At 42.5% G+C, this 144,179-nt stretch overlaps 4 protein-coding genes and 1 pseudogene across 7 annotated transcripts; 3 read left to right on the top strand and 2 right to left on the bottom strand.

The window, feature by feature from the left end:
* The window catches only part of LOC135550242 (sodium-dependent phosphate transporter 1-A-like), a 10,737-nt pseudogene extending 6,976 nt beyond the window's left edge, over nucleotides 1–3,761 (bottom strand).
* Nucleotides 3,762–15,863: 12,102 nt separating this feature from the next.
* LOC135540971 (transcription cofactor vestigial-like protein 4) lies at nucleotides 15,864–21,645 on the bottom strand. The gene is made up of 5 exons (XM_064967130.1): nucleotides 21,405–21,645; nucleotides 19,282–19,405; nucleotides 18,890–19,160; nucleotides 17,045–17,132; nucleotides 15,864–16,927 (listed from the first exon to the last, which is right to left on the bottom strand). The coding sequence occupies exons 1-5, from the start codon at nucleotides 21,469–21,471 to the stop codon at nucleotides 16,617–16,619; spliced, it is 861 nt and encodes a 286-aa protein (XP_064823202.1). The 5' UTR covers nucleotides 21,472–21,645; the 3' UTR covers nucleotides 15,864–16,616.
* Nucleotides 21,646–44,095: 22,450 nt separating this feature from the next.
* Nucleotides 44,096–77,581, top strand: LOC135540955 (synapsin-1-like). Its single transcript, XM_064967126.1, is given in 14 exon segments — nucleotides 44,096–45,036; nucleotides 53,667–53,724; nucleotides 56,073–56,164; nucleotides 56,799–56,955; nucleotides 57,109–57,198; nucleotides 59,250–59,312; nucleotides 59,433–59,575; nucleotides 59,748–59,822; nucleotides 59,910–60,012; nucleotides 66,909–67,058; nucleotides 67,228–67,297; nucleotides 67,441–67,731; nucleotides 67,734–68,031; nucleotides 73,841–77,581. Coding segments are annotated over 14 exon segments (2,052 nt in total). The 5' UTR covers nucleotides 44,096–44,710; the 3' UTR covers nucleotides 73,977–77,581.
* A 12,781-nt stretch (nucleotides 77,582–90,362) lies between these two features.
* LOC135540939 (apical junction component 1 homolog) lies at nucleotides 90,363–101,742 on the top strand. The gene is made up of 2 exons (XM_064967125.1): nucleotides 90,363–90,539; nucleotides 96,506–101,742. Exon 2 carries the CDS (start codon nucleotides 96,560–96,562, stop codon nucleotides 99,830–99,832), a length of 3,273 nt encoding a protein of 1,090 aa, XP_064823197.1. The 5' UTR covers nucleotides 90,363–90,539; nucleotides 96,506–96,559; the 3' UTR covers nucleotides 99,833–101,742.
* Nucleotides 101,743–112,712: 10,970 nt separating this feature from the next.
* Nucleotides 112,713–143,926, top strand: gapvd1 (GTPase activating protein and VPS9 domains 1). Of its 4 annotated transcripts, none has more exons than XM_064967124.1 (28): nucleotides 112,713–112,859; nucleotides 118,176–118,387; nucleotides 119,867–120,134; nucleotides 120,343–120,918; nucleotides 121,063–121,146; nucleotides 121,243–121,377; nucleotides 121,974–122,163; nucleotides 122,807–122,881; nucleotides 124,933–125,087; nucleotides 125,269–125,398; nucleotides 125,633–125,758; nucleotides 128,216–128,389; nucleotides 131,359–131,496; nucleotides 132,722–132,856; nucleotides 133,504–133,614; nucleotides 134,174–134,254; nucleotides 134,929–135,119; nucleotides 135,469–135,556; nucleotides 137,135–137,206; nucleotides 137,326–137,445; nucleotides 137,525–137,654; nucleotides 137,851–137,963; nucleotides 138,292–138,451; nucleotides 138,745–138,932; nucleotides 139,389–139,602; nucleotides 139,831–139,903; nucleotides 140,028–140,225; nucleotides 140,588–143,926. In XM_064967124.1, exons 2-28 carry the CDS (start codon nucleotides 118,206–118,208, stop codon nucleotides 140,726–140,728), a joined length of 4,248 nt encoding a protein of 1,415 aa, XP_064823196.1. In that variant the 5' UTR covers nucleotides 112,713–112,859; nucleotides 118,176–118,205; the 3' UTR covers nucleotides 140,729–143,926. The 4 variants fall into 4 exon arrangements, with proteins under 4 accessions (XP_064823196.1, XP_064823192.1, XP_064823195.1 ...); XM_064967120.1 differs by having other exon boundaries at nucleotides 134,929–135,275; XM_064967123.1 differs by lacking the exon at nucleotides 122,807–122,881 and having other exon boundaries at nucleotides 134,929–135,275.
* The last annotated feature ends 253 nt before the right edge of the window (nucleotides 143,927–144,179 follow it).

Genomic DNA, 144,179 nt, shown 5'->3' with positions numbered 1-144,179 from the left:
TGAGGCAGTGAGATCTTGGTTGAAAACAGCAGAGGTGTATTTAGAGGGCAAGTTGGTTAGGATGATATCTATGAGGGTGCACGTGTTTACGGCTTTGGGGTTGTTCCTGGTAGCAACCAGCTTAGATTGTAGGATGGCCGTGGTGTTAAGCATGTCCCAGTTTAGGTCACCTAGCAGCACGATCTCTGAAGATAGATGGGGGGGCAATCAGTTCACATATTGTGTCCAGACCACAGCTGGGGGCAGAGGGTGGTCTATAGCAAGCGGCAATGATGATCGACTTGTTTTTAGAGAGGTGGATTTTTAAGTTCAAATTGTTTGGGTACAGACCTGGATAGTAGGACAGAACTCTGCAGGTTATTTCTGCAGTAGATTGTAGTTAGGTATGGAGATTTCCGAGTTTTTGGTGGTCTTCTTAAGCCAGGATTGGACATTCGGATTGGCAGAGTGTGCTAAAGCAGTGAATAAAACAAACTTAGGGAGGAGGCTTCTAATGTTAACATGCATGAAACCAAGGCTATTACGGTTACAGAAGTCAACAAAAGAGAGCGTCTGGGGAATAGGAGTGGAGCTAGGCACTGCAGGGCCTGGATTAACCTCTACATCGCCAGAGGAACAGAGGAGGAGTAGGATAAGGGAATGGCTAAAAGCAATGAGAATTGGTCGTCTAGAATGTCCGGAACAGAGAGTAAAAGGAGCAGGTTTCTGGGGGAGATAAAATAGATTCAAGGTATAATGTACAGACAAAGGTATGGTAGGATGTGAATACAGTGGAGGTAAATCTAGGCATTGAGTGATGATGAGAGAGATATTGTCTGTAGAAACATCATTGAAACCAGGTGGTGTCATCGCATATGTGGGTGGTGGAACTGAAGGGTTGGATAAGGTATATTGAGCAGGGCTAGAGGCTCTTCAGTGAAATAAGCCAATAAACACTAACCAGAACAGCAATGGACAAGGCATATTGACATTAAGGAGAGGCATGCTTAGCCGAGTGATCATAAGGGTCCAGTGTGTAGTGAGGTTGGTTGGGGTCACGGCGATTCAGAAAGCTAGTCGGGCCATGGGTTGCAAGCTAGCAGAAGACAGATGTCTATTTTTAGCCACGTCGTGCGTTTCCATTGGTAGATTAGTGGGGTTCTGTGTGATAGAGGGGACAAATCCAATTGGAAAAATAGTTATAGTGGCCCAGGAAAATTGCCTACCGTCTGTAAGCTGTTAGTGTCTTAACGACCGTTCCACAGGTGCATGTTCATGAATTGTTTATGGTTCATTGAACAAGCATGGGAAACAGTGTTTAAACCCTTTACAATGAAGATCTGAGAAGTAATTTGGATTTTTACGAATTATCTTTTATTTAACCAGGTTGGCTAGTTGAAAACAAGTTCTCATTTACAACTGCGACCTGGCCAAGATAAAGCAAAGCAGTGCCACACAAGCAACAACACAGAGTTACACATGGAATAAACAAGCATACAGTCAATAATACAATAGAGAAGCCTATATACAGTGTGTGCAAATGAGGTAGGATAAGGGGGGCGAGGCAAATAGGCCATAGTGGCGAAATTATTACAGTATGGCAAATGATAACACTGGGGTGATAGATGTGCAGAAGATGAGTGTGTAAGTAGCGGTACTTTACAGATGGGCTACGTACAGGTGCAGTGATCTGTGAGCTGCTCAGCTGGTGCTTAAAGCTAGTCAGGGAGATATGAGTCTCTTTGAAAGACAAGGTCCTGATGTACCAACCTATTGTTTCAATTTTTTAACATATTTTTTATACTATAGCGGTTAGTAATGCACATTTTTTCAATACTTACCTATGTAATCCAGTAGCCAATAAAATGTTACAGATCAAACCTAATGTATGGCCAACGAGTCAATCAAATTTGACAGATGTGAGAGACAGGAAGCAAAACACTATTTACAGCAATAATAAAACATATACAGGATAGAAAATACTGTAATGCAGTGACAATACCTCTCCTACTGCCATGAGGGGCTCCCAGGAAAACATTTAATATCTTCTAAATTAAGTCTTACAAGATTGTGTGGTTCTGATTATGTGTGTCTGTTAGCATGAGTGAGATTATCAGCATCAGTTGTGTTACTCTGAATGTCTGAGAAACAGAACACATGAGTAAGCGTAAGTGTAAAAGTATGTGGGCAAGCATGAAAATGAGTGTGGTAAATATGTGATCAATATCATACACAGTAGCCTATATTGTTAGATGTGTCTACTGTGTGCAATAAAATTAAATTGTATCCCACAGCATAGTATAAGACATGTAATTTCAGAGGTTCTGACAGCGGCATGATTTCTTAAAAAAAAAAAATCTGGTAGTTAAATACACTGAATGCAGACTCCTTTATGCCTCCAGTGACACTTTTTAATAAGGCATTAAGGGTGCCCTAGAAGGTTTCAATGGTCCCTGCATTAGTGCTGTGGGAGAGTGTTTTGGAAGGATGAAGTGAGTGGGGTGTATGTGTGCACAGTGACTGAGAGTGTGTACTCACGGGGGGCTCCAGTGAACATGATGGAGAAGAAGTTGATGGCCATGGTGATAGTATAGAAGACAGGGAGCGCTCTCAGGCCGTTGGGAACAGGGTCCTTCTGAGGAAGACAGGTGGGGTGAGATCTGGCTCAGAGCACATGGCTAAGGATCACTTATTAAATGTCACTATGATTTCATAGATTCCTCAGATACACCCCATTGTGTGCCGAAACAGTAATTTCATCCTTCTACATTCTCTCGTCAGGAGAAAGTTGAAACACTAAAAACAATATTACAGGTTTACACCTCTTACCTTATTCAGGATGAACCTGCGAACAAAATAGAAGAGAATTGCAGACATGATGCCTGACAGCAGAGGTGAGGGGAACCAGGATACCACTACAGAGAGGAAAGAGAGATATTTCTAAAGATAATTATGTCAAAGCATATTTCAATGAGTCTCTGACCAATACCATTTGGTAATAATGCATTACGATACAGATGTAATGCATTGTAAGACTTGTCATAAGCAGTTATATTTTTTTCAACCCTTATTTTGTCACACTAATACTGTGATATCATCATCTCATAATTATCATGTCTGAGCAAGTCCTTATTGCAGCGTATCACCACAGTCATTTACACACCAATACTTAGTAGCTCCATCCATTTGACCCCATGATGAACTTTGGCGACCATGGAGAAACCAATTGTTGCACCCACAATACAGTGGGTTCCAGATATAGGGAGCTTTAAAAATGAAGCTGTCAGTTGCCACACAGCAGAACCTGTAGAACATAAGCATGAACAATGACCTCCTTTGTTGCCTTTATAAGGATATCAACAAATGCCATTGAGACCTCTTAAATCAACATAGCATGCAAGGAGTTTCTGAACTCCTAACAATGATCGTCCTATAAGCACTCACCAAACATGGCACTGATGGAGCCTGCCATCAGCACGTGTTCAGAGCCATTGTACATGTTCATGTCGATGATGCCCTTGCGGATGGTCTCGCTGACTTTGGCCCCCAGCAGCATGGGGCCTACCGTCTCAAAGACAGTGGCCAGGATGGACGCCTCTCGTAGGGTGACCACACCAGAGCCCACCGCCGTGCCAAACGAGTTGGCCACGTCATTGGCCCCCACAGAGAAGGCCAGGATGAAGGCAATGACAAAGCCCAGGATCAGTAGCTACAGGTATCCTGACATCACTCGAATAGGCAGTGGTGGCTCCTGCTAGAGATGATATACTGGTAGATTCCATTGTCTATTTGAATCTCAAAAGAAAATTATAAAATTCTGTCATTTTCAAAATAATATGAATAATAAATAATGAGGTATGTTGTATCCTTGAGATTCAATAAATACACGTTTCAAGTATCCTGCCTCAAATCAAAGAATATAGCTATTATCTTACTCCTTTCTGAGCTCTGCTCAATAAGAGGCTAAAGTGAAGGGTAAAACAATAATTGCTATCTAAGTTTACTGAGCTGGTTTGAGAGTTTTCTTAGACACTGGGATAATATGCAAAGTACATCCATTGTGTGGTAGCCTCAGTAGATGGTTGATGTATAATGTTTTGCAAAAAAATCTAATAAAAATAAAGACTTATTCACCACACTGAATCAGAAGATCAAAATCATTGTTTCGTTTCAGTATTTAACAGTAATTACATATTTGAACTGACATAAACCTATTAGACCAGGAGATAACAGACAGGACCAAAACAGACACTATTGATCCGCAATGTTAAAGCATGTCTATTATTAAAGTACATTTAAACATCTTGGGCGGGGTTAAATTAGCAACCATTGTATGTGTGAAAACTGTTTCTAATTTTTTACATTTGATAGTAACCCCATTCTCTCCACCATGCTCACTGGGCCAATCTCTGTCAAACCTGACCTATTGACTTTTTTATTAGTGAACTGTTTGTGCTTTTTTTTAAACAGTGATCGTTAATTTGTGAAGCAAGAGCACATCCAATAATTGGTGTGAATGATTACCCTAAGAAGAATATATGTTTTGTATTTCAATTTGAGAGATGGCACTTTACAAATCATGTATGATGACAGATCAATTTAAATATCAATCTCTGAAATAATACAGTAGAAAAGCGGTCTTTCAGTAGGCCTATATACAAGTTGTCAGTGAATCATACACTAGCATAAAAGTATATATAGCCTATATACGGTACTTCAAGAATAAATCAATGCAAAAGTAAACATGTAGTCCCCCAGGAATGATGTATTGCTCTCCGCTTGGGCCAATAAGTGTAATTTTGTAAATGACGGATCTCTATGGTAAGAAGCATCATTCAGAGCTAGTGGTGTCTAAGATATTGTGTGAGTGAATTAGATTCCTATCCCTGAGCATGTGTGCCAAATTTCATCACTCTGAGTCAAACATATCAAGAGATATAAACATGTGCCGGTAATAGCACCACCATGTGGTCAATGTGAATGTTCTTTAATATGTTTAGTCTTGACAGCATTTGTAGCATGTGTACCACATTTTGTTACAATACAAATACCTTTGATTGATTTATAAGCATTTATGTGCCAGACCACACCCATGTGAATGTTTATTGATCAGTGTTGTTTGAGGTACTAGTCTGGAAAGTATTGCCTTGAGACCTTTGTCCATAGATGCAACATATCAAGTTGCATGCAGATCGGTCATTCGGTGCCAGAGGAGTAGAGTTAATTATTTTATTTTTTAAATCAGACTTTGTGTCCCTGGGGCAAATTTGTTCCTCGTGAGGAGAGAGACAAATGTACCAAATTTCATTACTTTAGATCAAACGAGGTGAGGGGCGTAAACTTTTAAAGTTAGCATTTTCAATCTATTGTTATAGCGCCACCATCTGGCCAATCAGTGTAATTTTGTAAATGCCGGATCTCTATGGCAAGACTCATTATTCACCCAAGTTTTGTCAAAATCAGGCCAGTGCCGTCTGTGCTGAGCGATTAGTGCTTTTTGAGGTAGGTTTCAATTTAATTATTTTTTAACATTATTAAATGCATTATAAATTATGTGGGTTGAATGCTGTAACACAGAATAAAACAATTAATTAAATTCCCATGATGTTAGTGACAGCCCATTATTTCTTATCACCAATTAACCATAATTTATTCACGAATGTATATTACATTTGTTTTATTTGACGACTGTATTATTTAATTCCAAGTCATCTCATCTCTATAAAGCTGCTGCCTATGCTGTCTGAAAAAAAATCACTATATTAGAAGTTCTTCAAAGTAAATAAATAATACTTCTATGACTGCTGAATACCAATTATCAATAACTTAAATCATGTATTTTCAGGTACAGATACCTCACAAAGCAACTGCTATCATTATCCCTCTCGATTGCATATTTTTCTGTCTCTTTTCCACACTAACCTAACTTAGCAGGCATAAAATAAACTTATAGGCCGGAAAAGTAGGTGCGCAATGGATTATGGTCATTGTAGTTAATGACCACGCTTTCTGTGCTAAACTATGTAGAATATTAAAGCTAAACTTTAGCACGGGAAACATAGAAATAGTGCATATAGAACAGATCTACCGCTTCTTAGAGTTGCTTTCAATGAGAATGACATATCTATAACACACATTTCTATGTGAATTTGGTCATGTTGCCCAAAAAGTTACATATTGCAGCTTTAAGGTAAAGTAAAAAACCCGTAATTGGTTCAAAATGGAACCCTGTATGGAACCCAATGGTTCTACATGGAAGCAATTCTGGTTCAGTGATGACGAACCCCCTGGTTTCTGATCAAATAACCCTACAAAAGGGTTCTATATAGAACCTTAAGGGGTCCCATATATGAAGCAAGCAATAGAAGCCTTTTTGGTTCTATCCAGAACCTTTTTTTCTAAGAGTGTAATGTACTGATGGACAGAGACAAAGTCTCAGTTAATACCCAGATTTCATTGTGGGGGACAATTATCACAAATGTAGATTTCAAGCACTTCAAGAGCAGTGTTACTGATGCCTTCTCAGTGCGGGATTACAGTTGGGTCTCCAACCTTTTGTTTTTTTATTGCAAAATGTGTAGAATTGCAAGAAATTAGCTTTAAAACAGCAACGTTCTCTCTAAGCCTTGTGACAAAATGTGTAGAAATAGAATTATAAAACTGGACATGTTTCTGTCATAAAAACAAAATTGGGGGTGGGGGTCTGGGGCAGTAGTCCGGCGCTGGGCCGCGGTCTTATGAAATACTAGGCAACTAGAAGATACACCAGTTCTGTGTCTTGCTAAACTAGCAATGAATAACTGACTGGTTAGGTTACTTCACATGTGCTTTATACTAAAACCAGTTATTTAATTAAAACTCTGTAAAGGTCTATGTAGCGTTCCAAATCATCTGTGATCCAATATATATTTTGAATGTACTTTAATACGATCCTCATGTGTTTTTTATATTACTCTTTGGCTGAAGACAAAGCTCTAACTTTCAGCATGTTTATTTCTGCTCTGTTGTGTGATGCATGTTTCTCCTCAACCTCAACCATGACCACAACTATTTTGTTGTGAATACTGTATATGTTGTGCTGGCTTAAGGCTCAAATCAAATCAAATTTGAGAATGTCCTAAATTTGTCAGCCAACTTACTCTATAATCAAATACAGTAATGTATATTTAATTAGTACTTCCAAACAAATAATTAGATGAATGTACATTTGTATGGCTTTAGTCAAGATTTGATTTGAGCCTTTAATACAACCCTCATGTGTTTTTATATTACTCTTTGTCTGAAGACAAAGCTCTAACTTTCAGCATGTTTGTTTCTGCAAAGTTGTGTGATGCGTGTTTCTTCTCAACCTCAACCACAACTATTTTGTTGTGTGTACTGTATATGTTGTGCTGGTGTCATGACGTTGGCCTGGGGGTAGGTTTATGACAGTCATAAATACCTCTTCCCCCCTTTTTCCTCTCTCTACCCTACTGATGTTACATTTGCAAGCCCCTTGGTTAACATAGAGATTCTGGGAACATCAGAAGGTGGGGGGAAATTAACTATATTCTGGTAATCTGACCAATTGAACAGATGTGATGGTACTTAATGAATATGATGTCAGTTCGGTTGTCATCTGAGACATTCTCATCAATGATAAGATGACATAAACTCTACAGTGGAAAGTCTACACATCAGAGTTATCGGATTCACATGGAATTGTTGTTCAATTTAAATGTTTGAATATGAAATTATTCGGGATGGGATGAAATGTGATTTTAGCTTCTATAATGTGAGAATTGAGTTTTCATAAGGTTAGGGCTCTGCTCAATCAGTGGCCCGCCCCTGTGAAGAGTCATGGGTTATAAAACTTTTCAGACACACCCTCCTCACTCCACTATATAAAGCCTTGATGAAAATGTAACCTCCTGTTCTGAGGATGTGAGGACGACGGTCCGATGTCAGAATGGTTCAGATAATAACTACAGAACGAAGCCAACATCAGCGTGAGCCTTGGTTGCGAATGGTATGAACTTTGAACTCTTATTCACCACAGAAGTGATACCTCCTATCCGTCGAGTTAGCAACAGCAGCTGCAAACGAGGGTTAGGAAGGACCAGACAGAGTATCCCGTCTATCACACAACGACGTTACTACAACGTACCCAATTGACCACCGGGGACATACTTCAAAGGACAAAGGACTCGGTTTGGCAACACGGCCTTCCATCTACCACCAACCTACCGAAGCGCAGCTCAGAGTAAATATTTATTGCATTTTCCTCTTCCAATCGGGCGGTAATTTAGAATGCATAAGATACTGCATTTACAATAGCACAGCTTCTTCCTTTGTTACTCAGTCTTCCCGCTCTTTCACTCTAACCCAGCCCCTTTTCTTTTGTGTAACAAGCTGTCATATCTGTTCCGCCCTTTAGGGACGTTTTCCTTTATGATGTAATTTGTAATCAAGTTATGATTAATTATGTGTATGTGTAATTCTGTGTGATTAGTTAGGTATTTAGTAAATAAATAATTAAACCCAATTTTGTATTGCTGATTCAACTTGTTAGCCAGGGTTCGTGCAGATAACCAAGAATTTACAACTTTCAGATGAGACTGAATTAAGATGACGATTAATATTGACTGCTATTGATGTAAAATATTACTAGGTCTTTAAGAGTTTATTTGGAAGATATAAATATAAATATAAATATTATTTTGTGGAGCTCTCTAGTTAATTACATTTACATGATTAGCTCAATCAGGTAATATTAATTACGGATAAATTATTTTATAGAATAGCATGTCATATCACTTAATCCGGCATAGCCAAAGACACGACACTGGCTTAAATGCAACATCCTCTAAACATATGCTAAAAGAGTATACTAAAAGTACCTAAAAGAACGATGTGCGATTTAGAGTCAACAGTGAAAAGATCTGAATGATCTTCTACATTTTGTCCAGTCTCTCTGCTGTTAGGCTTTCCGCATGTGTAAGACTTGTTTCAGTCTGTTTTCTTTTTGTCATTTGAGAAACTTCAGCATCGCATAATGTTGTCTCTGTTATTCGTTACAACCCCAAATTCTTAATTTGGGAAAATGTGGGGTAAAACAGGAAGAGTGTCATTTGAAGCGTCTCACCCACACATATCTGCAGTTATCTATCTGGCTGTACAACTGCCTCATTACACTAGCTGGCACGGCATCCTTCAGATGTAAAAAATCAACAAAACAAAGCACTTTTGTAAATCATCTCTAAACGAATGTTTTAATGTTTTATTGTATTCGCACATTAGTTCTTCATTCAGAACAAGTACTATAACGGTTGAGAATGTCCTACATTTTTCAGACAACTTACTGTATAATCAAATAATTACAGTAATGCATCTTTAATTAGTACTTCCAAACTAATAATTAGATGAATGTACATTTGTATGGCTTTAGTCAAGTTAGTTACATTATTGTTGAATGTGCCATCTTGGTCTTAAAGGAAAAATGCATGTTGTTTTCCATTGAGGTGTGAGAAATAACTTTGTGATAAGGGTAACTTTCTTTTTCACAGGCTGGGGCTTTACACTGACTATACAGGATGTACAGTAGAGCATTTTCCCACAGTAATCGTTAGTTTCTCATAGCGTGCTTTCTCATAGCGTGTTTTCTCATTTCTGTTTTGTATGATCATACATACACACAATTTGAAGTATGTACAATACTGCCAACCATTATTGGTTGAAGAGAATAGATCTTTCAAAATGAACTCTACAAGCTGATGTTGAAATACTACACAAACTGCCTCCTCTAAAACACAGTTAGATCTTGTTCTTCATAACTAAGAAATACTTGTGGGAGAGATTGTGATGGAAACATTGTATTTGAGAATTCATTCATCATTTGCACACACTGCATATAGATTTTTTATATTGTGTTATTGACTGTACGTTTGTTTATGTGTAACTCTATGTTGTTGTTTGTGTCGCACTGCTATGCTTTATCTTGGCCAGGTCGCAGTTGTAAATGACAACTTGTTCTCAACTGGCCTACCTGGTTAAATAAAGGTGAAAAAAAAAAATGTAATTCAGAGAAGCCTACATAATGCAGATGTTATTACAAGAAAGGTCTCGATATAACGATTGTATAAACAGAAAAAAAGTACATTTCAAAAGAAAATGTCAAATATTTGTATTGTCATTATCTTTTCCTAATTCCTTCCATAGTTGTATTGTGAATATGATGTTGAATAATGCCTGATTAACTTGACATTTTACAAAAATTGATTCTTATTGTCTATCTTCTTGAAAATGGGATAGTGCTTGCTTTAGAAAAAAAGGAATGGGCATTTCATGTTTTCAATTACAAGGGATCAGACGCTAATTGCTTTACTAAACATTTCCTGAAGTAGCAAGGTCATGTGTCAAGTATTCCTTGATGCTTAATACTGTTACTAAACATTCTATTCAATAGCAAGGTCATGTGTCAAGTATTTGTTGATGCTTAATAGTGCTGCATAAGTTCAAACAATAAATATAGTGAGAAGTCTGGATAGGGGATGCTAGGAGATATACTGCAAGAGGTTAACAGCTAGTTTGATGAGCTTTAACGGTTTGCATTTAGTTGTTATGAGAGCATGCTAAGATTGTATGGAAAGCACTTGTTACAGATATTGCTACACAAATTCCCTTCAAGTCCTCTAGATGGCATTCATGTCTCCCTACGGGGGTCAGCTCCCACTAAGCCCAAGCAAAGCTCTTCTCTGTCCTGGCACCCAAATGGTGGAACGAGAGTTCCTGGCCCTCTTCCAAAAACTTTGGAAACCCTATCTCTTCACAGAGTATCGTAAAGGCCTAGTGCAGTCAAAATTCTGTATTCTGTCAAAATACTGAAAAAATATACAAATGTAACATGTAATGTCTTGGTCCCATGTTTCATGAGCTGAAATAAAAGATCCCAGAAATGTTTACATCCCTATTAGTGAGCATTTCTCCTTTACCAAGGTAATCCGTCCACCTGACAGGTGTGGCATATCAAGAAGCTGATTGAACAGCAGGATCATTACACAGGTGCACCTTGTGCTGGGGACAATAAATGGCCACTCTAAAATGTGCATGTTTTGTCACACAACATGATGCCACAGATGTTCTCAAGTTTTAAGGGAGCGTGCAATTGGCATGCTGACTGCAGGTATGTCCACATGAGCTGTTGCCAGAGAATTTAATGTTCATTTCTCAACCATAAGCTGCCTCCAAGGTCATTTTAGAGAATTTGGTAGTACGTCCAACTGGCCTTACAACTGCAGACCATGTGTAACCACGCCAGCCCAGGCTAGCCCTGTCTGAAACCATCATCTGTTTTACATTGTGACGGTATTTTTATTTTTGATCCTTTATTTAACTAGGCAAGTCAGTTAAGAACAACTTATTATTTACAATGACAGCTTACTCCAGCCAAACCTGGACGACACTGGGCCAATTGTGCTCTGTCCTATGTGTCTCCCAATCACAGCCGGATGTGATAGTCCCTGGTTCGAATCCAGGCTGTGAGGTGACACCTCTTGCACTGAGATGCAGTGCCTTAGACCACTGCACCACTCGGGAGCTCAGGCATAAGGGCAGGCGTAAGCTACAGACAACGAACACAATTGCATTTTATCGATGGCATTTGAATGCACAGAGACACCGTGACAAGATCCTGAGGCGCATTGTCTTGCCATTCTTCCGCCGCCGTCACCTCATGGTTCTGCATGATAATGCACGGTCCCATGTCGCAAGGATCTGTACACAATTCCTGAAAGCTGAAATTGTCCCAGTTGGCCTGTATACTCACCATACATGTCACACATTGAGCATGTTTGTGATGTTCTGGATCGACGTGTATGACAGAGTTCCCGTTCCCGCCATTATCCAGCAACTTTCGCACAGCTATTGAAGATGAGTGGGACAACATTCCACAGACCACAATCAACAGCCTGATCAACTCTATGTGAAGGACATGTGTTGTGCTGCATGAGGAAAACAGTGGTCACACCCAGTGGCAATTTTAGCATGTAAATCTTGGTGGGGCAAACTCCCTTCAAATTGCATGCCAGCAAAGCCACTACACAACACTAAAACAATACATTAATTGCACTATAACGGCGACAAGTGGTGCCCACAAACTGTTAGGGCCTACATAAACATGTCCCAACAGCAGAGCTTTCTATCCAGCAAAATGTAGTTTATCCTTACCACCGCTACACCTGGCCATCAGCGGAGCCTTGTCTGGCAGCGAAACAATTCATTCAGCCTCGTTTACTACCTTTTTACAAAACATAGCTGATATGGCTCTCTGGCATATTACATCATATATGCAGCAGCATATAAGACATTTTTGGACTCACCTTGTGCATGGTGGTCCCTCGTTGGCAAATTATGTCATCAAAGAAAAAGATTTGGAGTTGGAAGACCGTTCAAAACGTATTTTCCAAAGTCTGACTTCCCAGTGTCAATGCTTGCGGTTAGCTGCTGTCACCGATTCCTTCCAAACAACTCATTTTTGTATTTGCCAACTCCAACGGGTTGTGTAATGTTTATGTCCAATGGCCGATGAGCACCGATACCTTTTATCTATAATTTATCTTCATTATTTATTTTCATATGACAAGGATTAAAAAGTATTTGCCAGTAGATTGTCTACTTGATTTATGATGATGACTGCAAGCTTCGATTTTGAAAGTAGAATGTTGACATGATCAGTCCAATCAAGACTACTGTAGATATAACGTGATTTGACGTCAATTTATTTGTGGCCAATGACCTTGAGCCTTCTTGGTTGGGTACTTCTAATGTAACTCCATGGCAGCACCCAAAGGTGCTTGATGTCTACTCTTACTAAAGGCGGGTGATGTAGTGTCCCCATGAGTGACAGAACACTGAGCCAATCACAGTGCAATGCTGAGCAAATCATGGTTTTCTGCTGGCCTGCCTCACCACAGAAAGCACTGAGCTATGTAGAGCAGACCTGCTTTGTGGGCCTCAGCCCCACCTGCCCTGAATGACAGGTTGCCACAGGTCACACCAGATACTGACTGGTTTTCTAATCCGTGCCCTTACTTTTTTCTTAATGTATCTGTGACCAACAGATGCATATCTGTATTCCCAGTCATGTGAAATCCATAGATTAGGGCCTAATGGCTTTATTTCAATTGACTGATTTCCTTATATGAACTGTAACTCAGTAAAATCTTTGAAATTGTTGCATGTTGCGTTTATATTTTTGTTCAGCATATATTGTACATCAAATCAAATGTATTTATATAGCCCTTCTTACATCAGCTGATATCTCAAAGTGTTGTACAGAAACCCAGCCTAAAACCCCAAACAGCAAGCAATGCAGGTGTGGAAGCACGGTGGCTAGGAAAAACTCCCTAGAAAGGCCAAAACCTAGGGAGGAACCAGACTATGACGGGTGGCCAGTCCTCTTCTGGCTGTGCCAGGTGGAGATGATAACAGAACATAGCCAAGATGTTCAAACGTTCATAAATGACCAGCATGGTCAAATAATAATAATCACAGTAGTTGTCGAGGGTGCAACAAGTCAGCACCTCAGGAGTAAATGTCAGTTGGCTTTTCATAGCCGATCATTAAGAGTATCTCTACCGCTCCTGCTGTCTCTAGAGAGTTGAAAACAGCAGATCTGGGACAGGTAGCACGTCCCAACAGCGGATGAAACTAACACTCTACACAGGACCTTCTAATTAGGGATGTGCAGTTTGCGAACTTGAACGACTCTTTTTACTGACTCAAGAGTTATATATATTGTTCAGAGTTTCTCATTCATTTCAGTAGTTCGTTTGACCTGTTGGCCGCAATTAATTCTACAGAAGAATTAGAGGAGCGACATGGTCATTTGACGTCTGTTTTGGCCGTGCAGCATTTAGGGTGATACGGCCTCTGTAGAAGACAGGGCCATTATTCCTATTGCGCTTCGCCGAGCAGCGCAAATCTGTTGTGGAGGAAGTTGTCAAGGAAGTGAGTTTGTGCTTATACAGGACCTCTCACCCTCACCTACCGTCAACCAATCATGTCAATGCGGAGCCCTCCACATTGTTACACAATTTAAGAGACGCGTGACGATGTGGTACAGAGTTCAATTTAGCCTCTGGTTGCCTCAAGACGCTCTGCAATTGCTACACAACATCCAAACGGGCCTCCGACTGCATAAATTGGCTTTTAATACGCGCTCCTCCAGCTCAGCGGGGATGTGCTCCGACTAACAACTGTCTATCATGTGTGCGAGAGAAAATAGATCACGCTGCAGTCAGTATAGAGAAGAAAAAAATACATGTTTATAACTGATAATTGATCACATGTTGCAAAAATGAATACAATTAATTGAAATATTGAATGTTATGCGTGCTCTGGCTATTACGGACTCAAATTAACGAAATTATTCGAACGATTGGTTATTTTGACTGAATGACTCGAAAATATCTAAGTCAGTAAAAAGAGACGAACTTTCCATCACTATGCATGGGCCAGAGTTTCGACATTACGCGGTGACATCACCGTGCGGTAAATTTGCAATTAGACCAATAAGATAGAGAATTCCAAACCTTTATGCAAATAACAGCTAGTTTTCAGTTGTACACTCTCCACGCAGACCACTCTCAAACAGTCCTAGTAAAAATTATTGCTTGAGAAATAGTTTTTGCTAAAAATCAATTTTTGCCAATTTTATTGTAATTGCATGATTTTATATTGATATAAAAACTTTGGTGCAGAATAAAAGCAGATCAGAGCAACTCCTGATTCTAATCAGTTCAAAGTTCACAGTTCAAAGCCTTCATTTCTGGAAAATGATTCAGAGCATCATATAATTTCATTTGTTAGACAAGATAGAACATGCAAATAAGCAACTGAAGAAAAAAAAGGAAGCCAGGGCCTATATTAGCCCTTCCTACCCCATTTCCCTCCCTCCTCTACCTCCCTCCCTCACTTTCTCCATTCCCTTGCCAAACAGGATCTGTAGGATCTTTGTGAATCATTTTCTCAGGAGACAGGAATGCTTGAACATAAGCCTGCTGGGACATGCTCCTGACATTCCCAAAATCTCCCAGAAAAAAGCCCCTATTGAGGACGAGTATTCACCTTTCTTTAGTTTTAAACCCAGGAGGAATAGAGATTCAAACCCCTCTAAATGCTGCCATGACTCAATCACCAAAGGGTATATAAACATCTCCCTTTCCGCAAAGAATCAAGTGCTGAATGCCATAATGCTTCCATCTTGTGACGTGGTGTACGTGCACACTATAAAGGATGTACCCCAGACACAGTGACTCACCACTGAAATTAAACTGTCTGGAACACTACCTGAATGTCTACAGGAGTCTTATTCACATGAGAATCTGACTTCTTTACTGAGACGTGGAAGTGACACATAACCAACCTTTCTGACCTTTAAAAAAATATTTTTAGTTATTTAATTTGACCCCTTTATCTCCCCAAATTTGTGGTACCCAATTGTTATTAGCTACTATCTTGTCTCATCGCTACAACTCCCGTACGGGCTCGGGAGAGACGAAGGTTGAAAGTTATGCGTCCTCCGATACACAACTCAACCAAGCCACACTGCTTCTTAACACAGCGCGCATCCAACCCGGAAGCCAGCCGCACCTGGCAACCTTGGTTAGCGTGTACTGCGCCACAGGAGTCGCTGGTGCGCGATGAGACAAGGATATCCCTACCGGCCAAACCCTCCCTAACGCAGACGACGCTAGGCCAATTGTGCGTCGCCCCACGGACCTTTCTGACCTTGTCTTCTTTAATGTAAGGTCATAAATCATACCAGTATTTGTAATTGTAAGTCAGTGGTACTTGCATTTTTTTTAAAGTATGGACAACAATCACAGTCATAAGCTCCAGGGAGGTAATTATATTGAATTTATATAATGCATTTTATCAGTGTTCAAAGCACTCCATATTTTTCAAAGTACATCATATAAAAATTGCACACTCAAAATGTTTTCGTAAATCACCAGGTTGCTTTTCATACAAGAATATTGTTAATTTAAGTTAAGTATATTTTATTTAATAAAGCCTCAACTTGTAATATCCAGTCACAAATAGGTTTTTCTTTTTGAGTTGTCCTTTTTAAGTTGATTTTATACAAAAACACGAAGTTACTGTATTGAACAGGTTTGGTAAACAAATTTGTACAGTAGATTAGCACAGTAGTTTAGTATGAGAAAATATGACCTAGGATCGTTAAAAGCATACAGTATAAATACACAATCATGAAAGTTGTGGCATCTTCACCGCATGAAATATGACACATTTACTGAAATATAATGGCCATCTATTTCAGAGATATATATGCTATTAAAAAGCCTGGGACAGAAATAACGAGAAATAAAGACATCACATCACTGTAACATTTGCTTGTCCCTTGATATTAGACCAATAAACCCCCTTTCCACAAACAGGGCATAGACTCATAGAGATGCTCTCAATGGTTCAACCATAGAGTAGGTAAGTATTCCTGCATTCCTGCTCTCTAGTCTACCCTTGCTCAATAACTGTTTCCTTTGTGCTTTCATTCGTTGAAAAGCATGGACCTGCTGTTGTATTGCATAAAAAACTACTCAAAGTTAATTCTTTCTTCGGGAAAGGTCTCTGTAGTTTTATTTGACTGACCAGAAGCTGGAGGTGGGTGTAGTGGTACTTGGAGACTCTTTGGGAGCTTGGCTTGGGCTGTGGCTGTAGCTGGGGGAGTGAGTGACACTTGGGCTGCTGGATGGTGAGGATGTAGACGAGGAGCACGAGGAGGATTTAGATTTGATCTCAAGCCACTTCCCTCCCAAGGCTTTGGCAAAGTGGTCATCCACAGAGACACTGATGGAGAGCTGGCGGGAACTGGCCCTTTGGTAGTCCATCCCCAGGCTTCTCTTGAAATGCTCCTCCACCACATGGTCATAGCTGTGCTTATATAGCACTGCAATGGAGAGAATACCAAACAAAGGTCAGAGGCATAATTCTTAACAAGTCTGCAATACAACAACAGCATTGTAGCACTACAGTTTTTATTGAGATAAAGGAGAATGATACTGACCTGTGGAGGAGTGGCTGCTGCTGCGGAACTCAGATCTGCAGGTGGGCTTTCTTGTAGAGGAGACACAGGTGATCACAGAAGGACGCATCTGAAAGAGGCAAAACAATTACATTTTAAAAAGTGTTTACACATTATAAGATTCCGTACAGAACAATGTTACCGAAAACCTAATTTCCCCCCAGAACAATAGGTTGAACATGTCAATGTAAACATAGCACATTAAGCCATCACTAACTTTTTGTTTGAAGGCTCAGTATGACTTTAGGGTAGAACATTTATTTGGTTATAGGATGGGGCCTGAAAGCTGTTCACCCTCATCAGGTTGGCACAAACAGGTCAAAGAAAGAGATGTCTGTTTAGTCATGTTGAGGACATTCCTCCCACCATTGCTCACATTTTCTCCCCGAATCCGGCTGGATTGCATATCTTGGACAAGCAGAAGCCTGTAAAGGCTCTTGGGAATAGAATGTGCCTGAGCGTTTATAATCACTACAGAGATCGCAGAGATACACTATATATACAAAAGTACGTGGACACACCTTCAAATGAGTGGATTCGACTATTTCAGCCACGCACGTAGCTGACAGGTGTATAAAATCGAACACATAGCCATGCAATCTCCATAGACATACATTGGCAGTAGAATGGCTTTACTGATGAGCTCAGTGACTTTCAACGTGGCACCTTCATAGGATGCCACCTTTCCAACAAGTCAGTTAGTCTAATGTCTGCCCTACTAGACAGCTGCCTTGGTCCACTGTAAGTGCTGTTATTGTGAAGTGGGAATGTCTAGGAGCAACAATGGCTCAGCCGTGAAATGGTAGGCCACACAAGCTCACAGAATGGGACTGCCAAGTGTTGAAGTGCGTACCATGAAAAAATCATCTGTCCTCGGTTGCAACACTCACTACCGAGTTCCAAACTGCCTCTGGAAGCAACGTCAGCACAATAACTGTTCATCGGGAGCTTAATGAACTGGGTTTCCATGGCCGAGCAAGCCTAAGATCACCATCCTATGCGCAATGTCAAGCTTCGGCTGGAGTAGTGAAAAGCTTGCTGCCATTGGACTCTGGAGCAGTGGAAACATGTTCTCTAGAGTGATGAATCACGCTTCACCATCTGGCAGTCTGATGGACAAATCTGGGTTTGGAGGATGCCAAGAGAACACTACCTGCCAACGGTAAAGTTTGGTGGAGGAGGATGGTCTGGGGCTGTTTTTCATGGTTTGGGCTAGGCCACTTAATTGCAGTGAAGAAAAAGGTTCACGCTACAGCATACAATTACATTCTAGACGATTCTGTGCTTCCAACTTTGTGGCAACAGTTTGGGGAAGGCTCTTTCCTGTTTCAGCATGACAAGGCCCCTTGCACAAAGCAGGGTCCATACAGAAATGGTTTGTTGAGATTGGTGTGGAAGAACTTGACTGGCCTGCACAGAGCCCTGACCTCAACACCATCAAACACCTTTGGGACGAATTGGAACGCCGACTGCAAGCCAGGCCTAATCTCCCAACCTTAATGCCCAACCTCACTAATGATCTTGTGGCTGAATGGAAGCAAGTCCCCGCAGCAATGTTCCAACATCTAGTGAAACACCTTCCCAGAAGAGTGGAGGCTGTTATAGAAGCAAAGGGGGGGCCAACTCCATATTAATGCCCATGATTTTGGAATGAGATGTTCGACAGGTATCCACTTACTTTTGGTCATGTAGTGTACGTAGGCTCTGACTGCCTAGGGCTACACTGGGAGATTACTGAGGCACTCATGACTGAGACAAACCAGAAAACCCATCCTTCATGTTGTTAGCACCTGGATCCACTATTATAATTGTTCCTCTTGAAATTACCTGTATCTGATTGGTGGATGTAGTGCTTTTGGTTTTCTTCTCTGTCCTCTCAGGCTCTTTCCTTGGTTTCTTAATTAGGTCCAGTGGTTCATCCATAGGTGGTGTGGGATACACATGATGGGGAAGATGGCCTGTGGGGCTGGGGGTTGGGCTCCAGGAGGATGTGGGGCTTGGGGTTGGGCTCCAGGAGGATGTGGGACTTTGGGGAACACTAAACACAGCTGGCCTCTGAGCACTTCTCATGTTGCTTTTGCTCTGTGCCCTCTCTCGCCTGAAACACAAAATCACATGCTGAAACATGGAATCACACACTGGACATGGCGTTATGAAACCAATGGTTGTCAATTATGAAGTTATAGAGGGGGATTAAGGCATGTGCAGGTTTCACAAACCTTTCTTCCAATGTTAGGCCACGCTCAGAGCTGTGTTTGCGCTTGACTGGATGCACTGGTGGTACTCGAACTCTCTCATTTGTCATATGCCTGTATCTATCTTCACTTCTTAGGTTGGGCTGACCTACAAGAGGAAAGATCAGGCACACATAAAGCTAATGGTTACTATTTGAAATAATATACACTAAACTTATTGGCAAAGATATTGGCACCGATAAGGATGGCTTACACCTAACTAACCAGTCATTAGGTGTGGCAATGAGTAAATAGGTGACGGGTTGTTTTGATCCGTGGAACTGTGACACAGTTCATCACCTGTATGAGTAGTTTGTGGCCGTGGGAAAGCTTTCATGCCACCGTTAATTGTAAACTCTGTTAAGCTGTGGAACTAGACATACCAGATTGGTGAGTGTTACAAATCTTCTTGATTCAATGTTAACTGTAAATGTTGTATTTCAACATACAGTGATGATGACACCTATCTTATTTACATATCTAAGAGAGTAAGATTAGTTTATATTCAAAATGTGGATTGAGCCGGACAAACATAAGATAACTAATGTCTCACAACCATCATTACAATACACACATCACACAGAAGCATTCTCTTCATTGTGAGAAACTAACAGAAACATCAACAGGTGCCAACATCCTTTGTGTTATTTACATTACATTTTAGTAATTTAGCAGACACTCTTATCCAGATCGACTTACAGTTAGTGCATTCATCTTAAGATGGCTAGGTGGGACAACCACATATCACACTCATAGTAAGTACATTTTTCCTCAATAAAGTAGCTATCAGAGCTAGTAAGGGGGGGAAATGCGGAGGAGGTGAGGAGCAGGTGCAAGGGGGTGCTGTGGGATTATTTAAGATCCTATTTGAAGAGGAAGGGTCCAGATGTTTTCGAAAGATGGGCTGTCCTAGGTAGGTTCAGATGGAAGCTGGTTTCACCATTGGGTTGCCATGAGAGAGAAGAGCTTGGACTGGGCTGAGCAGGAGCTGCCCTCCCGTAGAGGTGGGAGGGCCAAGAGACCAGAGGTGGCAGAATGTGATGTTTACCAACGTCAGTACACTGGCATTTGTTTTTTATAAAGCTGACACCAGTCCTCTTCACACCTCACATTATGCTGTTTGTTTAAAGGTAAATTCCTTGAACTATATTCAAATTGGCATTGTCAATATACCAAAAGAAATGCACCACATTAGCATGCAATGCTCCACTACCACATTGAGATACAATGCTGAATGATTAGGTCATGTTAGTACTGTACATGAATGGTCCCCTTAATCTCAAATACTCCTCCTATCCACAATCGTCAGTCCAATCCACATCTCAAACAGTCATGTCCCTCAACCCCAACCTCTCACCTATGACCTCCCATTCTGTCCCTCAGACAGCATAGTGTCACAGTGGATGCCCGTGGAGGGTGACTGGGAGAAAACCACACCTTGCCTGACTGACGTTATGATGCCGGAGGCATGGTTATTTGTTATTTGTTATTTGTATCAGTAGAGGAAACAAGAGGGCAGTATCTTCAGATCCTCTCCATCTGCCACAGTTATTCCCATCACCTGACATAAACCTATCTGAAGTAATGCTTGAGAGCAAGACATTTAGAAGCAAGTTGACATTTTACCAATGGAGGGACTAATTTATAGTTGCTAAATATACTTAAATGTTGTTATAGCCTTAAGTGGATATAGTGAGGCATTATTGTCACATTCGTCAACGTTATCTTAAACTCAACCCCCTCCCCAAAAAAGTAAAAAGTAAAAATATGTATTGGTTTCTTAAATGAGATTGTTAAAGTTGCTGGATGACATATTGTTTTTATACAATTCAAACAGTTAGCTAAAATGTACTCAATGACATTTACTCGGACTTAGTAAAAGTTATTTTATAATGACCCTAAACATTTGCATTTCTAATGACTTTAGTTGAACTAGCTAAGCTAATTACAAAGTAATAATGATCTAATAACAACTGTGTCATCATACATGATAACAATGCATGTTGCAGCAATAAATACTACTAGTTAAAGTAGCAGGGATCACAGCAGCACAATTCTATTTTGTGAAACAATAGTAGGCCTATAAGAAAATAAATAAGATACATTACCTTCCAAGATGTAGACTTTGAAGCCACTGCTCATCCGAGTTATGTATTGCAAGTTTGCAACAGCCATGTTTCCTTGTCTTTGTCTGTGAATAAAGCAAACTGCAGAGGACCACCTTGTCTGTTCGAGCTAAAAGGACACAATGAGCCTAAATTCTGGTTGGAAATGGAAAGTCAACGAGATGCAGAGCATGATCTCGGCCAGGTAATGTGTCAGGAGGCTGGGCAGAGCTGCTGTGTCTTCCAGGAAACCCTATTGCTGCAATGTCATTGGTCGCTCTCAAGCCAATCACAACCTCAACGCTTTTAGATGTTTATGTTATTGTTGCAGGAAGAGTGGGTTCACAGGTAGATACTTCAAATAGGAAAAAATATATTAAACTGTTCCCTGACTGTCCCTGCACCACCCAACCATACCTTTACCTCACTTTCAGGCATAAACAGGAATGTAACATAGATTACTTTACATTCAATTCAACGGAGACTCAAAACAAGAAAACACTGATAATGTCACAAAGCACGTTTTTCCATGTTTTGTACCTCTCCCAGAATCCACTGGGAACTTCAGGTGTATCTGTTGTCTCCACTCTGGAAGTCAGCACCTGTCCTCTGCCCTTCCCTCACTCCTAATCTACAATCTCACCAAACTGCATTTCTTAGAGTGCTTAGCCCACCAGAGCTCCAGTCATTCCACTGACCTGCCCATACATGCACACAGCTGTACTGTGAGCCAGCCTAACCATTAATGAAAAGGCTATTGTTGATGGCCAGACAAAGGCCCCTAAATCCTGGAAAAACTTCTGCACTGAGAAACAATCTTGTCTGAGCATGCTGAAGAGTCTGGACACACACGAGCATACTCTCAGCATACAAGTGACCACAACAACACTCAGGACCTGAGACATTTACAGGCACTTATAAAATACATAAAAAATTACAACATTTAGAATATGTGGTCAAATCAAATCAAAATCAAATCAAATTTATTTATATAGACCTTCGTACATCAGCTGATATCTCAAAGTGCTGTACAGAAACCCAGCCTAAAACCCCAAACAGCAAGCAATGCAGGTGTAGAAGCACGGTGGTTAGGAAAAACTCCCTAGAAAGGCCAAAACCTAGGAAGAAACCTAGAGAGGAACCAGGCTATGTGGGGTGGCCAGTCCTCTTCTGGCTGTGCCGGGTAAATAAATAAGATATTGTGACTGATATGCTTTTGAAGGACTAGAGGGACTTATCTATAGTTGCTGACTTTCTTAAAAATGTGGTTATAGCCTACTTATGTTCCTTTTGTAACATGATTAAAGGGTAAAATAAATTATTTAAATATCTTATCTGGTTTATGTTTTAAGAATGCCCTCTGGAGTTATTGATAGGCCTATATTCTATTGTATATACCTGTTGTATAAATATATATATATATTTTGTGTGTGTGTGTGTGACCCAGCACTGTGAAAGCCTCAACAAATATGGAGACTACTGTCAAAATAGGATAGGTGCCGCTTTGAAGCAAGTCAAGCTCAACAGTGACCCCTTGGGGCACACACTGGCATTTCTAACATTTTATTCTTTGAATTTAGTTGATTATGACTTATCTAAACTTCATGAATAGGGGAGAGTGGGGTAATTTGAGCCAAAAGGGTAAGTTGAGCCAATGTCGTTTCTGAGAAACCATACACACAATTAATCATTTGACAAAATATTTAGGAAGAGGTTATAATTTCATGGAGTCTGTGAAGGAAGAAAAAAATAAAATCGTTTTCACAAAGTCTAATTAATTTATTTTCATGATGCTTGTATCTAAACCAAAGTCGATAATTTTAAGATTGTTCTAAACAATCAGTTGGGGTATTTATAAGCTTCAATATGAGGTCCTAAACATAGCCTGAAAGTGCATCCTTATAGCTGTGTGGGCCAATATAGTCAAAATCTTTGCCTTGGGGTAAGTTGAGCCAATGATTGAGCCAATGGAAAGTTTAGCAACTTGTGTATATGCAAGGAATTCTTGCTGGGATATGCAGTAACAACAGGGCCTGGCCTTTTAAAAGTGTTTAAAAGGAACAGTGTTTGTTAGGTGTTTGAGCCTGTGTTAAAATATGCTTAAAATTATGAAAAACAAAAAAGTGATTGTGATTGTATTGAATTGTGTTTGATAGACATGGTTTAAAAAAGGAAGTGGTAATATTTAATTCAGCACATACATTTGTTGTCACGCCCTGATCTGTTTCACATGTCCTTGTGATTGTCTCCACCCCCTCAAAGTGTCGCTTATTTTCCCCTGTGTATTTATCCCTGTGTTTCCTGTCTTTCTGTGCCAGTTCGTCTTGTATGTTCAAGTCAACCAGCGTGTTTTTCCCGTGCGCCTGCCTTTTCTCTTCTCTTTTTGCTAGTCCTCCCGGTTTTGATCCTTGCCTGTTTCTGGACTCTGTACCTGTCTGCCTGACCATTCTGCCTGCCTTGACCTCCTGGACTCTGAACTGGTTTTGACCTTGTCCACGACCATTCTCTTGACTACCCTTTTGGGATTCTAATAAATATCAAAGACTCAAACCATCTGCCTCCCGTGTCTGCATCTGGGTCTCACCTTGTGCCCTTATATTTGTAGGTGTGTTAACTTACCCTGTCCATCAGCTCAACTTAACCCAAGTTGTGGCAAGACAGCACTTTTTTTTTACAAGCTATGTTTTCAAAACTGTAATGTTAACATTAATTCTAATTATTTCCTGGGATACATAACATCCTGAAACATATGTAGATATCTTTCTTAGAAAGAATATTATATTTTCCTTGACAGATTGATGCTGAATGTCCCCTACTGATGGTGCAGCGTAAAATTGACATTCCTTCATGATCAGGAGGAATTCATGGGTTTATCAACATTTGATAGGATAGGATGATATGATTGGATGAATTTTAACTGGACATATCATGATCCTGCATGTTTAGAGTATTCAGAGTGTTTTTCTTTTCTTCTTATGACTATTTCCTGCCATAATGTCAACCAATCAACATGCACAAGGTCTTATAATTTAGTGTGTATAATAGAAACAACATTGTGAGTAGTTCACACTCAGGAAACATTTATTGGATTCTCTGGGCTAGTACTTAGTAGACCAACGGTTCTCAATGGCCGTGTCTAGACATTCATGCAGCTTTAGTATTCTAATCATGAAGCTCTGATCATGGAATTCTGAATGCATCATGCATCTACACCTACATTTAAATGTGTCTACCATGTCCACAGTGTGTACGGATTCCTTTTTCCCGCTATATTCAAATGACAGTATGCATTCTATAAATGGTGGAATAAGCAAAATATGATATCACTAGAACAACTGATGGCAGTAGCTAACTACTGTAGCGAACTAGCCAGCTAACATCTGTAGCTAGCCTTGTTTGCTGGCTAAATCATTTTTCTAAATATTAGCTTGCAGGTTAGCATTTATGAGGCCAGTAAACACGTTCCTCATATCCCTTACAAAAAATGTATCATGGTAGTACAATGAATAAAAGATGATGGTACTATAATGTTTGTTTGGTCACTACTGAAAAACATGTGGTGTTTATGAATTTGAAGAGTTAAACAAATCTGTGGCCACCAGATTTTGACAGCAATGCTAAGAAAATGACAGATACATTCAAAAGAGAGAGAGGCTACAAGGACAAAACGCTTAATGCTGCAATGATGAAAATATCTGAAAAACCAAGAGAGGAATTGCTCAAAATTAAACCAAAGAAGAAAAACAACGCAAAAGTGTTTTGCACTAAGTACACCAAGTGTTCGGAGAAAATGAAAGCAATCCTGAAAAAGCACTGGCATATTCTGCAATCAGACAAAAAATAGCTTAGTAAGATCTGACCTGCCACGAGCCCACTCAGACACTCTTGACACCCACTCCAAATGGGAACTACAAATGTGGCTCATGCGCACAGTGCGATAGCACTACTAAAACATCCTTCTTCAGACTGTATTTCTTTAATTTTAATTGAACCTTTATTTAACTAGGCAAGTCACCCACATACAGGTCGAAAAATTCCTGTTTAGGGGTATAATCTCATGCAAGAAAGGGAGTAATTTATCTCATCACCTGTACACTTGGGAAAGCCTACGTAGTACAAATGAAGAGACAATTAAAACAACACATAGCTGATCACCGCAGCTCAATCAGGTGTAAGAACACTGACTATCCAGTAGCAGCTCACATAGTTGAAGCTAACCATCCCATCTCCTCCTTCAAATACACAGGCATTGAGCATGTTGCTCTACCAAGGAGAGGAGGTAACATCGAGATCCTACTACTACAGAGGGAGGCCTACTGGATATTGTGACAGACGGCAGGGAGAGGTGAGGGGAGTGGTTATTCAAATGAGATATCTTGCTGGCTCCACCTCTGAGCCTTATATGGACTTTCTGCCCCAACGAGGTGAGCATGTGAATCATTAAGCCAGGGAGTACTCTGGGATAAAAGAGGTACTTTGTACCGGACCGGTTTGGCTGAGGACCTGAGTTTTAGGATTACCCCGGGAGAACGGAACGGACAACGAGAAGAGGATTGTGGATTGTGAAATGGTTGGTGAACCCACCCCCCCTTTTCCCAATTGTTCAAAACTCCCTAATAAACTCCCCATTTGCATTCTAGTTGTGCTCCTTGTGCGTGTTTGGTTATTGCACTTGGTGACGTGGAATCCCCACACCCTTATTTTCTGTGAACAGGTCTTGTAAATTAACATATTCTTTCTACAACTTATCAGTGTACACCCAATCCCAAAAGAGTTCCCCCTGTTGATAATGCTTATTATGCATTGTGGTTGAACCAAAAGATTACATGTAACAAAAACTCAACGTCAACAGTGAAGAGGCGACTCCGGCAGCTGGCCTTCTAGGCAGAGTTGCAAGGAAAAAGCCATATCTCAGACTGGCCAATAAAAAGAAAAGATTAAGATGGGCAAAAGAACATAGACACTGAACAGAGGAACTGTGTTCTTGGGGACATTCAATGCTGCAGAAATGTTTTAGTACCCTTCCCCATATCTGTGCCTCGACATAATCCTATCTCAGAGCTCTACAGATAATTCCTATGACCTCATGGCTTGGTTTTTGCTCTGAAATGCACTGTCAAGTGTGAGACCTTATGTAGACAGGTGTGCGCCTTTCCAAATAATGCCCAATCAATTGAATTTACCACAGGTGGACTCCAATCAAGATGTAGAAAACTCTCAAGGATGATCAATGGAAACAGGATGCACCTGAGCTCAATTTAGAGTCTCATAGAAAAGGGTCTGAATACTTATGAAAATAAGGTATTTCTGTTTTATTTTTTCTGTTTGAATTTTACCCCTTTTTCCCCCCAATTTCATGGTATCCAATTGTTTTAGTAGCTACTATTTTGTCTCATTGCTACAACTCCTGTACGGGCTCGGTAGAGACGAAGGTTGAATGTCATGCATCCTCTGATACACAACCCAACCAAGCTGCACTCCTTCTTAACACAGCGCCATCCAACCCAGAAGCCAGCCGCACCCATGTGTCGGAGGAAACACCATGCACCTGGCAACCTGGGTTAGTGCGCACTCCGCGATGAGACAAGGATTTCCCTACCGGCCAAACCCTCCCTAACCCGGACGACGCTGGGCCAATTGTGCGTCGCCCCACGGACCTCCCAGGCGCGGCCGGTTACGACAGAGCCTGGACGCGAACCCAGAGTCTCTGGTGGCACAGCGCCCTTAACCACTGTGCCACCTGGGAGGCCCTCTGTTTTTTTTATACATCTGCAAAAAAACAACTAAAAACCTGTTTTGCTTTGTCGATATGGGGTATTGATGAGGAAAGCAATTAATTTAATCAATTTTAGAATAAGGCTGTAATGTAACAAAACGTAGAAAAAGGGAAGGGATCTGAATACTTTCCGAATGCTCTGTAGTTATACATTCCAGATGACAATACTAATGCTAGCGGTAGTACGCAAGCTAGCTAGGTCGCAAGTTTAACACAAATGGTACATATTTACAACAGACACTATTTACCCCCAAACAACAAGACATCAGGATTTTGGCACTTTCATTTAGCTGCATGCACAATAAACATCAGAAAAAAAAGCTAATTCTTCTGAGGTAGAATAAGCAGGAGGAGGAAAAAATGGTTGGTCATCATTACAAGCATTTCGCTACACCGCAAGCATTTCGCTACACCCGCAATAACATCTGCTAAATATGTGTATGTGACCAATTTATTTGAGAATGGAAACTACAGACTGACTGAGGACTTGCTTGGTCGGTTCCTACACTGGCCCGGGAAAAAAGGCTCCTGATAAAATAATGATGATCAGCATGAGCTTTACTTCAATAAGAAAACCAAAAGAGAGCTGGGGTCTTTGAAAGGAGTTGAGCTGGCCGTTTTTACAGCCACCCCCAAATGTGTCGTACATATTTGCTCCAACTGACAAGCCAGCTAAGGGTCGGTAGCTTCTTGAGGAAGGTCTGACAGCTGTATGAGTCGAGCAACAGACTTGACATAGGTTCTGTCCTTGACTTGCATCTCTGCTGTCCTCACTTTCCTGTCTGCTCCAGGGATTACTGACTTGACAGTTCCAACTTGCCAGAGTGCCGTAGGAGCCTGATTGTCCACGATCATCACAACGGTCCCAACTACAACGTCTTCCTTATCCTTGTGTCACTTCTGGTGGCCTTGAAGTGCAGGTAAGTAGTTCAGAGTGAAGCAGTGACAGAAATGGTCGGCTAGAACCAGGCTGTGTCTCCATATTGTGCGACTGAACAGTTTAGATTCTGGGTAGACCACCTGTGGTAGTAACGAGTCTGGCCGCCCCATGAGAAGAGAGTTAGGAGGGATTGGATTCAGATCCATGATGTCCGACGACACATATCCCAAGGGTTTGTAGTTCAAGATCCCTTCTATTTCGATTAGGACAGTCCTCAGCACCTCTTCAGAAATGGTCTGCGTGCCAAGGATAGTTTGCAGGGCAGTCTCGATGGATCTGATCTCGCTCTCCCAGCATCCTCCAAAGTGTGGTGGACTTGGTGGGTTGAAGGTGAAGTGAATCTTCTGACTGGCTAACTGTTCCTGGAGCTGTGGGTGGAGAGCCATGAAGGCCTCCTGTAGCTCTCGCTCACCTCCCTTGAAATTTGTTCCTTGATCGGACTAGATCTCAAAGGGATTTCATCTTCAGGAGATGAAGCGTCTCAATGCCATTAGGAACGAATCAGATTCCGTGTTCGTCAGTAGATCCACGTGTACAGCCCGGGTGATCATGCACTTAAAGATGATGCCCCATCTCTTTTCATTTCTTTGGCCAATCTTGATAAAATACGGTCCAAAGCGGTCCATGCATGTAGAATAGAATGTGGGCTTGTGGAGCCGCAGTCGGGCTGGAGGTTGGTCAGCCATCCTAGGCACATCTGGCTGGCCTCACCACTTCCTGCATTCGGCGCAACCAAGCTGAAGACGACGAATAGCTGCCCTCCCTCTCAGAATCCAGAACCTTTTGGCACTACTGGCAGCCCCTTGTAACAACTGCACTGTAGCTTCCACCAGCTCCTGGAAAGTGTTGAACTGGGTAACATCAGGGAGAGACAACTTGGTGTCCACTGACAGGAGTCCACAGAAGGTAGGCTTCCGCAGCTCCTGTGCTTCATCAGGAAGTACATTGTCTGGTCTTCTCGACCAGGATGACTAGGCCTGCCACAGGAATGGAGGACCTTGACTCCAACGGTTGTGTTCTGAAAGCTGAGACAGTGTCTTGCCGTGTGTGATATCGTCAACCGGATTTCTCTCTGTGTCCACGTAACGTCAGGCCTGGGGGTGCATGAGCTCCTCTATTTCTGTGACTCTTATGCCTACAAATACGTTGTACCTGCAGGAGTCTGACTGGAGCCAGGTTAAGACTATTGTAGAATCCGACCAGTATGTGACCTCATGGATTTCCAGGGGAGTTCACTTCTGATGACCACAGCCAGCTGGGCACTGGTGAGTGTAGTGCAGAGCTCAAGTCTTGGCATCAATTGTTGTCGTTTTGAGGCCACTCTTGATCTAGCTGCTACTTGGATCCGTCCATTGATGTCTTCAGTATGGAGGTACACGACGGCACCGTACGCATGTCCTGAGGCATCACTGAAGATGTGAACACTTCTTGTGCTGGTTGGGAGATTCATGTTGGTGCTGACGTAACATCTTGGCGGGGTGACCTGAGATCGCTGTGGAAGTACTTTCTCCCAAGTAAGCCACGCTTGGAGAAGATATTCAGCTAGGTATGAGACGATGAAACCGAGTGGATCGTACTGGCTGGCAAGAATCCAACATACGTTCCGCATGGTGGGATAAACTTTCTTAATTTGATATTGCTTGTAACCGAGAGTGTCAGACAGACATTGCTATCATTTTTATTTATTTTATTTCACCTTTATTTAACTAGGTAGGCAAGTTGAGAACAAGTTCTCATTTACAATTGCGACCTGGCCAAGATAAAGCAAAGCAGTCCGACACATACAACGTCACAGAGTTACACATGGAGTAAAACAAACATACAGTCAATAATACAGTATAAACAAGTCTATATATGATGTGAGCAAATGAGGTGAGATAAGGGAGTTAAAGGCAAAAAAAGGCCATGGTGGCAAAGTAAATACAATATAGCAAGTAAAACAATGGAATGGTAGATTTGCAGTGGAAGAAATCATCATAATCCAAGTGTGCACTCTTGGGGTTCCACTTCACCCTTGTTCGTTCAAGCTCAAGCCCCTGTAGTTGAAGGAACAGCGTGGCGGAAGAATCAGAATTAGCTCGGTAACATAGATAGATGTCTTATCTGCATAATATGCTTATATGATTGAACTGTTGAACTCTTATTATTAGAATGTATCCCTTCGGACTCTGGTGTTGGCAGATGCATTTCCTCCCTCATATTGGCCTTAGTCACCTGGGGCCCAGAGAGGGGAGAAGTCAGGCTTGTCTATCACATGTCCCTGGTGCTATGCAGAATATCAGAAAGAGAATAGGACAGCAGGGAACATTGTCTTCATATGTGAATATGTGTCTTTACCCATTTTAAAGCATGTGAAGGGATGGCGTGATTAATGGGGAACCTATTATTTGTCTCCACAATGTCTATGCGCCAGTTACTCCCTCCTTTGGACTTCGGGGAGATAAGGTCTGAGACAAGATGTCTCGAACCATTGTACTGATGTTGCACCTATCCTCGGGTAGTGTATGACCGAGAGGCTCATTCCCCTCAGGACTTTACAATTGATTTATGCCATAGAATGAGTTGGTATTTCTGTACTGTGAAGTGCTAGTGATGTGATCAGAGCCTCTTCTTAGGGGCCAAACTCTGTACAATAAGAACAGTCTTCATAGCAAATGCTATCTGGCTGGGAGATACTCCATTGTCATATATCAATTGTCACCTTGTGACTCATTCCATACATCAGTTGTTTGTCATGTAGACTACGAGGGTGTATCTTTGTATATCATATTTTGTATACTTTGTATGTCAGAGCTGCTCGCCACAACACTTGGAAGTGTTGAGTCAACCAGCCTCATTATTGTAGAAGCAATTACTCTATGCTCCCTTATTAATAAGGTGAATAAAGTAATATCCTGATTGGTGATTGACCTGGTCTCTCCTCATTGTTCATTAGAATTTCCACAACAATTTTGGCGACAAAGAGGTGATCTGCAACTTCACCTGTTGACCGCTCCTGAAGACAAGGGGTAAATTGTGGACAGGGGATCTGAAATTGGAATCTCAGGGAAACCACACACCGAAGGAGCAGCTGGACCCACCTAAGATCTGAGAGGAAGCGTGCACGGTTGGATACCAGATCCCGAACTTAGTACTGAGAGAGGTGAGCTTGGACAATCTATCAATGAGTGATGAAAGATAAGAAAAATAAATTGTTTAAATATATAGATATAAAATTACAAAATCCCCTGTTGAGGATACGCTCAGAGCGAGGTCTTCCTAAAGAGGGCCACAGCTGAGGTAGCTAGCAGGACTGAGTTGGGTTGATAAGAGTGTTTTTAAGTGAGGTATCCTTCGACATGATTGTTAATTAGCCAGTTGCGCGCTACTAAAAGTCCAGATCCGTGGTACTGGGTTGATCACAGTAGGACTGGTGAGGTTAATGTATTGAAAGAGGAACTTGAGTGCAGGTGACTCCTTGTGAGGGCATCTGGCTTGGTGAAGTTCAAATAATAACATGTAATGTTTTTATGAAATGTTTTGATAAACGAACTTAACAGGTATGCCCTGGGTTACTATTGTTAGATATTATTGTGAGTGTTTGTTATTCCCGGCACTTCACCGGAGCTGGAGGTTAGAATATAGGAGGTAAGATTGGATTTTTGAGGATCGTGTTACACAATTAGATAGAAGAAGCAGGTACTCTGTAGGTAGTTTTGCACATTTGGATAGACATAAGATAATCTATACCACAGTAATCGCAGTAGGCAATATCCCAGGGTGGAGACAACTCCCCGTTTTGAGACCACTAATTTGGCAAAAATTTTGATAATGGTATGGGTTACCCTGTTCATATAGACAGGGTTTGAAATCTAAAAACAGAGCCAAACGGTTTTTCCTCGTCTGTCTCATCCCCTGTGTGTCCGTGTTTGGGTTTTCTGTGAGTTTGTATGAGTGAAGGAGAAACTATGGGACCACACGGGAGCAAAGGACACGAATTCCAGGGGATTTCGGACAAGGTGAAATTGTGGCATATCGAAGGAGGTTTTCTTTGACAGGGACACTGAGTGTGACACTGTTGGATGAGGTTAGGGAGAGGTTAAAAGATTAACAGAACTGAGAAAAATAAGAAAGATAAGGTAGATGGTTATATTTCAGAAATGGGAAAGAGAGGCAGACAGGTGCACACAAAGGCAGGACGCCTTTAGGGGAAAGCCCCGTCAGAACATGGTAGTACAGACTGAGGAAGAAGGGAAAACAGACAAAGATGAGACAGTAAGGAAGAATAGGAAAGACGATGAGAGAGATTTCCTCCTCCTTATTCTTCTCCTCACAATGTCTATCCAGTGCTGCCAGTGCCTGTGGCTGCGGTGGTCGTGTTGGGAAGAATAGGAGCACTAGATCCCACCAAGACTGACTGGACGACCATCAGAGAATACACCATGATGAAGGATGAGAGCTTGGAAGCGTATAGAAGGAGACTGGAAACCTGTTTCAGGCTGCACAGCGGCATCAGACCTAATGAATTGAAATATGGAGCTCTGTTGAAGGACTCCCTGGTAAGGGGCCTGACACCAGACCTGGAGAAAGTGGTGAGAATCACCTGTATCAGTTGGGAAACTGAACCCCTGGCCACTGTGGTACAACTTTGCAAACATGCTGAGCGACAGCAACGTGCTCAGAAGGAAGAAAAAAAGAAAAAAAGTGAAGCCTCAGAAATTGCAAGCTGCCCAGTTAACATTCTACCAGTAGCAGGTGCCTGCTGGGTTTGGAGGCGGTGGAAGTGGAGGAAAACCCAAACTTGGAATTTGCTTCCCCTGTGGCAAGGCAGGCCATTTCGCTGCACAATGCAATCAAGCCCAGCAGCCGAGGGGAAGAGCCAGGGGCGGATTGAGAGGCAGAGGAGCCCCAAGGAGGACATGTACAATCCAGGACAAAAACAGGAGGAAGAATATTGACATGATGAAGAGACAGGGACAGATGAGGTAGAATCGTCAGAGCAACCCAAGCATTTGTTTAAAGAGTCACACCCTTACCAGAGTAGAGCCAACAGTGGAGGTTTGCGTCAATGGTGAGTCAATAATATTTATTGTTGATACTGGGGCTGTCATGTCTGTCATTAACTGCAAGGCTATGACAAAACCTCCCATGTCTAGTGAAACAGTCAAAACTGCAGGGGCTTCAGGCCTCCCATTCAGAGTCTCCATTTGTGAGGAGAAGTGTCAACATCATTTTCTCTACTCTGGCCACTGTCCTGTCAAACTGTTGGGCAGGGACATCCTGCGTAAACTGAGCATCAACATAAGATGTGGCCAAACTGGTTTCACCGTTATTCATGAGGAGGAATTGATGTTAATGTCTGAGTTTTGTGACTGGTATTACACATGGGACATTGATAATGAGGTGCCCAATATTGTTCGTGTTTTCTCAATGACTAAAACCCATTGGGGCCACGAGGGCAGTTTCATGACTGAAGCAGGCTTACATTGCACCTCCCATTTTTCACCATTGACAAGAGATCTCCATTATGAGAAGCAATGGCTGTGTGCTACATTACAGGATGAGTCAGTGCAGTGTGAGGGTTTATACTGTAGCAGTGATTTCTGTGCTTTAAGAGTTAATCTAACCCCTGCACAGAAAGAGTGCTACCTGTTTGAGGATAGCACACCACATGTGTCCCTGGCAAAGAGTAGAATGGGCGGATATTGATGCTATTGACTGGGAGATGCGCCCTGATGGGTCAAACTTATTCACACAGCACAATGACAAGTTGTTACCCATTCAGTTGGGAAACGCCAACTGAGAGGGGTGTACATGATGATGATCAGGTTTGTTTTTCTACCAATATATTGTTGAGTGAAGACTCACCTCTGAATGCCTATGGGCAATGGACAAGTATGATTTTGGGAGAATGAAGGGAGCAGGGCCAATGGTGGTCACTCCTAAAGATACCAGGCGTCCATCTAGAGCACAGTATCCACTCAGTAGGGAGGCAACAGCAGGTATTACTCCTGTTCATGCATCCCTGTTAGCTAATGGCGCTTTAATTCCCTGTACAGAATCACCCTGTAACACCCCTATCTTGCCGGTTAAAAAGCCTTCAGGTGATTGGAGATTTGTCCAGTATTTAAGGCTTTTGAATGACGCAGTTTTTGCTCGTGCCCCTGTGGTTCCCCATGTTACTATTCTATTGGAGCGGTACCACCCACAGCAGAGTGGTTCTCTGTGATTGATTTGGCTAATGCGTTTTTTCAGTATTCCTGTGGCACCAGAATCTCAGTTCTGGTTCGCCTTCACGTTTCTTAGTAAGAGATTTACGTGGGCGGTGGCGCCTATGTGCTATCTCCCCCAATGTTTTCAGCGGCTTTAGTGCAAAATCTGGAGGGTTTTATAGCCCCTGAGGGCAGCACTCTGATTCAGTATGTGGATGATTTGTTGTTGTGCTCCAGCTCAATGGAAGCTTGTGAAACTGATACTCGTGCTCGTGTTGATATTTCTCGCTAAGAATGGCCACAAAGTTTCAAAGAAGAAGTTACAGTTGGTTTCACAGAGAGTCAAGTATCTAGGTCATGACATCACTCCCAATGGCAGGCAGCTGGGTACAGAGAGGATACAGGCTATTCTCTCCGTCGCACAGCTGGTTACAAAACAACACATGATGTCATTGACTGATATGATTGGGTATTGTAGGACGTGGTTACCTAACTATGCTGAGGTGGTGCAGCCGCTTTCTGACCTTATTTATGGCCACAAAATAGCTAGGAATGACACAATTAAGTGGACACCAGAGGGACTGACTGCTCTGACCTGACTAAAACAACTCATAACTACCTCTCCCTGTTTGGGGCTCCTTGACCATTCTAAACCTTGTAACCTCTTTGTTTGTGAGAAAAATGGCTTTATGTCATCTGTTCTAACACAGGATCGTGGAGTAAAGCAGCTCCCTGTTGGGTATTTTTTCAAACAGCTGGACAGTGTGTCAAGAGGCCTGTTTTTTTTGTTTGAGAGCTGTGGCTGCTGCTACTGAAGCTGTGCTGGCTTGTGCAGACATTGTTGCCATGTGTAAACTCACTGTACACGTAAGTGCCTCATGCTGTACATGCTCTTATTTCACAGGTAAAGATGGCCCATCTAACACCAGCTCAACTGATCCATTATCAGAATGTTCTTCTGATAATGTCTCATGTGACCCTGAAGAGGTGCACTGTGTTAAATCCTGCTACTTTGTTGCCTACCGAAGACGATGAAGAGCTGCACGGCTGTGTAGCTGAGTGGTCTACTTGGATCCACGCCAGCCACATCCGGAAGGTGCCTCACAATTGTTCACAATCATCTTAGAACCTAGATCCCGTATACCAGAACCTATTCTAATCCAACCCCGGTGAACCCAATTCCGAACCTGTCATTGTCACAACCCAAGCAATATTTCCATACCACAATTTAATGAATCCTATCTGGGAATGTCAACATGTGTCAATTATAGTGTCTTCCCAATAGGATGTAGCTGGAAAAATGGAACATGCAGCTGGGGACCCGTTAGACTGAAGGTGGGGCACACCATTGTTGACGGGAAAACTGACAATCGCTCTCCTCATCAATTTGGTTCGGCAAAGTTTATTGGATTTGTGGTGATAAAGCCTATTTTTACCCACCAACAAATTGGACAGGGTGCTGTATTTTTGGTAAACTAAACATCTCCCTTGTGGTAATGCATAAAACAAACTCCTCCAACCTTGGTAATCTTCGGCTGCTACTGGGGGTACCTTCTTGATGTGGCCGGACTCCACCAACTTGTGAACGAACCTCTGCGTTGTACACTGCTGATTCCTCTGGATCCTTGGACAGACGCTTATCAGTCTCTCACAGATGAGCCAGTACTACCTCCTTCGGAGCTTCCAAAAGAGGAATGTTCTTCTTCCACACGAGGGGAGTGACGTACCTTTGAACCCTGCCCACTTCGACCCTGGCTGTCTTCTCCTCCAGTATATCATTGGCTTCTACATCTTGTCTGGACTGTGTGATGAGCTACGCAATCCTGTGTGGTAGCGTATCCAACCGCCAGAGCTTCTCTAGATGGCTGAAGAGCTCTGCAGATGGAGAGACGAGGGATGTATGAATCAAATCAAAATCAAATCAAATTTTGTTGGTCACACATATTTAGCACATGTTATTTCGGGTGTAGAGAAATGCTTGAAGGCACTGTTGTGGAGCAAGACTTTGCTGCAGGAACGGTCTTGAAGGGTCCATCCGAGCTGAGACTTGATGGCGGCAGGTCCGCCAGGGGGACCCAAATGCACTGGCTCTGTCGGGGTGATCAGATGGGGATAGTCTGACCTGATGCGCAGTAGCGGCTGCGTCTAATCCAGCAGTTGAAGGGGAAGGCCTTGCTGTGCCGATACTTTTCCTGAAGGGCTTCAACAGGGTAGTTATGCGGTGCAAGGCCCAACTTGTTAGCTGTTAACGCTCTGTGGATGTCAAAGGACCTGTTGAGTAACAGGGGCAACAGAGAATGACACAGAAGCTCCATGGATGAATCTGATATCTTGACGCACCGTACAAAGTGCCAAGTCCTCAGGATTGCCGAGGAGGACTCGCTGCTCTGCTGCTTCGTGTAGAAGTATAGTGTAGAAGTATAGTGTTCTCAGAGCCGCCTTCCATAGAAGGTCTCTGCAGTGGAACATACCAGGCAAATGCTCTCTACTGGAACCTTTGTGATGGAGGTCTTCATAGCGTTTATGCTAGCGTTCTTCATAGCAGTCGGGCTATTGTTGACCTCGTGGAGAATCTCACAATGCTTCTTCTCGCACTTAGGCTTGAGAGTACACTGCGCTGCTTGATGTTTGCATCCACACTTCCAACATCTTTCATTTGTCTTGATCCAGGATTCTTTCTGTTCTTTGGTTCACGTAATGCTGTGTGGTGTTACAGAACGGACAATATTTCTTTGGCTTCTTCTGTGACCTTTCCTCTTGAGACTGGTTGTGTGCAGAGACTTTGGCTTTGTCCCTTCTCTACTGACCTCCATTGAGGATGCTGGTGATCTTGGGGAATGAATTGTCTTTATGCTGATCTCGGTGTGAGCTAGGGTGGTCCCTGCTTTGGTCGCTACTGAATTGCGTGCCATCTACTTGCACTCTCACCTCGTACTCGAGCCACTCTGCCAGGTGAAGGAGGGTTGGAATGGGTGTCTTGATGGGGTTCACACATCTCATGAAGCTGGCTCTTTTGTTGTGTGGTAACTTAGCTAAGGAGGTGGGAGATGTGTGAGACACACCTCACTTCTGTCTGTCCATTACTCCATGGCTGATCCAATATGCCAAGCAAGGCACACACTCTCAGAGCGAATCTTCGGAATGCCTTGGTGTCACCACTCTTGATGTTGGGGCCATCCATTAATTCTGCAATGTGTTGGAGGGCAAGCTGTTGGGGCTGGCCATACAGTTCTGTGAGGGATTGCATGGTGTCACTGTATGGGTACCTGCTGTTGCTGTAGGAGTCAGCAATTAGCAAAGCCTCTTACAACTTCAGGTTGTCCACCAATATCTGAAACTGACAGGACTCTGTTGCATCTACAGGCAGCACATTGTCAAGGGCCACAGTTGAAGTTGGGGATGGTAGGACTTGGTCCACAGTAGGAATGCTCTTGGCTGGGTGGAGAAGGTCTGTGTAGCGGACAAGTGAATGCCAACGACGATCAGGTGAGTAGGCTCGGCGGCGATGGTCAAGCGAGTACTCGCAGCGGTGATGGTCAGGTGAGGGCTGACGACAATGGCCAGGTGAGTAGTCGCGGCAGCGACAGTCCGATGCTGGCTGACGACGGCGATCAGATGTAGGCTAACCACAACGGTCAGGTCAGTAGTCGTGGCAGTGAGGATCAAGTGAGTAGTCGCTGCGGCGCCAGTCAGGTGTGACCTGACAACAGCAATCATGTGTAGGCTGACCGTAACGGTAAGGTGAGGGCTGACATCGGCGATCAGGTGAGGCTCGATCCTTACAGTTGCGGGTCAGCCTGGGTAGTGACTTGAACAGTTGTAGACCCATTGAAGCAGATGAATTTAGCTCTTCCGAAAGCTCAAATCAAATTAAATCTTGTCAGTCACATGCACCGAATACAACAGGTGAAATACAGTGATATGCTTACTTACAAGTCCTTGACCAACAATGCAGTTTAAAGAAAATCCCCCAAATAAGTAAGGGATAAGAATAGCAAATAATGAAAGAGCAGCCCTAAATAACAATAGCGGGGCTCCAGTATCAATAGTGAGAGCTAAAGTATCTCCTGTGTCAATTTCTCAGTTCCCTCTCCTATCAGCTTCAGGCACATTACGACTGTTCTGGAAGAAGAACAGGTTTCTCTCTCATCTCGTACAGGAGGGTAGCTGCTGCTGACCTTGTTGTGAGAGGAATTCAATCAGCGCCCTCTGCGTGTGGTCCCTCGTTGGAGTGGCATGTTGTTGTGTGTGGTGTTGTCTGCCTTGACTCGTACCTTACCTCATAGTCGACCAGACAATGTGGGGGGCGAGTCTGACGGCGGGGACGAACCACAACTTGTGGAGGATCCTCCCTGGTGACTGGCATCCTTAGGATCTGGCATTTACTGCATCCGGCTCGAAGGACCATGAAACATATGGGTTGTTTATGAAATCGAAGGATCAATAAAAAGGGATAAAAAAATGTAGGTTCTGGATTTTAGGCCGGTAGCAACCACCACAGGGTGTCTGTTCAGAACATGAGGAAGCTGTAGTTCCAGTTCAAGGGTTTAATGAAGATCCACACTCACACAACACTACTCTCTCTGATATGCCTATTTGAATGTCAACAAACTAAACAGGCTATGTGGACCCAAACACATGCTGGATGCACAAATAAAAAAAATAGAGAAATGTAGAAATATATATATGTTACAAAAGATAATAAGCATGAGCAATCTACAACAGAAAATAGATTTGCGCCACAGAGAAATGCAAACAAATGCTAATCACGAATAAGCATGCATTCCGGATGACAATTTATTTAATTTGACTCAGCAAGTCAGTTAAGAACAAATTCTTATTTTCAATGACAGCCTAGGAACAGTGGGTTATCTTCCTGTTCAGGGGCAGAATGACAGATTTGTACGTTGGGGATTTGAACTTGCAACCTTCCGGTTACTAGTCCAACACTCTAACCACTAGGCTACCCTGCCGCAATGCTAATGCTAACGCTAGCGGGGTGTACACTAGCTAGCTAGCAAGTTTAAGACAAATGGTACATATTTTACAACAGACACTATTTAGCTCCAAACAACAAGACATCCGGATTTTGGCACTTACATTTAGCTGCACACACAATTAACATCAGAAAGAAAGGCATTTTTTTCTAAGGAGGTAGAATAAGCAGGAGGGGAAAAAATGGTTGGTCATCAGAATGGAAACTACAGACTGACTGAGGCCCTGTCTGATCAGGTCATATGTTAAGACCTGCGAAAAAAGGCTGCTGATTAGCTAATAAAAAATTGGCGTGATCTTATTTCGTTTATACAATTACCACGGCAGGAAAATGCCATGGTACTGGTGCAAATACCATGGTGTTTTCCTGCCATGGTAGTGACCAAAAAACATGATGTTTTTTTCATTTGTACTAGCTACCATGGTACAAAAATGAACCATGGTAGTAAAATGAAAGAAATAGTTTGGTTTTGTACTAGCAGCATGTAGTTAAACATGAAAGCATGGTAGTTGTTTCCAATGTATCATGAATGTGTCCCACCGTTTTTCGGGTAAATTGACCATAAGCATAGTAATTTATGGTACTCGCTCTGCAATGGCAATGAGTAGGCCTATCCTCTTAAACCCCTTTAGCTCATAGTGATAACCCACAATACACATTTATTTATAATGAACCTTTATTTATCTAGGCAAGCCAGTTAAGAACAAACTCTTAATCACAATGACGGCCTACACCCGCCAAACCCTAACCCGGAAGATGCTGGGCCAATTGTGTGCCATCCTATGGGACTCCCAATCACAGCCAGTTGTAATACAGCCTGGAATTGAACCAGGGTCTGTCGTGACCCACCCAAGCACTGAGCTGCAGTGCTTTAGACCCCTGTGCCACTCGGGAGCCCCAAGTCCATGGTCTAGTAGTGTAGTGTACACTCTTAAACCTTGGGACCTGGATAGGGTATGGTGAGAAGAATGAGGGGGGTCTGGAACCTTGAAGATTTTAAATAGTTTGTTTATGTGGTGCTTTTCTCTTCAGTGCAGTTTTTACCTGGCTCTCACTCATTAGACTGACTTGGCCACTCTTATACTATTCTAAATAGCCAACATACTACAATTTTTTTTAAGTATGAATATCGCATAGATACATTTTCATCATATAATTATCAACATATCCCTCAAAACAGCAAGTTACAATGTTTCCCTTTGTTTACACCGTGTGAACATTCGTTGGTCATGTCGCCATGAGGACAAGCTAGCTTGACTAGAGCTAACTTTAGCCAATGTTAGCTTCTATGCTAACAGACGTTTATAAATTAATTAAACTATCAAAACGTCATCAATACATAACAACAATGATATAATTACACTCCGTTTAACTTGGTGTTTCATATCCTATGCTTTATAACTCACTCACCGTGATGATAACGTTTAAAATATTTTGCTCATTTGGCGCTTCTCTATTCAATTTTGAGTTGGCTTGGCTCTCTCATTCAACTGTCTCACTGACTAGGCAGGCTAGTGCGAGAGCCACTGTAGATTGATAGAGTGTGAAGCAACCACTAGAGCAAGCGACTCCCTCTGTGGGCCGAAACAAGCACAACACCCCTTTACTAAAAATACTATAAATGATTACAAAATGCCAAAGACTAGGCTACCATATATCTCACATTACCCCACATTTCAGGTTGTCAAAACTGGGAACCTAAACATGAACAAAAAACGGTACTATTAATACAGAAAGTATTATCCCTTTTTCACAGCAACTATTTCCCTTTAACTTTGATGTTAGGTACTAACTAGGACCCTCAATTGTAACCTGCATCTGATTTTATCAGAAACCACAAATAAATTAATCAATATAATACCAACTAACCTATTTTGACCTACCGGGGGTTTATTTATGAAATACATTATACTGGCATTGTACTATGGTAACACACAATTAATATAGATAATTGTGCGTTACCATAGTAGAATGTATAATACAGGTCAAAACCATGGTATTTTTGTGATCCACATCTATACCATGGTAAAAACGAGGCAATACCATGGTGTAATTTAGGTATATGACAGTAACATCATACCTCAAGACTAAAACCATGGTATATTTCCATGATTCAGACTATACCATGGCATAAGTGAAAGTACCATTGTAGAACCATGGAACATTTTTGTAAGGGATGCTAGGAATGTATTTCCACTGACATCATAATGAAAAGGTGCCTCTCGGTCCTTTTCTGGCAATAATTTAACTCGGAGCAACATGGTCTCAGCGCATTTTGTATTATTCTGTATGTAAATCTGTGACAACCAATTTAATATGATATGTTACGTTTTGTATCGTACGTATTCATTTGTGACTATCCATCACCCATTTTGTACAATATTTAACAAATTACAAGTTGTACTATATCTTATGAATTAGCAAAACGTAAAATAGAGTTGTTGTCGGAAGTTTACATACACTTGGAGTCATTAAAACCACTTTTTCAACCACTCCACAAATTTCTTGTTGTTAACAAACTATAGTTTTGGCAATTTGGTTAGGACATCTAGTTTGTGCATGACACAAGTAATTTTTCCAACAATTGTTTATAGACAGATTATTTCACCTATAATTCATTGTATCACAATTCCAGTGGGTCAGAGGTTTACATACACTAAGTTGACTGTGCCTTTAAACAGCTTGGAAAATTCCATAACATTATGTCATGGCTTTAGAAGCTTCTGATAGGCTAATTGACATAATTTGAGTCAATTGGAGGTGTACCTGTGGATGCATTTCAAGGCCTACCTTCAAACTCAGTGCCTCTTTGCTTGACATCATGGGAAAATGAAAATAACTCAGCCAAGACCTCAGAAAAACAATTGTAGACCTCCACAAGTCTGGTTCATCCTTGGGAGCAATTTCCAAATGCCTGAAGGTACCACGTTCATCTGTACAAACAATAGTACGCAAATATAAACACAATGGGACCACACAGCCGTCATACCGCTCAGGAAGGAGATGTGTTCTGTCTTCTAGAGATGAACGTACTTTGGTGCGAAAAGTGCAAATCAATCCCAGAACAACAGAAAATGACCTTGTGAAGATGCTGGAGGAAACAGGTACAAAAGTAACTATATCCACAGTAAAACGAGTCCTATATCGACATAGCCTGAAAGGCCACTCAGCAAGGAAGAAGCCACTGCTCCAAAACCGCCATAAAAAGCCAGACTACGGTTTACATTTTGCAACTGCACATGAGGACAAAGATCGTACTTTTTGGAGAAATGTCCTCTGATCTGATAAAACTAAAATAGAACTGTTTGGCGATAATGACCATTGTTATGTTTGGATGAAAAAGGGGGATGCTTGCAAGCCAAAGAACACCATTCCAACCGTGAAGCACGGGGGTGGCAGCATCATGTTGTGGGGGTGCTTTGCTGCAGGAGGGCCTGGTGCACTTCACAAAAAGGATGGCATCATGAGGTAGGAAAATGATGTGGATATATTGAAGCAACATCTAAAGACATCAGTCAGGAAGTTAAAGCTTGGTCGCAAATGGGTCTTCCAAATGGACAATGACCCAAGCATACTTCCAAAGCTGTGGCAAAATGGCTTAAGGACAACAAAGTCAAGGTATTGGAGTGGCCATCACAAAGCCCTGACCTCAATCCTGTAGAAAATTTGTGGGCAGAACTGAAAAGGCATGTGCGAGCAAGGAGGCCTACAAACCTGACTCAGTTACACCAGCTCTTTCAGGAGGAATGGGCCAAAATTCACCCAATTTATGGCTACCCGACAGGTTTGACAACAAGTTAAACAATTTAAAGGTAATGCTACCAAATACTAATTGAGTGTATGTAAACCTCTGACCCACTCGGAATGTGATGAAAGAAATAAAATCTGAAATAAATCATCCTTTCTACTATTATTCTGACATTTCACATTCTTAAAATAAAGTGGTGATCCTAAATGACCTAAAACAGGGATTTTTACTAGGATTAAAAGGATTAAATGTCAGGAATTGTGAAAACGGAGTTTACATACACCTTAGCCAAATACATTTAAACTTCTGACTTCAGCTGTATGTTATTAATTTTCTAAATGCATGATACGTTACGAATTCTAGCTAGGTGGCTATGTTACCTAGCTGGTTTACGTTAGCTCAGCTAGGGATTAGGGTTAGGATTAAGTTCAGGAGTTAGGTTAAAGGGTTAGGGAAAGGGTTAGCTGAAAGGGTTAAGGTTAGATTTAGGGGAAGGGTTAGCTAACACGCTAAGTAGTCAAAAAGTATCTAAAATGTAGTAAGTAGTTGAAAAGTTGCTAATTAGCTAAAATGCTAAAGTTGTCTGTGATGAAATTCTAAATCGGGTTGCTAGACATTCATGTTATATGCCTACCCATCCGCCCAGACCAACCACCCTTCTGGCTTAATTAACATTACCAATAGTAACATGACATACTAATTTGGTAGTCCCGGAATTACGTTTACTATGTTACGTCTGGTCTATGGGACCAGGCTGCTAAGAAAAGTCCAGCTCTCAACAACAATCACTCTTTGCTTTGTCTATAAATGTGCAGCCTATGATAATGTATCACACAATTCTCTAAAATCCACTACTATCCTTGAATATCAAAATCTGAACAGCTGCCTAAACCTATGGCTATTAGACTATTACTTCTTCAATAACTTTTTTTAATTCATCACGAGCATAGGCAACATATGGCGCATTTCCTGTATGGGGGGGGGGGGTACCCGCAGTCATTCTCCCGACAGGAGAGCAACGCCCCTCAATCGTATCTCCTCAGCACCACTCCTCATCCCAACCTGCCTTTCTCCTCTCAAAGGGATGCAAGGGAGTGACGCAGGATAGACGGAAAAACTGCGCCGAACCTCGAACGAAAGATTGGATAGGGGTGATGCAATAAGACAAATTCTGGAAACCCAAATGTAAATCACGGAACCTCCGTTCCCTAGAAAAGAGACCGAAGCACGACTTGTATGGTCAGTGGACGTGGATGTCAGACTCACATGTTATCTATTTTACGCAGCCAGTCACTAATGTTTTGTTGGATACGGCTCGAATTTGGACAATTGGAGGTCGGCGAAGCTTAGACATTCGTGTTAACTGTGTGTTTATCATCGTGACCGATAATCCTTTTTCGAGTCAATTGAAGAGGTCTAAACCTTGAAGGGGATACAGGCCAATCCATCTATAGATTTTGAAATAAAATAATTTTATGGAGATACCTATTTTAACGACGTAACTTGTTTTTTTGTTCTGCGACTCAGGGTTGATACATTCCCACTGATCCTTCGATTCAAATGTCAAAAGTGTTATAGGCTATTGGTAGGCTAATTCAAACATTTGCATCAGAAAGGAGGATTCACCATACACCTTTTCGTAGCCAAACATTTTCAGCATGAATTACCTGCGTCGTCGGCTGTCGGACAGCAATTTTATGTCCAATTTGCCCAATGGGTACATGACTGATCTACAACGCCCTGACCTGCCGCAGCAAGACCCTGCAGTAGTGTCGCCTGGACCACCGGAGAGGCGTCTGTCTACCAACCAGCAGTCGGAGGGCACTGGCAGCGGAGCCGGAGCTGGATTTTTATCTTCCTTTACTAAAGCTGTCAAACAAACCACTGCTGCTGTTGCTGAGAAAGTCACCGAGGTAGCAGACAAAGCAGGCGTTGCCTCTGGTGCCAAGATACTCCTGGTAATTGATGACCAACAAACAGACTGGTAAGGAGAGTACTGTGTAAGGTTACACGTTATGGCCCCTGTCGAGACTCAAATGGGTGTCAGTATGCTACCAAGAAACATAACGTCATTAGGATATAATTCATCTTTACTATGGTCATAACACACGCACACATATCCTCACAAGGATAGTAAAACAAGGAATATTCTGACAAGTGGGGACATTTCGCCAGTCCCCACAAGGAAAAAAATGATGTTGACTCCAATGCTTCCCACAGTTGTGGATGTCCTTTGGGTGGTGGCCATTTTTGATACATATGGGAAACTGTTTAGCGTGAAAATCCAGCAGGCATACAGTTCTTGACACACTTCAACCGGTGCGCCTGGCACCTACTACCATACCCCGTTCAAAGGCACTTAAATATTTTGTCTTGCCCATTCACCGTTTGAATGGAACACATACACAATCCATGTCGCAACTATCTCAAGGCTTAAAAATCATTCTTTAACCTGTCTGCTCCCCTTCATCTACACTGATTGAAGTGGATTTAACGAGTGACATCAATAAGGGATCATAGCTTCACCAGGATTCCCCTGATTCACCTGGTCAGTCTATGTCATGGAAAGAACAGGTGATCCTGATGTTTTGGACAATCAGTGTTGATCAATGTTATCCACAGTTATTATCACACCTACATAGGCCACCGAAATAATGTGATGTCTTGGGCAATGCAAATGGTGCAATTGTACTTTTGCACCACCAGCACATTCCAGATAGCCTCACTTGTGTCAGGCATGGTAAACTAGACTAGGCTACATATTTAAATGGTTCTGTCAGGCCAAATAAGGACGCATTCCGAATGTAATGTTTTTTGGTCTGCTTATCAGCCCATATGAGAGCCCCACTGATTAAGTATTTACCTTAGGCCAAAAGTGTAAGATACCATGATGATTTCTTGGTCCATGATAGTTCATGTTCCTTTCCAGTGTGTTAAACTGGGTCCGTTTTATTTGATAATACATGAATACCTACAGTTACTTCAGACAGTATTCATACCCCTTGACTTATTTTACTTCTTGTTGTGTTACAGCCTGAATTCAAAATCAATAAAGTAGATTTTCACCCATCCACACACAATACACCATAATGACAAAGTGAAAACATGTTATTAGAAATTTTAGCAAATATATTGAAAATGAAATACAAAAATATCTCATTTACATAAGTATTCACACCCCTGACTCAATACATGTTAGAATCATCTTTGGCGGCGATTACAGCTGTGAGTTTTTCTGGGTAAGTCTCTAAGAGTTTTGCACACCTGGATTGTACAATATTTGTTCATTATTCTTTAAAAAAAATTCAAACTCTGTTCAGTTGGTTGTTGATCATTTCTAGACAGTCATTTTCAAGTCTTGCCATAGATTTTCAAGATGATTTAAGTCAAAACTATGACTAGGCCACTCCGGAACATTCAATATATCTTGGTAAGCAACTCCATTGTATATTTGTTCTTGTGTTTTAGGTTATTGTCTTGCTGAAATGTGAATTTGTCTCCCAGTGTCTGTTGGAAAGCAGACTGAACCAGGTTCTCCTCTAGAATTCTGCCTGTGCTTAGAACACTTTGTATTCGGAGGTATTCAGAACACTTTATATCAGAGGTACTCTTCATACCTCTGATACCTCCTTTGTACCACCTCCCACACATGCGGTGACCTCACCCATTACAACCAGCATGTCCAGAGATACAATACCTCCACTTACCTCCGCTGTATCTGCACCGCACCATACCCCTGTCTGCACATTATGCCCTAAATATATTCTACCATGCCCAGAAATCTGCTCCTTTTATTCTTTGTCCCCAACGCTCTCGGCGACCAGTTTTGATAGCCTTTAGCCGCACCCTCATACTACTCCTCCTTTGTTCCGCGGGTGATGTGGAGGTAAACCCAGGCCCTGCATGTCCCCAGGCACCCTCATTTGTTGACTTCTGTGATCGAAAAAGCCTTGGTTTCATGCATGTCAACATCAGAAGCCTCCTCCCTAAGTTTGTTTTACACACTGCTTTAGCACACTCTGCCAACCCTGATGTCCTTGCCGTGTCTGAATCCTGGCTTAGGAAGGCCACCAAAAATTCTGAGATTTCCATACCCAACTATAACATTTTCTGTCAAGATAGAACTGCCAAAGGGGGCGGAGTTGCAGTCTACTGCAGAGATAGCCTGCAAAGTAATGTCATACTTTCCAGGTCCATACCCAAACAGTTCAAACTACTAATTTTAAAAATGACTCTCTCCAGAAATAAGTCTCTCACTGTTGCCACCTGCTACCAACCCCCCTCAGCTCCCAGCTGTGCCCTGCACACCATTTGTGAATTGATTGCCCCCCATTTAGCATCAGAGTGTGTTCTGTTAGGTGAACTAAACTGGGATATGCTTAACACCCAGGCAGTCCTACAATCTAAGCTAGGATGCCCTCAATTTCACACAAATCATCAAGGAACCCACCAGGTGCAACCCTAAATCTGTAAACAAGGGCACCCTCATAGACATTATCCTGACCAACTGGCCCTCCAAATACACCTCCGCTGTCTTCAATCAGGATCTCAGCGATCACTGCCTCATTGCCTGTATCCGCTACGGGTCCGCAGTCAAACGACCACCCCTCATCACTGTCAAACGCTCCCTAAAACACTTCTGCGAGCAGGCCTTTCTAATTGACCTGGCTCGGGTATCCTGGAAGGATATTGACCTCATCCCGTCAGTTGAGGATGCCTGGTCATTCTTTAAAAGCAACTTCCTCACCATCTTAGATAGGCATGCTCCGTTCCAAAAATGCAGAACTAAGAACAGATATAGCCCTTGGTTCACTCCAGACCTGACTGCCCTCGACCAACACAAAAACATCCTGTGGCGGACTGCAATAGCATTGAATAGTGATATGCAACTGTTCAGGGAAGTCAGGAACCAATACACGCAGTCAGTCAGGAAAGCAAAGGCCAGCTTTTTCAAGCAGACATTTGTATCCTGTAGCTCTAACTCCAAAAAGTTATGGGACACTGTAAAGTCCATGGAGAACCATCCATCCTGCCCTACATATCTAAGGTCTTCGAAAGCCTAGTCAACAAACAGATCACTGACCATCTCGAATCCCACCGTACCTTCTCCACTGTGCAATCTGTTTCCGAGCCGGTCACGGGTGCACCTCAGCCACGCTCAAGGTACTAAACCATATCATAACCGCCATCGATAAAAGACAATACTGTGCAGCCGTCTTTATCGACCCGGCCAAGGCTTTCGACTCTGTCAATCACCATATTCTTATTGGCAGACTCAGTAGCCTCGGTTTTTCTAATGACTGCCTTGCCTGGTTCACCAACTACTTTGCAGACAGAGGTCAGTGTGTCAAATCGGAGGGCATGTTGTCCGGTCCTCTGGCAGTCTCTATGGGGGTGCCACAGGTTTCAATTCTCGGGCTGACTCTTTTCTCTGTATATATCAATGATGTTGCTCTTGCTGTGGGCGATTCCCTGATCCACCTCAACGCAGACAACACCATTATGTATACTTCCCTTCCTTGGACACTGTGCTATCAAACCTCCAAACGAGCTTCAATGCCATACAACACTCCTTCCGTGGCCTCCAACTGCTCTTATACGCTAGTAAAACCAAATGCATGCTTTTCAACCGTTCACTGCCTGCACCCGCACGCCTGACTAGCAACACCACCCTGGATGGTTCCAACCTAGAATATGTGGACATCTATAAGTACCTAGGTGTCTGGCTAGACTGTAAACTCTCCTTCCAGACTCATATCAAACATCTCCAATCTAAAATCAAATCTAGAGTTGGCTTTCTATTCCGCAACAAAGCCTCCTTCACTCACGCCGCCAAACTTACCCTAGTAAAACTGACTCTCCTACCAATTCTCAACTTCGGCGATGTGATCTACAAAATAGCTTCCAACACTCTACTCAGCAAACTGGATGCATTTTATCACAGTGCCATCCGTTTTGTTACTAAAGCACCTTATACCACCCACCACTGCGACCTGTATGCTCTAGTCGGCTGGTCCGCGCTACATATTCGTCGCCAGACCCACTGGCTCCAGGTCATCTACAAGTCCATGCTAGGTAAAGCTCCGCCTTATCTCAGTTCACTGGTCACGATGGCAAAACCCACCCGTAGCACCCGCTCCAGCAGTTGTATCTCACTGATCATCCCTAAAGCCAACACCTCATTTGGCTGCCTTTCCTTCCAGTTCTTTGCTGCCTGTGACTGGAACGAATTGCAAAAATAGCGGAAGTTGGAGACTTTTATCTCCCTCACCAACTTTAAATATCTGCTATCTGAGCAGCTAACCTATCGCTGCAGCTGTACATAGTCTTATCGGTAAATAGCCCACCCAATTTACCTACCTCATCCCCATACTGTCTTTATTTATTTACTTTTCTGCTCTTTTGCACACCAGTATCTCTACCTGCACATGACCATCTGATCATTTATCACTCCAGTGTTAATCTGCTAAATTGTAATTATTCACCTACCTCCTCATGCCTTTTGCACACAATGTATATAGACTCTTTAACAAATATATATACTGTGTTATTGACTTGTTTATTGTTTACTCCATGTGTAACTCTGTGTTGTTGTCTGTTCACACTGCTATGCTTTATCTTGGCCAGGTCGCAGTTGTACATGAGAGCTTGTTCTCAATTTGCCTACCTGGTTAAATAAAGGTGAAAATATATATACATTTTTTAAAATTCAAGTTAATTTCTTTGACATTTTTTTTGCTGTTTTACTTCAGTGCCTATTGCAACAGGATGCTTGTTTTCAAATATTTTTATTCTGTACAGACTTCCTTCTTTTCACTCTGTCATTTAGGTTAGTAATTGTAGAGTAACTACAATGTTGTTGATCCATCCTCAGTTTTTTCCTATCACAGCCATTAAACGCTGTAACTGTTTACAGTCGCCATTGGTCTCATTGCAACGTCCCTGAGCGGTTTCCTTCCTCTCCAGAAATTGAGTTAGTAAGGACGCCTGTATCTTTGTATTGACAGGGTGCATTGATACCCCATCCAAAGTGTAATGAATAACTTCACCATGTACAAAGGGATATTTAAGGTCTGCTTTTTTACCCATCTACCAATTGGTGCCCTTCTTTGCGAGGCATTGGATAACCACCTTGGTCTTTGTGGTTGATTTGATGTTTGAAATTCACCGCTTGACTGAGGGACCTTACAGTATCAGTGCCTTTGGAAAGTATTCAGACCCCTTAACTTTATCCACATTTTGTTACATTACAGCCTTATTCTAAAATGTATTAAATAGTTTTTTTCTTCATCAATCTATACACAACATCCATAATGACATAGCGAAAACAGGTTTTTAGAAATTTAGAAATAAAATAAATAAAAATAGCTTATGTATATAATTATTCAGACAATTTGTGATGAGACTCGAAATTGGGCTCAGGTGAATCCTGTTTTCATTGATCATCCTTGAGATGTTTATACAACTTGATTGGAGTCCACCTGTGGTAAATTAAATTGATTGGACATGATTTGAAAAGATGCACACCTCTCTATATACAGTGGGGCAAAAAAAGTATTTCGTCAGCCACCAATTGTGCAAGTTCTCCCACTTAAAAAGATGAGAGAGGCCTGTAATTTTCATCATCACTTCAACTATGACAGACAAAATAAAAAATCCAGAAAATCACATTGTAGGATTTTTAATGAATTTATTTGGTGGAAAATAAGTATTTGGTCAATAACAAAAGTTTATCTCAATACTTTGTTTTATACCCTTTGGTGTCAATGACAGAGGTCAAACGTTTTCTGTAAGTCTTCACAAGGTTTTCACACACTGTTGCTGGAATTTTGGCCCATTCCTCCATGCAGGTCTCCTCTAGAGCAGTGATGTTTTGGTGCTGTTGCTGGGCAACACGGACGTTCAACTCCCTCCAAAGATTTTCTATGGGGTTGAGATCTGGAGACTGGCTAGGCCACTCCAGGACCTTGAAATGCTTCTTACGAAGCCACTCCTTCGTTGCCCGGGCGGTGTGTTTGGGATCATTGTCATGCTGAAAGACCCAGCCACGTTTCATCTTCAATACCCTTGCTGATGGAAGGAGGTTTTCACTCAAAATCTCGCGATACATGGCCCCACTCATTCTTTCCTTTACACGGATCAGTCGTCCTGGTCCCTTTGCAGAAAAACAGCCCCAAAGCATGATGTTTCCACCCCCATGCTTCACAGTAGGTATGTTGTTCTTTGGATGCAACTCAGCATTCTTTGTCCTCCAAACACGACGAGTTGAGTTTTTACCAAAAAGTTCTCTTTTGGTTTAATCTGACCATATGACATTCTCCCAATCTTCTTCTGGATCATCCAAATGCTCTCTAGCAAACTTCAGACGGGCCTGGACATGTACTAGCTTAAGCAGGGGGACACATCTGGCACTGCAGGATTTGAGTCCCTGGCGGCGTAGTGTGTTACTGATGGTAGGCTTTGTTACTTTGGTCCCAGCTCTCTGCAGGTCATTCACTAGGTCCCCCAGTGTGGTTCTGGGATTTTTGCTCACTGTTGTTGTGATCATTTTGACCCCATGGGGTGAGATCTTGCGTGGAGCCCCAGATCGAGGGAGATTATCAGTGTTCTTGTATGTCTTCCATTTCCTAATTATTGCTCCCACAGTTGATTTCTTCAAACCAAGCTGCTTACCTATTGCAGATTCAGTCTTCCCAGCCTGGTGCAGGTCTACAATTTTGTTTCTGGTGTCCTTTGACAGCTCTTTGGTCTTGGCCATAGTGGAGTTTGGAGTGTGACTGTTTGAGGTTGTGGACAGGTGTCTTTTATACTGATAACAAGTTCAAACAGGTGCCATTAATACAGGTAACTAGTGGAGGACAGAGGAGCCTCTTAAAGAAGAAGTTACAGGTCTGTGAGAGCCAGAAATCTTGCTTGTTTGTAGGTGACCAAATACTTATTTTCCACCATAATTTGCAAATCAATTCATTAAAAATCATGCAATGTGATTTTCTGGATTTCTTTTCTCATTTTGTCTGTCATAGTTGAAGTGTACCTATGATGAAAATTACAGGCCTCTCTCATCTTTTTAAGTTGGAGAACTTGCACAATTTGTGGCTGACTAAATACTTTTTTTGGCCCCACTGTAAGTTCCAACAGTTGGCAGTGCATGTCAGAGCAAAAACCAAGCCATGAGTTAGAAGGACTTGTCCATAGAGCTCCGAAACAGGATTGTGTCGAGTCACAGATCTTGTGAAGGGTACCAAAAAATTCATGCAGCGTTGAAGGTCCCAAAGAACACAGTGACCACCATCATTCTTAAATGGAAGAAGTTTTGAACCATTAAGACTCTTTCTAGAGTTGGTCGCCCGGCCAAACTGAGCAATTGGAGGAGAAGGGCCTTGGTCAGGGAGGTTACCAAGAACCCGATGGGCACTCCTCAATTCTGACTAGTCTCCCAGTCCCTGCCGCTGAAAAGCATCCCCACAGCATGATGCTGCCACCACCATGCTTCACCGTAGGGATGGTGCCAGATTTCCTTCAGACGTGACACTTGGCTTTCAGGCCAGAGTTCAATATTGGTTTCATCAGGCCAGAGAATTTTGTTTCTCATGGTCTGAGAGTCCTTTAGGTGCCTTTTGTCAAACTCTAAGCGGGCTGTCATGTGCCTTTTACTGAGGAGTGGCTTCTGTCTGGCCACTCTACCATAAAGGCCTGATTGGTAGAGTGCTGCAGAGATGGTTGTCCTTCTGGAAGTTTCTCCCATCTCCACATAGGAACTCTAGGACTCAGGGTCTTGGTCACCACCCTGACCAAGGCCCTTCTCCTCCAATTGTTCAGTTTGGCCGGGCGACCAGCTCAAGGAAGAGTCTTGGTGGTCTAAAACTTCTTCCATTTAAGAATGGAGGCCACTATTGTTTTTAAATACATTTGCATAAATGTCTAAAAACCTGTTTTCGCTTTGTCATTTTGGGATAATGTTGTAGATTGATGAGGAAAATATTTTATTTGATCTATTTTAGAATAAGGCAGTTATGTAACAAAATGTGGAAAAAGTCAAGGGGTCTGAATACTTTCCAAACGTACTGTAATTGTATGTGTAGGGTACAGAGAAGAGGTAGTCATTAAAAAATAATGTCAAACTTTATTATTTCATACAGAGGGAGTCCATGCAACTTATTATGTGACTTGTTAAGCACATTTTTTATCCAGAATTTATTTAGGCTTGCCATAAAAATTGGGTTGAATACTTATTGACTCAAGACATTTCAGCTTGTCATTTTTGTATTAATTTGTAAACAGGCTGTAACACAACAAAATGTGAAAAAAGGTCAAGGGGTGTGAATACTTTCTGAAGGCACTGTACATCGAGTATGCTTGTGAGATAGCATTACAAAACTACTCTCCAAAGTAGTCCTAGTTTTTATGCAATTCAAATATTTTCTCTTGCCTTTCTTCTCTAGGGTAAAGGTCTTCAAAGGTAAAAAGGTTCATGGTGAATTCGACAGGGGTGTGAATACTTTCTGAAGGCACTGTACATCGAGTATGCTTGTGAGATAGCATTACAAAACTACTCTCCAAAGTAGTCCTAGTTTTTATGCAATTCAAATATTTTCTCTTGCCTTTCTTCTCTAGGGTAAAGGTCTTCAAAGGTAAAAAGGTTCATGGTGAATTCGACATTAAGGTGGAACAGGTGGGTTGCTCGTTCACCTTTGTTATTTTAATTGTCTATTTTATATCAGAGATGGAGAGAGGAGATTTGAAGTTATAGAACAGCAAAATGAAACTCACAGGTCACCTCATGATAGATTTTATTGAGTACAGGGCTTGAAGCCCACAGATAGACAACCCCTGCATCTACACTCTTAGAAAAAAAGGTGCTATCTAGAACATAAAACGCTTCTTCAGCTGTCGCCATAGGGGAACCCTTTTAAAAATCATTTTTTGTTCCAGATAGAACTCTTTTGGGCTCCATGTAAACCTGTTCAACCTCTCTTTCATATCGTCTGAGATCCCCAAGGATTGGTAAGCTGCCGCAGTCATCCCCCTCTTCAAAGGGGGAGACACCCTGGACCCAAACTGCTACAGACCTATATCCATCCTGCCCTGCCTATCTAAGGTCTTCGAAAGCCAAGTCAACAAACAGGTCACTGACCATCTCGAATCACACCGTACCTTCTCCGCTGTGCAATCGGGTTCCGAGCCGGTCACGGGTGCACTTCAGCCACGCTCAAGGTACTAAACGATATCATAACGGCCATCGATAAAAGACAGTACTGTGCAGCCGTCTTCATCGACCTTGCCAAGGCTTTCGACTCTGTCAATCACCATATTCTTATCGGCAGACTCAGTAGCCTTGGTTTCTCTGATGACTGCCTTGCCTGGTTCACAGGTTATCACAGTGCCATCCGTTTTGTCACTAAAGCACCTTATACCACCCACCACTGCGACTTGTATGCTCTAGTCGGCTGGCCCTCGCTCCATATTCGTCGCCAGACCCACTGGATCCAGGTCATCTACAAGTCCATGCTAGGTAAAGCTCTGCCTTATCTCAGTTCCCTGGTCACGATGGCAACACCCACCCGTAGCACGCGCTCCAGCAGGTATATCTCACTGATCATCCCTAAAGCCAACACCTCATTTGGCCGCCTTTCGTTCCAGTTTTCTGCTGCCTGTGACTGGAACGAATTGCAGAAATCGCTGAAGTTGGAGACTTTTATCTCCCTCACCAACTTCAAACATCTGCTATCTGAGCAGCTAACCAATCGCTGCAGCTGTACATAGTCTTATCGGTAAATAGCCCACCCAATTATACCTACCTCATCTCCATACTGTTTTTATTTATTTACTTTTCTGCTCTTTTGCACATCAATATCTCTACCTGTACATGACCATCTGATCATTTATCACTCCAGTGTTAATCTGCAAAATTGTAATTATTTGCCTACCTCCTCATGCCTTTTGCACACAATGTATATAGACCCTTTTTTCTACTGTGTTATTGACTTGTTTATTGTTTACTCAATGTGTAACTCTGTGTTGTCTGTTCACACTGCTATGCTTTATCTTGGCCAGGTCACAGTTGCAAATGAGAACTTGTTCTCAACTAGCCTACCTGGTTAAATAAAGGTGAAATAAAAAAATAAAATAAAAAATAAAAAAACCTTTACACAGAGGGTTCTACATGGAACCCAAAATAGTTATACCCGGAAGCAAAAAGGGTTTTTCAAAGGGAACAGATGAAGAACCCGTTTGAAACCATTTTTATCTAGGAGTGTACATGGGTGCTGCAGACCTGCACTTACAGTATGCAATAAACAATGAATTAAAGAAATCCCAAGACATGCACATACTGTATAGTTGAACTATGTTAAGCGGACTGACAGTTGGATAATTATCAAGTGTGATAATAATGTTGTCATATTTGTCAAATATATTAAGGAAATAGGTCACTCTGAATCTGCTAACAATATCCATGGAAAATAAGATGATCTCATGGACCCCAAAACATTTATACCCGGTGGTGGCTTAATAGAACAATGAAGTTAATGCTACCCTCTGTGCTTTGTAAAAGAAGACATGAAAATGCTTCTGGATTATTTTCTCTACCGGCATTTTCAATGTCTCCTATTTCTGTCCGCTCCTTTTATGTTGCATTAGAGTGTTTCCACTATGCACCCCATGAGTCTCAGCAGGAAGAGCCCTGTGCAATGAATGTCTCATTATCTGTGGAGGTGATAATGGCTACCTTCTGCCTCAGTTTCTGGGGACAAAGCCATTGAAGTAATACAGTCGTTCACTCCAAAATCAAAGTCTGTCAGACAAATCTGATCTCTTAAGTGGGCTAATGTGAAGATGAATCAATGTTCCACACAATCTATTTTATAGAACCACCTGTCTCAACTCCAAAGAAATGGAAAAAAATCTAATTTCATCATGCCTGGAAAACGTTGATTTTTGCAGTGAACTATAACTTTAATATGTCCCTGTTATGATCACATTGAGGTTTGACTGGGATTGACATGGATGTTGTCCACTCAGGCTGACTTCTCTGAAATCAACCTAATAGCGCATGCTACAGGGGGCTATAGTGTTGATATCGAAGCAATCCGGAATGGAACCAAGGTCACCAAGTAAGTCTACTGTACATCCTTCAAATACAGTGTTTTACATGATGTTTAAGATAACCAGACACAAATATCTATCATGACACAAGGCTAGACCCAGATGCAGACACAGGAGGAAGATTGTTGGAATCTTACAATATTTATTCATCCAAAAGGGTAAGGCAAGAGAATGGTCGTGGACAGTCACATGGGTTAAAACCAGTTCAGAATCCAAAAGGTACCAAAGGGCAGACAGAATCAAGGTCAGGGCAGGCAGGATGATCAAGCAGGTGGGAAAGTAGTCCAGAGTCAGGCAGGGGTCAAAACCGGGAAGACTATAAACTAGAGAATAGCAAAAGGAGAACGGGAAAAACACACTGGTTGACTTGACTAACATATAAGACAAACTGGCACAGAGAGACAGGAAACACAGGGATAAATACACTGGAGAAAATAAGCGACACCTGGAGGGAGTGGAGACAATCATAGGAACAGGTGAAACAGATCAGGGCGCGACAATATCATAAGTGTGTCCTGATTGCTTATGTCACAAGATATCCATGATTTCTTGTAATTTTCAAGTGCAAAAGCCAGAATAAAATGTTGACATGTCTGTTTGAATATAATGTATTGGTAATGTGTGATTTAAAAAATTTCCAAGGTGTTTCAGGCCAGACTTTGTGCTGGTTAGGCAGCATGCCTTCAGTATGGCCAAGAATGGAGACCACCGACACATAGTGATTGGGTTACAGTATGCTGGTCTCGCGGGTGTAAACTCTCTACACTCTGTCTACAACTTCTGTGACAAACCATGGGTGGTAAGCGTGGCAATATAAAGCAGATTCAATTGTTTGTTATTTGCTTTCTGAGCCTAATCTAATTCAAGTAAACAGCCATGACTGCTAGACAGATCATGACTTTTGCTTTAACTGAAAAAGTCACCTCTTGTGTATTATCGTGTCTCGTTTCAGTTTGCTAATATGGTGAGATTGTACAAGCAACTTGGACCAGAGGAATTCCCACTGATCGAGCAGGTTTACTATCCCAACCACAGAGAAATGGTGGGTGTTCTGCCATCTGCGTCTCTCTACTCCTCCCCCACCACGACATGACCATGTTTTCACACTAAACAGACCTAAGCAAAGACTATTAGGTGGCCCTTCTGTTTGAATAACACATTTCTGTGTCCAGTAAGAAAATGATAAAGGAGTAGCTAGCACACATCAATAATCCATCTCAGATCTATCACAATCAATCTTAATATTGTCTTTGATCAGACTGAGGGTTCATGTGTACAGGTCGCAGTAGAGCCAGAGTGGGTTTGATTATTCCTGCGCCCTATGGATCCCCTCAGTAGCGCTGCAATGAGATCAGTGTCTGTGCTGCCACAGTGCTGCCCCCCTCCACACCTGCAGTCGCTGGCCTGCTCTCGGGCAGCTCGCCTCAATGATCAACATGAATTGTTCCATTACTCTGAAAGTTTTACTACTGCTGTTTGGGCTCATGATGCCCTCAGCATATTCACACATATTCATACATTTACATAGGTATTCATACCCTTTACGCAGTACTTTGTTGAAGCACCTTTTGCAGCGATTACAGCCTCGGGTATGACGCTACAAGCTTGGCGCACCTGTATTTGGGGAGTTTATCCCATTCTCGAAAGATCCTCTTAAGCGCTGTCAGGTTGGATGGGGAGCGTCGCTGCACAGCTATTTTCTGGTCTCTCCAGAGATGTTAGATCGGGTTCATGTCTGGGTTCTGGCTGGGCCACTCAAGAACATTCAGAGACTAGTCCCGAAGCCACTCCTGTGTTGTCTTGGCTGTGTGCTTAAGGTTGTTCTCCTGTTGGAAGGTGAATGTTTACCCCCAGTCTGAGGTCCTGAGCACTCTGGAGCAGGTTTCATCAAGGATCTCGCTGTACTTTGCTCCGTTCATCTTTCCCTCGATCCTGACTAGTCTCCTAGTCCGTGTAGCTGAAAAACATCCTCACAGCATGATGTTGCCACCACCATGCTTCACCCTAGGGATGGTGCCAGGTTTCCTCCAGACGTGACACTTGGCATTCAGGGCCAAATAGTTCAATCTTGGTTTCATCAGACCAGAGAATTATGTTTCTCATGGTCTGAGAGTACTCCAAGCGGGCTGTCATGTGCCTTTTACTGAGGAGTGGCTTCAGTCTGGCCACTCTACCATAAAGGCCTGATTGGTGGAGTGCTGCAGAGATGGTTGTCCTTCTGGACGGTTCTCCCGCCACAGAGGAACTCTGGAGCTCCGTTAGAGTCACCATCAGGTTCTTATTCACCTCCCTGACCAAAGCCCTTCTCCCCCGTTTGCTCAGTTTGTCCTGGCGGCCAGCTCTAGGAAGAGTCATGGTGGTTCTTAATTTCTTCCATTTAAGAATGGGAACTGCAAACATTTTACTGCAAACATTTTTTTGGTACCCTTCCCCAGATCTGTGCCTCGACAAAATCCTGTCTCAGAGCTATGACCTCATGGCTTTGTTTTTGCTCTGACATGCACTGTCAACTGTTTGACCTTATACAGACAGGTGTGTGCCTTTCCAAATCATGCCCAATCAATTGAATTTACCACAGGTGGACTCCAATCAAGTTGTAGAAACATCTCAAGGATGATCAATGGAAACAGAATGCAACTGAGCTCAATTTCGAGTCTCATAATAGCAAAGGGTCTGAATACTTATGTAAATACGGTATTTCTGTTTTTTATTTGTAATAATTTGCAAAAATTTGTGAAAAACTGCATTCATTTTGTGATTATTGGGTGTTGTGTGTAGATTGATGAGAAAAATAAGTAATTTAATCATTTTTAGAATAAGGATGTAAGGTAACAAAATGTGGAAAAAAGGGAAGGGGTCTTAATGCTTTCCGAATGCACATTAAAACGTGATAATACTTTGTTATTTAACTGCATCCTGGCACATTTAGCAAATAACAGCAGCTCAATTTGAGTTTACAGCTTACTCAGTTAGCAATTTACTAAGAAATGCTGTGCTATACATTCTCTTTAGTCAAAGAAACCTACCTGCATGTCTGGAGCCTGTGTCGTATAACGTTTTCCAATGGGGATGTTGTGTTGTCTTATGCTGCAGATTACCACTCCTGGTTTCCCTGTGGTGGTGAAAATGGGCCACGCCCACTCAGGGCTCGGGAAGGTAGGACTGGACTGCTCTTGTTACTTATTTTAAATTATACAAAGTAGGCCTGGATTAGTGTTTATGCTTCACAAATCAATACTATTGACAATCTTATTCAATCATGACTTTACCCTGCAGGTGAAAGTGGACAATCAATATGACTTCCAAGATATTGCCAGTGTTGTTGCCCTGACCAAGACCTATGCCACATCTGAACCTTTCATCGATGCAAAGTATGATGTTCGCATCCAGAAGATTGGAGACAATTACAAGGCCTACATGTAAGTGAAAAAAATAAGCTCCTTGTTTAGGTGACTGAGGTCAATCCATTCTACAAATCCCCAAGCTATTCAGCACAGGCTACAGATAATTTATTCTGCATATCCCAACATTGATGTGAATAATATGATCAAAAGAGAACATGCTAAACGGTAGATCTTGTCTGTTTATCAGGCGGACATCCATTTCAGGGAACTGGAAAACCAACACTGGTTCAGCTATGCTGGAACAGATAGCCATGTCAGACAGGTGAGTGTTAACACAGACTGGGCTTTTGTGCATCAGACAGACAGCCGTGTGTTTAGTAGTTACTAGCAGTGTTCTCCAACATCGTAGGTACCGGATGTGGGTGGACTCCTGCTCTGAGGTGTTTGGCGGTTTGGATATGTGCGCTGTGGAGGCTCTGCATGGAAAAGATGGCAAGGATTACATTATAGAGGTAAAAGGATTAGAAGCATTGTTAACAATTTTGCTCTTATACTTATTATATAGCTTACACTCTCCAGTTTTCTTTCTTATTTCGCATGTTTTTTTATTTAAAAAAATATTTAGACTATTTTACGGAAGCCCTGAAGCCCAAGACCCCCAAAAATAATAATACGTAGACTCTTGGAATTATCTCGTTTGAATGAGAGAATATCTTATTTGAACATCTTAGTATCTCGTTCGAAACAACTTCATTGTTCCTTTGTCTAATTAGGCCTAATTTGTTATGCAGCTTGTCAGACCGTATAATGGTTGCTGTAGCCATTCAATCACTGATTCCATCCATTGATATGATTATGAATAGACAGTTTTGTTGATAGCCTAAAGCAGGGCTGAAGGCCAGAGCATGTAAGTGGGCGAATGTGGAGCAAGGAGCAGAGAGTAATTGAGCAGCTTCTCTCCTGCTCCAATTTCACTCTGGTACTGCTCAGCCACAAGCTCTGGGCGTGCTCTGTCTAGCATTTTTTGTTTCCTTTATCAGTATTATTTTAATTAGGCCTATTTGGTTGTAATTATTTAGCCTACCCCACCCAGAGTAGCCTATATCTAGTTTATATTCTACTTTCTAACATTAGGATATATAGTTTCCATTTTGAAGAACTTCTAACGTATAAACAGATGTTTTAGGTGGGCAATACATAGGCTACTGTACAATGTATTTACATTTTTCTTGGAATAGAAACACCACATTATAAATCCATTTAGTTAAGCTAAAATAAATAATAAAGGCCAGTATCAGTTTATTTTCATGAAATAAAGGGAATAAATCATCTCAAACACTGATAAACTTGACATGTGCATTGAGCGTGGGAAATGTGCTCTACAAATGAATTATAATTATTATAAAGACAGAAAAATATGCATGTGAAAGCTTAATTACATAAATAAATATTAGTGGGAATAAAGCCACAATATAAACAAGAGGAAGAATGGAATATATTTGAAAAGTTTAGAATTAGGTTTGATTGGAGAAAGAAAACAATTAATACTGCAGAAAAAGTGGTTGTTTTCCTTGTTATTTGATCAAGAAAAATATTTAATTTGATTTGGATATTTTGTGGCTTTGCCCATAACTTTTCACCTTTTGATGTAAATGTTTGAGGAAAGGGTTTTATTCTTTCCATTCTTACCATTAGAATGACAATCGCAGGGGAAGGGACAGGCAACAACTATATCTACAGTGGGGAGAACAAGTATTTGAAACACTGCCGATTTTGCAGGTTTTCCTACTTACAAAGCATGTAGAGTTCTGTAATTTTTTATCATAGATACACTTCAACTGTGAGAGATGGAATCTAAAACAAAAATCCAGAAAATCACATTGTATTATTTTTAAGTAATTCATTTGCATTTTATTGCATGACATAAGTATTTGATCACCTACCAACCAGTAAGAATTCCGGCTCTCACAGACCTATTAGTTCTCCTGTTCTCCACTCATTACCTGTATTAACTGCACCTGTTTAAACTCGTTACCTGTATAGAAGACACCTGTCCACACACTCAATCAAACAGACTCCAACCTCTCCACAATGTACAAGACCAGAGAGCTGTGTAAGGACATCAGGGTTAAATTGTAGACCTGCACAAGGCTGGGATGGGCTACAGGACAATAGTGAAGCAGCTTGGTGAGAAGGCAACAACTGTTGGTGCAATTATTAGAAAATGGAAGAAGTTCAAGATGACGGTCAATCACCCTCCTTGTGGGGCATCAATGATGAGGGATCAGCCCAGAACTACACGGCAGGACCTGGTCAATGACCTGAAGAGAGCTGGGACCACAGTCTCAAAGAAAGCCATTAGTAACACACTATGCCGTCATGGATTAAAATCCTGCAGCGCACGCAAGGTCCCCCTGCTCAAGCCAGCACATGTCCAGGCCCGTCTGAAGTTTGCCAATGACCATCTGGATAATCCAGAGAAGGAATGGGAGAAGGTCATGTGGTCTGATGAGACAAAAATAGAGCTTTTTGGTCTAAACTCCACTCGCCGTGTTTGGAGGAAGAAGGATGAGTACAACCCCAAGAACAACCATCCCTACCGTGAAGCATGGAGGTGGAAACATAATTCTTTGGGGATGCTTTTCTGCAAAGGGGACAGGACGACTGCACCGTATTGAGGGGAGGATGGATGGGGCCATGTATCGCGAGATCTTGGCCAACAACCTCCTTCCCTCAGTAAGAGAATGGGTTGTGGAAGATGGGTTGTGGCTGGGTCTTCCAGCATGACAATGACCCGAAACACACAGCCAGGGCAACTAAGGAGTGGCTCTGTAAGAAGCATCTCAAGGTCCTGGAGTGGCCTAGCCTGTCTCCAGACCTAAACCCAATAGAAAATCTTTGGAGGGAGCTGAAAGTCCGTATTGCCCATCGACAGCCCCGAAACCCGAATGATCTGGAGAAGGTCTGTATGGAGGAGTGGGACAAAATCCCTGCTGTAGTGTGTGCAAACCTGGTCAAGAACTACAGGAAACGTATGATCTCTGTAATTGCAAACAAAGGTTTCTTTACCAAATATTAAGTTCTGCTTTTCTGATGTTTCAAATACTTATGTCATGCAATAAAATGCTAATTAATTACTTAAAAATCATACAATGTGATTTTCTGGAATTTTGTTTTAGATTCCGTCTCTCACAGTTGAAGTGTACCTATGATAAAAAAATTACCGATCTCTACATGCTTTGTAAGTAGAAAAACCTGCAAAATCGGCAGTGTATCAAATACTTGTTCTCCCCACTGTATATCGGTCCGATAACACTAGTAAAAGGCCCAGTGCACTTATTTTGTAGTCAAATATTTATATACAGTTGAAGTCGGGAGTTTACATACACCTTAGCCAAGTACATTTCAACTCATTTTTTCACAATTCCTGACATTTAATCCCAGTAAAAATTCCTAGTCTTAAATCAGTTAAGATCACCACTTTAGTTTAAGAATGTGAAATGTCAGAATAATAGTTGAGAATTATTTATTTCAGCTTTTATTTCTTTCATCACATTCCCAGTGTGTCAGAAGTTTACATACACTCAATTAGTATTTGGTAGCATTGCCTTTAAATTGTTTAACTTGGGTTTCGGTTAGCCTTCCACAAGCTTCCCACAATAAATTGGATACATTTTGGCCCATTCCTCCTGACAGAGCTGGTGTAACTGAGTCAGGTTTGTAGGCCTCCTTGCTCGCAAACACTTTTACAGTTCTGCCCACAAATTTTCTATAGGATTGAGGTCAGGGCTTTGTGATGGCCACTCCAATACCTTGACTTTGTTGTCCTTAAGCCATTTGCCACAACTTTGGAAGTATGCTTGGGGTCATTGTCCATTTGCGACCAAGTTTTAACTTCCTGACTGATGTCTTGAGATGTTGCTTCAATATATCCACATTTCCCTTCCTCATGATGCCATATATTTTGTGAAGTGCACCAGTCCCTCCTGCATTTTTGTTTCATCAGACCAGAGGACATTTCTCCAAAAACGTACGATCTTTGTCCCTGTGTGCAGTTGCAAACCGTAGTCTGGCTTTTTTATGGCGGTTTTGGAGCAGTGGCTTCTTCCTTGCTGAGCGGTCTTTCAGGTTATGTCGATATAGGACTTGTTTTACTGTGGATATAGTTACTTTTGTACCTGTTTCCTCCAGCATCTTCACAAAGTCATTTGCTGTTGTTCTGAGATTGATTTGCACTTTTTGCACCAAAGTATGTTCATTTCTAGGAGACAGAATGCGTCTCCTTCCTGAGCGGTATGACGGCTACGTGGTCCCATGGTGTTTATACTTGCATACATACTATAGTTTGTACAGATGAACGTGGTACCTTCAGGTGTTTGGAAATTGCTCTCAAGGATGAACCAGACTTGTGGAGGTCTACAATTTTTTTCTGAGGTCTTGGCTGAGTTATTTTGATTTTCCCATAATGTCAAGCAAAGAGGCACTGAGTTTGAAGGTAGGCCTTGAAATGCATCCACAGGTACACCTCCAATTGACTCAAATTATGTCAATTAGCCTATCAGAAGCTTCTAAAGCCATGACATCATTTTCTGGAATTTTCCAAGCTGTTTAAAGGCACAGTCAACTTAGTGTATGTAAACGTCTGACCCACTGGAATTGTGATACAGTGAATTATAAGTGAATTAATCTGTCTATAAATAATTGTTGGAAAAATGACTTGTGTCATCCCCAAAGTAGATGTCCTAACCAACTTGCCAAAACTATAGTTTGTTAACAATAAATTTGTGGAGTGGTTGAAAAACAAGTTTTAATGACTCCAACCTAAGTCTATGTAAACTTCCGACTTCAACTGTATATTTTTATGAATAAATATTTTTTACTCTGATTTTGCAGGGGGTGATGCAGCACCTTCAGCACCCCTATTTCCTGCGGCTATGCTTGTGAGCTATAATCAAATGTTGAATTAAATGTGTGCGACACGAGGTAAACCATTTTTCCATCAATATGATTACTAAACTTACAGTTAAAGTATCCATCACCAATAAATGAATAAACTTCAGAAATTATAGGCTGGTTTATGCTGCGAACAACATGCTTTTATTAGCCTTTCAGAATCTCCTCTGATTGAAATGAGTAACTTGTTATAGACTACAGTTCACAATAACAAAAAAATAAACATTTTATCACCAAAATTAAATGAAGAGATAATAAACTTTCATGATGACAATTCATTTAATCTTTGAATTGTTGGCTAATGGTTTACATAAATAAGCTATCCAATTTTCAATAGCACCGATGACAACAACCTATTCATTTGGTGATAATGCAAAGCTCCTGAGAAGGAGCGTTCGAGAGGGAGATCTGTGCGTGATGGATTTGCCATTTTTATTAGCAGGAAGAAGTTTAACTAATGTCTAATTGTGGAGTATTTGGTAAACGAAAGTGTCACAATACATAGGGGCATAATTATCAATCAGTTGAGTAGAGATCTTCAGGCCTGCTGCCAAATCTGGTCTGACATTGCAAAGAAGATTCATCCTGTCCCTTTGGGAATTAAGATAATTAAAGAGTATTTTAGGGACTGCAGATTACCAGTGTGGAGCTGTTTTTACGCACCAATCTGTGTTCTCTTTTGGTGATATCACCATTGTGCATGCCCTCAATGACAGAAGCTTTTTTGTGGGGTTTTGTAGTGAATATTTTACAGAACGTCTGATCATTCAGTTGCCTGAGTACTTCAGTCTTGTACAGTAACAGTGCTTCCCTTGTCCACTAGGTGGATGACTGTAGAGGGGGCATTCTGGACATTTAAGACCTGTAGCTTGGATATGTCTTTATGCACCAGTCTGTAGTACATATCCAAAGCTGGGTCAATAGGCCCAGGTGGAATGAATGTAGATGGACCCCTAAAAAGAACCGTTTCAGATGCAATGTGCATATGAATTAGTAGTCAAAACGCATTACTGTTGCGCGTCCTGCTATTCAAGCTGATGTCCCCCTATGTATTATTTTGTATATCTTTTCTGTAAATAGTTTACTAAAGTTTATTTCTCCAATCAATGTTTTTTTTTTTTAAATAGCAGAAAAGCACATTTTCTCATTGTATTTGTACATTTTAGGCTTTTCACATGTATTCCATTCTCCTTTCTCTTGTTTATGTTATGGTTATATTCCCACTAATATTCCTTTATGTAATTAAGCTTTTACATGTGTATTTTGTCTCTATAATAATAATATTTAATAATGTAGAGCGACTTTCCCACTTACAATCCACATGTGAAGCTTATTGGTGTTTGCTTGAGATTATTTCTTCCATTTTATTAATGAAAAGAAGTTGATACCGGCCTTTATTATTTACGATTTATTTAAGATGTTTTAACTTAATTAAATTGATTCTATTCCAAGAAAATCTCAAACATATTTCACAGTAGTCTATGTATTGCCTACCTAAAAACATACGTGAATACATTTCCTTCAAAATAGAAATGACATTTCCCAACGTTAGAAAGTAGAATATAAACTAGATATAGGCTACTGTGGATGGGGGGGCAAAATAATTACAACAATAGGCAGAATTAAAAGACTAGTGATCAAGGAAATACAAAATGCTAAGCAGGGCAGGCCCAGAGCTTGTGGCTGAGCAGTACCAGAGCGAAATTGGAGTGGGAGAAGAAGGCACCATTTTTTTGCGCTGCTCCGCACTCAACACTCACCCACTTACATGCTCTGGCATTCAAAAGCAGCCCTGCTTTAGGCTATCAAAGAACTGTCAATTAATAATCATATCAATGGATGGAATCATGAATGAATGGCTGCACCAACCATTACACGGTGCAATAAGCTGCATAACAAAATAGGTCTAATTAGGCAAAATAACAATGAAGTAATTCAAATGACAGACTAAGTTGTTGAAACAAGATACTAAGTCATTCAAATGAGAATTCCAAGAGGCTAAGTTGTATTTTTTTGCCTTAGGCTTCATGGCTTCCATACTATTTTGATATTGAGTACTGCATTATTGGGAAAGGCTCGCAATTTAGGCATTCTTAAACTGTGTAGTAACACAGTAATTACACTGGTAACAACATTGTAATTCCTTGTGACTACCCAGACTATTTGCATTGCCCCCCCCCCCCGCTCTCTTTTACGTCGCTGATACACTCTTATTATCTATGCATAGTCCCTTTAATAACTCTACCTACATGTACATGTTACCTCGACTAACAAGTGCCCCGCACATTGACTCTGTACCAGTACCCCTTGTATATAGTCTCGCTTTTATTTCTTATTCGTATTTTTTAAACAGCGTTGTTGGTTATGGGTTTGTAAGTAAAAGCATTTCACCTGATGTATTCGGCGCATGTGACTAATACAATTTGATTTGTGTTTCTCCATCTCGTTCTCTCAGGTGGTGGGTTGCTCCATGCCTCTGATTGGAGACCAGCAGGGTGAAGACCGTGCTCAAATTGCAGACCTGGTCATCTCCAAAATGAACCAGACAGTCCCACGCACTGCAAGTCCCTCTCCTGTCCGTCCCACAGCGGCACAGCCTGTACAGGTGACACTATTGCTAACCACCACTCAGTCTAATAAACTTAAGATGAGTCAATATTTGTCAAAAGGAGTATGTTTAGATGAGTGGTCTTTATTGCTAATTGGCCAGTATATTTGGGTTGTATTTATAACCCATTCACTTTATGTCTCATTGTAACATGTTGGCCATGCAGAAAGCTACATCCTCTCAGCCTATCTCACAACCCAAAGTGCCACAGGCCCAGCAACGCCCTTCTCCACAAGGTAAGAAGATGGCTCTGTAATATTAAGGCCCAAAAATCCCAATGGACAGTTGCTTTTGTTCATTAGCTGGTAATATGATAGCTAAATTGTTTTTTAATGATTGCTTAATAGGGACAGGATAAACAGTGCTATGTCTCCTTCAGGTGGCCCACAACAGACACCAACCGGCACTGCCACCCCTCGCCAAGGATCCCCCTCCCTGCAGCGCCCCTCTCCCCAAGGCCAGCCCCCTTCCCCAGGCCCCAACACCCAGAACCCCCCTGCCCAGACATCACAGAAAGATAGACAGGCCAACCCAGGAGCTGGGGCCCAGCAGCGTCCCCCAGGTCAGGGGCAGAAACCCCCCTCTGGTCAGGGATCCCCCCAGCGATCCATGAGCCAGGGGGGCACCCCTCAAAACCAGAGGCCACAGCAGTCAGGTCCCCAGCTGCAGCAGAGCCCCCTCTTGTGGGCATGGGCCAGAAGTCCACAGGGGGCCAGCCCCAGCAGAGGCCCCAGCAGAAGCCAGGTCAGCCTGCCAGGCAGCAGTCCCAGGGAGGAGGCCCCCAGGGCCCCCAACAGCAGAGGGCTCCAGCCCAGCAAGGTCGCCCTGGGGCCCCCACCACTCAGCAGCCCCGCCTTAGTGCCCAGGGCCAGGGAGGCCCGGGAGGGAAACCTCCTCTGCAGCAGAAGCCCCAACCCCCACAGAAGCCCAACCAGGACCCTCCTGCTATGGGAGCCATCCCTCCACTGAAGTAAGAAAAGCTTTCATAAAGTTTCCCAAAACATTCAATGCCAATATACTTTTTGCTCAGTGTATCCCAACTGTATTACTCAATAGCTCAATATTGGATGTAACATCCTCCTATTGTTTTTGTGAGCCACACAGGATGCTCTGTCTATCTCATTCTAGATAAGGATGAGTAATTAACCGACGAGAGGATTCTGTGTTCTAGATTTAGCTTTAATTTATTTTTATCTCATCAAGGGGATTGATGTGCATGATGGTGTTATATCTGTACTGTAGGCTAGATATTGAGTCTGCAAATCAATGTAGCTACAGTTTGTCATGGGATATGTTATCAGATGTTTACAGTGTGATTTATTTGATCCAAATATTTGGACTGTGAGTGTGCATGAACAAGTTTTTTCAAGACGATTCCAATGGAATGTTCACACTTTTTGTGTCCTGCTCATTATTCATTTTCATGTTGCACTTGAAATTACAAGGACTTATTTTGGATAAAGCTAGATTTTATGGCATATGCGACATAAACAACCGCTTAGGGCCCCACGGCTGCTAGGGTGTCCCAACCACCCAAAAATAATTATTATAATATACATTTTTGTAACTCAGTCAGGGTCTCAATTTACTGATGAGCATGAGAATAGTAGAATACACAAGGTGCAATTTTCCAACAACCTTTCGTTTTGGGCCACCAAAAAGCTGGTTGACATTGTATTGAGTACAATGTACAAAGTACTATTGACCATGTTTAATGTCCTGGTAATTCTCTAGTGACTCATGGAAAGGAAAGTTTAAATAACACTACATAATTTACAACTAATGCAGTGTTCCTTAAAACATGTGATAGAGGGCAATGTGGAAAGGGTCAAGGAAAGGGTTATGCAGGTTTCTTTATGTTGTAAATTATGTACGCTTCTGTGTATATTGCATAGAAAATATGGCTTTAACAAGCTATTAACAGTCAAAATGTAATGTTATGGATTTAACTACTGTTCCCTGAAGGAGGGAAATGAGGTACAACATACTATGGGGAGTTGCACTTTCGCGGATCTACAATCACGCCTGACAATGAAATTTGCGCCTCGCTGGAAGCACCGCCTCCACAGGTGATAAGCGTGAGGCTTGGATTAATTCCTTCAAATTAATACTACTCTTCACTGAGCCCAGGAAATATAATCATGCCCTAAGTTGATCCTGATGGATACTAAATGAAATGGTCCATGGCAGACCACCCAGACCTGACCCTGCCAGATGTGGCAGTCTGGGTATTGTGCAAACGGCGTGCTGCATAGTGACTTTCCCCTGTCCCAGCGGTAAGCACCCTATGGGCTTTACTGGGAGCAGGAACATCCAAGCGATAAAACCTCACAAAAGTGTGTGGTGATGCCCAACTTGCCGCAGGACAAATATCTCCTACGGTCAACCCTTTAAACAATGGCCAAGATGCAGCCACACCCATGGTAGGTAACCCTTGCCACTTTCTGCTATATGCCAACGTGATAGCCTCCGCAATCCACTGGAAGAGACACTGCTTTGAGAGCGTCCTGCTGCGAGCTGGATTAGCAAACAGACAAAAGGCTGGTCACATAACCGGATATCCCAGGTCAGTTCAATGTACACGGGAAAAGCTTGCACCGGACACAGGGCATGTAACCGCTGTTGCTCTTCAGAAGCAAAAGGAGGAGGCGAAAATGGAAATTGCTCAAAGCTAAGGACCTGTAGGACACAGTCATGACTTTCAGGGCGAAGGACGTATTTGGACATAACATCACCGTAGAGTCGCACTGGGCGAATTGAGTACAGGAAGGATGTACGGATAACGCGTGGAGGTCCCCAAAATGTTTAGCTAATGCAAAAGCCATGAGCAGGGAGGTTTTGTGGGAGAGGATCTTCAGATCCATTGACTCCAGAGGCTCAAAGGGGTTGCCTCCAAAACCAGCATCAAGCCCAAAAAAAGTACACTTTCCAGGAACCGCACAATCAGGGATAGCGGCCATGTACACGTTTAAAGTGGAGAATCCCCGCACTGGGCCTCCCGGGTGGCGCAGTGGTTAAAGGGCGCTGTACTGCAGCGCCAGCTGGTCCGTGGGGCGACACACAATTGGCCTAGTATCGTCCGGGTTAGGGAGGGGTTGGCCGGTAGGGATATCCTTGTCTTATCGCGCACCAGCGACTCCTGTGGCGGGCCGGGCGCAATGCGCGCTAACCAAGGTTGCCAGGTGCACGGTGTTTCCTCCGACACATTGGCTTCTGGGTTGGATGCTCGCTGTGTTAAGAAGCAATGCGGCTTGGTTGGGATGTGTATCGGAGGACGCATGACTTTCAACCTTCGTCTCTCCCGAGCCCGTACGGGAGTTGTATCGATGAGAGAAGATAAAACAATTTGATACCATGAAATTGGGGAGAAAACGGGCTAATCTTTTTTTTTTAAGTAAAGGAACCAGCCCTTTATCTTGGCACCAGAGCTCAACCACTTATACGCATACAGCCCTCTTGTAGAGGGCACCCTTGCGGACTGAATGGTCGAAATAACATTCAGAAGTAAACCTCTCACCATCAGATTGGCCCTCTCAAGGGCCAGGTCCTTGCATTCCAAACCTGCCCGTGTGCCTGGGACAACAGGTTGCTACGCAACGGGAGTTGCCACAGCTCCCTGCCTAAAAGGTAAATGATCTCCACGAACAAAGGCTGCTTGGGCCAACGAGGAGCTACAAGAACCAACAGTAAGCCCTCCTGGCACACCCTCTCCAGCGTGGGCTGAATCAGAACCACTGGCAGAACGTGTAAAGGATGTTCCGAAGACACTGGTGCGCCAGAGCGTCCATTCCCAACAGGGCACGGGTCCCTCATCGAGAAAAATAGACATCACTGTGCATTTCTGAGGCTGGTAACTCTAGGTCTTCCATTCCTGTGGCGGTCCTCATGAGAGCCAGTTTCATCATAGCACTTGATGGTTTTTACGACTGCACTTGAAGAAACTTTCAGAGTTCTTGAAATTTTCCGGATTGACTGACCTTCAAGTCTTAAAGTAATGATGGACTGTCGTTTCTCTCTGCTTGTTTCAGCTGTTCTTGCCATAGTATGGTCTTTTACCAAATAGGGCTATCTTCTGTATACCACCCCTACCATGTCACAACACAACTGATTGGCTCAAACGCATTAGGAAGGAAAGAAATTCCACAAATTAACAAGGCACACCTGTTATTTTAAATGCATTCCAGGTGACTACCTCATTAAGCTGGTTGAGAGAATGTCAAGAGTGTGCAAAGCTGTCATAAAGGCAAATCAAATTGTATTGGTCACATACACATGGTTAGCAGATGTTAATGCGAGTGTAGCGAAATGCTTGTGCTTCTAGTTATGACCATGTAGTAATATCTAACAAGTAATCTAACAATTTCACAACAACTACCTTATACACACAAGTGTAACGGAATGAATAAGAATATGTACATATAAATATATGGATGAGCGATGGCCGAACGGCATAGGCAAAGATGCAGTAGATGGTATAGAGTACGGTATATACATATGAGATGAGTAATGTAGGGTATGTAAACATTATAAAAAGTGGCATAGTTTAAAGTGACTAGTGATACATTTATTTTATCAAATTTTTAATTATTAAAGTGGCTAGAGATTTAAGTCAGTATTTTGGCAGCAGCCACTCAATGTTAGTGATGACTGTTTAACAGTCTGATGGCCTTGAGATAGAAGCTGTTTTTCAGTCTCTCGGTTCCAGCTTTGATGCACCTGTACTCACCTCGCCTTCTGGATGATAACAGGGTGAACATGCAGTGGCTCGGGTGGTTGTTGTCCTTGATTATCTTTTTGGCCTTCCTGTGACATCGAGTGGTGTAGATGTCCTGGAGGGCAGGTAGTTTGCCAAAGGATGGCTATTTGAAGAATCTCAAATATAACATTTATTTTGATTTGTTTAACTCTTTTTTGGTTACTACATGATTCCATGTCTTATTTCATAGTTTTGATGAAAATAGTAAAAATTAAGAAAAACCCTTGATTGAGTAGGTGTTCTAAAACTTTTGACCGGTAATGTATGATTTGTAGTAAAAAAGAGAGGAAGAAATACGTGTTTCCAATGACATCATTGGTGTGTATTGTGTGATTAACCAATTATGCGTAGGCATTGCTAACTAATTGTCTACTAATTGGTTGACAATGTCATTGGAAACACTTATCTTCCTCTTTCTTGTTTACTACAAAACATAGAAACGTTCCATTTTCACATGTGGTGCTGGAGATGCTGAATATCAAGTAGAACTTTTTTTAAATATCCCTTTAAACATTGACAAGCTTCCAAACGTAGTTGTGATTCCGTGACTGTATTGCCTTGGATAACGCCAAGTCCCTTATGGACACAGGGGGATCCGGCAATGGCTGTGGCAGCATCGTCCATTTAGAATAACCATGCGACTTAATGGTAGATAGGTATACTAAACAAGAGAGTTACCCAAGCAATTCCACCGTCAGGAAGCCTTAATAGCTAGCAGTAGCTAGCTCACCTCTGCAATTTACCTAACCTGGCTAGCACATTATGCAGCGCTTGTTAGCTGGCCTGATCTCAAAAGTCTACATAGAACCGGATCACAGAGGTGGGACCCAGATCCTTCTGCGAAGAGTGGCAAGTGGTGCTTAACCAAGGCAGACACAGGCGGTAGGAGGATATTCACAGAACCTTGTTGCCCTCTTTCTTTGAGTAGGCTCCCATAACTGTCGACAGAGCGCACAGGAGCCGGTAGACATTCTAGTCGCCAAGCACCCAATCCATCTCTGCGTTCCGCAACTCCGACTCAGCCAAGGTACGGGCACCCAGGAGAGGAAGTCACTATTGGAAACACCAAGCTCCGTAAGGAATGGTACACGATTGTCAAGAGAACCTGAGCCATGGACTAGTTGGGGAACAGTGGCAGCTGTATCTTAGTCTCGCACACAAACTGATTTAAGCGAGAGCATCCTGAGCATGCACCGAGCCGAGACATACAAGACAACAAACATTATCTTTTGATATACTGGGGCATGGTCACGAACCCGGCTTGTTAGTAGTTAGTTATTGCTATAGCCAGGCTAAGCCATTTGAAGAATAATTCATTGTTTGTGATTAGGAAACGTATGAGAACAAAGTACAAACTTCAGCACACAACATGCAGGGACATTAAAAGACAGTTTTAGTTGACGTGACTCAAGACAGTCTCGTGTCCCAAGATAGTCTCGTGTTTGTTTTAGTAGCGTGAATTGTTCCTGTTCACACTGAGGTAAATAGTGGAATAACTGAAGGAATGAATCCGAACCTCACATGTATAACCTGTGGAAGACAGAGCTTCCAGTGTGGCGTGGATTTCATTGGCCTTGTCAGGCGTGATTGTAGCTCCTCCAACTGAAGTCGTGAGAGTGTGACTCCCCATAGTATGTTGTACCCAAGTTGACTGACTGAAAGACAACTGCAAGCAATTTCTTCAATGAATTTATCTTTGTGCCGTCGAGTCCAGAACATGGAACTAGGAACACTGGTCGGGGGGATGGGGGATGATTAAAAAAGCATGCCTTTGCATCCAGATCAATCATTCAGTATACATATAAAGTTGAGCTGGTCAGTGCACTGAATCAGTTATGTAAGGAATGTCCATACATACTGAAGGAACTCTGTCTATCCCCTATGTATGGTCTCTCTCTTTCTTTCTCCAGCCATGCTCTACACTTCTTACCATTACACCCTACACTTCTTACCATTATATGGGTTTGCTGCATGACTTTAATAGCCTCTTCCTCTCCTCTATTGCCATTTCCTCTCTTTATAGCAAATCCCAGTCTCTTACCAATGCCTTCAACATTCCAGAAACTCCAACGCCACGGGCCAGCCTTAGCCAGGATGAGGTGAAGGCTGAGACCATACGCAACCTACGCAAGTCTTTTGCTAGTCTCTTCTCAGACTGAGAGATGGAGTAAGCCCCCTCCTACGCCGACAGACAGACTGAAAGGCAGTCCCTCCCTCTTCCCCACAATGGACCAATAGAACTAACACTTCCCTATCATGGATATTGATGTACATTGATGTGAAAATGCACATATAAAACATCTACTGCCTATACAGACATAGGATCTTAATTTGACCAGTATTGTCGTAGCAAAATAATCCTGCAGCAAAAGGATTTTAACATTAAATCCATAATATTGCTTGATCGATGGTTAAGCTGTGAAAAGTGCTATACTGTTAATATAACCCAGGCTGTATCACAACCGGCCGTGATTGGGAGTCCCATGGGGCGGCGCACAATTGGCCCAGCGTCATCCAAGTTTGGCCGGTGTAGGCCGTCATTGTAAATAAGAATTTCTTCTTAACTGACATGCCTAGTTAAATAAAGGTTAAATAAATGTCAAATATTAAAAACCGTGTTAGTGTGGGTTTTCAGTGCATTTATGTAAATCACAAAGCTCATCTGCATTTCCTGTGGTGCAGGAAAATTCTCCACAACAAAAGAGTGAACAAATTAAGATCCTACATCTGTACATTTGAAGACCACACATAATATAATATAGATAGCCCACTGGACAAAAACTGGTCAAATCATGTTGTTTCCACTTTATTTCAACCAGAAAAATCTACGAGATGACGTTGAATCAATGTGGAAAACTGATTGGATTTGCAAAAAAGTCATCAATGTAAGGGCATTTTGTATTTTTTCACCCAACTTTTAACTTAAATCCAATTACATGTATTTTTTTTGAAAACTCGACCAAATGAAAATCAAAACTAGATGTGCCCAGTGGGAGGTTTGTTGCTCTCAGTCTGAAACATTCCCCATCACCTTCACATTCCAAATGATTCCTACAAACACACACACATACAGTACACATTCACTTCTCTTGTTGTTGCACGTGTGTTTAAATTTCAGATAAAAGTAAGGGTGAAGATTCTTACCCCATCAATCATCAGTCCCTTTTTAAATGGTGTTATTATATATTACATTTCAGTAGGTGGCCTATGTTGCTACAGTTTTTATGTATTGGGAGATATTTACTTGGTCACGATTTGATCATTTGAAATGGTTTTCATGCTAGTATACTGGAAACAATACACTGGTAATCGTCATGATAGTGTTCACAGTTTTCTGTTTCTGTCAGATCATAGTGACACATTTGACCAAGTTTTGGTTGGCTCTAAAATGAACCATCGCTAAATTAAACTTGTCGGCAAAGTGTAGTTCACACTACAGTAGCTCAGTTCAGTGTTACGGTGAAGCAACACCACAGCTGTTTGAGTTGCTCATTCATTCTAAATTATGATTTTTTTTAGATGCATGTCAATAAAGGAGATATGGTTGCAATTTCAATCACTCACATCGCCGCTTGTAACCGTGTTGACACATGTAATTAGCTAGCGTAATTAGCATAACAAAAGTATGTGTTGTTTTTGTGAGAATGCCGTTGCTGCCTCCCTCTCCCTTCTTCTGTTAGATTAAGACAAAATCTCAATAGCTCTCAATTTGGAAAACATGCCTTACATAGGCACAAAGTTCAGTCAGATAGTATTGTCTCAGGGATGTCCTGGTAAGTGACACACTGGTGTCAGGGGTCAGGTCTTCCAAACGTTGCACTGAAATGAGGATGATGAGCACTGCAAATAAAAGCATGTGTGTTTATTGAGGTAGAATGTATTTGTTCTTTCAAATGTATTTGCACATGAAATATAACAAAATCATACTTGAAGACATGAGTCAAGCGATATTTTTGAGATTTTAATGTCAGATTTTAGAGACACAGACATCTCAGTGCTCTATTTCACCTGCCATCACAAGGGCCTGGGATGCTGCTGTTTCTGTGAGTGGAGAGTTTGGGTGCCTATCCTGTCTGTCCCCTGGCTCCCAGCAGGGTCACAGCCTGTGAGCAAGGGACCTAGTCCAAGTAAATGCTCAGCCAAGGAATGTACCATGGGTCATGTAGGCAGTGTAAAATAAATGTACTGGTATGTCCCCTGTGGGATATACAGTACCACTGCAGTATACTTCTGTTTGATTTTCTACATGTAATACTTTCTCCTCAAAACATTAAAGACCCCTTTGATCATTGGTCAGAAAACAATCCCTAGATATTCCATGAGCCCAAAGCTGAAACCTTCTGTTTCTAGGGCACTGAATATGTCTTCCAAAAAGAGCGTGTTCCAGGCAATCTGTTTTTTGGAGCTAATTCGGAAAAGTCCCAATCTCCCTGCAGAACCCCTCTGCTTCCTCTACGCATCGACCCTTAGTGTATCCACAGTGAACCCCTCTGCTTCCTCTCGCATTGACCCTTAGTGTATCCACAGTGAACCCTTCTGCTTCCTCTACGCATCGACCCTTAGTGTATCCACAGTGAACCCCTCTGCTTCCTCTACGCATTGACCCTTAGTGTATCCACAGTGAACCCTTCTGCTTCCTCTACGCATCGACCCTTAGTGTATCCACAGTGAACCCCTCTGCTTCCTCTACGCATTGACCCTTAGTGTATCCACAGTGAACCCTTCTGCTTCCTCTACGCATCGACCCTCAGTGTATCCACAGTGAACCCTTGTGATAAGTGGTGCATAAACGTGTAAATGTTGTTTTGTAAAACCAAATAGAATTGTTGTACAGATCGTGACCTATGAATGATGCAGATTTGTCACGTTTGTCACGCTGTGCTTGTTGATATTTTGTGCAATGAATTCTTGTGGATTTTGGTTTGGGATTTTTGGCATTTATATAATTTGTAAGCCCTTTTTCAGTACTGGCATTCACTATCATGAATTATGCATTATTTCTACTTTTTGACAAATCTTTTTTTATCTTAGTTTCTCTTGTATTCAGGATTACATGTCTACATTTGAAAATGTATATTACACATCTTATCATGGGACTCAATGGAAATCATAACTCATAAACAGAATTGTCAGGGTATACCATTGAATGAATGGATCAGAGAAGCCTCAAATGATACCTGCTACAAAAAAGTGACTTGTCTGGATGAACACGTGATTGGTATACATTTGTATTGTTTTACTCGGCTCTCTGCTACTGCCTGTAACAGAGAACATCCATCAGAGAACATCTTAGCTGTGTTTGGAGTTAAAATCCTCCGGTGGATTATACATTGGGGTGTCATCATAATTGAATCAATCTATATGAATCCTGTTTGTTGCTATTCATAGACATGGGTTGAAATGTTTATTTCGTTTACATTCTTTTGATGGATAGATTTGAATGTATGTTTACAATTTGTATGCTTTTTTTCTTTGCTTAAATATTAAGTAGTTTTCCTAAATGCAGATGTAATTATTTTTTATTTTGTTATCTGCACTATGAATTTCTGTGAAATTGATGGTCAATATTGATGCCTGCCAGATGTATAAAACAAGAAACCTATATGTATCTAAAATAGACAAAAATTATAAATATTACATATATTGTAAATCATTGTGGAGTATTCAAATAAATGTAGAAAAGTATATGTGATGTTATTTGCAATGTACCTTCATAATTATGCTATCAACATGTGCACATATTCAATAAAGTTCAAGACCATTAGTAACAATGAGGAATCATTTTCTTCATAATGTTCAAATGATGATCAAAAATAACATTCTGAGTAGACATGATAACAGCAAGCTCAGTGGAAAACTGTGAATGGCCAATGGCTCATTTCCTCTGTGGAGTTGTAGAAGAGCTATTCAGTCGAACGACTGTCATATTATGCTTTATTGGTGTAATAAGGTTTAGCTCTACCAATGTGACCACAAGGCGGTGCAGGGTTACAGTCTGACCAACTAGTTGGATACTCAAAGGCCACTTTACTGTGAACTTTATCACATCACAACCACCAATTTGTATTATTTTATTTGACCTTTATTTAACTAGGCAAGTCAGTTAAGAAGAAATTCTTATTTTCAATGTCAGCCTAGGAACAGTGGGTTAAGTGCCTTGTTCAGGGGCAGAACGACAGATTTTACCTTGTCAGCTCGGGATTCGATCTAGCAACCAATGCACCAACATGAGATCCTAACTTGGGATACTGTAGAGGGGAGTGACCTAAATTTTGGGGTATTTTCGGATGTCTTTGTTATCATATTGTTGTAAGGACAGATATAATGTTTTAATGCTTGGAGAACATGTAATAAGAGCTACAGAGATACAGCATATTATACCTAGGGCCCGGTGTTGTGCGTGATCATGTGACATGTGACATGACTGGAGTTGAACCCTTTTAATTTTATGTCAGATAGTCCAGCACCATCCTCAGACAATTGCTTAACTTTTTTGTATAATTCTTGTTTCTGTGTAAGGCTTAAACAGGATAAAATGGTCACATGATTCTACAGAACACAGGGCCCTAATTATACAACAGGTGTGAGCAACCTTAAAAGGCTGGGGAGAAGTCAGAGAAGTCACATTGAGATTTACTGCCGTGGCAGTAACAAAAGTGCGACAGAGTAGATTAGAAATGTCTGGTAATCTTTTAAGATTGTACATACTTTCATGCATAATATGCCAGCTATGCAAAAGGGATAATGAACCTGGCATGAGGTGGAAAAATCTGGTGAATAAGATTTACTGCCAGCATTACTACAAAATACTACACACAAATGCCAATGTTGAAGTGATCCCATTAATTTAAACAGAGCACGCATATAAAATATCCAAAGATGATCAAGCCTTTTTTTATCTTGTTTTTTTGTGCAACAAATGTGTTCGTTCAAGGTTTATATACAGTACAACAGTCAAACACACAAGCCCTGTAAAGTTAATAGAAACTACTTGTCACTGTTGGAACTATTGTGTTGGAACTATTGTATCAGACAAAGGCAGCATCTATCTACCCCATCCAGCCAAAGAGATACAGAGGAGACTGTTATTACTCCTTCCCCATCTTGGTCTCTTTACTTTCGTCAAAGAATTTGCTTCATAGCCCAACATTTGTTTGTTTGCTTGTTTGTTTCTAGCTTTATTTTGTATATGAATAATCTAAGTATGCTCTCTGAGAATATAAACTAACACAAAGAGTGCCAGTATTGGTTTTGCACCCAAATATCTGCTGCCTCCCTAGAGTTCTCTTGCTGTGACTTGGCCTGAAGAAAAGGTTGTTAAAGGTCCAACGCAGCTGTTTTTATCTCAATATCAAATTATTTATGGGTAACAATTAAGTACCTTACTGTGATTTTTTTTCACCATTTTAATTGAAAACAAGTTTCTTAGCAAAGAGCCATATCTCAAGCAAGTATGTTGCTAGAACTGTCGGGGAGATGTCTGAGTGGGGAGGGGGAAACTGGATTCATCTGGTCAGTCTATGTCATGGAAAGAGCAGGTGTTCATAATGTTTTGTACACTCCGTGTATATAAAACACAGAAAAATCACGTATTTGACTGCACTGAGCATGGATGTGTTGCACAGCTGTCTTGTAAAATAAAAGTCCCTGAGCTCTGTCAAAACTCCATAGTTGGCCAAAGCAGCAGAAAGACATACTTAGCGAAGGATGAGTGAGGGAGAAGAGTTCGATATTTTATTTGCAGTCGATCACTTTCCCAGTTTCCCCAGAAAGTTTTCATTATACTCTACTGTGTCTGGAGTGCACAATCCAATTTGCACAGAATGTTACATGGTTTCAACGCTGCTACATGTTCTGAAAGGTCACACTTGAATTTAAAGCTATGTCTGCCTGCATTTCTTATCTGGATACTAAGAGTGCAGCTGTTTTCCACCTGACCATATATTTTCATAAATATCTGATGACCAATATCTGATGACCTTCTAGACAGTGAAGTACTTGCACGAAATCACTCTCGGATCTCCTGGCATACAAATGGCTTAGTGTCATTTTCTGCTACCCAGCCACGTCACGAGTTGATATGACACGAGAATCGCACTGACAGCCACTGACAACCCCATGATGACAGTGACATATGAGATGTTGTCAATCTGTCAGAAGGAAGAAAAGTGTTCTAATATGACAAAATCCAGTGCAACTTTGTGTATTAGTTCAGGGAGCAAATACAGAAAACCTATTTAAAACCTTTTCGGAAGTAGTTCAGGTCTACAGCTCCACACAAGCCCCGACTGGTACTGTTAGTCTGCCATGCAGTATCGAGGGAAATGTCCTTAATGAGTTCAGCTCTCATTATCTTGCTGGAGATGAATAAAGGATTGAGGCATCTTTGTGATAACATTAGCCTTGCATTGTCACCGACTGGGAGCGAGGGAGATGGCAAAGATGGGGTCCGTGATGTCTCTTTCTCTCACTGAACAGAGATATTTCTAAAGCGGACCTACTTAAACAGCCCTGAGATGCTGTGGGCACAGGTGCATCTGGTTCTGACTGTCTCTGAAACCCAGACAGACACAATAATTAGCAGGATTCACATGATAAGAATGGAAAATGACAACCTCAAACAGCACAGCTCATCAGCTGACATATCACATTAGGGAATGACTGACGGCTGGGCATGTTTTGAGCCCTTAGGATATTTACAAGACTTTACAGTAATGAAATGTGAAATTCAGTCAAAGCTACGAAGTATTCACGGTTGTATTTAGGGAGATTAGCTGTCATGGTTTAACTCAGTTCTTGTTGAAATAAAAACACTGAAATTAAATCTGGAGATTTGATAGTATTTTGCAAGTAGAGTGATTGCATATTTTGTCAGCTGTGAAAATATATATTTTTTTTGATCTCATAAGTTGTGATTGCTTTTTACTTTCTTCAACCATGTAGGCCTATCTTAGGCTTGTACAATCCTTTGTTGAGGTGGTTTTAGCTCTGATGGGAGCTGTCCTATTGTGGACGGCAGAGCCAAAGCATAATTAGAAAGCTATTAACTGAAGCACTGAAGATTTGTTGTCTGTCAAGTCATGTTAGGCCTTTTTAACAGCACGGCATGAATGACCTCTCATTGACATCCTTACTCTTCAAAAATCAATCAATATATTAACAAATGACTACGTGTCATCTAAAAGCTCTAATTACATACATCATTTTCTAGAAGTGGGAAGTCAGAAGTTTACATGGGTAGTATTCAAATGATGGCCTGAGTCATATTTGCACTCATGGTCTAAGCCCACTAAGTCTCCCTGGCCAACATGACAGATGATGAAGAATGAGAGACTAAAGTGTGTGGCACAGATTTAATTAAACCGCTCCCCAGGATGTCTCTCTGCCGCTCAGGAGACTAGCAGAGAAGAGTTACTGTTTGCCGAACACAGTAGCAAATAGTATTGTCTATTCTTACATTATATAAGAATTGACAATACGAGCAATATATAAGACTGCTTTGAGGATCTGCTCTAAGGGTCTGGTTGGTAGGCTTCATCCAGTTTGGAAGTATACCGTATGGTTCCATATTATTCCTCTTATTGCACAGCATCCGGCATAATATAAACCTCTCATTGATCACTCTTGATAATATGGAATGGATGGGGAAGTGATTGGATTTTGTTTACCTCATTGCATTCTAAATGTTGGTAGAACGCTTTACCCCCTGGATCCACTCACAGACTGTTTCATATTTACAACCAATTTTCACCTTCATTCGTCTCTGGATTCTGAAGTAGATTTTCATGGTCTCTATGGGCAGCTCCCTTCAGCACTTTACTTCATTCCTTTTGAAATCAATTCAGCCTTTTATTTTGCTCCTACTCAATATGGGTTACCATGGATACTTCTCCCAACTGTTAACTAGCTTCATGCATTTGTTTATGACTGTACAGCCTCCTGGTGTGGTATATACTGTATATCTCTCAGAACTACAAAACATAAATGCAATAAACCGACTGTCATTGATGTTAACATGTAGCCTATGTTGTGAATGCATGTGTAATACTGTGATACTCACTGTGACACTCAATAGCACTTCAAACTGCTTCAATTAGGGATACATAAGAACATCTCTGCTACACCATATGAAATGCCTAAGAAAATGCAGGGTGATGAGGATAAAAGAGACAAAGATGTCAAAGGGTCGGCAGCTCAGGGGATTTAATAGTTTATAATGTTTGTCACTCATGAAAAAGCCCAATCATCCTGTCTGCATATGAGCCAGCCTGACTCACTCCCCTCCAGGCTTGGCCACATTCTGTGTCAGGGTGGGGGCTCCAGCTCCCTATTAGTCAGAAGACTTAACACTACTGCACTCTTGTCTAAATCCTCAGCGCGTACTCATGGATCATTTGAGCCCAGAGGCTGGTGCCCCATTGCAGCGTGGTTGCTCAGGTCTGTTTGGGAAAAGCTGATGGATATATGGGCCTTAGAGTAGTTTAGTTTAATTTGTTGACTTTTTAATCCTCTCAGTCTTGACCAATGGATTTAGAGAAAGACTCTCCAAAGGATTCCTCAGATTCACAACACTGTTCTTCACTCAATCCCTAGATTCTCAGCTTAGGGTAAAGCCTGGCCTGATTTAAAACATCTACATATGTTATAATGAACTTTCATGGACTGTAAGAACTCTTAGATAGCACACATACAGTAATAAAAAAAAATCCAAACATAATTCAAGACCCAAGACTGTGATCTGTATGTAAAATATTAACCACCAAGGGGAGCACAGACAACATCTTGAGATTCCCTGGAGAATTTCCCTTGAAACATTCAAACTGCATACATTTTTTTACAAGCACATAGGCTTACATTTACCCCCAACAACCCCCTCTAACGTATTTTCATTTTTCCTATATTTTTACTCCAAGGTGAAAGACTTCACTTTTGATGGGCTGCTGAATCTTCTATTATTGGCTGGCAATGTTGTAAAGAATAGGTCTGAATGCCTTTCAGAGCTGTTGTCTCTTATATAATTGTATAACAATCTATGATGGATATAGAAATATCCATGTAAGTGTAACAAATGTCCCACAAAGACAAGAAGGCTGGTCTCGACACCAGTGTAACAATGTCCCACGAAGACAAGAAGACTGGTCTCGACACCAGTGTAACAGATGTGGCGGTCCCAGTTGATCGGTAGTTTATTTTCTGACGATAGACACAAGGGAGCACATTAGATGTGCAGGACAACTGTATGTTGATGGCTGTAGATTCATAATTTGTCGCTTACATGTCAATATCAGACAATATCATAACATTGACAGTGTCACGACTTCCACCGAAGTCGTTTCCTCTCCTTGTTCGGACGGCGTTCGGCGGTTGGCGTCACCGGTCTTCTAGCCATCGTTGATCCACTTTTAATTTTCCATTTGTTTTGTCTTGTTTTCCAACACACCTAGTTTCCATTTCCCTCATTATTTGTTGTGTATTTAACCCTCTGTTCCTGACTTCCTGACTTCCCTGCCACCAGTTACCACCCTTTACAGACAGAGATAGTAAAAATACAATAAACGTAAGTATCTGTAGATAGACACAAGGAAGATTCGTGATTAGCATAGAAAAAACTGTGAATTAGCAGGGACTAATGTGACCGTTACATCTCGAGCATGATAGCTATCTCGCTCTAACAGCAATACATATACTGTATACACATAAGGACATGTACATAGTGAACTCGTACACATTGTAAATATCAAAATAGAATATAGTATTTCAGAACGTGACCTAACACTTGCATACCAATGTCATACTGGGAAGATTTGATGATCACCATCTCCCCTATCTGCAAATGTAACCAATGGCCTAACACCTTATTGATATGTAAATTCATCCAACCAATAGGAATAGCTAAACATCAAATATACATTTCTGCAGAGGCAAGTGGAAACATAACTAACCCTCTTACATAAGAAACACAGAGACTTATCAACATGTTCATGTTGGGGGCCACTCATCCACCAGCAGCACATAATCAACTCAGAGACTTATATAAAGGTTTCCTCGATGACTTTGGTAATTTGACTCTTTGGAGAGCATACGTTGAAAGTAGTGAAGTCAAGACCCAGTTTACAGACAGAGGACAGGAGTCAAGCTCTTTTTGCAGTTGCATTTTGCTACTATATGGTGTTAGTCTGATTGATTTGGCAGGGGGCTCTAATTAACACAAGGACATGGATTTCCTCCCCCAAGGGCCTCCTGAAGAGGCAGAGACACCTCTTATCACAGCTGATAGATATTATTGCCTACTAACAAACAGCTGACAGTATCTGATGCCAGAGTGTGGGGCAGGAGAAGGTGAGTCAACCATGCGCCGTTAGATCCCACTCTCATTCTCATCCGGCGCCGACAGAGATGACCGCCTCGCTTCGTGTTCCTAGGAAACTATGCAGTTTTTTTTTTTTTTTTTACGTGTTATTTCTTACATTGGTACCCCAGGTCATCTTAGGTTTCATTACATACAGTCGAGAAGAACTACTGAATATAAGATCTGCGTCAACTCACCATCAGTATGACCAAGAATATGACTTTCGCGAAGCGGATCCTGTGTTCTGCCTTTCAACCATGACAACGGAATGGATCCCAGCTGGCGACCCAAAAAAACGACTTCGTAAAAGAGGGAAACGAGGCGGTCTTCTGGTCAGACTACGTAGACGGGCACATCGTGCCCCACTTCCTAGCATTCTTCTCGCCAATGTCCAGTCTCTTGACAACAAGGTTGATGAAATCCGAGCAAGGGTAGCATTCCAGAGGGACATCAGAGACTGTAACGTTCTTTGCTTCACGGAAACATGGCTCACTGGAGAGACGCTCTCGGTGGCGGTGCAGCCAGCGGGTTTCTCCACGCATTGCGCCGACAGAAACAAACACCTTTCTGGTAAAAAGAGGGGCGGGGGCGTATGCCTTATGGCTAACGAGACGTGGTGTGATCACAGAAACATACAGGAACTCAAATCCTTCTGTTCACCTGATTTAGAATTCCTCACAATCAAATGTAGACCGCATTATCTACCAAGAGAATTCTCTTCGATTATATTCACAGCCGTATATATTCCCCCCCAAGCAGACACATCGATGGCTCTAAACGAACTTTATTTGACTCTTTGCAAACTGGAATCCATACATCCTGAGGCTGCATTCATTGTAGCTGGGGATTTTAACAAGGCTAATCTGAAAACAAGACTCCCTAAAATGTATCAGTATATCGATTGCACCACCAGGGCTGGCAAAACCTTGGATCACTGTTATTCTAACTTCCGCGACGCATATAAGGCCCTGCCCCGCCCCCCTTTCGGAAAAGCTGACCACGACTCAATTTTGCTGATCCCTGCCTACAGACAGAAACTGAAACAAGAAGCTCCCACGCTGAGGTCTGTCCAACGCTGGTCCGACCAAGCTGATTCCACACTCCAAGACTGCTTCCATCACGTGGACTGGGACATGTTTCGTATTCCGTCAGGCAACAACATTGACGAATACGCTGATTCGGTGTGCGAGTTCATTAGAACGTGTGTTGAAGATGTCGTTCCCATAGCAACGATTAAAACATTCCCTAACCAGAAACCGTGGATTGATGGCAGCATTCGCGTGAAACTGAAAGCGCGAACCACTGCTTTTAATCAGGGCAAGGTGACTGGTAATATGACCGAATACAAACAGTGCAGCTATTCCCTCCGTAAGGCTATCAAACAAGCTAAGCGTCAGTATAGAGACAAAGTAGAATCTCAATTCAACGGCTCAGACACAAGAGATATGTGGCAGGGGCTACAGTCAATCACGGACTATAAGAAGAAACCCAGCTCAGTCACGGACCAGGATGTCTTGCTCCCAGGCAGACTAAATAACTTTTTTGCCCGCTTTGAGGACAACACAGTGCCACTGACACGGCCTGCAACGGAAACATGCGGTCTCTCCTTCACTGCAGCCGAGGTGAGTAAAACATTTAAACGTGTTAACCCTCGCAAGGCTGCAGGCCCAGACGGCATCCCCAGCCACGCCCTCAGGGCATGCGCAGACCAGCTGGCTGGTGTGTTTACGGACATATTCAATCAATCCCTCTGCTGTTCCCACATGCTTCAAGAGGGCCACCATTGTTCCTGTTCCCAAGAAAGCTAAGGTAACTGAGCTAAACGACTACCGCCCCGTAGACCTCACTTCCGTCGTCATGAAGTGCTTTGAGAGACTAGTCAAGGACCATATCACCTCCACCCTACCTGACACCCTAGACCCACTCCAATTTGCTTACCGCCCAAATAGGTCCACAGACGACGCAATCTCAACCACACTGCACACTGCCCTAACCCATCTGGACAAGAGGAATACCTATGTGAGAATGCTGTTCATCGACTACAGCTCGGCATTTAACACCATAGTACCCTCCAAGCTCGTCATCAAGCTCGAGTCCCTGGGTCTCGACCCCGCCCTGTGCAACTGGGTACTGGACTTCCTGACGGGCCGCCCCCAGGTGGTGAGGGTAGGCAACAACATCTCCACCCCGCTGATCCTCAACACTGGGGCCCCACAAGGGTGCGTTCTGAGCCCTCTCCTGTACTCCCTGTTCACCCACGACTGCGCGGCAACGCACGCCTCCAACTCAATCATCAAGTTTGCGGACGACACAACAGTGGTAGGCTTGATTACCAACAACGACGAGACGGCCTACAGGGAGGAGGTGAGGGCCCTCGGAGTGTGGTGTCAGGACAATAACCTCACACTCAACGTCAACAAAACTAAGGAGATGATTGTGGACTTCAGGAAACAGCAGAGGGAACACCCCCTATCCACATCGATGGAACAGTAGTGGAGAGGGTAGTAAGTTTTAAGTTCCTCGGCATACACATCACAGACAAACTGAATTGGTCCACTCACACAGACAGCATCGTGAAGAAGGCGCAGCAGCGCCTCTTCAACCTCAGGAGGCTGAAGAAATTCGGCTTGTCACCAAAAGCACTCACAAACTTCTACAGATGCACAATCGAGAGCATCCTGGTGGGCTGTATCACCGCCTGGTACGGCAACTGCTCCGCCCACAACCGTAAGGCTCTCCAGAGGGTAGTGAGGTCTGCACAACGTATCACCGGGGGCAAACTACCTGCCCTCCAGGACACCTACACCACCCGATGTTACAGGAAGGCCATAAAGATCATCAAGGACAACACCCACCTGAGCCACTGCCTGTTCACCCCGCTATCATCCAGAAGGCGAGGTCAGTACAGGTGCATCAAAGCTGGGACCGAGAGACTGAAAAACAGCTTCTATCTCAAGGCCATCAGACTGTTAAACAGCAACCACTAACATTGAGTGGCTGCTGCCAACACACTGACTCAATTCCAGCCACTTCAATAATGGGAATTGATGGGAAAGGATGTGAAATATATCACTAGCCACTTTAAACAATGCTACCTAATATAATGTTTACATACCCTACATCATTCATCTCATATGTATATGTATATACTGTACTCTATCATCTACTGCATCCTTATGTAATACATGCATCACTAGCCACTTTAACTATGCCACTTTGTTTACATACTCATCTCATATGTATATACTGTACTCGATACCATCTACTGTATCTTGCCTATGCTGCTCTGCACCATCACTCATTCATATCTTTATGTACATATTATTTATCCCCTTACACTGTGTATAAGAAATTAGTTTTGGAATTGTTAGTTAGACTACTTGTTGGTTATTACTGCATTGTCGGAACTGGAAGCACAAGCATTTCGCTACACTCGCATTAACATCTGCTAACCATGTGTATGTGACAAATAAAATTTGATTTGATTTGATTTGATTTGGATGCTAAAACACATCACAGAGTGAGATTCTCAGTGCTATCATTCTAAATCATATCTTATACAGTACCAGTAAAAAGTTTGGACACACCTTCTCATTCCAAGGTTTTTCTTTAGTTGTACATTTTTTTTACTACATTGTAGAATAATAGTGAAAACATCAAACCGATTGTCACGTCAGGGTGTGACACTGATGAAATAACACATATGGAATCATGTAGTAACCAAAAAAGTCTTAAACAAATCTAAATATATTTTATATTTGAGATTCTTCAAAGTACCCACCTTTAGCCTTGATGACAGCTTTGTACATTCTTGGCATTCTCTCAACCAGCTTCATCAGGTAGTCACCTGGAATGCATTTCAATTAACAGGTGTGCCTTATTAAAAGTTCATTTGTGGAATTTCTTTCCTTCTTAATGCGTTTGAGCCAATCAGTTGTGTTGTGGCAAGGTAGGGGTGGTATACAGAAGATAGCCCTATTTGGTAAAAGACCAAGTCCATATTATGGCAAGAACAGCTCAAATAAGCAAAGAGAAACGACAGTCCATCATTATTTTAAGACATGGTCAATCAATCCGGAAAATGTCAATAACTTTGAAAGTTTCTTCAAGTGCAGTTGCAAAAACCATAATGCACAATGATGAAACTGGCTCTCGTGAGGACCACCACAGCAAAGGAAGACCCAGAGTTATCTCTGCTGCAGAGGATAAGTTCATTAGAGTTACCAACCTCAGAAATTGCAGCCCAAATAAAAGCTTCACAGAGTTCAAGTAACAGACACATCTCAGCATCAGCTGTTCAGCGGAGACTACGTGAATCAGGCCTTCATGGTTCAATTTCTGCAAAGAACACCAATAATAAGAATAGACTTGCTTGGGCCAAGAAACAAGACCAATGGACATTAAACCAGTGGAAATATGTCCTTTGGTCTAATGTGTCTAAATTTGCAATTTTTGGTTCCAACCTCCATGTCTTTGTGAGACGCAGAGTAGGTGAACAGATCTCTGCATGTGTAGTTCCCACCGTGAAGCAAGGAGGAGTAGGTGGGATGTTGTTGCAGTGCTTGACTGGTGACACTGTCAGTGATTTATTTAGAATTCAAGGCACACTTAACCAGCATGGCTACCACAGCATTCTGCAGTGATACGCCATCCTATCTGGTTTGCGCTTAGTGGGACTATAATTTGTCCTGTTGAAAATATAATTTTCAACAGGACAATGACCCAACACACATCCAGGCTGTGTAAGGGCTATTTGACCAAGAAGGACAGTGATGGATTGCTGCATCAGATGACCTGGCCTCCACATTCACTCAACCTTAACCCAGTTGAGATGGTTTGGGATGAGTTGGACCGCAGAGTGAAGGAAAATCAGCCAACAAGTGCTCAGCATATGTGGGAACGACTTCAAGATTGTTGGAAAAGCATTCCAGGTGAAGCTGGTTGAGAGAATGCCAAGAGTGTGCAAAGCTGTCATCAAGGCAAAGAGTGGCTACTGTGAAGAATCTCAAATATAAAATATATTTTGATTTGTTTCACACTTTTTTGGTTACTACATTATTCCATATATGTTATTTAGTAGTGTAGATGTCTTAACTATTATTCTACAATGTAGAAAATAGTAAAAATAAAGAAAAGTCCTTGAATGAGTAGGTATGTCCAAACTTTTAACTGGTACTATACATGTGGAATGAGACAGATGGAGGAGTCTGGCTCACCAATAGGATTTGTTTTTGTTCTGCCAATAGAACTGGAAGCCCAGGCATGAGAAGAAATGCAAGTACAGTGTTAATGCTCCCTATTCTACTGTTATGGGAAACTGGTCTGGTGCTGTACTGTATGTTATATGTCCAAAGAGATGTAGAGGCCATCATTTCAATCTTCGTGAGCACTATCTGTACCTTGTTTCTCTCCTCTCTCTGTGTGAGACTGCTTTAGTAAGCAGTTTTACTGCAGCAGCTGGTGACTACTGCTTTGGGGCCCACATTGTGCTGTCACCATCATCAATTCAACTAATGCAGAAACTGTGTCTAGGTGAGATTGAGGAGCAGGTGCGGGGAGCTGGAGTCATTACCCTGTGCTGATGAGAGGTCACTGTTTCAGATATTTTGCTTTGCTATCTTGTTTTTTACTTCACTGAAGAGCCCCAAATACTTTTGACATGTATCCACCATTTTATCATCAGTAGTCTTTCTACTGTTGTGCAAGAGACTATTGTGAGTTAATCATATGTGACAAAATGAGTGAAGAACTTGTGTGAACACAGCAGGGAGCTTTTTAGGTGTACATTTGAACATGCTGCCATGCCTCATATCACATAGTACATTTTGGTTAGGAAATCATGTCAGTTTAATAAATACATTATTAATTATAAATTAAGTAAATAATGAAGAGTTAATTTTCATTGACAGGATACCTGTGAGAGCTCAGCGAAAATGATTGGTGAAATATCTTCCCATATGAACAGTGATGAAAAATTACCCTTAATTTTTGTGTCTGCAGCTACTTTCATGAACACAGATAGTATGAAATTCTCCTCAGATACATGTATTTAATAAGCATGACAAAGTCCCTTATAAACGCTCATCAGCACGCAAGCATACGAACTCACATGCTAATGCACGCGAGTGCGTCATTTAATGCCCATCAGCGCAGACTCAGACACACCCCCTTATTGCTACGAATGCTTCAGATAAACCATGAGGGCGCACTAAATCACTGTTGACTGTATTGTGGACAACATGTAGCACTAAATGCGAAGATGGCATGATTTTTTTAAAGACTGTATAAGAAATGTAGTAAAACTGCACCTAACAGGAGCCAAGGATTGATCATGTAGCCTACATATGATGGAAGCGGATCATTGGCGTGAAGGGTAAGATGATATCCACTCCTATTTGATGATGGAATGAAAGGACGGGTTTCAAAATTCTCCGTTTTTCCTCTGAGTACGGACACAACATTTTGGTCTATTTGAGCGTGTGATTACCTCTCCTTCGATGATGTCTTCGATGCTCAAATACATTGGGTCAGCAATGCCGTGCCGCATCAATAAACGAGGACAAAGTGTGCTTCAGATCTTGGTGTGCCAAAATCACACATTTGAAAATAGAAAATCTCAATGATCACTGTCCTTTCTAATGCAGCTATCGGATCAAATCATGACACTGTTACAATAGCGCATATTAGACCTATTGTATCAATGCATTTTCCCAACAGTCGTTTCTGTGGATAAACCGTTTACTTTCTTATCAATTGTTTTGAGGGAATTTGACAATTTGCGACTCGGACAGGTTGCATATGTAGGTTAAGTTGGATTCGTTTCACGTAGAGAGTGCATAACTGGCCCGTCGAGCATCTATTGAAAACTAGCCTATTTGAATGTTTCAGTGTGTGCTGAGTGTATCCAGGCGACATGGCATGTGGTATGTGAGTGTAGCCAATGTTATTTGTAATAGTTTACAGTGTTAAAGTGAAAGTGGTCCCGCTTGCCCCTTGATGCACTTCTGTAGCCTATGGAAAAATATTTTATTTTAACTCAAGTCTCTCTTCCATCGATTATATAGGCCTACATAATCATGGACAAGTATTATATTGTGTATAGGCCTATGCATAAACCAAATAAACGATGTCTGTCGCCTACTCAGTATACTGAAGACATTACTGTCAGGTAACTGGCTATTTTCACCAGATTGCAATGATTTCCTAATTTTCAAATGAGACAATGCGAACAGAGTAGGGCTATCACGATTCAGCCATATAATGTTAATTCTGATATCTGGATTTCAGCAACATCAGAAGAGATAAAAAGTTACACATTCCAGAGATCCACCATAGTTTAGCTCAAAGGTGTGTTTTCTTATTTTATTAGCCTCAGGATAAATAGCCTTCTTTAACCAAAGGACATACAGTACCAAGGCAATAAATGTGCATCCTCTGTGACCTTTTATTTAAAAAATGCTGTCACTAATGACTTACCATCTAAAAAGGACATTCAATGCCTTTATCAGCATGAGAGCAAATCAGGCGACTTTGTTTTGTTGGGCGATAGCATTATGGATTGCATAATGGTGGAAAGAGGGTATGATTGTATGCACACACACACACACACACACACACACACACACACACACACACACACACACACACACACACACACACACACACACACACACACACACACACACACACACACACATACGTCTGCACTTCAATGTCAGTGTTGTCAATTTACCTACTTTCTGAGTAATACTGTATATTATTAATGAATTCCATCATCTTTGCTATTTTGGGTAGCATGGCTGACACAGATGTCAGATTGATTAGAGAATATTCACGCTTCAGTGGCATTTCAGTGGTGGCCATCAATTAGACGGCGACCAATGTAATGAAAAATAAATAGCCATAATTAAAAACATTTATCTTGTCAAAAAAGATTTGGTTATGCTTCATCTTACAGTCTGCCACAATACTTACTGTGTATTTCCTTAGAAATAACATTGTAAAATAGTAGTAACATAATAATAATCCAATAATTATATTGTTGACATTAATTTAAACAAACACACCATTTTTAAATATTTTGATAGTAGGTTGTTAGTTACCAATTGTGTTAATATGGTGTAATATTTAAAAAGGACATTTTTGCTGTATGTTGAAATCGGGTTTGAAAATTGCAATTGCAAGATGAGTCAGTGACTGTAACCATGGTACATTATTTAATAGTGTCTGTAGGTCTGGTAAGGTTATGATGGCTGTGTGTAGATTATATTTAGGTGTGTTGTGGAGACGGGGGAGACGTTTGGTCAGACCTCTCTCCTCAGGATGAACAGATGGTATCTCAGGGTTAGCTCATGGGTGAGAGCCAACAAGGGAGCCTCTATGTTTGTCTCTCTGTCATGAAAATATGCTTTAAAAGTCAAACGAAAAAGCATTACAAGCAAGGTCTATTTGCAAAAATATTGAAATGTTTGCACTATTTGAAACATGGATACTCAGATACTCCCTTATTCTTGGTTTTAAACAGAGACACATTATTTATATTCAATTTCTTCATATAAATAGTGGTCAACTATACCCTTTGTTTATTACAATGTACTGTTGTTTAAGATATGAATAGCAAGCTATGTACTAGTGAAATACTCTGTGTGTACTGAAAGCCACTATTCCACTGAATATATTCTGTTGAAAATCTATTTCTTGTGTGAAACAAAGAGTCAGTGATCTTGACTCTTGAAAACAAACCATTGGCATCTTACATAGCCTTTATTTTTGGGTGGGAGGGGATTGACTGTTGTCTACAATCAATGGAAAGGGAGTTATTTACAGAGGAGTTGCCAGTCACTATTATACTTTTTGTATATATTGTCACGACTGCTCCTGCTCCCCCTCACTGGCGCTCGAAGGTGCCAGGCTCCCCAGCATTACGCACACCTGCCTTCCGCCGTCACGTGCATCAGCAATTATTGGACTCACCTGGACTCAATCACCTCTGTCATTACCTCTCCTATATCTGTCTGGTTCCACACTCTGTTCCCTTCTTCAGCATTAATTGTCATTTGTTGTTGTTTACCTGTGTGCTGACACTGTTCCTCTTTTGTTATCTGTCTGTTCCTGAATAAATATTGACTCTCCGTATCTGCTTCTCATCTCCGGCGTCGATTGTTACAGAATGCTGAAGCCTTCATACGAAGCATCGGGGAGTGCTGCCGATGGAACAGGGGATGTCTAAGCCAGCTCTTCGAGCTGTCACGCCCTAGCTGGTGCGAGAGGTTCTTGCCTCGGTTGGCTCGAAGCCGCCTATCCCACATCGGGCCTCAGCCGGATCGTAAGGTTTTTATGCCTAGCCAGCTCGTCAGGCTGCTACGCCTCCGCCGGATCATCGGGCTCCCGCGCCTCAGCAGGATCGACAGGCTTTCACGCCCCAGCCGGATCGTCGGGCTCCTATGCCTCAGCCGGCTCGCCAGGCTCCCATGCCTCTGCCAGTTCGTCGGGAGTTTACACCCAGCTGGCTTGTTCAGCGCCCGTGCCTCAGCCAGCACGTCAGACTCGCCCAGGTGGGACGCCAGGTGGCACCCTTAGAGGGGGGGTACTGTCACACCTGCTCCCGCTCCCCCTCCCTGGTGCTCAAAGGTGCTAGGCACCCCAGCATTATGCACTCCTGCCACCATCGTTACACACACCTGCCATCCCCCCGCCATGCGCTTCAGCAATTATTGGACTCACCTATACTCAATCACCTCTGTCATTACCTCAACTATACCTGTCTGGTTCCCCGCACTGTTCTCTGCTTCAGCATTAATTGTAATTTGTCGTTATTTACCTGTGTGCTGATGCTGTTCCTGTTTTGTTACCTGTCTGTTCCTGAATAAATTTTGACTCCCCGTACCTGCTTGTCATCTCCGGCATCGGTTGTTACATATATACAGTGCCATGCAAAAGTATTCATCCTCCTTGGCATTTTTCCATTTTTTTGTATTATAACCTGAAATTTAAATGTATTTTTATTTGTATTTCATGTAATGGACATACACAAAATAGTCAAAATTGGTGAAGTGCAATGAAAAAAATAACTTGTTTCAAAAATAAAATACATATATTTTTAAAACTGAAAAGTGTTGCGTGCATATCTATTCACCCCCTTTGCTATGAAGCCCCTAAATAAGATCTGGTGTAACCAATTACCTTCAGAAGTCACATAATTAGCTAAATAAAGAGGGCCGCCCACCAAAAATCATGGCCACGGCAAGGAGGGCATTAATCAGAGACGCAACAAAGAGACCAAAGATAACCCTGAAGGAGCTGCAAAGCTCCACAGCGGAGATTGGAGTATCTGTCCATAGGACCACTTTAAGCTGTACACTCCACAGAGCTGGGCTTTACGGAAGAGTGGCCACAAAAAAAGCCATTGCTTAAAGAAAGAAATAAGCAAACATGTTTGGTGTTCGCCAAAAGGCATGTGGGGTGGCAGCGTAGCCTAGTGGTTAGGGTGTTGGACTAGTTACCAAAAGGTTGCAAGATCGAATCCCCGAGCTGACAAGGTACACATCTGTCGTTCTGCCACTGAACAAGGCAGATTTGTTCTGCCCCTGAACCCTAACCCAAAAATCGAGCATTTTGGCCATCAAGGAAAGCGCTATGTCTGGCGCAAACCCAACATCTCTCATCACCCCAAGAATACCATCCCCATAGTGAAGCATGGTGGTGGCAGCATCATGCTGTGGGGATGTTTATCATTGGCAGGGTCTGGGAAACTGGTCAGAATTGAAGTAATGATGGATGGTGTTAAATACAGGGAAATTCTTGAGGGAAACCTGTCTCAGTCTTCTAGAGATGGGAAACGTTTAAATGTCTTGGAATGGCCTAGTCAAAGCCCAGACCTCAGTCCAATTGAGAATCTGTGGTATGACTTAAAGATTGCTGTACACCAGCGGAACCCATCCAACTTGAAGGAGCTGGAGCAGTTTTGCTTTGAAGAATGGGCAAGAATCCCAGTGGCTAGATGTGCCAAGCTTATAGAGACATACCCCAAGAGACTTGCAGCTGTAATTGCTGCAAAAGGTGGCTCTACAAAGTATTGACTTTCATGGGCGTGAATAGTAATGCACGCTCAAGTTTTCCGTTTTTTTGTCATATTTCTTGTTTGCTTCACAATAAAAAATATTTTGCATCTTCAAAGTGGTAGGAATGTTGTGTAAATCAAATGATACAAACCTCCCCAAAATACATTTTAATTCCAGGTTGTAAGGCAACAAAATGGGAAAAATGCCAAGGGGGTGAATACTTTTGCAGGCTACTGTAGGTTTGGATCCTTACACAATCATTCCCAAAGTGCTTGAAACAAACCATTGAATTATGGTTTAGTGACTCTTTTTCTCTTGAGTGAATGATTACAGATACAGATATATGTACAGATACAGTTTTGCACTATTTTCATGACCAGTCTTTGTATGTAAGATCCCACTAAGACTAAGTCTGATTTGCCATTACAATACAATACTGATCATTTACGACCTCTTAGAAATGCAGTACTTTTTTTTAGGGGATCATCCACAGTTTCAGTATTTGTTACTTTCATTGTTTCTCTCCTTTTAAATGTCAATTTATGGGCCTTGTCTATATTAGTACACACTTAGAAAAAGGGTTCCAAAGGGGTTCTTCGGTTGTTCCCATAAGAGAACACCTTTTGGTTCCAGATAGAACCCTTTTTGGTTCCAGGTAGAACTTTTTTGGGTTCCATGTAAAACCCTTTATGGAAAGGCTTTTACATGGAACCAAAGGGTTTTAGCTGGATCCAAATAGTGTTCTTCAAAGGGTTCTCCTATGGGGACAGATGAAGAACCCTTTTAGGTTCTAGATAGCACGTACTTCTAAGAGTATGTTTCTCAAGTGTTGATCTTGTACAAGATATTAGTCTTAGATTTAGATGCTGTGTAAAGCATCTTGGCAATACGATGGGCAGTAAAATCGAGATTTCCCACTCTCCTAAAATTAGAACAACCTTGTGCGGCACACTGCAGAAAAGCACATCGCAACATGATACAATTAAATCCTTCATCTGTTTCTTCTCAAGCTGTTTGAAAATCCACAGATTACAGGCTTCAAGTTTAAGATGCTTTACTAGATGTGAACTTTTCCTTCTTTTCATTGGATCTGGAATGAAATAGGCCTACAGTATGGAAGATAAAAGTGCTGAATTAAATAATAATTTGATTATTTATTTTTGTTCATCTCTGTCATCATAACATGTTAATGTCTGTGTAGAACCACTTCTACATTTTTAAAGAAAATTTGTGTATGTTTTAATATGGATATAAAATGCTTTTCTCTTTCTTTTCTCAGGCCATATTGATCTTGAATCAATCTGAATGGGGAGATCGGAGGAGTCCCTATAAGATGACACGCACAGATCCCCCTGATATACTGGTATCTACTCTGTATCGGGACATCAAACTAAATCCCATCACTGGGCGCTCCATTTCGCTCAGCCCCTTCCAACAATGTGACTCGCAAATGATTGACAAACTGGAGCGACACACGGAAACCATTAACAAAAGACACTGCCGTAGCTTTGACTACCTTGAGTCATTGGACGACCCACAGCCCTTTTCTGCCTCAATGGAGTATCCTTACAAGAGGACTGAGCATCAGAGGGTGCATAAAGAGGTGACCTGGAATGGCCTGGATCATCCAGGACACCTCCGTTTCTCGTCCCCTGATCTGTTCAACACTAGACTACCCCCACCACAGCATGCTAACCCAGACAAAACCAGTCAGGCCACGAGGTCAGATTCAAAGAAAAGGACAAGATCAAAAAGTGCTCCCAGAGTCAAGACCACCCTTACCCCTGTGCCCATGTCAGTCTCTCCACCGGTAACCAGGAGAGGACGAGGTGTCCCACAGGCTGTACCAGACCCCCCTCTAAGGACATCTGAACCACACCGGGACTCTTACTCCTCTAACCAGGCTTTTTCGAATGAGGTACACCCTATAAAACTGCAACCACACTCTCCCCTCTACGTCTCAGACTGTTTCTCTGAGGAGAGTAAACAGGATGAGCCAGCCATCACTCCTCATGTCAGGTGTCGTGTGGATATCAAGCCAGATGCAGCGGTCCTGCAGCACACATCCAGGAGGTCTCAGAGCATGAGGACTGAACATCCCTGGCAGAGATACTCCTACTTCAGTCAGAGCAGAGGTCTGTCTGTGCCACGGCAGGTACGGACACCCACACCAAACGACTGTTACAGTGGCGATTATAGACAAACATATCAGTACACTACCTGCGGGCCCCCCAGCTACATCCAGCCATTAGACATGCGAAGGGTGCCCTCCACTATAATGCCAAGGGAATACTTGTCAAGGGAGCAGAGGACTCTTTCAAACCCCAATATACCCACTAAATTCTTCTACACTGAGGATCCGACCAGATACCCTGTCCACCCCTCTGCTAGAGCGTACTATCAGGATGATAATTCTAGCCTCACCAGCCAAGGCAGTACTCTTAATGGTCAGTATGTGCATGATCCACGGACTCGCTGGGTTCACACTCTCCCAGTCCGGCCATATTACACAGAGCAACACATGTCCAGCAGAGACCCTGTGCAGGCTGTCTATACCAGACCTTACTCCACAAGCGAAGCAGGGCCATACTTTGCTCAAACACAACAGGCAAAAGCGTACTATGGGGAAGAACCCAGGGGCTATCCCTGTCAGTCGAATGGCTCCAGGATGTTATACAGCAAGCCGTACAACCCCCCAGCAGAACAGTATATTCCTTACAGGGCATATCACACGGAGGGCCGTCGACGTACACAAATGTCCCAGGCCTATGCAGATGACTGGTATTGTTCAAGTATATCTGGATACTCTAACCAGTCCTCTCAGCTGACACCACAGAGAGTAAGAGAAGAGCCAGTAATGTCCCCCTGGTTTGAAAACAGTTATGTGGAGCCAACCAGACTGGGAGCAGAAGTCAGAAAACACTCAAAGTCCTGGGACAATATTCTTTATCCTCGCCATGACAGGGAGCAAGCAGTGCCGTGTGGACGCAGCTATGATAATCTGTTATATCAGGGGAGACATGCTCTGTTTCCTAATGATACACCAAAGCCAGTTATACTCAATCTATCTAGTTCACCAAGGCGCTATGCTGCCCTGTCCCTCTCTGAAAACTCCTTAGAGAAAGGTCCAAACAATCCTGGAAGGAACACTAAGGCTGGGCTATGGTTTGTAACTCCTGAGATCACGATAACCGACAATGACATACGCGCACGCAACCACAAACTGCAAGATGTGCGTTCAGCCACCTGGGATGCACTGGATTGTGAAAAGGTGCCAACTCTAAATGTTCTTCGTCATCAAGAGCAGCCATCTGAGTCAGCGGAGCTGACCAAAGACAGACAACACAAAGATTATTCCCTGCAGCAGAGCCTAGAGCAACTGGATGAGCTGCTAGCTGATCTTGTCACTGATTACAAACCCTCGACCAGCAGGCGGCCTAGTCAGGATCTAATGGACCAACTAAAACAGTTGATTAGTGAGGATGATGAAAAAGGAAAGCTAATATCTTCAGGCCTAGAGAGTCTAGGAGGCCTAGAGAGTCTAGGAACTCTGAGCTCACCAATCGCCTCCACTAAAACCAGCCCTGACACAATCAAAGACCCAGACAGTGGGTGTGATGGCTTACAGAGCATACAAAGGAGTCCAGAGGAGATCTCCCCAGACCACAGCACAGACGACGATGACACCATGATGTGTGCCAACAAGAAGTGCAAGCGGACAGAGACCCTGTTCAATGCCTGTCTTTACTTCAAATCCTGTCATAGTTGCTACACCTTCTACTGCTCCCGGAACTGCCGTCGGGATGACTGGGACAGCCATAAAGAGAACTGTCTATATGGGTGTATCAGTAGTGTGTGCAGGCACATGCTGAAGTACTGCAGAGAGAACTCTGAGATCCATAAAGCCTTCTCTCGCATTGCCAAAGCTGGCTACCTTTCCAGAGGGAGAGGCATTCTTTTCCTGGGCTTTGCTAACCCAGGGACTGCTGACAACTTCCGGAAGGTTGGGCTTGAGAGCCTTGTCATGTCCCCAACATATCTGTCTCTAAGAGAGCTGGACAGCTTCAAAGACAACCTGGGGGATTACTGTAAGGACCTGCAGCAGGCTGGCAATGAGTATGACCCCAATGAATGTTTTCTCTTGAATGTATCCATAGCTGTTGGTGAGCTAGTGCCTAACAGACCTTCACCAAGGGTCCAAACACCAACAGTTCGAAAATATGCAAAGATTTCGTTGGCCTCCTCCAGCCCAGATAAAAAGGTCTTCAAGAAGGAAAGTGACATGGAGACACTCATTCTTACACCGCCACCAGGCACACCTGATATTGACAAAGAGGGAAAGGAGGGTATGAAAGCCAGAGAGATCTGCTTTATCAATATCCAACGTGAGCTCAGGACCAGGGGAGTCTTCCTGCGTCATGAGTATCCCAAAATATACCGTCAACTCTGTGAATTTGTGGAGAGCAACAAGAGATTCACGCCCACTACCATTTACCCTATAGATAAGAGAACAGGGAAGCAGTTCATGTGTATGATCATGGCTGCTTCTGAGCCCAGAACACTAGACTGGGTGGGTACCCCCCATCTCCTGGATGATATTATATAGTACTGATCTGTGCACCTCTGATGTCACCTATATGTACATGTATGTACATGTGATTTAACAGATATTTATGATGGATGTTTGTAGATACACATGTATTTTACATCAGAAAGGAAGATTGTTAAAGGGATACTTCAGGATTTTATCAGTGAAGCCCTTTATCTATTTCCCCATTATCACATGAACTCGTGGATACTATTTTATGTCTCTAACTAGCACAATTACTAACTAGCGTTAGCGCAATGACTGGATGTCTATGGTAACTGCCAGCATGCTAGTAGATACCATAGACTTCCACTTTTTGTGCTAACGTTAGTTAGCATTGGCTCGCGAAACTACCTCTAACTTCCTTCAAACTGGATGCAGAGACATAGAAATGGTATCCATGAGTTCATCTGACTCTGGGGAAGTAGAAAAAGGGCTTAATTGCCAAAATCCTGAAGTATCCCTTTAATAAGACTACCAGTAGTAATGTTTGCATATTAATCACTAAGAATTAGATATCATTTAGAAGTGATTCATACAAACAATGTGCAGGAAAGGTTGACTGACGTTGCACACACAAACAAACTATAATGTAACACTTTATCATTGTAGTTTTTGGTTGAAGTAGCATTGTTTTGATCCTGTTCCACTGAAATAGTTTGATCTGCATGTAAAATGGTCATACTGTATTTACAAGTCATTATTTAGTTTTAATCCCTGTTTAGACAAGGTACTGTCTGTGTTGATACCATATGAACTGGGTTGGAACAAGCACAAATAATAAAAAATATAACTGAATATAACTGAGGGAGGCACTACTATTAAGAACATTTATAAAGTAAACTAGATTAAAGCTTCAAAGCATAATCTCCACTAGTGTTCTACTTGTTGAAGCTTTTCTCAGCAGCTGGAATATATATTTAAAATACTGACCGTTGTATTTCTGCAGATGCTTCAATATATCCAGAAATTGTTCTAATTTGAATATCAAGAATCTCTTGAAATTGCTGTGTTGTGCCAGGGTCTGGGTAGAAATCTTAGTTAATACTATTAATATCACTGCTGATAATAATACTTTCATTATGCCTACATATGGATAAAAAAATCAGGTGTCTACATCTACGCTCTGAATCCTCTCACCCCTTGAGTTTCCCAGTTGTTGATTTTGTTTTAGGCATTTGAATTGCACCCTCTTTCATCACTTTGTTTAGATTTTGTACTGATTCTACACTGCTAAATTCATTGTAACACGCTTGATAACTTGTTTGATAGTGGCCTTCAGTAGAAAATGCATTTGACAGAAAGCAATGTGTGGATTTGTTTTGTAAGGCTTGACTCTTGACTGTAAATTAATGTGGTGCATTTGCTTGACATTGCAAATGAACATTTATTTTGCTTAAAGCACGTTATTTATATTCAGGTATTTTAATATTGATTATGCTCATGATAAGACTGACAATGGTTATAATAAACTGACATTCAATGCTTGGGAATTGAATATTATTTTCGAAGATATATGAAATATTAGTACTACTATTTTTGGTTGAGGAAAAAATGTTTTAACTAACACATTTGTTGAAGAATATCTATTAATATCCTATTCCGCCCAATGTATTTCATACCTGTAAATGAACACACACATGCAATAAAAAGAAGAAACAAAAGAGCAACTTAACATTTAAACAGGACATATTGGTAATGATAAGTTGGAGCTTTGAGCTGCTGTGAGCTTCTTTTGCACTTGAACATAAATGATACAGAATGTCTCCTAATGCATCTACACAGCACTGAAACAAGCATGTTATGTTTCCATTGATAGAGCCTGACAAATCTAAAGTTGCTATTTTTTTCCTCCTGCAAGATGTCACCCAATTTTCTATTTTGTGACGTTTATAACCCATGTATAATAAACTGAAAATAAAGACTGACCTTTCTCTTTGCATTTCTCTTCTAAGGAAAACCATGCAGAGCCTTATATTCAGACATATCAAGGCTCTTGAGTAAACCGTACAAATCACTAAAACAATGATCATACAATGTGATACATAGACTAAGTTGAAGGACACAATAACAACTTGGTATTTAGTCTTTCCCCTTTATTTTTGTTGGTCTTACAATTTAGGACCAAAATAAACACTATGTATATGGAAAGTATGCAGTTATTCACACTTCTATCAGATAGCCCTGAAGGACAGTCGGAATTACTTGAAGACTGAATAAATTGAACATCCTCGTCTAACTGATGCATTGACCAACTGTAAATCAAATCAGCCATGTCACGTTAAAGAACATTCTCTGCACTGCAAGCTAGAACTCCAGAAAGCCCACAGCCCATTAAACAGACCAAGACAATGCAGATAATCATTTAAATGGTATCTCAATATTACTTAAATGTTGATAGTGACTGAATTTGCCAACAGACACTATCCCATCACGATAGTGCATCACCTTGCAATATGCAGGCACATGTGAGAAACCAGCACTACAGCACTACTGCTGCTCCTAAAATAGATATCTCAATATTCTTATGTTAGAGAGTGCTGTATCTTTGTTTTTCTATACAAATTGAGCTGGATGGAGAGAAAAACCTGGAGGAAAGCCATTTTGAAGAGTGTATATGAAATCATAGAACTTGAGCACCACCTATTGATGAAATCTAGACATTGCTAAAGTGGCAAATCAGAAAAGTCAAAAACTGTCCCTTCATATTATTTGAAAACAAAGTTTGTAGCTTGTAGCCTACAAATCTGTTTTATTCATACTCAGTCTATATTGAGAAATATTCTATGACTAGATACACACTATATTTTCTCCAGGAGGTATCTTTGCCACTCTAGGTCTATTATCCTAACATTTGAAAACAGATTGTTTATGAACTTCACAGACTGCAACTATGGCCCAAATTGGAGTCCAGGGTCCCCTATGGGTCCTTGAGGGTGTCCCGGGGGAGTTCTCAACAAGGTAGGGGGGAAATATTACATTTCTTTCACAACCATATTTCACTCAGAGTCAAGATTGCCTGCAGAGCGCAACAGGAGAAATTATGATCATAGTTATTCTCGCAGTCATAATTAAGAAAGTAAATGTGTCTATTTTGTCAATTAATACACAACAGAGAGAGAGAGAGAGAGAGAGAGAGAGAGAGAGAGAGAGAGATGGTGGACTAGACTAGGCAATTGGCCCCTTTATTTAATTGTGCAAGGAGTATACATCATTTGAACCATAGGCATGCCTCCAACATATTTATAGTGAAAAAACATAAATAAATGAGGTGTGCTTGTCATAAACAATGATTTTGTAGATTTTGCTTCTCCAGCCTTAGCCTTGAGATGAACCTTTTAGGGACTCACTTTAACATAAATACTTTAAGAAATAAGGAGATAGGTATCTCATTAGTCAATGAATGTAGAAATGTATAACGGCCAACCCAGCAGACTGTCGACCAATCAGGTCACGCGATTGCTAAACTAATCGTCACGAAATCCCTTGTAAAAAGACAGGGTATGAGTCGAGAAAGTGCTTATTTTCCTCAAAAGTACGCATTGTCACAATTTCAAAATGATACGATATTATAAATAACAAGTAAAATACCTAAGATCTCGGAAATTATAAGTAATGTTGTCCTTGTTGTTCACGTAATTCATTCTAATGTTGGATTTTTGAGCGAGTGCCCAATTCACTCCCATTCACCCATTGAAGGAGTCTCTATGGGGGGTGATAAGGGCCATAATTAAGCCCAGGAAACTGTACCACTGTGTGGCTGCCTGCATGTCAACTGCATGTTACGTTAACATGTTACGTTAACTCCCGTCAGTAGAGGATGCCTGTTTTTTTAAATGCCTTCCTCACCATCTTAAATAAGCATGCCCCATTCAAGAAATGTATAACCAGGAACAGATATAGCCCTTGGTTCTTTCCAGACCTGACTACCCTTAACCAAGACAAAAACATCCTATGCGTTCTGCATTAGCATTGAACAGCCCCCGTGATATGCAACTTTTCAGGGAAGCTGAAAACCAATATACACAGGCAGTTAGAAAATCAAAGGCTAGCTTTTTCAAGCAGAAATTTGCTTCCTGCAACACAAACTCAAAAACGTTCTGGGACTCTATAAAGTCCATGGAGAATAAGAACACCTCCACCCAGCTACCCACTGCACTGAGGATAGGAAACTCTGTCACCACCGATAAATCCACTATAATTGTGAATTTCAATAAGCATTTTTCTACGACTGGCCATGCTTTCCACCTGGCTACTCCTAACCCGGTCAACAGCACTGCACCCCCCACAGCAACTCACCCAAGCCTTCCCCATTTCTCCTTCTCCCAAATCCAGTCAGATGATGTTCTGAAAGAGCTGCAAAATCTGGGCCCCTACAAATCAGCAGGGCTAGACAATCTGGACCCTTTCTTTCTAAAATGATCTGCCGAAATTGTTGCAACCCCTATCACTAGCCTGTTCAACCTCTCTTTCGTGTTGTCTGAGATTCCCAAAGATTGGAAAGCAGCTGCGGTCATCCCCCTCTTCAAAGATGGGGACACTCTTGACCCAAACTGCTGCAGACCTATATCTATCCTACCCTGCCTTTCTAAGGTCTTCGAAAGCCAAGTCAACAAACAGATTACCGACCATTTCGAATTCCACTGCACCTTCTCCGCTATGCAATCTGGTTTCAGAGCTGGTCATGGGTGTACCTCAGCCACGCTCAAGGCCCTAAACAATATATCTTAACCGCCATCGATAAGAAACAATACTGTGCAGTCGTATTCATTGAGCTGGCCAAGGCTTTCGACTCTGTCAATCACCACATCCTCATCGGCAGACTCGATAGCCTTGGTTTGTCACGCCCTGGTCAAAATATATTGTGTTTGTCTTTATTTATTTGGTCAGGCCGGGGTGTGACATGGGTTTATTGTGGTGTGTTTTGTCTTGGGGTTTTGTTAGGTGTTGGGTGTGTGGCTTAGTGGGGTTATCGAGCATAGTCTATGGCTGTCTGGAGTGGTTCTCAATCAGAGGAAGGTGTTTATCGTTGTCTCTGATTGGGAACCATAGTTAGGCAGCCATATTCTTTGAGTGTTTCGTGGGTGATTGTTCCTGTCTCTGTGTTTGTTGTCACCAGATAGGCTGTATAGGTTTTCACATTCCGTTTGTTGTTTTTGTATTGTTCGTTTTTCATCGTCATTAAACATGTCTCAAAAATACCACGCTGCATTTTGGTCCGCTTCTCCTTCGACAGACGAGAACCGTTACATGGTTTCTCAAATGATTGCCTCACCTGGTTCACCAACTACTTCTCTGATAGGCTTCAGTGTGTCAAATCGGAGGGCCTGTTGTCCGGGCCTCTGGCAGTGTCTATGGTGTGCCACGGGGTTCAATTCTTGGGCTGACTCTCTTCTCTGTATACATCAATGATGTCGCTCTTGCTGCTGGTGAGTCTCTGATCCACCTCTACGCAGATGACACCATTCTGTATTTCTGGCCCTTCTTTGGACACTGTGTTAACAACCCTCCAGACGAGCTTCAATGCCATACAACTCTCCTTCCATGGCCTCCAACTGCTCTTAAATACAAGTAAAACTGAATGCATGCTCTTCAACCGATCGCTGCCTGCACCTGCCTGCCCACCCAGCATCACTACTCTGGACGGTTCTGACTTAGAATATGTGGACAACTACAAATCCCTAGGTGTCTTTTTAGACTGTAAACTCTCCTTCCAGACTCACATCAAACATCTCCAATCCAAAGTTAAATCTAGAATTGGCTTCCTATTTCACAATAAAGCATCCTTCACTCATGCTGCCAAACATACCCTTGTAAAACTGACCATCCTACTGATCCTCGACTTTGACGATGTCATTTACAAAATATCATAAATTGGATGCAGTCATAAAATTACGTAAATTGGATGCAGTCTATCACAGTGCCATCCATTTTGTCACCAAAGCCCCCTGCGACCTGTACGCTCTCTTTGGCTGGATCTCGCTTCATACTCGTCGCCAAACCCACTGGCTCCAGGTCATCTCCAAGACACTGCTAGGTAAAGTCCCGCCTTATCTCAGCTCGCTGGTCACCATCCTGTAGCACGCGCTCCAGCAGGTATATCTCTCTGGTCACCCCCAAAACCAATTCTTCCTTTGGCCGCCTCTCCTTCCAGTTCTCTGCTGCCAATGACTGGAACAAACTACAAAAATCTCTGAAACTGGAAACACATATCTCCCTCACTAGCTTTAAGCACCAGCTGTCAGAGAAGCTCACATATTACTGCACCTGTACATAGCCCATCTATAATTTAGCCCAAACAACTACCTCTTCCCCTACTGTATTTATTCATTTATTTTGCTCCTTTGCACCCCATTATTTCTATCTCTATTTTGTACATTCTTCCACTGCAAATTTACCATTCCAGTGTTTTACTTGCTATATTGTATTTACTTCGCCACCATGGCCTTTTTTGCCTTTACCTCCCTTACCTCACCTCATTTGCTCACATTGTATATCGATTTATTTTTCTACTGTATTATTGACTGTATGTTTGTTTTACTCCATGTGTAACTCTGTGTTGTTGTATGTGTCAAACTGCTTTACTTTCTCTTGGCCAGGTCGCAATTGTAAATTAGAACTTGTTCTCAACTTGCCTACCTAGTTAAATAAAGGTGAAATAAAATAAATGTAAAAAAATTGTGATACCAACGCCTTACTAACATCTGCGTGACTCCTGCGTGTTAATGAAAGTCCACTGCAATGTTTTTGATCAGGTAAAAACTATTGTCCACTGTCAATTTATTTTCTGGCCCTCCAAGAAATATGTAAGAGAACCAAGAACTTTGACATGCGGGCAAATTATTTGGTTTGGAAGAAGGACGAAAGGAAGGCGAGACCTGGGAAACTATGCTGCTCTTTTGCTCCTAGGTGGGGCCACCATCCGTTAAGGTGAATATTAAAATCTCTGATAACTATTTGCATTTGCCTCCTCGCGGTGTGCGGCATCGTCATGCTGTTAACAGTACCAACACTGGCCAAGGGGTTCTCCAAATAGTCAATCTCGAGGCTAACTACTGGGTCACAATGAGTAACCTCTGCTGCCAGGTAGGTACTGTCAAGGTGTATTACTCAAGTGGTTATGACACCACCCCAGAGTTTCTCTCACAACTCACCTCTCTCATCTTTTCCAGGGACCATCCCTTACCTCCCTCATCCACCCCACTGACATAAAAAATTACAGACGGGTATCCTTTCATTTCTGTCTGACATGAACAATATTGCATGTGTAGTCAAACATTTAAATTGAATAATTCAATAACTGTATTTTTACATATCAACCTGATCAACCTGTAACCTGTGTGTTTGCTTGTTTACTTCTCTGTCTCTTGCCCTGTTCCCTTTACTTTGCTCTTGTTCTCCAGGACCTAAGAGTTCTGCCTAACACCCAGAAATGGATCCACCTGATGTCATTACATCATCTACAGCTACTGTTATTGTCATGTTGTCATTATCTGCTGTTCTTGCTCTATCATACTGGGCACAAAATGTGAGATACACAGATGAACTAAAAACATTAGCGTTGCAAACACTCAGAGCAAACAGAGCAGCAGTGCCTGGACTCCACCCACCAGAGTTAAGTATTTCAGGCTATTATTGCTATGTGAGTGTAGAGAAAATCTGCGAAAGTAAATTGACACACCTGTACCAAAACAAATATCTAAGTTTATATATTTCAATCCTTAATATTGGCAGGTTGGTTTTCACAGCTGTTTCACAAGGTGTTCATTATTGTAAATTGTAAGGTATCCCTTGATGGCATTTGTTAGTTCAACATTATTCGTTGTTGTATCCTAGGACCTACACTATATACAGTGGGGCAAAAAAGTATTTAGTCAGCCACCAATTGTGCAAGTTCTCCCACTTAAAAAGATGAGAGAGGACTGTAATTTTAATCATAGGTACACTTCAACTATGACAGACAAAATGAGAAAAAAAATCCAGAAAATCACATTGTAGGATTTTTTATGAATTTATTTGCAAATGATGGTGGAAAATAAGTATTTGGTCACCTACAAACAAGCAAGAGTTCTGGCTCTCACAGACCTGTAACTTCTTCTTTAAGAGGCTCCTCTGTCCTCCACTCGTTACCTGTATTAATGGCACCTGTTTGAACTTGTTATCAGTATAAAAGACACCTGTCCACAAGCTCAAACAGTCACACTCCAAACTCCACTATGGCCAAGACCAAAGAGCTGTCAAAGGACACCAGAAACAAAATTGTAGACCTGCACCAGGCTGGGAAGACTGAATCTGCAATAGGTAAGCCGCTTGGTTTGAAGAAATCAACTGTGGGAGCAATTATTAGGAAATGGAAGACATACAAGACCACTGATAATCTCCCTCAATCTGGGGCTCCACGCAAGATCTCACCCCGTGAGGTCAAAATGATCATAAGAACGGTGAGCAAAAATCCCAGAACCACGCAGGGGGACCTAGTGAATGACCTGCAGAGAGCTGGGACCAAAGTAACAAAGCCTACCATCAGTAACACACTACGCCGCCAGGGACTCAAATCCTTCAGTGCCAAACGTGTCCCCCTGCTTAAGCCAGTACATGTCCAGGCCCATCTGAAGTTTGCTAGAGAGCATTTGGATGATCCAGAAGAAGATTGGGAGAATGACATATGGTCAGATGAAACCAAAATATAACTTTTTGGTAAAAACTCAACTCGTCGTGTTTGGAGGACAAAGAATGCTGAGTTGCATCCAAAGAAGCATGGGGGTGGAAATATCATGCTTTGGGGCTGTTTTTCTGCAAAGGGACCAGGACGACTGATCCGTGTAAATAAAATAATGAATGGGGCCATGTATCGTGAGATTTTGAGTGAAAACCTCCTTCCATCAGCAAGGGCATTGAAGATGAAACATGGCTGGGTCTTTCAGCATGGCAATGATCCCAAACACACCGCCCGGGCAACGAAGGAGTGGCTTTGTAAGAAGCATTTCAAGGTCCTGGAGTGGCCTAGCCAGTCTCCAGATCTCAGCCCCATAGAAAATCTTTGGAGGGAGTTGAAAGTCCGTGTTGCCCAGCAACAGCCCCAAAACATCACTGCTCTAGAGGAGATATGCATGGAGGAATGGGCCAAAATACCAGCAACAGTGTGTGAAAACCTTGTGAAGATTTACAGAAAATGTTTGACCTCTGTCATTGTCAACAAAGGGTATATAACAAAGTATTGAGATAAACTTTTGTTATTGACCAAATACTTATTTTCCACCATAATTTGCAAATAAATTCATACAAAATCCTACAATGTGATTTTTTTTCTCATTTTGTCTGTCATAGGGGCGGCAGGGTAGCCTAGTGGTTAGAGCATTGGACTTGTAACCAGAAGCCCTGGCCTGACAAGGTACAAATCTGTCGTTCTGCCCCTGAACAGGCAGTTAACCCACTGTTCCTAGGCCATCACTGAAAATAAGAATTTGTTCTTAATTAACTGACTTGCCTAGTTAAATAAAGGTAAAATAAACAAGTAGTTGAAGTGTACCTATGGTGAAAATTACAGGCCTCTCTCATCTTTTTAAGTGGGAGAACTTGCACAATTGGTGACTGACTAAATACTTCCCCCCCCACTGTATATATTCAACCACAAGGGATTACTAATGAGGTATAAGTGTTTAAAAAAAATCATAATAGAGGATTACTGAATTGCCCCCCCCCCCCCACCCTCCACACACATTACTTACCTTGGATCACAAAGTCAGCCAATTTTCAATCCATTCATGCGCAAATACATTTTATTCTTACATTTTAGTCATTTAGAAGACACTTTTTTCCAGAGCAATTAAGGTTAAGCGTCTTGCTCAAGGGCACATCGACAGATTTTTCACCTAGTCAGCACGTGGATTCAAATCAGCAACCGCTACTGGCCTAACTCTCCTAACCGCTAGGCTACCTGCCGCCCATACACTAACTTGTCTGGCTGGCATGTTTTCATTTTAAGCTGGCCTAATTCAGCAATCCTCTATTAGGATTTAAAAAAGGTATACCTCATTAGTAAGCCCTTGTGGTTGAATAAATAGGCTTATGAAAACATTAATTTTTAAATTAAAAGCAAGTGTCACCATCACAGGAAAATATGGTTGAATTAAATGCAATATTTTTTTTTGTTTTGATACCCTGATGCCTGTTTATTCATCAAAGCAGATGATGGTAAATATCATTAATCACAATGGTTAGCCTATGAAAATGAATAGGAAAACAAAATCTTATTAATAGGACCACATTTTCCTAATTGGGAACAAATATAATGTGGAGAAAAGTCAATGTATCCTGGTCAATCTATTGTTTGTCAAAGCCAGACTAAATAAAGGCCTCAATGTGTATGAAATATGTAGGAGATTGTGGGTTACATCAATGACAAATATAGCTGAAATGTTCAGGCTTTATCATGATCTGTCATCATAACAGGCTGGGGTGTTTTCGGTTCCGTTTAGACTAAGGGTATGCGTAAGAACGCAACTGCACTGAAATGAATAGCCCGATTCATGGTGATTCATGGTGATTCTCCTGAGTAATAAAGTGTTTCTGTTAAACTGTTTGGTCTATGGATAGACCCATACCGATTCTATATTTTTTTACCTACCACTAATATTCTAAATTACAGAGCATTTAATTCAACCATATTTTCCTGTGATGGTGACACTTGCTATTAATTTATAAATGAATGTTTTCATAAGCCTATTGGTCCACCAAGAAACCATGATGATGCTGAGCAAGTCCTTTGATAGGCTAGTAGACTATGCTGGAATAATCGGGGAGGTAATCATTGTTATAGCCTAGATTGCTTTACATAATCTGGACCGTAGTTTTTTCTAAGGCTAAGCAAACAAGGGGTAGCATATGCTTTTTACTCATCTCTATAACAATGGTTAAGCCTATATCCCTCAATTCGAGCCCTGCTTTTGACCATAAGACATCTCCACAGAAATGTATAACCTAAGGATTGCATAGTAACAGTGATTGTGTCTGTTAAACTGGGAACTCTGGGGAAAACGATTGAAAATCGTTGATTTTTAGGTCAGAGAAAGATGCAAGTTTCTGAATCTGATGACGTTCAAAACTATTTTTCCCAGTCTGAGCTCTTCCGAGTTCCCAGTTGTCTTGAAAACATTACAAGTTATTTTGAATGCGCCACGAGAGACCTAGGTTACCTCTTATTTCTGAATAGAGCTATCTCCAACAAAGAAGCCCCTGTGGCTGTATTGATGTGAGAAATAGGCATACAGTAACTACACAGTAATGGTGGCTGGCTACGATATCAACTAGCCTAATAATTTTTGTATTGAGGTGATAAGCCTATTTTAGCTAAATCGACAAATGAAATTGAATTGATTACTCTGGCAATTAAATATTTTTTTTTACAAAATCATGTACATGTCGACGTCTGTAAGGCGTTCATGGTGAGATCTTTAATAATAAACTAAACATAATAAACTTATAAGCAAACTGACACATGACGTGTCAGTGCCACGTTACACGACGTGAACGCTACTGACACGACGTGAACGCTACGTCTACATGACGTGTACGTGTTAAGTGACGTGAACTCGTCGGCAGTTTGACGCCTTAGAAAAAAACTTGTCTCCATTAACAGTGTTAATTCATGGTGGTATTTTATGGAGTTAGGAAGACATTAGGTGACTTTGTAAGAGGTATGGGTAGCTTCACGAGGTTTAAATATGGCCCTCATCACCCCCCATACGTTTCCTTGTCATGGGCATTTTCTCTATTGGTTTGCTCAACTCCTGCATCCTCTGTCTTCTCTCGCCTCCTTTTTTAAAGAAGGTCAAAGGTTATCGACAAGAGGCGGTGAGGAGAGGGAATGTGGACGAAAATGTGCTTGTATGAAATCTACTCCACCCGTACCTCATCAGACAAATTATGTTTACAGGGATCTCAAAATAAGTGTGTAAAGTGATAAAAACTAACTAAGTTAGTTGTGCGAAACATTTTATAGATTCATTGATAATTAGCATATTGTTTTGAAACGTGAGTGCTTTTCTCCTCCAACAAAACAAAAACAAATTCAATGGGGGTGTGGCTGATTTCAAAACTTTTCTGCAGACTCATGTAGGATCACAGGAGGATGGGGAGGATGGGCTTGTGGTAATGGCTGGAGCGGAATCAGTGGAATGGTATCAAATACGTAATGTATTTGAAAGGTGGCTATCGAGGAGGGGAGGACACTTCATTTTGCCTACTAAAGAATTGATATCTCCTTGACTACTTATTGGTTTCCAGGTCATGGAGGAGAGCAGACAAAGGAGAGAGAGTGAAGGACAGACTTTTCTAAATGAGAAAAGGCCCTGGTTACCTTGTCCCAGAATTACCAGAACGCACCGCATGGCCCACAACTCACGGGCAAAGTATGTAATGGGCGTTCATACAGATCAAAAAGAGTTGACCTGCTAATTTCTTAAATTATTTCTGACCTCAACAGCCTTGAGTCTTCAAGAGGAAAACGTCTAAACGGCATCATTGGGAAGTCCAAACTCGGACGTCACCCTCATGGAAGTTGAAATGTAAAACAGTGTCCTTTCACCATTTGTACATAGTTAAAACACTGTATATATATATAATATGACATTTGTAATGTCTTCATTGTTTTGAAACTTCTGTATGTGTAATGTTTACTGTTAATTTTTTATTGTTTTTCACTTTATATATTCACTTTATATATTATCTACCTCACTTGCTTTGGCAATGTTAACACATGTTTCCCATGCCAATAAAGCCCTTGAATTGAATTGAATTGAATTGACATTCCAAAGGACGCAAGAAAGCGCTGACCGAGTCCAAGAGCATTCTATGCCCAGTGCGCATGCGGGTGGAGCGCGTCTTCTCATTATGACAGCTAACGTTAGCAAGCGCTGTAACCTGAAAGAGGGAGTTCAGAAACGCTGTGGAATAGACGTATCGAGCTAACGAGTTATTGCTTACTGCAATTATTTCACGGTTATTGGGAATCCGTAAACAACTGTTATACTAATCAACTTGTTTGGTAAGGCATTGAATTAGTGTTATAGTTTGCATGTTTTCCTCGCAGGCCGCCTCCATGCTAGTTTGCACAGATAGCAGGCTAGCTAGTAGTAGCTGTTAGCTACTTCTTGATGTTTGAACACGAACGGTCCTCTGTGATTGTACCGGTTTGCTGCTGCAACTGGCCTACCACGGCAACATTGGCGTAGGTATTCCCATAAAATTGTCCCACAGTAACTCGATGTTTGGCTCGTACAGTACTAGTACTGCCAACATTTAAGGTTAGCTAACTTACGTTAGATCGCTAACGTTAGTTACCTTAACTAGAAAACGTTAGCTAGCTATCGTTGTTGATAGCTAGCGCGTTAGCCATTCTCTCTTCGATAGCTTGATATTTTGTTTGTTTAGGATATAACGCTGATAATTAGATAGCTACCTACCTAACCAATGCTTGCTATCTCACTACTAAGGTTTGCCAGCATCATGATAGCAAACTAGCTATTTACAACAACTAACGTTAACTAGGTGGTACGGTCGGGCTGTTGTAAACAGCTACTATCGCTTGTTATCATAATGCTTGCAAACCTTAGCAGTGAGATGCTAACAAACCAACCAAAAATTCGGCAAGATGTCGACTGTGCTGCACCAGAGTGAACAAGCTAGGGCCTTGACAAATCATAGGACTGGCTAGTTTGTAACTACCTTAATGTCAGCTATCATAGATTTTTTTAAATCCGAAATGGTCTGTAGCTTTTTTCCAAGTTAAGGATGACAAAGAGGGGTTGTTATATGGTTCTGGGCTGCTGGGCAACTACAGTTTTATCTCTCTTCAGACAGCTGCATGGCTGGCACACAAACGGTGGTCACCCCTTTCATTACCCACCGATCCCTTAGTTAGGTGTACAGTTGAGCCCCACCCACTGCAGGGGCCATGAATGTAGTGCAGTATGATGAACCATAGAAAAAGGCATGTGTGTATCAAGAGGGGCTCAGTCTTTTTTTAAATCGGATGGTCACTATTTATGTTGATTCAGGGATGCACTTGACATTTTGATGAGGTTTATTGTTTGAGCTAAAACACACATACACCTCAATCCCTGGAAATAAGAAGTGTGCTCCTAGCTTCTTTAATTTATTATTTAGTTATAGTGATCTATCAGAAATTGGATATAATTCTGGTTCCATTGAAACTCAACTGCCTCTGCCCATGCAATACTAGTTGTGTTTCGGCAAGGTCAGAAGTTAGGAAGTTGAACACTCCAGAGGATGTTTCATTCAGCGTTGAAGTGCACTGCCAGGCTTTGTCTTCCTGGCAGGCAGCATTTCAAAGTACATTTTGCAAAATAAAATTTGGAGCATGAATATGTCAGTAAAGGTGTTGATTTAGACCTATATCATTTCTCCTTTTCCTGTATTTGGATGCTACTCCTTTGCTCCCTCCCACCTTTGAACTTGAAGTCTCTAAATATTTCCTGCCAGCACTCCTCTTACCTACAGAATGCCCCCATTTGATTACGGTGTTTGTAAGAGGAAGCATTTACAAATTTGTCATCTCTGGGCTCAGATAGCCTAACTTAAGTTTCTAGGTATTTATGACAGTACTGCACTGGATTATTCTTTACATGGTTGGGAAAGCAGAAGAGCTAGCCATGCATCGAAATTACTCTCAAAGTGAAACTACTCACTGAAAACATCAATTGGGCTTGTAATGCCACACAGCATATTCTCCCCCAACATTGCCCCTCTTCTCAGTGGCCAGGGAGACACCAGTGTCAGTGTGATTCCCTCTACCTCTCCATCCCAGAATCAATAATCTGAACATAAACATGCTGAGCCTCCTAAGGGTACAGCAGTTGAGTATATTGTGTGTATTGCACATGTACTGTTAAACAGGGACATATGCAGGAGGCTTTGCTCAATAATGAAAATTGTTGTCGGACAGACATAGGCCTAGGCCTACTAGATGTGACAGACAACCTCTGTGGGAACTCATGAGTGAAAGAGTGCTGTATACCTGAGCTTCTGTGATGTAGCCATTTTTATCAGATCTCTGTTCTGACTGCAGTACACTCTCAGCTACCCTGCTCACCCTGGTTTTAATTTCATATTTTTAGTTTTTTCCTAATCATCTAAAACATAATATATGACTGTCCTATGTTGTCAATTGGATATGGGGAGCGGTGGGCCCAGATTGCTGGAATAGGCTAGGTAGAGTTTTGCTATGTCTCTGTTGTGTGAGCTCATTCTTGGAGGAGGTGATTGTAGGGAGGTGCAGTGTGCAACCCAAGGCATTGCACACAGGAGCTGGTAAATGTCTGCAGTCCAATGGAAGGAGGCCTGACGAGATTCAAAGGGAGATGCTGCGGCTCAGCAATGGTGTGGCGGGGACCATAGATTATGGTGTACTGGAGTTGGTAACTTACTCATGCATACAGTCCTACTTGATCTGATGTGGAGGGGAAGTGAAAAAGGGACTTTGGCTGAGTTTCCAGTGCCTTTAGAAAGCACTTTGTTCTCTTGGTTTGTGTTGTATGTTCAACTGAGGGAATGTTTGGGTTGTGTTCTAAACACCACGACTCTACATCACTGGTTCAGGTGGTGTTTTGATCAGATGGATGGTGTGCTTCCTTGTTCTGAGCCTAAGGATGAAGTATAGAGGGTTGGGGTGGCTTTGGACTGATAATTCTATTTCTAGCCTGCCTACCTACCTGTAACTACAGTCATTCTGTCTCACATTCCAACCTGCGCCTTTCCCCACCACCTAGTGTTCTTCTGCTTTCAAGTTCCCCTTCCTTTTCCATTACTTACTCATTGGGTACAGTGCATTCGGGAAGTATTCAGACCCCTTGACTTTTTCCACATTCTGTTACGTTACAGCCTTATTCTAAAATGGATACAATTTTTCTCATCAATCTACACACACAACCCTATAATGACGAAGCAAAAACAGGTTTTTAGATTTTTTATTTATTAAAACAGGAATACCTTATTTACATAACTATTCAGACCCTTTGCTATGAGACTTGAAATTGAGCTCAAGTGCGTACTGTTTCCATTGATGGTCCTTGATGTTTCTACAACTTGATTGGAGTCCACCTGTGGTGAATTCAATTGATTGGACATGATTGGAAGGTCACACACACCTGTCTATATAAGGTCCCACAGTTGACAGTGTTTGTCAGAGTAAAAACCAAGCCATGAGGTCGAAATAATTGTCCGTAGAGCTCTGATACAGGATTGTGTCGAGGCACCAATGTGTAGAAAGGTACCAAATCATTTCTGCAGCTTTGAAGCTCCCCACGAACACTGTGGTCTCCATCATTCTTAAATGGAAGAAGTTTGGAACCACCAAGACACTTCCTAGAGATGGCTGCCTGGTCAACTGAGCAATCTGGGCAGAAGGGCCTTGGTCAGGGAGGTGACCAAGAACACGATTGGTCACTCTGACAGAGCTCCAGAGTTCCTCTGTGGAGATGGGTGAACCTTCCAGAAGGACAACCATCTTTGCAGCACTCCACTAATCAGGCCTTTGTGGTAGTGGCCAGGCGGGAGCCACTCCTCAGTAAAATCCTCATGACATCCCGAGTTTGCCAAAAAGGCACCTAAAGGACTTTGACCATGGAGAAACAAGATTTTCTGGTCTGCTGAAATCAGGATTGAACTCTTTGGTCTGAATGTCAAGGCTTGAGGAAATCTGGCACCATCCCTACAGTGAAGCATGGTGGTGGTGGCAGCAGCATCATGATGTCGGGTTTATTTTCAGCGGCAGGGACTGGGAGACTAGTCAGGATCGAGGGAAAGATGAACGGAGCAAAGTACAGAGAGATATTTGATGTCCTGAACGCTCTGGATTAGGCTATCAGACTGGGACAAAGGTGCACCTTCCAACAGGACGACGACCCTAAGCACACAGCCAAGACAACACAGTAGTGGCTTCGGGACAAGTCTCTGAATGTCCTTGAGGGGCCTGAAAATAGCTGTGCAGCAATGCTCCCCATCCAACCTGACCGAGAAGATCTGCAGAGAAGAATGGGAGAAACTCCCCAAATACAGGTGTGCCCAGCTTGTAGCGTCATTCTCGAGGCTGCCAAACGTGCTTCAACAAAGTACTGAGTAAAGGGTCTGAATGCTTATGTAAATGTGATTTTTCAGGTTCTTATTTTTAATACATTTAGATGAAGGCTGTAACGTAACAGTTTGGATAAAGTCAAGGGTTCTGAATATTTTCCGAATGCACTGTAGGTCTACTCAACAAATCTCTAACGCAGAAATGGCTTTAATACCAGTACTAGGCCTCAGTTCCTACAGTACCACCTGTCTGTCTGCCCGAGGCCTATACCCTTTCTCTTCCCCGCAGGACTATGACAAATGTAATCCTCTCTCAAGAGAATACGGCACATGCATCATCTCATGGGCAAGTATACTAGTCGTTCAATAATCTATTGATTAACCTTATATACATTTGACAGAATTTGATTTAACAGATATCCCACAGTGTTCATGTTTCTAGAAAACTCCACAGTGGCCTGTCCATCATTGGATTTAGCATACTAAAGAAACAGAGACTGCCTTGTGAATTACCCATGATGGTAACCTTGCTTATTTGACATGTTTAAAATAAATGCTTCTAAGACTCTACACTATTTATGCCTCAAACCACATTAATTGATTCTGTATAATAGTATCAAGCATTTGCACTTGTTACTAGCTAGCAGGCTGTGTCCTCTGATAGCCGTAGCCTTCTGTCTGAGGCAGGGTTCTCTGGGCCGTTTTCACGGGCCTCCCAGCCCTACAATCTTGTCTGTTTTCCTCGGGAGCAGCCATCCATAAAGAGCCTTTTGTGTCATAGAATACTCCAGGAAATCATTTAAATTTAATGTGTTCTTTCTGGTTTGTGTATGTGTGTGAAGAAAAAGGGATTTGCATATTCTTTTGTGCTGTGAATAATAATACCAAACGCTTGTGTGTGTGAGAGGAGTTAATTCTTTAAAGGCCGCCCCAGTATGGGGCCAGCTGCTGAAGATGGCTTGAAGCCACCCCCCACACCCCTCTTCGCTCTTTGCTGTCATTCTCAGCCAGTGGAAGTAGTGTTTCTACCTTCTCTTGACTACCGACAATCCAATTCCTCTGTCCGTGTGTGAGCTAGGATTCTGCCAGCTATGCATCCACAGGAAAAGGGTTCTTTCCGGTTCTTCATCTGAATTCCTCTCAGATATAGAAATGCTACATTGTCCACGCTTATAAATCTACTCCAAAACTGCCCTGTATGTAGCTCTGCCCTGAATGTCTAGGATTCTTCCAGTGTGACTGATCCCTCTCTTCTCTCATTCTTCTGCAGTCCTTTGCCTCTCTGCGTGAGCTGGTAAAGATGAAGCCAGACATCCACACTCTGGCCCATCACCTGAAGCAGGAGCGGCTGTACGTGGCCTCAGAGAAACAACTGATCCAGCGGCTCAATGGGGACGTGCTGAAGACTGCGGAGAGGCTGTACCGTGCGGCCTGGATCACCAAGCAGCAGAGGATCAACCTCGACCGGCTTATCCTCACCAGGTCAGCATGGTGCCCCCACAGCTGCTGTTACACCAGTGCACTTAATTGACACTGATCCAATTGTAGAATAGAAACAGTTCTAATAGGAACTCTCAATTAATGGGCAATTGAAATTGTCCTGCCCATTGTCCTGCATTTTAAATTGTACAGCAATGTGTGACCACCGAGTGACCTTTTAATGAACTAGTAACTTAGTAGTCCCGAAGTCGGATTCCACAGTGTTCTTACGGATTAAGTAGCTGTACAGGAACCAAATCAGCGGAAATTCCAGAGCGCCAACTAATTGTACTCGATACAACTCAAACTTTCATTAAAACTCACATGCAAGGTACTCAATTAAAGCCACACTTGTTGTGAATATAGCCAACATGTCAGATTTGTAAAATGCTTTTCGGCGAAATCATGAGAAGCTATTATCTGATAGCATGCAGCCCCCAGAAACACACAAAGGGGACGTAAACAAAGAAATTAGCGTAGCCGGCGCTACCCAAAACGCAGAAATAAAATATAAAACATTCATTACCTTTGACGAGCTTCTTTGTTGGCAGTCCTATATGTCCCATTTTTTTTGATTGGTCCATATATACCCAAAATGTCCATTTATGAACACCGAGAAATCCATGGAAAAAGTCACATTTCCGAATGCGACGTCATTTTATAAAATTCATAAAGTTGCCTATAAACTTTGACAACACTTCAACCTACTTCTGTAATCCAAGTTTAGGTATTAGTAAACGTTAATAAACAATCAAATTGATCACGGAGAAATCTGTATTCAATAGCTAGAAGTTTTCAAAATTAAGTCCATTTCTTCACAGACATTTATTTCAATTGCGCACCTGAAGACAGGATGTGCCATTGACTAATATGACCAAGGATAAAGGGCCCTGGTAATCACAACACTGGTGACATTGTGTGGAAGCTGTAGGAATCGCAAGCACAGTTCCATCATTTATGGCAAGCCATAGACAATACAAAGACTGGCGGATGGATTTTTTCTTTGACGATTTTGTGATCAGGTTTTCTTGCGATTTTGACAACGGAACTCGTTCTGTTATAGTCAGACACCATTGAACCAATTCTAGAAACTTCAGTGTTTTCTATGCACACATACTAATCATATGCATATACTATATTCCTGGCATGAGTAGCAGGACATTGAAATGTTGCGCGATTTTTAACAGAATGTTGATAAAAGTAGCTCGATCTCCAACTTATCTTCCAGATGTGATCATCTTGTTTATGGTAGATCCTGCCAAATAAAAACATGGTGCATGCCAGACCCAGCTGAGTATTATTTAGTTTAGCAGGTCAAAAGGGAAATTGCAAGGAATAAGAGTAGTCCCGTGATCAGCAAGAATATCATACAATTACATGTCACTCCAACCACTAATCAACATTGTGGCCCGCTGTTGCCTAATTCCAGCTCCTGGTTTGTGGAGCCTTCTGCTCTTGTAATTAAAGCTCTCTTTCCTACAGTGCTGAGGCTTCCCCGGCCGAATGCTGCCAGCATGCCAAAGTGCTGGAGGACACACAGTTCCTGGATGGTTACAAGACTCTGGGCTTCCAGGAGAGCATCTATGGGGAGTTCCTGGGCCGCGTGCGGGAGAATCCCCGGCTGGTGGCCTCCTGCCTGGTGGCTGGGGAGAGGCTGAACCAGGAGCACACACAGGGGGTCATTTACACTGTCTTCACCTCACTCTATGGCAACTGTATCATGCAGGAGGATGAGAACTACCTGTTGCAGGTGAGCAGCCCAGACCTCTTCTGATTTATACACTTACACTATAAACATACTGTTCACACGCAGCCAATAGCCAGTTGCACTCTCAAAGTCCAAGCAGCCACATGTTACTATTACAGATCCCCGTAGGTAGTGTGATCAGGCAGTTAGTTTCTAACCTCTGCACTGTTAAAACTGATGGTAACAGTGCTGCTGTTTCTATAAATTCCAGGTCCTGCGATACTTGGTGGAGTTTGAGCTGAAGGAGAGCGACAACCCTCGGCGGCTGCTGCGGCGAGGAACGTGTGCCTTCAGCATCCTCTTCAAGCTCTTCTCTGAGGGGCTGTACTCCGCCAAGCTCTTCCTCACCGCCACCCTCCATGAGCCCATCATGCAGCTGCTGGTGGAGGATGAGGACCACCTGGAGACGGACCCCTCCAAGGTGACAGAGCGCTTCACGCCGGCGCAGCAGGAGCGCCTGTTTGGGGAGAAGGGCTCGGAGGGCTACAGGCAGAAGGTGGCGGCTGCTGTGGAGGCCAATGAGGCCAAGCTGGTGACCCTGGTCAACAAGTTCATCGGCTACCTGAAGCAGAACACCTACTGCTTCCCCCACAACCTGCGCTGGATTGTGTCTCAGATGTACAAGACTCTGTCGTGTGTGGAGAGGCTGGAGGTGGGCGAGGTGCGGACCATGTGCACGGACCTGCTGCTCACCTGCTTCATCTGCCCAGCCATAGTCAACCCTGAGCAGTACGGCATCATCTCAGACGCCCCGATCAACGAGGTGGCTCGCTTCAACCTCATGCAGGTCAGTGGAGGAGCCAGCAGACTCATACATCCACACTAGTCTTATATTGACAGCTTAGAGTACAAATCTTGTTTTAACTGTTAAATAACAAGACAAAATATTGTTACCTTTGTATGTATTCTAATCATTATCTTTGTCCTCTAGGTAGGGCAGCTTCTTCAACAGTTGGCAATGGCTGACGGTGATGGAGACCCCAGGAGGAAAAACAGTTTGGCCAAGTTCGATAAGGTAATATCCTCAAACACAAGCTTTAATTACATTCTGAATACTTGTTTTGCTTCTTGCCTTATTATTGAAGTTGACTGTCTGGTTGTGTCACCTCAGAGCTGCGTATCTGCCTTCCTGGATGTGGTAATCGGAGGGAGAGCTGTGGAGACGCCGCCCATGTCCTCCATGAACCTACTTGAAGGCCTCAGCAGGACTGTGGCGTACATGACACACAGTCAGCTGCTCTGCCTGGTACGCTGCTGAAGCCCAGAGTCTGACTGTTATATAGTTAGCCTAGCCTAAGAATTGTATACCCCCATGTTTTATACAGGCAACAGTAGAGATTCCTATGTTACAGAAAATTTACATGACATGCCCAAACTTGTCAGAGCAGAAAGAGACATTTCACACAGGTTGTTGAGAGTGCTCTTATGTTTTAAGGACTGGTATTAGGGTTACAAATTCTGGTAACTATTCCAAAAGTCAGAGGTTTTCCAGAAATCCTGTTTGTGAAATTCCAGGAATCAGGAGGGAATAACCAGGAACCCTAACTGGGAATTACCATACTCAAGTATTCACAATCGTCTCACATATTCCTGGAGTTACAGGAACCTTTCCTTATAACAGTGCAATAATCAACAATTACTCTAGCTGTATTCTGCACATTATCCTGTCTCAAGCGCCACTTTTAGTTTAATTGTAAAGCAGAGCCCTGTACTTATCACCTGTGGCATAAGTTCTCCAGCTTAGCTATTCATGCATTATTAAAAAAACATCATAATTAGGTTCCACATAGAGACGAGGATGTGAGAGTATTAAATGAAGTAAATCAATCGTATGGTGTTCAGGTGGACTTTGTACGGAGTGTGATGGCAGGGGACTACCTCCGGGAGGAGGAGCACATACTCCTGGAGACCCTAATGGCCAACGTGCCCCAGTCCCGCACAGTGAAGAGCAACAGTCTGGAGCTCACCCCCTCCAACACCCCCCAGCTTTCCCCAACCACCACCCCTGCCAACAAGAAGAACAGGAACTTAGGTACCTACCTCAGCTATTGTTACTGTACATGTGCAGCCACTGGCTCTCTGACAGATAGAATTACATACTGCTTAATGATGTACGGTGTTCATCTCCAGTACTTGTCATTCCCATTATAGGATGTCTTTTCAATAGTGTATTTTGCTGTAACTGATGGCACCAGTTGGAGAGTTCAGTTTGAATCTTCACTGAAACCAGCCCTGCTGTATTTATGTACAAACTATAGGTTGTTTCATTCATGGTAATAAATAACCAGGTTGCTAGAGTTGTAATGGCTGCCTTAGAAAGCCCCTGTTATGTAGGAAGCTAATGAGGTTCCCGGACTGTTCTACAGGTAATTAGCAGCTTCTAGATTGGAGCTCAATTCCAGAAATGACAACCAATTAAATGACCAAATATAAATGAACCCTTTTTAATTGGTATAGATGAAGAAATGTATACCTTCCTCCATTAGAAATACATTCATTAAATGTGAGGGCACAACATGGTCTGCCATGAAATAAGTCGCTTCAAGCTGCCCTAAAATATGAACCTTTTAGTCAGATTTTAAACTGTTTTATACTGTTGCTACTAAATATTTGCCCAGTATACTCTTTCACCCTCAACCTTCTTCCTTCCTCCTTTGCTGCCTATGAACGATCAGGACAACAGTTAGCAACGTCCTGGGATTCCACAACCACCACCCTGTCTGCACACATTCCATTAGTTACCCCTTTTGGTGGGTAGCCTGGCAGCCCTTTGAGGCTGACTAGAACTAAATTGTGTTTGTACCACTGCCAGTCATGTACCACTGCCAGTCATAAACATACAGTAACAGCCATGCTTTTAGCCATGTAGCTGCAGTCCCACTGCTTCACCACCAGATAGCGCTAGATGTGCTCTTGTCCATGTTGTTTTGACCATGCCTGCTTCGCCCTGTGCTTTTGTCTTGTTAACATCGTTTATACCCGGTTGTTTGCTGAATGTTTTCAGACACATGCTTTTGGCGAAAGAGATATTAAAGTTGCTGATGTTGGGATCGTGCATCCCTCTGTTTGAAGGTCTTGCACCATAACAATTCTGTTTACATCTGGCCGTTCCTTGGACACTGTTAACAAACCTCCAAACGAGCTTCAATGCCATACAACACTCCTTCCGTGGCCTCCAACTGCTCTTAAATGCTAGTAAAACTAAACGCATGCTCTTCAACCGATTGCTGCCCGCACCTGCTCACACGCCTAGCATCTTAGAATATGTGGACAACTACAAATACCTAGGTGTCTGGTTAGACTGTAAACGATCCTTCCAGACTCAAATCAAGCATCTCCAATCCAAAATTAAATCTAGAATCAGCTTCCTATTTTGCAGACAAAGCCTCCTTCACTCATACTGCCAAACATACCCTCGTAAAACTGACAGGCCCCCAGCACTTTACTCAGCAAATTGGATGCAGTCTAACACAGTGCCATCGGTTTTGTCACCAAAGCCCCATATAATACCCACCACTGCGACCTGTATGCTCTCGTTAACTGTACCTCGCTACATATTCGTAGCCAAACCCACTGGCTTCAGGTCATCTATAATTCTTTGCTAGGTAAAGCCCCGCCTTATTTCAGCTCACTGGTCAACATAGCAACACCCACCCGTAGCACGCGCTCCAGCAGGTATATTTCACTGGTCATCCCCAAAGCCAACACTTACTTTGGCTGCCTTTCCTTCCAGTTCTCTGCTGCCAATGACTTTAATTGCAAAAATCACTGAAGCTGGAAACTTATCTCCCCCTCTAACTGTAAGCATCAGCTGTCAGAACAGCTTACCGATCACTGCGCCTGTACACAGCACTTCTGTAAATAGCACACCCAACTACCTCATCCCCATATTGTTATTTTTTGTTATTGCTCTTTTGCACTCCAGTATCTCTACTTGCACATCTATCACTTCAGTGTTAATGCTACATTGTAATTATTTCCCCACTATGGCCTATTTATTGCCTTACCTCCCTAACCTTACTACATTTGCACACACTGTACATATATTTTTTTATTGTGTTATTGACTGTACGTTTGTTTATCCCATGTGTTGTTTTTGTTGCACTGTTTTGCTTTATCCTGGCCAGGTCACATTTGTAAATGAGAACTTGTTCTCAACTGGCCTACCTGGTTAAGTAAAGATGAAATAAAATAAATAAAAAATCACACAGAGCGCAATGTAGGAACAGATTGTCATCCTGTAGAAGTCCATCAGGTCGGTCATTAGAATGGTATGCATGCCATGTGCAGATTGTGATGAGTGTGACTGCTTCATTGTGTTTGGCATGCACTTATGATTTGTGAACCTGATTGGATGCAGTCATTGACCTGTATTACACTGCACGGGTTATACAGCACAGGTTATCTAAGCAGGGCCTAGCAAAATATTCAGTCTCTATTAGGAGAGATTCATTGATTTAATGATTGAATGTGAGATTTCATTAGTCCAGTATTTCTGTTCACTGCAATACTTCTTTCACAATGCAAAACTGAACGGTTGGGAGCAACTTACAGCTAATCTAACAAGCAAAGCAGTCTGTATGTAGTTGTGTGTAGGTAGGTGAGTCTGTACGTTCGGTTGTTGTATAGATAGTATATTGCCTACTTTTTGCTTTTGTTATAATTGAAACCGTTCCCAGTCTTTTGCGCACTCTGAATTTCTGTTAATGAGTGAATATTAGAGTAACTCCTTGTCCCCTGCTAACCCTGAATATCTTATTTAGTTAGCCTCATCCCGTCTGTCTTCCTGCTCCCCCAGCAGCCTCCCGCAGTCGCAGCCGTACTGAGCTGGCCCAGCAGGGGGAAGCAGAGGCCAGCTCCATGGAATCCCTGCAGGAGGTGATGCCAGAAGAGGTGCTGGTGATCTCACTCGGAAGCAGCCCGCAGACCATCCCCGGCATGATGTCAGAGAATGAGGTAACTAAGGAGCCTGGATCATGGATCATTAGGGAGATGTGCTGTAATTCAGTTAAACACAATCGTGGAAATCAAAGATCAGTTACTTTTATATATACTTTTATGTAACAGATGTATTTGTCATTATTGGAAGCCCATATCAAGAGCCAGGGTGGCAGTAACCAGTGCTGTTCTCTCTCAGGTGTTGACCGTGCAGCAGACTGATGGAGCACAAGGGTACACTCCTGCAGACGACACCAAGCACCATTGCAAACCAGACAAAACCCTGCGTTTCTCCCTCTGTAGTGACAACCTGGAGGGTATCTCAGAGGGTCAGTGTGCTAACAGCCCACATGCCTTGCTAACTCAGTAGTTACTACAGCAACACAACTGAATGTGTTCAATGTTTGACCATGGAATTGAGTTTATAATATATGTTATTACAGTGTATATTTTGTAAACCACAGTAACTGTTAATGTACCACAAAAATAGGATTCAGAAGAGAACTTTTTTAATCTGATGCATTGTAGTTAGATGTCACAATGTAATTGTTTTCTTTGCACAGGTCCGTCCAACCGGTCTAACTCTGTGTCGTCTCTGGACCTGGAGGGAGAGTCTGTGTCAGAGCTGGGAGCTGGGCCATCAGGGAGCAATGGGGTGGAGGCTCTACAACTGCTGGAGCATGAACATGGTGTGTTGTGAGAAATCATCAGCTACACTACCGGTCAAAAGTTGTAGAAACCCTACTCATTCCAGTTTATTTATTTGTTTTGCTTTGGCTTATGGTAGAGAAATGAACATTCAATTATCTGGCAACAGCTTGGGTGGACATTCCTGCAGTCAGCATGCCAATTGCACTCTCCCTCAACTTGAAAGAAATCTGTGGCATTGTTGTGACAAAATTACACATTTTAGAGTGGCCTTTTATTGTCCCCAGCACAAGGTGCACCTGTCTAATGATCATGCTGTTTAATCAGTTTCTTGATATGCCACACCAGTCAGGTGAATGGATTATCTTGGCCAAAGAGAAATGCTCACTAACATGAATGTGAACAAATTTGAGAGAGATAAGCTTTTTGTGTGTGTGGAACATTTCTGGGATCTTTTATTTTCAGTTAATGAAACATGGAACCAACACTTCACATGTTGCATTTATATTTTTGTTCAGTGTTGTAAGGACCTCTGTCTATCTGCAAAAAAAGAAAAGTCCCCATTTCAGGACCCTCTAAAAGATAATTTGTAAAAATCCAAATAACTTCACAGATCTTCATTGTAAAGGGGTTAAACACTGTTTGCCATGTTTGTTCAATGAACCATAAATAATTAATGAACATGCACCTGTGGAACGGTCGTTAAGACACTAACAGCTTACAGACAGTATGCATATAGGTTCACAGTTATGAAAACTTAGGACACCAAAGAGGCCTTTCTACTGACTCTGAAAAACACCAAAAGAAATATGCCCAGAGTCCCTGCTCATCTACGTAAATGTGTCTTTGGCGTGCTGCAAGGAGGCATGAGGACTGCAGATGTGGCCAGGGCAATAAATTGCAATGTCCTTACTGTGAGACGCCTAAGACAGCGCTACAAGGAGACAGGATTGACAGTTGATCGTCCTTGCAGTGGCAGGCCACGTGTAACACCACCTGCACAGGATCGGCACATCCGAACATCACACCTGTGGGACAGGTACAGAATGGCAACAACAACTGCCCGAGTTACACCAGGAACACACACTACCTCCATCAATGCTCAGACTCTCTGCAATAGGCTGAGAGAGGCTGGACTGAGGGCTTGTAGGTCAGTTGAAAGGCAGGTCCTCACCAGACATCACCGGCAACAACGTCGCCTATGGGCACAACCCCACTGTCGCTGGACTAGACAGGACAGGCAAAAAGTGCTCTTCACTGATGAGTCGCGGTTTTGTCTCACCAGGGGTGATGGTCGGATTCGTGTTTATTGTCGAAGGAATGAGCGTTACACCGATGCCTGTACTCTGGAGCGGGATCGATTTGGAGGTGGAGGGTCCGTCATGGTCTGGGGCGGTGTGTTACAGCATCATCGGACTGAGCTTGTTGTCATTGAACAGCGTTGAGATTGCCTGCGTTACAGGGAAGACATCTTCCTGCAGGCTCATCCTGACATGACCCTCCATCATGACAATGCCACCAGCCATACTGCTCGTTCTGTGCGATTTCCTGCAAGACGGGAATGCCAGTGTTCTGCCATGGCCAGCGATGAGCCCGGCTCTCAATTCCATTGAGCACGTCTGGGACCTGTTGGATTGTTGGGTGAGGGCTAGGGCCATTCCCCCCCCCCCCAGAAATGTCCGGGAACTTGCATGTGCCTTGGTGGAAGAGTGGGGTAATATCTCACAGCAAGAACTGGCAAATCTGGTGCAGTCCATGAGGAGGAGTTGCACTGCAGTACTTAATGCAGCTGGTGGCCACACCAGACACTGACTGTTACTTTTGATTTTGAACCCCCCCCCTTTTGTTCAGGGACACATTATTATTCAATTTCTGTTAGTCACAAGTCACATATGGAACGTGTTCAGTTTGTCTGCTGTTGAATCTTCTTTCCCATGTTAAGTTTACTGAAAATAAACACAGTTGACAGTGAGAGGACGTTTCTTTTTTTTGTATACGTTTATATATACACACACACACATAAATATACCCCCCCCCCCAGAGGTCCTTACTACAACTGCACTTGAAGAAACGTTCAAAGTTCTTGAAATTTTCCACATTGACTGATCTTCATGTCTTAAAGTAGTAATAGACTGTCGTTTCTCTTTGCTTATTTGAGCTGTTTCCCCTCCACCCCCCACCTTGTCACAACACAACTGATTGGCTCAAATGCATGAAGAAGGAAAGAAGTTCCTCGTGAAGCTGGTTGAGAGTGTGCCAAGGTTGCAAAGCTGTCATCATGGCAAAGGGTGGCTATTTTGAAGAATATAAAATCTATTTTGATTGGAGACTTTTTTTTTTTTTTTTTTAATTATTTTGATGTACAGCGTAGAAAATAGTAAAAATAAAGAAGAACCCTTGAATGAGTAGGTGTTCTAAAACTTTTGACTGGTAGTGTATATCAATGTCAGGGATTGTTAAATTGAGCTGTGATAACTTTGTCTATTTTTAACCCCCAGCCACCACTCAGGACAACCTGGATGACAAACTGAGGAAGTTTGAGATACGAGACATGATGGGCCTGACGGATGACCGGGATATCTCTGAGACTGTGAGTGAGACCTGGAGCACAGACGTGCTGGGCAGCGACTTTGACCCCAACATGGACGAAGATAGACTGCAGGAAATAGCTGGTAAGACATACAGTACCAGTCAAAAGTTTGTACACCGACTCATTCTAGGGTTTTTATTATTTACTGCTTTCTACATTGTAGAATAATAATGAAGACATCAAAACTATGAAATAACACTTATGGAATCATGTAGTAAACAAAGTTTTAAACAAATCTAAATCTATTTTGTATTTGAGATTCTTCAAAGTAGCCACCCTTTGCCTTGATGACAGCTTTGCACACTCTTGGTATTCTATCAACCAGGTTCACCTGGAATGCTTTTCCAACAGTCTTGAAGGAGTTCCAACATATGCCATGTGTGTTTTATTTATATATATATATTTTATTTATTGTTCAGTGTAGTAAGGACCTCCCTGTTAGTGAGCGTTTCTCTTTGGCCAAGATAATCCATTCACCTGACTGGTGTGGCATATCAAAAAACGGATTAAACAGCATGATCATTACACAGGTGCCCATTGTGCTGGGGAAATAAGGCCACTTTGAAATGTGCAGTTTTGTCACACAACACAGTGCCACAGATGTTTTGAGGGAGCGTCCAATTGGAATGCTAACTGCAGGAATGTCCACAACTTATTTCCAGAGAATTTAACTTAAATTTCTCTACCATGAGCTACCTCAAATGTCATTTTAGAGAATTTGGCAGTACATCCAACCGGCCTCACAACAGGCTACGGACAACAAACGCAATTGCATTTTATCGGAGGCAATTTGAAAGGGAAAGTGAGGATACCTAGTCAGTTGTACAACTGAATGCCTTCAACTGAAATGTGTCTTCCACATTTAACTCAACCCCTCTGAATCAGAGAGGTGTGGGGGGCTGCCTTAATTGACATCCACGTCTTTGGCGCCCGAGGAACAGTGGGTTAACTGCCTTGCTCAGGGGCAGGACGACAGATTTTTACCTTGTCGGGGATTCGATCCACCAACCTTACGGTTACTGGCCTAACGCTCTAACCACCAGGCTACCGTGATGAGATCCTGAGGCCCATTGTTAGGCCCATTTTGTTTTAAAGGTATCTGGGACCAATAAATGCAAATCTGTATTCCCAGTCATGTGAAATCCATAGATTAGGGCCTAATGAATTTATTTCAATTGACTGAGCTTCTCATATGAACTGTAGCTCAGTAAAATCTTTGACATTGTTGCATATTTATGTTAAGTGAATGTAGCACAATACTGTTGTGGTGTATGTTGGATAACGGCATGTTATGGTTTCTTGTTCTTGATTGAGGTCACTCTCTTGAATGCCCTTTTTAAGTTTAGCTATGGGTAGATGGTTATATGTGGGTAGAAAATGGGCACTCCGGGCTGAATCCCAACTTGAGATCCTTGTGCATAACTATAATGTTTCCATTGAAGCATCGATGCATGATTTCAATCAAAGTATGAGTTCATGTGTGCAGCTCATTATCATTATCTGCTATTCATCTAGCTTGTATTTCTAACTTTTTTTTTTTTTAATAGTTCCACTCAATATAGCCTATGGTCACATTTATTCTGGAGTATCCCATTTTATTTAGCTAATTCTTTAAAGTAAGGACTACCTTTTAATGTTCTCTAATGGCGTCCGCATACATCCCAGCCGAAAACAGTTCGGTAGAATTCGTGCAAATATTATGATGACATTTTGTGACGTTTTGGACTTTGGAGTTTTTTGGGGGGGGTTGGTTGTGCACACCAAAACATTTCTGGAGGCAAGCTGATGGTCGAAGTCTACGCCCCTTCATCGGTGATTGGTCAACAGTAGAGGTTCTTAAATAAAGTCTTGTCATTCAATGAGAGACGACATGTTTTCATGCACATTTTTTTTCGTTGAACAATAATGCACTGAACATCTTAGTTAGATGTAAAATCACGCAAATAAGATTTATTCGGCAGAAATGTCAATGACATTTCTTGATTAGTTCTGACTATTTTGGAGAGTGGCTACGGCGTCTCAATGGCCAAACAGTACTATTGCTGCTTTTTTTCTTGTTTTCAAGAGAAGGTCTTTTTAAGGGAGTTTGTGAGCACACTTGTTCGGTTCGCCAAGTTCAGCTTGGCACCAGCTGAACTGAAGCATGCTGACGCCTTAAGACATCAGAATTTTTCATTTTATTCCATGCAAAGCGCTTTCTCTCGCTCATATATTCACTCAGTCTCTGCAGTCTTATTGACCTTGGTTCCTTCTCATTTGCATCCACCATTTTTCATTGCTCGGAATATGGCGTTGGGGGACTTTTCCATCATTAAGTGAATTTACAACGGTTTCCTTATGTGTTTTCTCCAAGGGATTGGGTTATGAGATGCACATTAAATATCCATTAATACCTCATTATCCCACTGATAAGATTACCATGATAATGAGGCAGACATTCTAATTGTTTCACTTCTTGTTGTGCCACTCATTTAATCATCCACCTGAAAGACAAGTGCTCTGTGCCTCTACCTTGAAGACTGTAAACATGGACAGCAGGGTAGAGCTCTCCTGCCGCAAGGAAGGGTCCTGCCCCCGCCCTGCAGACTGTTGCCTGGGCGCTGTCACGCACGTGCGCCTGTGTGTGTGCTGTGAAGTGGAAACATGGAGTACCTGGGAGTGTGGGTACCACGGGTCGACTCATGATCCGCACCCCGGCCACCATACTCCCACTCACACCTGCTAGCTCTTTCCCCTCCTCCGCATTCTTCCGCCTTGTTAACCTGCCGCAGCATCCCAAATGGAAATGGAGGGACGTCGTGTGGAGGACTTTGTGGGAGGGTGGGTGAGAGGTAATTTGGTTGTGAGTAATGCCCGGCTTAATCAACAGCTCAAAGTCATGGCTCAGGGGGTGGCGGTGGGGTGAGATATTACCATTAACCTTTGACCTTTGGCACAGGTGTGTGTGTGTGTGTGTGTGTGTGTGTGTGCGTGCGCACACCTTTGGGCCCAGCATGAAATGCCCGTGACCCTAGGCTTTCTCTCTCTGTCTGTCTGTGCGTGTGTTCTCAGGGGCGGCTGTAGAGAACATGCTGGGCAGCCTGCTGTGTCTACCAGGCTCTGGTTCAGTGCTGCTAGACCCATATGGATCCACCATCTCCGAGACCACCAGCGAGGCCTGGAGTGTGGAGGTCCTGCCCAGCGACTCAGGTGGGTTCAGTGTGGAGAAGGGGATTATAGGGGCTGAATGCTGTCTCCTGTCTATTTCACAACTTTCTACACATTTTCCATGAGTTTCTATGTATATTCATTTTCTTGTCTTCCTCCATGCACTGCATCTGCATTAGTCACTCCAGTAGGTGTGTGCACGGTATGAATGAATCTCTGTGTGTGGGCGGACATGCCAGGTGTGGTGTCCCCCAGTTCCAAATCAAGGAAGTGGGTGCAATCTGTCATGTTTGTGTGCACTAGCCTGTCTATCAGGGCACATCTGCCTGTGACAGTACAAGGCAGCTCTGGGCTTCCCCAGAGGAACCTCCAGGTGTGTTTGCACCTGTAGTGAAGGAACAGTCATGAGGAAATGTGCAACGAGTGCTGTTATCTGCTGGTGACATCCTCTCACAAATCTGTAAGGCTTTGCAACCCTCTTCGGACCATGTTCTATGTATGGACATGTGCTGAGCAGTTCCAGCACAGTGTGAATGTGGTCCCATTGCAGCAGTTACAAACCATACCTTATGATGAACAGCAGGAATCATATCAATCTTGCACTGTCTGTTATTTAGTTAAAAACAAGGTTAAACCTTGTTAGATTACGTAAATCCCCTAGAAAGTCAGTGTTTCATGAATATCAATTGAGTGCTAATAAAAGCATAACTAGGGTTTCTTGGGAAAGCCCGGACTCTGTTAATTGAAGTGCACCATTGCAATATGTGCAGTGTTAAATTGACATGCATGGGTGTCTTGATTGCTTTTTGTTCCGTTTGCTGCCCCTGTTCTCCTCTGTAATAGGGCTATCTGATGCTCACCTGGAGTTGAGCGCTTGTTTCATGGCTAGGCAGCAGAAAACTGCACTCCAAAGAGCACTTCACTAGCACATTATTACTAATGAGCATGCAAATGACTACGGCTGTTACTATGGAGCCTCTGGGTTAAGCTGAACAGCTCCATTGCGCAGCCACAAAATGGGCTGGACTTTCTGTTTTTCTCTGTCAGTTGTAAATGGTTTGTTTTCTTTCGTGTATATGAGCTTTTCTTCGCTTTTACTTTGTCCTCCCAGAGAAGGGAGAGCAAACATACAGCAAGGTGTACATTGGCATTCATAGGCCTATTTTAGGCTGCCTACTGTATGCAAGAACAAACCACAATGACTATAACAGGATGTGACTGCTGTGTGTGTGTGTGTGTGTGTGTACCTCCCCATAATCCCCTCCAGAAGCCCCAGACCTGAAGCAGGAGGAGCGTTTACAGGAGCTAGAGAGCTGCTCCGGGGTGGGCAGCACCTCCGATGACACAGAGGTCAGAGAGGTCAGCTCTCGGCCCAGCACCCCAGGGCTCAGCGTCGTCTCAGGTACCCTGCGTCTATGTCACTAATTGAAGCTGTGCGGTTACACCATATACACCAGGTTTCATTACATATAAAACACATAGTGGGAAATCAAGTAAAAGCAACCTAACCGGTCAGTTACATAGAATACATGCAGGCTAGTTTAAAACCACGTTGGGAGTTGTCTGTGTTGGTTGGAAAACCGTCAAATAATGCTAAATAGTCAGGACAATCAGGTTGGTGTGAGTTTGGCAAGGGCACAGAGGTTAACCCTGGCACTCTGTACTGGTAGCTCAGGTGAACAAGCCGCGCTGACATGTTTGGCGTAGCATCCCAGATTAAGAGGACTGGGCTAGTGCCCATGGCTGAGCCCCTATAGGAACATGTCCTAGAGGGGCTGGGCCGATGGATAGGCTCTGTCTATCACTCTTGCTGCTGCTATTTGTGTCACCATCCCACCCATGGGATCTCCCGCTACCATATTTAGAGGTCCCAGTGGGATTGTTCGGCATATCCTCTCAATACAGTGTGTATGGTGTCATGTTGCTACCTTTCAAATGTCACACATTCAATTCCTCAGAATAGGAGCTAGTCAGCAAAACCAAGTCTTCCACCAAATGTAAACATCTCCTGGATGACAGACTTTTGAACAGACATTTTTTCTTATGCAGCGACATCAGAAGACATCCCCAACAAGACAGAGGACCTGCGGTCAGAGTGCAGCTCGGACTTTGGGGGGAAGGACTCTGTGACCAGTCCAGATGGGGAGGAGTCATCCCACGGTAGGAGAGCGGGAAGAGTCACCTCAACCCTGGCCTGGCTGTGCCATCACTACACTGTCATCAGCAAGACCTATCAATCCCTGTCTGCTCTACAGCTGAGCTGCCACGACCTCTCCACTACACTAGAATGCTGCTGACCCTGTTGGAGTCTTTCTGCTATGTCTTCATATAAGATGTTTAGACTATTTCTCAAATACAAAGTGTAGGTACATGATGATGACTTTCTTTCTTTTTATAATACGAAGCACAGAATAGCCCATGCGTTTTTCATTGACAAGACCAATTATAGCAGAAAGTGGCTCTCTGTTTAGTGTATTTTTTTTTTACCTTTAGTTAACTAGGCAAGTCAGTTAAGAACAAATTCTTATTTTCAATGACGGCCTAGGAACAGTGGGTTAACTGCCTGTTCAGGGGCAGAACTGACAGATTTGTACCTTGTCAGCTCGGAGATTTGAACTTGCAACCTTTCGGTTACTAGTCCAACACTCTAACCACTAGGCTACCCTGCCGCCCCATGAATGTCATTCATAATTCTCTATTTCCCCTCTTGTTGTTTCAGGAGCACATCACAGTTTGGCCTCTCCTCCCTCTCAGGCTGACTCCTTACTGGCCATGTTTGATCCCCTCTCTTCCGGCGAAGGTAATTTCTGCTTCCACTATGCTCTGGGGTCTTTGCTGTGTCGAGTGTCCAATCAAACCCGGAAATGAGCATCATTAAGTCGTGTCTAATGGCATGGGCTCACAGAACAGCTTGAGCTCTGAGAAATGAACCAAAGAGTCCCGCCCCAATTACTGGACAAAACATTAGTGCAATAAAAATGTCTACTGCGTGGGAATGTCATTTCAATTAGCTAATTTGGTGTATAATATTTCCATTGTGGTTTGCTCTTTGTTCTCTCTGCGCTTGGTAAAGTGTGGCCCTGTCTTGCTCAGTGTTGTTGTGAGTGGAGGAGGAGATGGCTGGAGAGGGAGGGGAGCTGTGGCAGGGCTGTGTGTCTGTGGCAAGGTGAAGGGATGACAGGTTGAGAGACCTCACCCCAGGCACTTTGGCACAGTCCCCTTGTCCCACTGTGCTCATGGCACCAGGCTGCCATTGGAAGCTTTTCAGGAGAGACAATCTACCCTTGGAACAGGTGGCCTACCCACACCTAGGGCTTGTCTCCCACCAACCTCTCTCTAGCACTGTCCCTTACTTTCTAATTGTATTGCTGTTCTTTTGTTTCTGGACAATCTGGGTAATAGAGAGAGTGTGATACACCCCTATGTATAAAGCTGTATAACCAAACTACTAAGCCATGTTTTCCCCCACCACAGATTCCTCCACTGGTACCATCGTGAGGCCCAAGGTGCACTACGCCAGACCCCTTCATCCTCCGCCTGACCCTCCCATCCCAGAGACCTGTGCCCTGGGCCAGGAGCCCCGCTACTCCCTGTTCACGCCCCACTGCCTGGCCCAAGCCGAGCTGGAGCACACCAAGCAGCGCCACTCCTACACAGACAGGCTGGTACGCAGCCGCAGCTCTGACATTGTGTGCCCAGGCCGCCGACCCACCAGCGACCCGGGCCTGAACCGCAGGGCTGCAGCCGAGGAGCGGGACCATGCCGGGGCCTTCTTTATGGGGCCGTTCTCGTCTCCTAGCAAGGACTCCCTGAAAGGGGAGGTGAGAGCTGCTGGTCATCGCTGCCAGTGTCGCGCGTTAGTCCTGTATGCTGCTCTCCAAGCCTAGTTTTAGACCTGCTGCTCTATAGCAATAGTCTAAGTTTGAACTGTACTGCAAGCCTTTCTTTCCTGTCCTACTGTATAGCATGTCACTACGGATTCTAAAACATACTTGAATGTCTGTTTTCCCAAAGGTTGAGGAGAGAAAGGACAGTGATGAGGAAAAGTCTGATCGCAACAGACCGTGGTGGAAGAAACGCTTTCAGTCAGCCATTCCCAAAGGTAAAGAGTCACTTCAACTACTCTCTTTCCCCTCCATCACTGTGTCATTTTAGCATGCTGTCTGTTGCAAAAAATGCTTTTAGTGGGTTGAAAATTGTAACAATTCGTTAGAGAATTGCATGGTTCCTATGTATCGTACATTATTTTCACTCTTTCACGATCTTCTCTTAATCACATCTGTTCCAGAAAATGGAGTGTTTCAGACCTGTACTGTTTGTGATGTGAGAAAGGGAGTGATGATGCGTGATCTCTCCACTTCAAATACTGTTTGTTGTTACACCAGACATGTCTTATCCTCACGTCTCACTTGCGCTAGATTTATTTTTAGTTTGTGAAACTAATCATTAATGTGAGGGGCTTGAGCAGGTGTAGATTGTGCGGCGGTACCCCTCCAAGCAGTCCTGTCATCCCCAGCCTAATGGTCATTACATAGACCTCGCTGTCATCACCGCGGATAGATTACACATCTCTTGTTGCAGTTAAACTCCAAAACCATCTCTCATGGAAGTGTCAGGGAAATAATGGGGCTGTGCCTACAAGAGATGACTGCTTATTACTCTTAGATAATGATGTTCCTTTAGTGAACATTGAAGTTGTATTAATAAAGCCAGATCTGCAAAGAGAAGTGTAAACCTGTGAAGTCCACATAAAGGCCCTTCTGTTGGCCTTGCTGCTGCTGTGCTGTGAATACCATGGTGATGTGTAGCCCCTCACACAGAGTGGCAGCCAGGCAGACTGAGTGTGTGAAAGGCCAACCTTGTCTGTTGTGTTCCTCACACAGTGCTGTATTGGACGGCTGAGAGTGAAGTCCCAGGTAACACGTCCCGACACTGTAACTGTCACCATTGAGCTAGCGGCTCTGAAGTCAGTGCCTGAGTTCTGTAGGTCATGAGGCTTGTAGACGTGGCCCTTTGTGATAAAGCTGTGATGTGACATGGTGCCACCCGAGTTGATGTCTCTGGCTCAGCATTCATGCATTTGTTTTGGTTGTCTCCATTTTTCTTTTTGCACTGTACTGTTTGCGATACAACATTGTGAGCCAATGTTATTGGAGCGTACAGAATGACAACCCATTTAGTCTAATCATTGCTAGTCCTCTTCACATTCTTTCCCTTTAAATATCAGTCCTGTAGGATACGTCTGTTATCTGGACACATCCTGTTTGTCTAGTTGACACGTTATTAGGATGAGCCTCACCTGCTTATTTGTACAAATATATACACTTACTGTATATATTGATATTTTATCATGTGTATATATCTATGATCTTATTTCTCCATTGCGGTCTGGCAGTCGCATTATTTCAGCCTTGTTGGTTTTATTTACCACTCTTTTCCTTTGCTATTTTCATGCAGTAAAAATATGGATAAATCTCCTTTGTTTTGTTCAGTGATATGATGCTATACTACGGTATGCATCTCTCCTCTGCATTGTTATTCAGAAAATACCTTGTATAAACACATGCTGTCATGAAACACTGCAGTGTGAAGTGAGTCATGATGGGACTGTGGTCCAGAGATGGTGAGAGGAGAGCGTAGCTGCACTTCTCCGAGCTCACTCATTATGCCCTCTCCGCAGCTCCGATAGCAGCCTTACGGAAAAGGGACAAGCAGGAGAAAGACAATATGGGCCATGAACGTGTCCCACAAGGTCTGTCCTGATTTACTGTCATTGCACTCATATGGCTGAATCACAGGGAAAGGAATTGGGCATGTTTCCCATGGTGGGTTTAATCCAAATGTGCCTGTGGTGTCTCCTGTGTGTGTCAGACGACCCTCTGTCCAGGAACTCCCAGGCCCAGGCAGCAGAAGACATCCTTGACAAGTACAGGAACATCAAGAGGACCAGTCCCAGTGAAGGAGCCACTGCTGCAGCCTACGACGCCACAGGTCAGTGTCTTTCTCGCTCAAGTACACCCACTCACACACACGTTACATCAATTTGAGTGTGTGAATGTGTTGTACACAGAGTTGTGTGGAGAGGAGTGTGTGCACAACTCCCCCAGAGACGAAGCTCTGCAGAACATGTCCACAGACGACCTGCCAGACTCAGCCAGCCAGACAGCCCAGCAACACGATTCCAACAAGTTCTCATTCAGGTCAGCCAACGCTCATCAACTCACAGGAATCACACAGCTAGGATTTTAATAATAGTAATAATAGGATCTTTGTTTATGCATCAGATTTCATGTGATGCTTAATTAGCCAGAAGTGCTTCAGAGGCAAAAGACAGAGTGATAAGACTGTCAAACCAAATCTACATTTGGCTATTTTTTTTTTACTCATATTTTGCAGTGATGCAAAGAAGAAGTTGAGGCTGGCCTTGTGTTCAGCAGAGTCTGTGGCCTTCCCTCTCATGGCTCCTGCCACCACACGCAATGGGCTGCCTGACCACACAGACTTTGAAGGTACCAGACGAGCTACTGTAAAAAATCACTGAATCTGTTTTGCACATTCTATCATCACTGTTCATATTATATCTGACCACATTCATTCCTGTAAGTAAGCCATCCCACTACACGTTTACCATCAGGGCACGGCCACACACAATAGAAAGTGAAATCCTTTGAAATGATTACATTTGAAATCCATAAGAGACAAGCTCTGTAGTCATCAGTCACATCCACATGTCAGGGGGGAGCAGGGAAGGCTGATCTGATTACAGCAGTAGCCCTTCTCCCACTGATGGGCCTGCGTATCTGACCCACCGCCATCTCCCTCCCGTCTCCTTCCCAGACAACGAGATCGTGTGCTTCCTGAAGGTCCAGCTGGCGGAGGCCATCAACCTGCAGGATAAGAACCAGATGGCCCAGATCCAGGAGACCACGCGCTGCGTCAGCCGCTTCGACGCACGCACCTGCAAGAAGCTGCTGGCTGCCATTGCTGAGGATTACAGGTAACTATGGAGGAAGACCGACATGCTGCCGAAGGACCAGCACTGCACATTCACCTCTTCTACTGCAAGGACGTAGTTCTGTGGCATAGTTGGTTGTGTTGTTTTGTTTGAAATACCTGTGTGTGTCGATTTGAAAGGATAAAAGAAACATTTTGGTAGACTATCAATGAATGTTGAGTGTACTGTCTTATTTCACTGGTATTATCTCAGATCAACATCATTTTGTCACTGAACACAACTGTTAATAAGCATAATCCATAATGCCTGTGTGTGTCCGTTGTACCCTCCGGTAGGAAGCGGGCACCCTACATAGCGTATCTGACGCGGTGTCGGCAGGGTCTGCAGACATCCCATTCCCACCTGGAGAGGCTGCTGCAGAGGGTGCTGAGGGACAAGGAGGTAGCTAACCGCTACTTCACCACAGTCTGTGTTCGCCTCCTACTGGAACACATGGAGGCGAAGTCCCTGGACTTCATCAAAGGTCTTTTCCGCTTATTACGGACACAATCACTTTGATATTGTAACCTTTAATCTACTCATGTTGTCTATGCTAGTTGATTATCTGCTGAATGGCCATAGAGTGGAATTCAAAATACAGACACTAATATTCAACCTAACCACCTGCACCAAACTGCAATGCGTCAATCGGTAACCTCTCTAAAAAGACTATCTCAGGTTCCTCCCCCAGCCTTCCAGGGGTGCATAGTGCTCAGTGTGTCTGTCTCTGCCCCCCCCAGCCTTCCAGGGGTGCATAGTGCTCAGTGTGTCTGTCTCTGCCCCCCCCCCAGCCTTCCAGGGGTGCATAGTGCTCAGTGTGTCTGTCTCTGCCCCCCCCCCAGCCTTCCAGGGGTGCATAGTGCTCAGTGTGTCTGTCTCTGTCCCCCCCAGCCTTCCAGGGGTGCATAGTGCTCAGTGTGTCTGTCTCTGCCCCCCCCAGCCTTCCAGGGGTGCACAGCGTCAGACGACAAGACGGCGGCGGTGGAGGACTTCCTGCGCTACCTGTACGGGGCCATGGCCCATGATGCCATCTGGCAGTACGCCAGCGAGGATCAGCTGCAGGATGCCCAGATGGCCATCGAGCGCAGCGTCATGAACCGCATCTTCAAGCTGGCCTTCTACCCCAACCAGGACGGTGACATCCTAAGAGACCAGTGAGTAACGGTGACCGCCACCTCACCTCCGTCACACAGCCCCAGCCTCGGTGTGGCTGCAAACCCTGACGCTATCAAATGACCCAGAATCCTCTCCACCTCCTCTGATGCTACTGTAGCAGCAGTATCTTTGACATATTTGAGTAACCAATACCTGTAGTGCTATATTATGTGTTCATCTTAGGCTACTGTAGCTATTGCTCTCTACATCCATGTTTCCCCCTCTAGGCTTCTTCAGGAACACATAGCACGTCTCTCAAAAGTGGTGACAGCGAATCACAAAGCTCTTCAAATCCCAGAGGTAATGCCCCACATATTTGTATCCCCCAACTGTCCGTCAAAGTCTGAGATGTTTAGTTTTGTGTTGATGTTTTGGAGCTCTTACAGATTTGTCATGCTGAATGCTTTTTCCTGTGTGGCTCCAGGTGTATGCGAGGGAGGCTCCCTGGCCGTCTGCCCAGTCAGAGATCCGGACCATCAGTGCCTACAAGACCCCTCGGGACAAAGTGCAATGTATTTTACGCATGTGTTCCACCATCATGAATCTCCTGAGTCTGGCCAACGAGGACTCTGTCCCCGGAGCTGACGATTTTGTCCCTGTGCTCGTCTTTGTCCTGATAAAGGTGAGCATCCATCGCAAACTGATATAAAGATACTCTTGAGATGTTTACAACAACATATTCACTTTAGATAATGAAAATTGATACCTCATTAAACCATATCTTTAATTTCACAAACATGGTTATTAAAATGATAGGCTTTGCTAGATGTATGACCCTCATCTCCCTAAAATGCAGAGGTAAAACTGAATCCTTAGCAGAACTTCTGACAATTCCTTCTCACCTAGACAACTGCTTGGTAAATGTGTAGTAGCATAAAGATCTTGCTGTATGATAACTTGTATGGACATATTTACATACTGCATGTTGTATACATAGAGGACGTGTGGCTCTCTCCGTGGTTAATGTGAGCCCCCTCCCTCCAGGCAAACCCGCCTTGCCTGCTGTCCACTATTCAGTACATCAATAATTTCTACGCCAGCCGGCTGAGTGGGGAGGAGTGCTATTGGTGGATGCAGTTCACCGCGGCAGTGGAATTCATTAAGACCATCGACGATCGCAAGTGAAGCAGAACGAACAGCCACCTGTATGGGCAGACCGTGGTGAAGGAGACTGGACTGGGAGACTTCCCAACCAACTGCTCCCTTTCTCTCTGCTCCCCACAGCCTCCAGGACCACACCCTGTCTGCTGTCTGCTTGTATAGCTGTACATAGTCAGAGACTGAGAGGTATATATGATTATTAAGCTGGCAAAATCCAGTTTTTACAGTAGATTAAAAGGCCTTGGAAAAATGGCAGATGTTAACTTTGAACTTAAACTAATTAGATGTTTTTTCCTTTCATCTCTTGGGTATTCTTAGTCATGGTGAGGTGTGGGGGTCTATATCTAAAGTGTTCTATCTTAAGTTATGATTCTGATGTTAAATTGACTGATAAAGCTTCTAATCAGATGAAAGGGAACCATGTTTCCTCGAGATGATCTCAGATAAATTTAGTGGAAGGGTAGGTGATGGAAGTTCTTCCTTGTTAAATTGTACAATCTTTCCCCTGAAATACTTAGGCTCTTCAGATGCATTGTATCCTGGGGAATCACAACTCAATAGATACTGAGTATTCGTGACTCAATACATTATAAGATCAATCCAATATACTAATGCTAATGTTTCTATTTTTAACGCTACCACATTGATAATAGGGTAACTTTTTTTCATCAAATGAAGTCATTTCAGTTCATCCTTTCCTAAATACTTATTTTTATGTGGCAATTTTGACACAAGGGCCCACATATTTATATATGAAATAAAATGTATGTATTTATTTCATTCTATTTAATGCTTTTAAACAAAAAACAAAAAACAAAAAAATCTACAGTGTTAGGACAAGCAGTGTTGTCCTTGGACTGAAAAGCCCCCAGGATGAGATATCAGTTGCACTGCTTATTTGGAAATACTGAAAATGAGTGCCTTGAGGGGTGTTTTGTGTAAGTCTATTCATTTTCTATATATTCTTGAGTATGAGGGTTCTGTTCTTTATTTTCCATAAACGATTGGCATTACTCTCCCACCCCATTATCACCAATGAGCCCCACAGCCTCTTTTAAAGAAACCTCTGTCCAACCTCTATGCTGGGAGTGACCTCTGAGGAGGACAGGCAGTGTGTGGAACACCGCTGGTTGTTTCAGTTCATTCCCTTTGCACTCATTTCCTTCCCATTACCATTATGCCCTTGAATATCCAAGATTCTACCTCAGTTAGAACCAATGAACCTGCAATTTATTTTTGGGCACCAGTCTTTAACATTGGTTGGATAGAAAGAATAATGGAACAGGTATTCACTGTTCAAGGGGCTTCTATAGCATCTTCCCCTGCTACAATGAAGCATACTAGTATGTAATATTTTTATTTTAGGCGGGTCAAAGTCACCTTTAGTATTCAAGGTAGTAAAGCATTTCCAAGCTAATAAAGTTAGGTATTTCTGTAGTTGAATGCATGTATGTTTCAGCGTAGAGCAGACAGGCTAGTGATTGGATTAGCTCTACCTCACATGATCAAGAAAGGGACTTTTCACGCGTATGCTCGCGTGGATTATTTTATTTATTATACAATTTTAGAGCGCAGGGATATTCCAGTCATAATTTTCTTCCACTTACAGGCACGTTGCTCCTCTGCCTGTTCTGTGTCAGGGGCTCCCGAGTGTCACAGTGGTCTAAAGCACTGCATCTCAGTGCTAGAGGTGTCACTACAGACCCTGGTCCAATTCCAGGCTGTATCACATCCGGCCATGATTGGAAGTCCCATAGGGCGGCGCACAATTGGCCTAGCGTTGTTAGGGTGTGGCCGGGGTGGGCCGGCATTGTAAATAAGAATTTGTTCTTAACTGACGTGCCTAGTTAAATAAAGGTTAAAACAAGAAGGGGGAAAAAACTGTTTCAAAATCACTTGCAGCCAAAGTCATCAAAACTCAAACTTCTGTTTTCATTGCACTGTTTGTGCGCTTAGTATTGTGCCAAGTGTTTTGTCTTATTTGATGTGTTAAATGACTGCTTTCATATCACATGAATAGACAGCACAACAGAACAAACAATCAGAACACTGACATGTTACTGACCGCTGGAAAAAGGCTGTGATGGGTGAGAGGTTGGTCTGTTAAACGACTGCATCTGCTCTGTCTCCTCTTGCACTGTCTTATAGGATGGTCTTCTTACTGTAGCTACAGTACTACACGAGCAGTAAGTCCTTGCTGGTAAAAAAATCTCTATAAATACTTATATTTTCCAACTCAGGCCAGGTATGAAAGGGTTGAGAAGAATGAGGCTTGGTTTTCTTTTGAGTCTGTGACCCTGATGTCATTTATTTTTTAAAAGTTCAGAGCTAAATTACTCTGAGTTTTTGTACGGGGTTAGCGACGCTTGAGCCCTACATTCTACAAGCAGAACATTTTACATGTTTTCTACTTCCCTGCTCTTTAGTAATGAGTTGCACTCATTTGAACTAATTCCTCTGACATTAAAATACTCTAATTGAGGTGATTATATGGGTAGTTTAGCTAGGCCTTACTGTTTGTCATAAGGACACACATTTATAAGCTATCTCTAAAGGTGGGATATGTTTGTTTTCTCCCCATTCCCGGACTTCTCTTCCTGGTTTTTGAGTGTGTGTGTACAGCATCTACCATTTTAAATACACCTCTGCTAAATAGATGATACTGTTGTCTAACCTGTTTGAAAACACACCATGTACTATGTCACGAAATGCAGATGGACTGTATCTATAAGTGTTTGTGGTGTCACTTTAGAGGTACTGTACAGTACAGACCAAATGTGAAACAATCTGGACCTGAATAGTGTTTCAATGTTCCCTTATACATATCAGTGACTCTTTTGAATAGCTAAAAAAAAACTACAACCAGCCTTCGTGTCTGACCTGAGTGATACTGTTCATACACAGTGACAGAATACCTCTTATTGTGAAGTTCAAGTACACATCCTAACATTGAGAAGTCTGTACTATAGCCTGATTTAGCATTGATTGTATGCAAACAAGTAGACCGTTGGTGGATGAAGAGACACTTGCCTATGAAATCTGGTCTTCAAAGCTTTACAATCCTCCCTGTGCTCTGGTCCCTGTACAGAGTAGGCAGAATAATACATTTGACATTTGTAAGCTTGCACAATTATGACATATGCAGAGGGGTAGGCGATCTGTCTTTAATGTGATTAATGTATTATATAATTCTTAAACTATTAAACAGTCATTTTTCTGTTACTCAGTATCCTGTTATTTGTTTGCATGCAAGTATAATGTGTGATGGCTCTCTAATGGAGGGATGTTGTAGTCTCATTGTTTTGTTTCATATTCTGTGGCTTTGTAATTCAGATTTAGCTTCAGAGAAGTTCTGACATTCAGGCTGCACAATGAATGGTACATGTTGACCGTATTTTTGCATGGAACATAATTGTTGGAGAGGGCAACAGAGCAAGATCATCTTATCTCGGCAGCGCCACATATAGCAACGTCT

The sequence above is a fragment of the Oncorhynchus masou genome, chromosome 1, assembly GCF_036934945.1.
Source record: "Oncorhynchus masou masou isolate Uvic2021 chromosome 1, UVic_Omas_1.1, whole genome shotgun sequence".
NCBI lineage: Eukaryota > Metazoa > Chordata > Actinopteri > Salmoniformes > Salmonidae > Oncorhynchus > Oncorhynchus masou.
This window is presented reverse-complemented; position numbering and strand designations above follow the sequence as displayed.

Coding starts and splice junctions, on each gene's coding strand:
- gapvd1 (XM_064967120.1), top strand. CDS start 118,206: ATGAAGCCAGACATCCACACTCTGGCCCATCACCTGAAGCAGGAGCGG. Junction 121,147..121,242: donor GTTTGGCCAAGTTCGATAAG/GTAATATCCTCA, acceptor GTGTCACCTCAG/AGCTGCGTATCTGCCTTCCT. Junction 138,452..138,744: donor GCCATTGCTGAGGATTACAG/GTAACTATGGAG, acceptor ACCCTCCGGTAG/GAAGCGGGCACCCTACATAG.
- LOC135540939 (XM_064967125.1), top strand. CDS start 96,560: ATGACACGCACAGATCCCCCTGATATACTGGTATCTACTCTGTATCGG.
- LOC135540971 (XM_064967130.1), bottom strand. CDS start 21,471: ATGGCTGTTGCAAACTTGCAATACATAACTCGGATGAGCAGTGGCTTC. Junction 19,161..19,281: donor GGCCTAACATTGGAAGAAAG/GTTTGTGAAACC, acceptor TTTGTGTTTCAG/GCGAGAGAGGGCACAGAGCA. Junction 16,928..17,044: donor CAGCAGCCACTCCTCCACAG/GTCAGTATCATT, acceptor TCTCCATTGCAG/TGCTATATAAGCACAGCTAT.